The sequence below is a fragment of the Pollicipes pollicipes genome, unplaced genomic scaffold (genome assembly GCF_011947565.3).
Source record: "Pollicipes pollicipes isolate AB1234 unplaced genomic scaffold, Ppol_2.1 Scaffold_3447;HRSCAF=4054_pilon_pilon_pilon, whole genome shotgun sequence".
Taxonomy (NCBI): Eukaryota; Metazoa; Arthropoda; class Thecostraca; order Pollicipedomorpha; family Pollicipedidae; genus Pollicipes; species Pollicipes pollicipes.
In genome coordinates this window covers 5206263-5345060 of record NW_023596297.1, presented here as the reverse complement: position 1 = coordinate 5345060, position 138798 = coordinate 5206263, and the positions used below count along the sequence as shown (strand labels likewise).

The window sequence follows — 138798 nt, the reverse complement described above, 5'->3', positions numbered from 1 at the left end:
CGACGGTTAAAGCAGCTACTCTAGACGGCGTTCGCACGTTTTCGGGACGCCCCCGCCGTCCATTCCCGCCACACCGGTCATTAGAGCGGCTCGCCGCCGCCAGCGCGCCATCCGCGCCCCTAATGAAGGCCGTCAGGGGGCGCCGCCGCCGCCGCCGCCCGGGTGGGCCGCGCGCTAACCCCTCATTTCGGCGCCATTACCGACACGGCGCGGGAGCGCGCTGGGAGGCGGGCCGCCCGCGCTCCGGCGGCGCCAGCGACGACAGCACCTCCTCCTCCGCTGGCCGCTGGCGGAGGAGGAGGCGCCGACCGGCGAGCGCCGCCGGCAGCGGACGTCACCTCTGGCCCGCACTGGCCGCCGGCGGCCGCGCCGAAGGATAGGGCTGACGTGGCGGCTGCTGACGCACCCTGTCGACAGGTGGTGACCCCTCGGGGAAGGTCGGGCGTGGTGACACTGTCTGTCTCTGTAATAACCACCTTGGTTCTCTGACGTGATCCTTTTCCTCCTCTCTCTCTCTCTCTCTCCTTCTCTCTCTCTCTCTCTCTCTCTCTCTCCTCTCTCTCCTCTTCTCTCTCCTCTCTCTCTCTCCTTCTCTCTCTCTCTCTCTCTCTCTCCTCTCTCTCTTCTCTCTCTCTCTCTCCACTTCTCTCCCCTTTGCTCCTTTTTCTCTCTTTCCTCTCCCCTCGTATTTCCCTCCCCTTCCTCTTTCTTCCTCCCCCCTCTCTCTCTCTCTCCCATCGCTATGCTTTGTCTTTCTCGCCCACTTCTCTCTTCATTATCTTTCAGTTACTTTATGTGACCGGATTGTCCGCCCTGTTCTCGCCATGTGATTTCTAACGTCCTTATGCTGATTCAGTATCTTAATATATGTGCTTAGCCTCTAGCATACCTCGCCTACCTGATAACAAACGAGCCTTTTGCTGCTACTCGCAGCAGCGTTCAGCCAGCCACAACAAACCGGCTTCCCCAGATACCAAACGTCGCACCTATGATGTGGCACGCTGGTCGAAACTGACTTCCGGTCCGCCTTGTCCTCTTTTGTTCCCCTTTTTTTTTGTTCCCCCGCTTTTGTTTCCCCTTTTTGTTCCCCGCCACCCAGACCGATCGTTTTCCCGACTGCCTGTCTGCCACGAACACGCCGCCTTCTTTGTGTTCCTCCGGGCATAATTTTCACGTTTGTCTTGGTTACATATTCATTTATCACGCTTATCTGGGGCCAGAACGACAGTGTATGACGGCGGTCTGTAGCCTAATAACGGCTCGTCAGGAGGGGTATCGCGAGTCAAACATGCAAATCCGCGGCCGAAGAGCGCGGCCCGGGTGTCCCAGCAGCGCCTGGAGAGAAGCCGGGACTTGGCGAACGCTGGTTGGCGGCATCGTGTTTGGGGCATAACGAAGACGAGAGGAACTGGGCGGATGATCACGGAGTTGGGGAACGCAGAAGGATGCGGGAGATGATGGAAAAGTGGGCTTTTTGAAAAAATAGGGTGTGAGAAAGAGAGAAAGAGAGAGAGAGAAAAAAAGAGAGAGAGAGAGAGAGAGAGAGAGAGAGAGAGAGAGAGAGAGAGAGAGAGAGAGAGAGAGAGAGAGAGAGAGAGAGCTCTTGGTTTTCGGGGGAAAGCCCACGGTTTTCCGGGCCAGATAGACAAGAATGGCTGCGTCGATATTGTAAGGAATTCCTGGAAGATATAATGGCACCTTAACTTTAATCATTGACCCTCCCACGTCTCATGTGCGACATGACACTATGCGGCTTGTGCCTTTTGTAGTAATGTGCCATATATATTCAATGCAAAATGGAATGCGATCATCTCGGGGAAAGACAAACACCGAATCGTGTGGTGCAACCGCTTTGCGTGACCGAAACTACTTGTTCCAGGTTGAGCATCGGGGTCCTTCTCAGTACTCCATTAAAGGTCCGATCAACGAGGCGTACACGCGAATATTCCTGCACCACATGTTTGGTTCGGAGACCACGTGACAGGGCACGTGACATGACGTCACACGACGGAGCGCGGATGAAGCCGACTGTTGGGGTTCTCCCAGACCGGCTGGCAAGAGATCGCAACCCCCCGGTGCGCGGTTTGTGTTCGCAGAACCCAAGTATTTGTGTCGATCACAGCAGGCGAATACCAGGCCTTTGAGTGATTCGAGACTTCGTGTTTATTATCGTGGACTCAAATTGCTTGGGTTGCCAGGGTGTAGCGTGTTTCACCGGTAGTTTGCATACCGAAGCCAGCAAGCGCGGGATGTCGGATCTTGAGCCCCGTCGATCGAAGTCTGGAGCGCGCGGGTTTCCACAAGTACAACTGCGTGTCTGTAATGATGATCGTTGATGTTCTGTGTCGCACAGACCGCCCAGCTGTTTACGCCGAGATGCGTGTGCGCGCCGCTAGTGGGGGCGGACCATTGACCACCGGGTAATACTAAGGCGCAAGTGTTCTCGCTGTGTCCGTCCGATGAGATGTGTTGGGACTATTCGGAAGATGTGTAGCGGACAAATCGAATCCGCTGTTTTGTTCGACATTATATTTATACGAGGCTGAGCACGACCAAGGCGCTCATAATGTTTTTATTGCGACAGCCGGATAACTTCTCTCGACATTCATGCATACGTTTGTGCGTTGAAGACGCCAAATCCAGCATAGTTGTGTGTTTGATATGCTGAGCTGCGGAGCTGTAAACGCAACTGTTCTTCAGAGCGCGTACTGCATGTACTGCCGGGTCCAGCTCAAGCCAAGTGCTGTGGAAGCGAAAGACTGGCGCAGTGCCGTGGAGAAACACTGTCAAGGTCGACGGAAATTAGCTTTACATCTACGGCGCCGCTGAAAACAACATATATCTTTGTACGTTCGTTCCAAAAAGATGTCTATGACGGATTACATCAGCATCGGGAGCTCCGTCTGCCTGGCAGTAACAATTTTTTCAACTAATTTGTGGTGTAGCTACAAATACATTGTAAGAGTGCATCATGTTTTTCAATTCTAGATGCAATGATGTAACACTGCAAACAAATGACTATGGTTAATTTCGCCGCCGATTGTACTAGTCCTGAAAAAATCCTACAGAAATGCAGTACGGTAATGACAGCAGTTGGCGTCATGGTATCGGCTCTTTGGACATCACTTTTCTTATTTACCTTTTGCGTACCTTACTTGGTAAAATGTGTGTCGTGCTTCGGTAGCAGTCGTAATTTCCCAGCATGGTTTACTTTTGGAACTAGCTCGCAAACAAACCCGATCGCACCTTTCGCATTCACCTAATAAAACACAATCACATGGTCACTGAGCGGCTAGGAAAATTTCAAGCCTTCGTTTGAGGGAAACACATGCCATGATCAATATATTTACCAAGCAGCATCATTCTTGCACACCTAGATCCGTCAGGGATCCCTGCTGCGCGGACCGCGGCGACCTTTCGCTCGCAGCTGACCCCCTGGTGGGACCTGATACGGCTCGCACAGTCGAAGTCCCGCGCTATTCACCTGTGGATGTAACAGCCCGCACCCGACACTGGCCTCGTCTTAGGACTGCCTGCAGGCCAGTGAAAGTTGCATGCGCCCTGCCCGGGCAGATGGTGACGTCACTCAGCGGAACAGTTCCGACTGCAAACGCACGGGGCTGTAGCGCGTGGGCCTATCGTGAGGCGATATACGTCAAGGGCAGCTTCCGAGCAAAGGTGACGCCCCTGTTCGTGAGTGGAATTGAAATCAGAGTGTTGAGCGCAGCCTCCTGCAGTGATCATGGCCACATTGCGCGCTTTGGATACTGCTGCATCATCTCTTCTAGGTTGAATGCGCAGCCAGCGCCATCCAGAGCTGCTAACTTCAAAGAGTGCAGCATGGACGAACAACGCCGCTTTGGAACGTCTCTGAAGCCAACACAGATGTCTGCATGCGACAGGGGGCCAGAAGACAAAGAGCTGTCTCAGAGACCCCGGGCAGCCCGCGGGAAAACAGCGACCCAATGTCGACGGCTCCTCCCAACATCGAGCAATGACCCTGGCTTTTTGCCGCCGACTAAAAAAACCGCCACGCTGGGATGGGACTCGGCAAACGAGATGAGGCTGCTCTGTAGGGACGGACACGGTCGCCCACTAGCTCTGAATGCGGTCCTTTCCAGCCAACGATCCCCGGTTTTTCTAGAAATTGGAGGATGCTGATGCGGCACGGGTGCAAAAAAGCATGCAGAGTGCCTAGGAAAAAGCCGCCGACGCCCGCACACGGTTGTTTTTAGTGTTTATCGACAACGCGTAAAAAGGCCGGCAGCCAAAAAAGCGCCACTCGAGAGAGGAGCATTTATCGGCCTTACAAAGACGACCGGGCGGGACCGTGCCACGCAAGAATGGGATCGCGAGTGATCGCTTGTATAAATCGTACCTACAGAGCCGCACGGCCGGCTGGTGGCTGCATTAAGTGCTGCTGATTACCGTTGAGGTCAGCGGTCAAGGCGGTGCCGATCGGGTGACCTGAGTCATCAGCGATGATTGCTACAGGTGCTAGCTGGTCCCGTTCAGCTGGGTCATCAACGCTCTGAGAGGCGCTGGGTGCCCTGGCTACCTTTCAGTTAACGCTATATGTCGTCTCTGAACAGGAAAGCAAGTGTAACAGTTTCTGGAGAACCGTTTTGCGTTCCTCCCTTTTATATTCTCGTGGCATGAGGAAAATGCCTGAAAAATGATCATCAGTATATTTATGTACTATGGTGGCATGAAAATATTTGACTACCTTACCTACATTCTCCGTTTAGTGCAAAAATCTAGATGGTGCGGTGTCTAATCAAGGAAAAACATACAAATCGTACTTACTGGCGGCATGCTGCTACCACCAACGAAACGCGTATCGGCCATACTCGGCTTGGGAATCTCATGAAGTTTATTCAATAAATGAAACCCTTTTAACATAAAACGAACGCGATGCACATCGCAGCGCACCCTTTAATGAGGTGGCAGCGACAGAAGTCGCCATACCGGCGCTCAGGGGTCATGACCCAACCGGGCTTTCGACCGGTCTCCTCCGTGAGAACCGGAGATGATGAGCCACTCGCCCATTATGCCCGCTTAATAACTGGAAGGGAGAAGTGCATGCACACATTATAGAGCGATGTTTTTGACTTGGGTTGAGTTCTGCTTTTAGCCACGGGAGCCCGCGCTCCCACTTATTCCTTGTTTGCAGCATACCCACATGAAATAAAGATATTCTTAGGTGGGGTCTCTGTTGAATACTACTGATCGTAATCACAGGCTGATAGCGTATGCGTGGTTAGCCACGCTCATTCGATGTGCGCCACCTAAGCGATACGCAAATAGCATCCTTCTACTATGTCTTTTCTGCTGTCAACGCCTAAATACACCAGAAGCAAGACAGCGTACGAGGTCTATTACACGTTCTTGGACCAAAATTAACGATTATTCAAAGCGTTTACACTGGAGCTTTTAGTCACATGACACATGTGTTCTGTTTACCCCGGATTATGAGACAACGTAACCGCTTTTATTTTCACGCATTGTTGTATTTCTATTTAGGCACATCTCTTGTTGCGCAGTACTGTAACTTGGGTGTAAAAACTATTCCCCTTTCTCTCGATCTTTGTAAGAAGCTCGGCCCAACCGCAACCAGACTTCTAGCTCCCCTCTGTGGCGGCAAAGCCGATGCACGAATATCGCATTTCATATACAAAGCCTCGAAGTTTGGACACGCCGTAGACAACGCGTTGCCAGCCGAACAGATAAAATCAGCACCAGCGTGCGCCATGTGATTGAGCGCCGGATACTGGAGGGAGGGGGAGGGGGGGGGGGGGGGTGAGAACGGGGCTGCCCACCTGACTTTGTGTGACGTCGTGACGGCCGTCCGTCCGTGCGTCACGCCACCGGCAGCACGGACGCTTGGTCAGCCGGCCTAATGTTTGCCAGCTGCCGGCGGCCGAGGTTCAAAGCCGCGTCACCCTGAGCTTGCACCGCTGATTAAACCGCTTCCGCCATTCTTCGTGGCACCTGAATTGCGCCCAGTCAGCGATGGGCGGGCTCCCGAAGGCCAGGCTGTTGCATGCTGTCGGTTTATCTAAAAGTGTCCTTGTTTTAATCTTACAGGCGGGTGAAGCAATCTCATAGCCTTATGATTAAGCCACAATAATTCAGGAGCGGCCTGATCCACTCTAATATGCAGGGAATAGCCAATCGGCCCGCACGGATGGCCGGCCGAGATAGCCACTAAGCCTCGGGGCAGCTGGCACATATTTATTGTGAAGTTAATTATGGATCTTACCAGACATCGCCCCTGCTGATCAAACACACCCGCGGTCCCATGGCAAACGTCCGCCTGGAGTTGCTTGTGACGAGTAACGGCAACAGAAAAAGCTGAGATCATTTTCTCTGAAGGAGGATTTGGTTATCGCTTGCAGCGAGGTAAAGATTGTGCGCCACAAAATATGTGATGGTGGCACAGCGCGGTCAGTTCCGGAAGGGCAGCCGCCGATGGAGGTCACCATGGGACATCGGCTTCTTGCCTTCGGGGTGGGTCGTAATGTCGCTGAAGTCGTAATGTCACTATGTGTCACTGGAGAACGTCATGCTCTTTACTCGACAATTCTGACAGACGGGTCCTCATTGCATTAAATTTCACCGAGGGCTGTTTGTTGCCGTGACATGAAGCGTATTTGACAACGTTGCTTACTAGCTGTGCTGGACGAAATTTATCTAATCTAAGTGAGATCGTTTAGTTGTCCTTGTTAGGAGCGGGGCTGAAGGCCAGGCGAGTCTTATCATACATTATGTAGCTAGACAGTCCAGCCCAGCACGGCCAGTAACGCATTTGGTGGACTTATAGTTTCACGGGCCCCAATTACACTGTCATTTTGGCAACAAGCAGAACGATCTTTTGTTAGAGATATTTGCTACCTGATATTTTTCAACCGCGAGCTGTAAACTGCATGTTTGGTTACGTGACGTGTTTCTGTACCGTTCTAATGTCAACACTATTTTGTCTCGCAACTCGATAAACATGGGAAACATTAACATTTCAAGCCGAGACAACAACAAAAAATCAAAGACGGCGGGTCGGAAACAGCCTCGACCATGAGCTGCAAAGAGATGAGATTATCTCATACTGGCGGAGGGGAACACGGACTGGCAAAAGCATGGTTCGATGTGTGCAGTCCCAAGCACATTCGTGTGCAAACCAAAGACCCGCTTCAGGGGCGTCGTTTTGTCAACATTTTGTGCAACGTTGGCGAGTGAGTGTGTGTGGAGGGGGAGGGGGAGAGGAAACGGGCCGTAGGACCTGGGAGCCTAATAACCTTCCGATAAATGCACGTTTTTCCCAGCAGATTTAGCTGACTTTATCTTTGGCATTCGCTGCCTTTTTACATATTCATGAAATGGTCTGTTATAAAATGTTTTAAAATACGATTTGTGACGTTGAAATTTTGCTCAAGCCTTATAACGTTCCAAAAATATATAAGGTGAGCAAGCCAATAATGAGCGAAATCAACTTCGGGAGGAGCCCCACAAAATTAAAATATCAGCATTCCTGACACACCCGTTTTCTTGGGGGGAAGTGGTGCCAGATATCACTTATAAAAGCAGTTTGATACGTGGAACCAGCTATGCAGCGTAAACAAACGTGCTGTACACAAACCATTCAGAAATATCAACACTGACCATCCTGTAGGCGTAGCAGCCGCAGCTCAGCACACACCCACAACTCATATACTTCACACATAGCTTGCATCAAACAATGGAATCAGGACGGGACTTCACAGCCATCTCCCTACACATATTAATGCAGGATGCCAGCAAGGGTCCGTGCCGTGCCAACTCCTTGCCCTCATGTATCTCGAAAGTTAATAACGACGCGGGCCATTATTATATTTGCCGACGACACTTCGCTATGCGCTAATCATGTTCTAGTCAGCATGGACTGCCATATAAACATCACTGCAACAAGACCTCGGAGAGGCATTTGACTATGGCAGAGAACGTAAACATCATTGCAACAAGACCTCGACGAAGCATTTGACTATTGTAGGGACCGGGCCATCAGCATTCAGTGGGGACAAAACAATGCAACAAACATCCACGGCACAAAACCAGACCAAACACACCCGACTTTCTTTTTGTAGGCAAACCCGTTTCAATCATAGATAACCAAAAGCAATCATCAGATATCAAACAAGGTAACTTTTAACTATTTGTATATTTTTAAGTAGAAAAGGCTACTCTGGACAACACAATTTCTCTGTTTAGTGAGTGCGCTCCTCATGCATCTTTGTTTGATTGCGTGATGGCACAGTGCACAACATTGATTGAGAGCCAATTGACGGCCGTTATACTAAGAAATCGTGTTCACAAACGCCAGGTATCAACAACTCGACGATTACTTCATTGGGCCTTGACCACCGCATGGCCAATCGAGTGACAGAATTTGAATGACGTTGTTATGGCATCATGAATGCCTGGGTGACCTTGAAATAGTCTCCATTAAGTCTACACGTCTTCGCGGGCTTGTAGCTCAGAAACGAGAAGGGTTTAGGGTTTAATAATGCCAGGGCTGTGTAACGCACCGAATGGTCTTCAAGATGTCTATTTCAGCTCTAAACCTCATACAAATGTAAACTTTCCTTAAACACGTGCGGTTTCATGACCACATCAATGAGGAGACAAGAATGCAAATCGAGCCTTCAGTCCAGCAATGCTTCTGCTTCCTGCTTTGATGCTTGTGACGTAGCATGTGACCGATACATTGTCGTGACTGACTCATTCAGACTTCAGATACAGCTGAACAGGGCTGTGAGACTGGTGGCATGAACACATTTCAGAACGACGACTGACAAACCCGGACGGGACCTTGGGTCTGACCCCCTGGACAAATGACGCAGCGCACACAAACCTTTTTAAAGATATTTCATTCGAGCCTGTATGAATGCAAACACCCAATCACATCCGCTTAATCGCGTCAACCCATTTCAACTGCTCCTTCACACTTGCCACAACTTGACTCTGGAATCAGTTCCCTCTACATATTTAGGTAATGACCTGACTGCCACAACTCAAGCGCGCTCAGGTCCAGAGGCTGGAGATTGAAGCTCCATCACGATATTACTGCTTAGGCAAAACTAGGTAGCATTATCCATAGCACAGCTCATTTGGACGTATCCTCTTTGCCCGTGCTAAGATTTAATCTGAGCCTTTTGAATGGGTGAATGTTTGGGAGTAGAGCTCACGCTAAGCAGTGCTTGCTATGTGAGCTCTGACCCCTACCGATCGATCGCACAATCCCATGCTAACGGCAAAATTTGGTGTCGAAATATTAACATGCTGCAATGCTCGACACGGTCCGTACTGGCCTCTGACGTCACCTGACCTTTATCGCGACTGCTGCCACCGGCTGTAGGCCATACCGGTCAAGGGCACATAGCGAGCGCGTCAAGCGACCCGAACCCACCCCGCCACGGGTGGGTGAATCAGAAGGAAGGCGCTCTAACCAACTGGGCCTTCGGAACGGACCGTTTCAACGCTCCTTCATACCTGCCACAACTTAACTTCGGAATCAGCTCCCTCTGCATATTTCGACACAGATATCACATATATCAACATTCACAGATACCACATCTAAAAAATGACGATCCATCTTGCCCGAGTGGTTCCTCCTATGAGAATGTCACCCACTTCACCTGTGGAGTCGGCCTGGGTACCGGCGAGGGCTGAGCGGTGGCTCATGACTTTCAAAATTTCTTGCTGACCTCAGACCAATTTTGCGATACATGAGGCCTGCGTGGGCGCACGGGGATCCGCTGGGGTAGTAACACTCATAATAGCAATTACGTCCGCGGCGGCGACCAGATAACTTTTACGTTTGAATTATACACGCAGAGAGGTGCCTCATGCTGAGCAGGCTCGCATTTGCGCCCATCTGCAATGAAATGGGGAAATTTTGCAGTTGTTGAGGAAGTAAACTTGTCGTTATATTGTTGGTGTACATTATATATATATATATATATATATATATATATATATGTAGCATATCCTGTAGAATAGAGTAATGCGGCACATATTAAGTAATATACATGCGTCAAATGCACCCGCAAGTCTTGGCCTTAACTGGCCTAGGTCCAACCATGACGTAGCCCATTTTATTCTGACCAATGCCAACACCAACTGAAAATGCTCAAATTTTCCAACGCATAAGTCACAGTCGCCAAAATCATAACTTATCCCATATATTTTCCATCGTTGATAAAAAATGTCGGACCACGCTGGCCGGAAGCCAGCCAAAGTTCCGCCGCCAGTTCCTACAAAACTCCTTCCTGCATGGGTTTTAAAGTTTTTGGCAGTTGTGCGAGTTTGGAAGCACGCTGTCCTTTGCGATGTCACAAAAACTGCATGCCCCAATGACGGCTGCTCTTTGTCATTCCAAATACCACTGCACGTTTTGGACTGATTAACGTGCACAGTTCTTTTGCCATGGATGTGGATTGATGCATGTCTTAAAATGTTACAAGCAGATTTGAATGCATTTATTTAGAAACATCGAGGCGATGCCATTATTCATACGGCGACACAGCCTGGTGGTGTCCCGCGCGTTGACACGCTTCCAAAAACCGAGAACGATAACATCGTAATGAATTATGATGTTGCCATAATAGGATGTATGAACAAAAAACACCGACAGAAAGCGTTGGCTGTATGAAATGGTTGTGTGAATAATTGGCGACACCGTCACTTATGTGTAGATGATATCACAACTGGTTATTGGCCTGTCGTATAGGAATTCCAATCGCTGGAGCATTAATCTGTTCTGGGACAGCTGATATGGTGCTTAGAGTTGGAAGTCAGAGAAAAATGTTGACCCTCACCTCAACCCCAGAATTCGGCCATAGCGTGCACCGTGTACCGTCATATTCTGTATCATCGCGACCATGCCGTTGGAATGAATGCACAACCGGTGGTATACTCGCTACGAGTTACGGCAGCGCTCAATATTCGGCTGTCGAACTATTCTACGAGAATACGCATGGCCATTGCTTTTCCAGCATCTCTGATTTTCCATTTCGCAGCACCCTTGTTTTTCACTGTGAAGCGCTCGTGCACACTTCCTTCTCCGCAGCGTTGCCATCGTATGTCTTTGTACGTGTGAACACAGCCCCCCCCCCCTCCACATCTTCAATAACCCCCTAGCTTGGGGCCACGTTTCTCGGGCGACAGCGCCGCTCGCTTCTGAAATCGCGCCAGCGGCGTCGCCCGGTGCTCGCAAAAACAGGCCACAATGTGCGCGACACGGCGCCGCCGGGCCTCTGGCGGGCGGGCAGTGTCCGGCACCCCGACCGCCCGCATAACTCACACTGCCGACCCGGGCGGCACAAAGGGCCCGGTCGTCCCCGCGCCGCCGCCGCCACCAGCTAAATCATCCCATAATACCCCATTAAAACCCCTTAAGTTATCGCGTCACAGAGCGCACGCCGGGGCGCCGCACGACCGAACCGACTTATAATTAGGCCGAATTAAAAAACGGTCCGGCGCGCCCCCTCGCGGGAGAAGCCGGCGGCAGCAGAGTGCGCGCGGCTGGTGCTGTGCTTGATGACCCGGGCCTGAGCCGACCGGGGAGTGTCGGCGCGAAGCTGGTAGAAATTCACAACACATCTCTTGCAAACATTGGTCCGGTACCGCGCGGGCGAACCGCTATGGGAGGGTTTGCTACATTTAGATGGATTGTTAGATTTGAATGGCTTATCAAGTTAGGATGGATTATTAGATTAGGATAGATGGTAAAATCAAGATGGATTTTTAGATAATAATTTATATCCCCAGCTTCCGTGTGTCCTCCACGCGTTGGTACCATTCCAGATTATGGGTGTAGCTGGCGCGTACAATATAAGGCTGACTGCGGCTGGGCACACAAAAGGCTGATGCCATGTTTGATCCAGGTGTAGCAAGCCGGTGTGCGCAGGATAATGCGGTTCGTTTAGGTAACGGTGCGCGGTATTCGTACCTACCACGGCACTCCTTCGTATGTAGCGCAGATGAATGATGACAGCAGCGCCCAGCTTTGAAAAGCTGCACTCGGTTGGTGCGGTACTTGCAAGTCTTCACCGCCGATCAACGAAGATGGGTTAAACTTGACTTGCGAAATGTCACAAAGCTGATCCGAATGGCAGCCTCATTGTTCTGGAGACACATTGGACAACTCTGACAGCGATTAGCAGCTGAACAAAGCAGAGCGCCCCCGCATGACATGCAAGTACCGGAATTGCCCGAAACTCCGGCTACGAACAGATTACGTGTAATGATCGCCTAGCATGCAGTGAGCAGCGCAGGAGCCTGATTTAGCCGCCGTCTCCGGCACCTACAAATGGGTCGGCCATGCCGTTTTGTCTGTAATCACGTGTGCGTATCGCCGCCAAACGCCGGGATCACGCTGCGCGTCAGGCTCTCTCCTTTGTCATGCTAACGAGACCGGCCGGCGCCGCTAACTTTTATCGCCAGATCGCAGCCGGTCGCGAACTAGCCGGGCCGGCGGGGCCTCTCCGGTCGGCGCGCCTCCCGCGGCGGGCTGGCGCGCGCGCGTCGGCCGCCCCCAGCGGCGGGCCAGCCGCAGCGGGAGCTGCCACATTAGCGGCCACCCGCCGCGCCGCCCGTCACCCCGCCCGGCCGCGGCACGCGCACGGCCCGGCCACCGCCGGCCGACGGACACGAGAAAGCATCGGGAGACTGGCGGATTGGCGGACTGACGGGATGACGGATTGGCGGACTGACGGGCGGACGGAATGACGGGTTGACGGACTGACGGACTGACGGGATGACAGGATTGAGTGACTGGCGGACTGGCGAACTGGCGGACTGACAAATGAAGGGATTGAGAGATGGCGAACCCGCAGACTGGCTGACCGGCAGCTTGGAGGACTGACTGGCTGATGGGCCGACGGGCTGACTAGCTGACGTGCAAACGAAATGATGGATTGGGGGACTGACGACTACAAAGGCTGTTGGACTGACAGCCTGGTTGACTGACGAGTTGACAGGATGAAGTAAGCTTGATACGTGACTGGCCAACAGCCTGGCGGACCGGAGATTGACGAACTACGGTGCCGAAAGACCGACGCATGGACGGAGTGGACGACGGTGGGCTGGCGGACTGAGGCGGCTGCCAAACTGACGTTATCGATGGCGCGTTCTAACGTGCGACCTCAAACTGGATTGCTTCCAGCTTTGCTTCGTGCTTCGCCCGTAAACCCGAGCGCAATATCCTGCCAGTGTTTTTGTAGCTTTCATCCCTCACTCAAGTACCTGTAGCATCACTCTAGGCGTCAGCGAAGTCAGTAAACTCACGGCTGCTCATTACACCACACAATATTTGATTTGCCCCGTCCTTCTGTCGTGCGCTCGTCCGTGAGCCACTAGGCAGATCCACCATATCCCCGTGTCGGACGAGCCGTAATTCTGGCCGTAAATCCCCGTCCGTCGAGCCACACTAAACGCTCGACGACCCGCTGTTACCATCATAGCCGGGTACGACGCCACTAAATCTCGGCGGCGGGCTCCGGCCGGGAAAATATGCCGGCCAACCCGCGGGCCGCTGCGCCGAGGATGGGTACAGGCGATGGGGAGAGGAGAGGTGCTGCGAGGAGCTGGCGGGCCGCCACTGAGCTGTGACGGGGCCGGGCACGGGTGGTAAAAGATTATTTTTTGTCGCCGACCGAATTTCTTCGGACGGCGTTGTCGCCAGCAGCGTAACACGATATCATATGACGTGAAATGGCAATGACGTCCATGCTCAGAAGCGTCATCAGAAATCGGCGTATCACCGAGAGCCTTCTTCATCATTGCAACTTGCAATGTCATGCACACAACCGACACGTTCATTCATACAATGGCATTCAACTAATGTCAGAATTACTGCTGCCGCGAAAAATGCAAGCGCACCTGCCCTATACAATGGGATAGTTCAATCACAAACGCAGTCTTAACCCACCCTCGGGACTTGCCGTGGCCTCATGTTTAAGCTTGATCTACGGCTGGATTTACTATCTTTGACCGCGAAAAACCGCGAAAGATTTCAAGAGCCAGGGCAGCTGAGAACATTGCAGAAATCGGTGGCAGGCAGCGCTGGGGGATGACTTCCAACATGCCACAACAACACCCCTCGAAGCCATGTCCCCTCATTGATACCACGTGTGCGCTTCGTGCCCAATTCGAACCACTATGATACTCTCCACCATACCTTAGGCAGGCCCAAAGCCTGGCACGGCATGTGTCATTTGGTGATTGCCTTTCGCTGCGCCGCAGCAATGCGCATATGCAGGCTTAAACTAGGTTTTTAGGCTGCCTGGAAGGGAAGAAGCAATATGATGGGTTCCGGGATGGGTTCAGATTGCGGTGAAGGCGACTGCGCAAATGCTGGGCAAGAAGTACTGGGGACGTGCTAGAAGAAGGATGCATCGGGGTCACGGAAAGACGGGAAAACAAAGCTGTTCGAAGAAGACAAGTACCAGCTGTTTCATATTCTTGTCGCGCTGAGCAAAAGCAAAACAAAACAGAACAAAACAAAACGATCATTTACATCTGCAGCCAAACTTTAGAAGACTGTTACAAGCATTCACGAACCGAAGGTATCAGAAATTCCAGCCTCAAGCTTATGATTTCCGGCCGTTTGAACAATGAATTGCTCTTCCACCAATGAGACAGAAACCATTTATTGCCGACCCTAGCCGTCACTGCTACTATTTGTATACAGGAGCGCAGCAGTTCGTTCGTTGACTTGGACGCACCGAAGGTGCGGCATTGTTAGTTTTGTTATACTTATGCGTCTATCCGTACATGAGCCATTACTCGAAGATGCTTTCCATTTTCACGCAAATAAAGCCGCACATAAATTCGTAATTGAACATTGGTTTGCACTGCTCTTTTGAGCCGCACATCTGTTCGTTTTCCGCGTAGGTGTCCGAAGGTTTTACGTAAGATGTGATTATCACCAGCTCCGTTTTAACATAAAAATGAAATCCAAGGCTAATCAAAACATAATTTGATCGTCAATGTTAATCCTTAACCTTTCCAAAGGGGTCCAAAGCGAGAGCTCTACCTGACTGCGCTCGGATCCGTACTGGCCGATCCAGCACACCAGCCTTACGGCGCATTTTCACACACGTGACTCCTTTAAAAGGTCACATATTAAGCTGAGCCGCTTTTAAAAGCAACTGAGTGGTGACCAGGTGGCCTTTGAGACGGAAAATAGGCCCGTTGCAGCTACACTGCCCGCGGGTATCCAGAGGATCATACGGATATAAAGAGCTGCTCAGCTCCTAATAAGGTCCTGAGCGGATCATGGGCCCTGATAACTCAAAGATCATCTCAGTAGTCAGGGGGCTCTTCAGTGGCCCGAGGGCTGTACCTCAGAGGCACGACAAGCCCCCGAGTACTTATTGTCCCCCCACAAAAAACAGGTGTCCAAAAGGGTCGTTTAGGTATAGATATGTGCTCCGGCGACCGAATGAGTCGCTGAGCGGCCAGTGGACCACCAGCAACCAAATAAACACTTCGATGGCTAGTAGGGCTCACAAGTCATTCAAGCGCAAGTCAAGTTCCTAGGCTATCAGAGAGCGACCCCACCCACAAGAGGCTCCTCAGTAGCCGGAGTGACACTGATCAACCGCCAGAGGGGCACCCTCAACGGCCAGAGGGGCACTGATCAGATAAAACGGCTCCTGAGCGACCAAAGTTGCCCTGAGTACACAAAAGGTCAAAAGGTCTGTGCGGCCCGTGAACGGATATTGTCATTGGGGCTTTACGACGCACGGATCTTCAGCGGCAATATGGCAGCACCTGGTTAAATGGCGTCACTGGTGGAAAGAGCGGGCATCGAGGAGAACCGATCCCTGTACCTCTGGTTTCCCCGGCGCGCATCTTGAGCACCACAGCAAACCTGCCCAGGAGAGCATGGCTATCTGGTTGTCTCTGTTGCGCCCAAGTTATCCTTGTGTGTTGAAAGGACTTTTAAATGGCAGATGGGCCCTTAGTGGCTGTTAAGTCCCTAAAGCGGCCAACTGGCCATAATGGCCAGTTGAGGCCCACTTATCCGTAAGAGGAGCACCTGGGTGGCCAAATGGGACCTGGTGAGTAGGTAGAGCATGAGCTATTCTCACCAAGCACGGACATTTTTCTTCACGCTGCCCGCAGCAAAAACAGTCCTACGTGCACATCCACACACCGCAGGTTTTGTGTCTTACGGGATCAGGGGAAAATGGGCACTGCACAGGATCTCTAGTCATTACCTCAGTAATAGCGAACAAAACATTAATGAAATGATTTCATTTCAAGCAGGGGCATAGTTTTCGAAGATAAGTGGTGGGTGAGGGGCTGGGTAATGAAAGTAGACAAACTTCCACCTAAATGTATCTGCCTCCTAAGATTTAGCACACTTCTTCACAAATTGGGGGGGGGGGGGGCTGGAGGCTTGAACTGAATAGGAATTCCATACAAAGTACAAACCCTGATTTGAAGGTCTATTTGATTGGTGACCATGCCCAATCGGGAGCAAGGTAACAATGACATCAGCTGACACTTCAGAGACACTCTTACCTCCTCTTCCCTCCACTGCGGAGTGCCATAAGCCCCCAGCACCAAACTCACGGTTCTGTTCAAAGGAAGGAAGGCTTGATGCCTGCTTAGTTGTAGGGTCTTGGGTGCATGCGACGGCTACGGTGAGACAACAGTCGTTTTTGTTGTTTTTCTCTGTCTTGAAAAGGCGGTCAGAATAATGGCCGCCCAATTTCTACCTAGATTGGATCTTCTCGCCGATTTTTCCTGAACTGTCAATCAATTGAAAATTTGAATGCCGTACGTCGCTAAGTGCATTTACGAGGAATATTATACATGAAGATAAAACGGTAGGAATAGACTTATTCTACGTAGAAATACCAGAAGAATAGAGGAATAGATGCGTTAATATTTTGGCGACATGTCTTTATCGAAACGAAATCCTTAGCATCAAACATCAAAACACCATGACACCAAAACACCAAACTCCAATGCAATTGCCGCTTGCAAAGTCACAGTGCATTGCAAGCCACCGCCAATCTCATATATCTGAGTTGTATTGCAACGATTGAAACATGCCTTTGGTGCCAAATTATTGGCCGTATCTACATCTTTTGCAGTATTTTCTACTGCCTAGTTTGGAGCACTGAAACTGCCCGTAAAAACAGCGAATCGGCCAAGCCGACCGGGCCATAGAAAATATGTTGCTGATTTGTCACCGAAGTGAGCAGCCAACTAAAAATATTAGGATATTTTTGTCGCCGGGATGGGATGGTGCTAAGAAAGATACCCAGGTGCCGTCGCGTGCGGTGAAGGTTATTTACAGAAATGCTTGCTGGTGTTGTGGGATGAAATGCATTACCACTGAAGCCCCATGCAAGGTTGCGGAATGCGCGCTGTAATATTTTGTAGCGACCGTCACCAAAACTTTCTCCCAAAAGCATTTTTGGCACCAATCGTCACGTGCAATTAGACATTAGACATTTTTCTCGCTGACCTTATCCACAAAATCGGCAAGGTTTACCACCCCTGGGGGCGTGGATTCGGGAGCTGGCCACTGATAAGGAGAGGGACTGGAGGTGGCCCCTGGTGGGGAGAGGGGCTGGAGGTGGCCACTGGTGGGGAGAAGGACTGGGGGTCTTCCCTGGTGGGGAGAGGGACTGAAGGCGGCCCCTGACTGGGAGAGGGACTAGAGGTGGCTCCTGGCGAGGAGAGGTACTGGAGGTGACCCTGGTGGGGAGAGGGACTGAAGGCGGCCCCTGACGGGGAGAGGGACTAGAGGTGGCTCCTGGCGAGGAGAGGGACTGGAGGTGGCCCCTGGTGGTAAGAGGGACTGGAGGTGAAAGGGATTGATGCCGCGAACTGCCAATGATTGATTGCGACGACCTCACTGCGGATCAAGTGAAACGTGCCGCTTCTTCCGTCATGACCACGAACTAAGGTGTGATGCGCAGGTAAAAAAGCTGCCTGTGCGGTTATTCTATTGAACCCGAGAGCGTGAAGACTGCGCTGACTCCACACAGGAAGCAGCTTGTTACATGACTGATGCGTATAGCAAAACGCGACACTTCGCTATCTTACCGCACTCAACAGCTGTAAACGTGATGACGCAGGCGGCGCGATGCACGGCGGCGACATGAATAGCCCCATGAGCCGTAAACCAAGTCCATAAATCCCAGGGGCAATAAAATCAGCCGGGAGACACCTCTGCTACATTCTTTCCATGCCTGAATTTGTGACGTGGCGGGCGCCTCAGCCTTTCGATCCGGATCTGGTGAGCTACAGGCGTCCACCGCACACTGAACCGGCCATCTCTCCAGCGTCCGGCGCATAGAGGACTGCCGACAACATGCCATTCTGACAGCGCCGCCGACGGCCGGCCGCTCCGTAATTACCGCAGTGACACCGGCAGACCGCGGCGGATGTCCCGGTCACCCACACCGGACCAGCTGGACCCCGCGTCGCTGCGGCCCGCCCGCGCGCCGCATGTAAATCAGCCCGGTCGCGCCCCGGTCATTAACAGGACCGTTTAATTACAGCCAGGTCGCCGTGTCCGACAAACGATGACGCCCGGCGACCGGCGCAAAAACCGGCGCGCGGTCCGCGGCGGCGGCGAGGCGAACACATCGGTCGGACGCGCGCCGACAGGGGCGGCCGGTGAGGGGCACCTGAGCGCCGACAGCGGCCCCCGGTGAGGGGCACCTGAGCGCCGACAGCGGCGGCCGGTGAGGAACACCTGAGCGCCGACAGCGGCCCCCGGTGAGGGGCACCTGAGCGCCGACAGCAGCTCCCGGTGAGCGGCACCTGAGCGCCGCCGGCGGCCGCCGGCGAGAGACGCCTGTGCGCCGGCCGCCGCCGACAGCGGCCGCCGGTGAGGGGCATCTGAGCGCTGACAGCAGCTCCCGGTGAGGGGCACCTGAGCGCCGACAGCAGCTCCCGGTGAGGGGCACCTGAGCGCCGACAGCAGCTTCCGGTGAGGGGCACCTGAGCGCCGACAGCAGCTCCTGGTGAGGGGCACCTGAGCGCCGACAGCAGCTCCCGGTGAGGGGCACCTGTGCGCCGGCCGCCGCCGACAGCGGCCGCCGGTGAGGGGCACCTGAGCGCCGACAGCAGCTCCCGGTGAGGGGCACCTGTGCGCCGGCCGCCGCCGGGCCGATCGCCGCTGATCGTATCACGCTGCTCGGCCATCGATCTCCATCGGGGCCGGCCGGGCCCCGGGGGCGGCCGCGCCCGGGACGGGAGACACCGCCGGCCGCGGCGCCCGGGCCCCGGTCAGGCGGGCGCCGCGCGGCGGACGTGGGACCAGCGCTATTGGGCTCCGGTCCAGCGTCCTCGGACTGCGGTCCAGCGCTCTTGGGCTGCGGTCCAGCATTTCTGGGCTCCGGTCCCATCCAGCACTGACGGATTGAAGGCATGCGGAAGGCATCTATGTCGGCAGAATTGCCTGAAGTAATTCCTTATGGACCTTACGGCCGGGCACTCCTCCAAGTTGACAACACGACCTCTTCCGTCACGCATTGACACATTGTCTTCAACAGGTCCGGCGTGGGCACAGGCTGTCACGGAACAAGGTCGCCGGCCCGGGTCAGCGTGACGCGTGCGGTGTCGGTGGCAGCTACTTCCGGGCCCGACGGTGGATGGATGGAGCGGGAATTGTCGGCGTGACTGACCTCATTCCTTGTCGGACGGCCGCGGAAGTAGCACTTGTCTGATAAGGGTGACGGGACAACTGGCCAGAGGCGACGCGTGCAGTCGTTTGCATACCGAAGCTAGGCTTTTGTATGGCTCTTTGATTGGGTTGAACAGGTGTGCTCTGGTATTCTAACATCAGGTCAAATAATCCAATAAGGTCCTCAGAAAGGAAACCAAACCGATCATTAGTGGGTTATTTATATGCATGTGTATATTTATAGGCGTAGAAACGTCCCAGAAAGTGTGTGCGGGCTGTGCTTGTCTTAACGCCGAATTCATCCATGCATCGCCATAAGGTTAATGGGAAAAATATGAAAGAGGGGTGACCTTTGGCCTCCTGTCCCTACGTCCATGCATATACTATCATTGATAGGAATAGATGAAAAGTAAGCAACCAATACGCTCGGTGGTCGTTCCTACTCGCCCCAAAAACTATGCACATATCTGATGTATTATCCTTCACGGCAAAATCATGCAGTCGACTGGGGTAAATTTTGATATAATCTCAACGAGGCAAGTACCCATTTGAATGGGGAAATTATAGCTCTATGCTCGGCTCCTATTTGTCAGAGTCTAGATTGCTGAGCATCAGGGAACGATGTTTAAGAGATGTGTCAGTACAGACATGTCGGTGAACTGTTAAGAGATCAGGTCATTAGTCAATGTCTGCTATTGATGAATCGATAAAGCTTTCAGTAGCAATGCAATTTAAGAGTGTTAAACCAACACCAGGCTTCAACATTATGTTTTCCCTAGATCAACAAAATTTTAATTCTGCAAAGGTGCTTTTCATACACAGCGAAACCCAAAGAACTGAACTATCGCCAGTTTTGCGCCTGATTTAAGTTAAAACGCAATTGATTAAATCGATGCCAATACGGACATAGCGCTACTCCGTACTTCTAATTAGCACACATTAGGGTTTAGCACTAAGGCCAGTACTTAACAAGCTGGTGGAGTGAAATTTTCTGACAAAAAGACGGTTAGAAAACGAATCATTAGGGCACGCCTCAACGCTCTTCTCAAATATTTCAGCAACTTTTCCTTTCTCACACTGCTCTAAGTTTTGTTGAAATTTTCTGGGTGATATCTGACCTCCACGGATCGTTTTGTATTTGGTTTCCACCCACCAACGCACTAAAAATACCGTTAAGCGCTCAGAGAGACCACAGCCGGAACAATCACACAAAACCTTCCGCGAAAGTCACAGCTTTTGGCGGCCGCGCTCAGCCAATGGGCGTCGCGCGCTGCGCTAGGCTCCGCCCCCCGCGAGCGCAGCTCCTCGAAGACCGGGTCGGCGGACGGGCGTCAGTCGCCCGGCGGCCGCGTGACGGGAGCGGGACGTCACTGTGTCAGGACGTGTGCCGTGTGCCGCGGCACGCTCTGACGTGCGCAGACCTGTGCCGGCGCCAGTGTGATGTAGGCGGCCATGCGGCGCGCTGAGACGGGTCCGATGTCAGGGGCGAGGGCGGCCGGCGGCGCGCTGGCCGCCGTGCTGGCGCTCGTGCTGCTGCAGCCAGCGGCCGTGCACGGATACTACAACTGGATGTGAGTACACCGGCCCCGCCCCGCCGGCGGCTCGCCGAGGCACGGCTCTGGCCTCACCCGCAGCGTCACGTACCAATGAAATCGTAAGCGCTCTCATGCGACGACTCCGTTCAGCGTGAGCTCTTATGCTAAATGAGTCACATTAGAAAACAAATCTTGTCCTCTCTCCTCAAATTCCAACAAGTGACAGTTCTCAGGCAAGTTGTTCTGCGTCTCCCCGGCGGCGGCGCTGGTTACGCCTCTGGGCGGCGGTACGAGTGTGCGTGCGAGCATGCGTTCTGTGCGGTAATCACCACCACCTGCAGTCGGGCGGCCTGCGATTACCCGCCGCCGGATGTGTAGACCATCACGTCGGTGGACAAATAACCCGGTGTGAGAATGCAGCCGTGCGTCAAAAACCGCTGCAGCTGCGAATTCTAAGCAGCTGCTCAGCCCTGCAACTCGGCCGTGTGTTTTGCGGAAAGTGTGCACGCCCCAGAGGATTCGAGGGTGGTGAAATATCATTTCCATTATCTCATGCAGAACATGCGGCCAAGAATGTGAAGTCCCCATTTTCCGTGGGATCATCTGGAATGAAATGTAGATTACCGACGGTTACAAACGCATTTTAAGCGTGGTCGAAGAGCGTGCATGTAAAAGTCTTCAAAGGCAGCCATGGTATGCCAGGCAGCGACTGTGCACCGGGTCTAAGCACGTCCCCCGCTGGAGGTACGGGCCGCGCGGGCAGCCGGCGGACAGGCCGGCCAACATAGCGCAGAGCTGGCCGTCGGGTGCGGGCCCTCCGGAGGGAGGTGAGCCCTCGCACGGGGGACCGCTCCCGTGGGCACCGCCGCCATCGATCTCATGGGGTCATTGGTTATCAATGCCGGTCATTTGGCGGTGCTTTGTCTACTAAGACGCCTTTTCGGGGCGAACGTACTTATTCTGGAACGCATTCCAATGCCGCGGACGGGCAAATTTCATATCGCGTGGCGCGGCAGGGCTACGCCGTCAGGTGGGTGATGATACCGCGGCATCACTTTAAAGATATCACTTAACTTTCTGATAGAACTGACACTTTTTGCGTTTTGTCGTCTTTTTGGTTAGCTTACCACCCATATTCTCACCCAACCCAAACATGCGATTAATCTCAATCTGCCGGGAACAACTCAGACTCAGAGTCACAGCGCATGGGGCTGACTCCGACTCCGACTCCATACATGATAGCGCACGCCTGAGCTAACTCCGGCTCCTTCTCAAACAGGCACTGTTTAACTCCGAGACTGATAGCGATGGAGTTGATTCCGGGGCTATTGTTCATGACGTAAGCCGTTTTGTGTGGCAGTCACGGGAGCTGTCATAGCAGAACTAGCTGTTGTTACCGGCGCGCCTACTGGAGTTCAATCTGAAACCTTTATATTAATGCAGAACTAGCTCGCCTCGACGCCGGCTCACACAAAGTGCGCAAGAATTCGAGTCCATCTCGGCTTTATTTCAATTTGGCCGATTCTCCAGCGGACCCTGAATCCACCCGTGGTCGAGCACAAGTCTGTCACGACCTCTGTTTGTCTGTCTGTCACGACCTCTGTTTCCTACGGTCACGTTCAGACCAGCGTCCTTCCGCCGTCCTGCCATCGGCGAAGGACAGTTGGCGGACCAGGAATTGCCGCGCGAGAAGGACTTTTTCGGCGCGCGCATGCCATTCCTGGCATTCAGAGGGCCGCAGATTGTCATCGGAGAGGGGCGCCGGTCGGTGTCGTTTTACATCGAGGGCTCGTTTAGCTGGCACAGGTAGATGATTCGACCGCGGCGGTCCATGCATTAATGCGCCATTACCGCGCCTGAAACAAACGCGAACGTGACGGATCGGGGAAAACGCCGGGCATGCGTTTAGCGCGAGCCGTGGCGGTTCTGCCCCGCACGGAGGAGCGGCGGCCCACGCAGCGAAAACGCCGTGTGTTGTGGTAATGACATGTGTGGCCTGTCTCGCTTTCTTTGCGGTTTGGGTAACTGCACGCTAGCTCGTACTCCTTGGTTGATGTCGAGCCCAGATTTAAACGGCCACGCACGTGGAAGCGGCACGTGCTCAGCAATGGGATGGTCCTGATTGCCTGGGCTCGGCCAAACGACACAAAATGGCTAATGAATCACGTTTTCGATCGCAGCGCTGGCTGCCCCCGAGCCGCTGTTTCGAGTCCGTCGGGCCTCCCGCCGACTGCTTCCGAGGACGCGGCAGCCGCGGCGCCGGCGTTTACGACTGTGACGAGGCAGCGGACAGAGCCTGTCGCCGCTGGGCCGAAGCGTTTACGACGCGTGGAAGTGACGCGGATAATTGTCGCCGTCGTCGTAACTCAGACAACAATGCGTTGGAGCCGACCACAGCGAGCGCCCGCGGCTGCCGCCCTCAACGGCATCGGCGGGAGCGTCCGGCCCATGGCTCCTGCCCGCTGGGGCATCGGCGGGAGCACCCGGTCTGTGGTTCCCGCCCGCAGCAGCATCGACCGGAGCGTCCGGCCTGTGGCTCCTGCCTACAGGGGCATCGGCGGGAGCGTCCGGCCTGTGGCTCCCGCCTACAGAGGCATCGGCGAGAGCATCCGACCTGTGGCTCCCGCCTACAGGGGCATCGGCGGGAGCGTCCGGCCTGTGGCTCCCGCCTACAGAGGCATCGGCGGGAGCGTCCGACCTGTGGCTCCCGCCTACAGGGGCATCGGCGGGAGCGCCCGGCCTGTGGCTCCCGCCCGCAGGGGCATCGGCTGCAGCCATGAAGGCTTCCAGGGACTCGGCGCTCAGTCTGGTCCGCGTTTTGTCCGGACAGCGCTAGTGTCCCATCGGCCGATCTATACCCGCTCACTCGTCTTTCGGTTTATCGCTACATGTATCCAATTGTCCTAAAAACAAAACAAAACATACGGAGTACTTACAAATAATAATAGAAGAATAACAGTAATAAGTAATAATAAGTAATGGTAGTGTGATATTAATAATAATGGTGTGATAGTAATGATAGTGTGATATTCCAGCGCCAATAAAGCAGGCGATCGGTCGGTGTCTGTGTGATTTATTCGTTTCTCCATAACAGTGAATGCGCGAACGTGACTGTGAGTTGACCCGGACGGGTGTTACTCGTGGGACTGCTGACACAGCATCCCCATCCATCTGCCGCTGTCAGGGCCAGCGACATGAGGCTGCTGACCGCTCCATCAGCGCTCCGGTGCGTGCGCGCCGGCCTGACCTGACCCAGTCCCCGCAGCCCATTACCCATGCGGCGGCCGGCCCGGTCGCACGTGACCCGGCGGTATTGTGTGTCGCGCTCTCTCCGTTCCCGAGTGGGGCTCGCTGCATAGTGAATGCACGGGGCAGCCGGGCCCGGTGCAGATTACCCCCTGCTAGAACAATGGGAGACTCAAATTAGGTGCGAACGCTGTCCGAACGGGATGGGTGCGTGACCGACCCTGGCTTTGGTCTGGGTGCAACACAAACCAATCGGGGTGTTACGCCGCCGCCTTGTTTTTCTTTATTTCCTTGCATCCTTGCACGCGCTCGATGCGCTTTCGACGGCGCTGTTTCGTTGTTCTGGAAAGCACCTGAATACCTTGCCCACGTCGCGGAACGTTGCCGGCGTTTGGCGATAGCATCGTGCAGAACAAACTGCGCTCCGTGTTCTTTTCATGCTTGGGTCACCTGCTCACCCCCCGCAGTGCGCCGACCCAGCTCACGCGAGAGAGAGAGAGAGAGAGAGAGAGAGAGAGAGAGAGAGAGAGAGAGAGAGAGAGAGAGAGAGAGAGAGAGAGAGAGAGAGAGGAGAGAGAGAGAGAGAGAAGAGAGAGAGAGAGAGAGAGAGAGAGAGAGAGAGAGAGAGAGAGAGAGAGAGAGAGAGAGAGAGAGAGAGAGAGAGAGAGAGAGAGAGAGAGAGAGAGAGAGAGAGAGAGAGAGAGGGAGGGAGGGAGGGAGGGAGGGAGGGAGGAAGGGAGAGAGACTTCGCCCGCGCGCAGCCCACTGCCGTGCTGATTCTTGTGCAGATGCGCCACCTCACGTGTCGCCCGCGCCATCTACGCCACGAGTGGGCGGCGTGCTCTTGCACGATCGGCGCTGTCGGACCCCGGCCGACTGGCGCGCCGGCACCGGCCAAACCGGCGCACTGGCCCGAGGCCGGGCGGCACAGCGGCGCGACGCACTGCGTCATGCGCCGCGGCGTCCGCCGGAGTTGTCCCGGAGCCGCCTGCAGGGGCCTGCCGTGCGGCCCCAGGTACTAAACGTGGACAACCCGTCTCTGGACGCCGGGCCGGGCGTGCCTCGAGGTTGTCACACGCTCAGGTCGTTCGCATACCGTATGGACGGGCTCCCGGATCGTACCCGGCGCGGAATTTCGGTGTCGTATGACCGCGGACGGTCCTTTCATTTTACCGGCAGGGTAATTAGCCGCATACTCGGCGGCCCTCCCAATTCAATTAGTCGACCGGCTGGATTAGCGGCGATCCTGCGTGCGCGCGCGGGCCGCTCCCAGCCAACCGCAGCCATCCGTCTCGAAGTCAAGCCGTCGCCGCGCGGCACCTCAAGGATTCCCGTGAGATGCGATGTTTTGGGCGGCGGGCGGCATCCAGTCATTGCTCAGTGCGGCAGCGGCACGGCGACGTGTACTACCGGCACTCAATCACGCCCCAGAGAAGGGCGGTGTTTATTGAAGAGGGCGTACGCGCGTTTTTCAGCAACGTGGCGGCTTGTTGCCGGAACGTCGGCCATTGTCGTCGCGTGCAAGAAAGGCACTCAGGCGTGTCGTGAGAGGCGAATTGAGGCCTGTTTTCCACGTGTCCTGTGCGTTGTGCGTGGCCCGGCCCGCAGGTGACGAAGGCACCTCCGCGGTGGCGAGGCTCGGATTTCAGACTCTGGTGGCAGCGTGGACGGATGGCGTTGGCGCCCGGTGGGACGCGTTCCCGGCAGGCGCACTGCTGTCCAACGATCCACAAGTTATGAGCCATATGCAATGGTAAAGATTCCCAAAATGCGTTGAGGAAGGGGGGGGGGGCTGAGCAGTAAAAACTACGAAAATGACCCGCTTTCTTAAAAAAAGGCTGGAGGGGCGAGGGCTGGCACTTAAGTTGCGGGGTGGGAGCCCAGATCAGGATAGGAGACGGCACCCCCGGACAAACGTATGCTTTCGATAACAGATTGTGCAAACGGCGCAACGCCAAAAAGTTGGTTCCGCGTGGGCGCTGGGTCACTCTGCCATTGCATGGCGCTTTATTCCCCTTTCTCAGTGTTTGTTTCCATGCCTCGGTGCTCCACCTCCCTTCACTACACTACCCTGAATATGCACGGCAATGTCTACCATGGGGAGATGCGGTCTTCGGCCAGGACCGAGTTTCATGAATTTCCGCCACTAGTCCACGGCGCGTTGCCTCCCCCACCCACCAACTGGACCAAATGTTCTTCTCCAACTGACCTGTGGAGTGGTCAGCGTCGGCATGTCACTACAGTGACCGGAACCGACAGCGGCAGCGGCCACGGTCCGCCCTCTGCCGGTGGCACCCGCTGCAGGGACGTCACAGCGTCGGCATGTCACTGCAGTGACCGGAACCGACGGCGGCAGAGGCCGCGGTCCGCCGGCGGCACCCGCTCCTGTGACATCACAGCGTCGGCATGGCACTACAGTGACCGGAACCGACAGCGGCAGCGGCAGCGGTCCGCCTTCCGCAGGCGGCACCCGCCCCAGTGACGTCACAGCACGGGCTCGGACTCGGATTTCATCGGCGCTGCTGAATGGGAGCGGACGGGACAGCCGCGCCGTCGGCCGGCAGCCGCGCCGCCGGCCCGCGGACAATGGGTCCCGACCCCGAGGTGCGACGCCGCGACTCGCAGCCGCGGAGGGTCCTTTCAGCCGGGTGGCCAGGTAATGGACCCGGCGCACTGGGTCCGTCCGCGTCCAATTAGCCGCGAAGGGCGGATGGCGGTGTGAATCCCAAACGCCGCGGGCGCGGGTCTAAGAGGTGTGTTGTTAGGCTGACGGGCGCTACACGGCCGTCAATCGTCATTGGGGCGGCCCGGGCGACGTGACGGCACCGGGGCCGCTGGCGGGCCGGCGGCTGGAAACACGGCGCGCTGGGAAGCCAGACTCACGTGTGAATCTTCTCCCGCGGTTGGTGGAGCTGGCCGCAGAAAGGATACATTGGCGTTCGACGGCGTTAGCAATTGGAAACACGTTCAATGGGACGGTGGAAGGCAAAGATTCCCACATTTATAAACATGATCACATCGTCCGCTTCTCCAAGTTTCGCCAAGTATTTCCTAAACGCGGTGCTAACGCTTCTTGTTACGTCCAGGTGCGACGCAGTGCAACGCGTCCAAACTAAAAAAAAACAAACAAACGCGAACACCCCGCAAAAACGCAACCAAGAACTCACTTGGTCACGAAAAACGCCGCTGAAGCTCACCATATCTTCTATGCCGGCCTTCGCGGTCGTCCTCGGCGAGCTTGACACGCTGTCGTGCCGCGACGGCCGGGGACAACACGGCCCTTCTTAGTGGCGCAGCCCGTCGCCGAGGCCGGCCTGGCTCGCGCGGCGGCGCACGTCCGGGCAGGTGCAGACCATCACCGGACGCGCCTCACGAGGAGCCGGCCGTCTTCCGCGCGCGTTGTGAGCGTGTGACAGGTCTCCCGAGCGGAGCGCGGCTGCCCGCTCTCTGGACGCCGTCAGTGTTTGAGGTCGTGGAGAGCTGAGGCGGCTCGGAGAAATGAATCGCCAGGGGAGCGTGGAGCGGACAGGCTGTCGTGTCCTATCGCTGCCAGAAGCCATCAATGGAACGCGCGCTGTCAGTCGAGCGATAAAGGACGGCTTAAACGGACCTGACGGCGGTGGAAAGGTCTTCGGCTTATGCTCTGATGTGAAGCTTTGATACTGTCGTGGCTAGGCTGGTTATGGTAGTTCCGAACAGTGACATGTATCTGCTTGGAGTTAATGATATTCTAAGAAGTCAGGAGCTGGCTGTCCTGGCGCGCGTCGATCTCAGACAGCGTAGCTAAAATCCTCGCCCTTTCTTCTTTGTACTCGTGGCGAAAATCACATCTCATCTGAGTCTCTAATGTCTTTCCTCTCAAGAACGTGCATTAAAATGCTCCCTGTACATCGTCTGTTCCATCACATTGCTGGCCGCCCTTGTCCGAGCCGCTGACACCGCCCCTGCCGACTACCCGCCCTCTGGCTACCAAATTACCCGCTGCGCTGCCGACCGGTCACCCGATAGCCTCACATCTATATAATTACCGGCACGGCTCACGCACTGCGTGCCACATGTTACACCCCCGTCTGCACGCGCCGCGGCGGCTACCGTGCCCGGGGCCGGCGGCAGCGGTGTCGGTGACAGGCCGCCGCCAACACCGGGCACTGCGGGGTAAACGGTCACTGCCACGCCGGTCAGTACGGCACCGCCGGCGGCTTCGGTCACTGCGGACCGCCGTCGACGCCGGTCGCTGTGGAGGACCGCCACCGGCGCCGGTCACTGCGGACCGCCGCCGACGCCGGTCGCCGTGCGAGTCTGCCACCGGCGCCGGTCACTGCAGACCACCACCGACGCCGGTCGCTGTGCGGGACCGCCACCGGCGCCGGTCACTGCAGACCACCACCGACGCCGGTCGCCGTGGGACCGCCACCGGCGGGCGTGGGTCGGAGACGCGCCCGATGGCCGGCGATAAGTCTCCATCACGACGGGATGGGCTCCGGCCTGGCGATAGCTCAGGAGAGGCGGCGCTCGCCAAGGCGGTCTGGGAGGTCACAGGAGGCTCTGTTTCACACCATAACCTGGGACCTCCTGAGAGAGTCGAGCAGCCTGCGTGATAGACCTCTCGGTACAGTCGACCTTGGGGCGGAGCGGTCTACTCTTGCGGGAGAGGAAGCGTACGGTCCCGGGAACCACGGCAGCTGTCTGCGGCAGGAGAGTGCGCGGTGCTCCTCTCAGATGAAGCTGGCGCCGCGGCCGGTCGTGCAGGAGGTGTCGAGGCGTCGCCCTGGGCGGTGACCTCGGGCGTCGGAGCATCTGGGTCGGCCAGAGGTCGGCGAAGGACGGCGGCCCACCCATCTCGGCTGTCCCGGAGGTCATTATTATACCACGCCCCGACAGCGTCCCACCTCCGCGGCCACTCTGGCTGTCAGCTGCCGTTTTAATAACCATCACTTGACCCCAGAGGCGCCAGACACAATTGTAGCTCTCAGAGGAGAACGTAAATAATTTCCGGAATGTGTGCATTTAAAATCGACCCTCAGACACCCTGGAGTCCGACTCCAGCAGCGTTATTGCAGACTGCTGTAGGCATACTTTGAGCTCACGACGCGAACAAAAATCACGCCAAGCTTCGATAGATAACCCGCTTGCACCAGCGTTGAGCTTGAAGAGATCTGAGAGAGATCTGAGAAGAAGAAGAAGAGAAGAAGAAGAGAAGAAGAAAGAAGATCTGGCAGAGAAGAAGAGAACTCCGAGCACCAGAAGTGCTCGGAGAGGTAACCATTTGTAATGGGAATATAGAAGTGCAGTTGGGTACTGCTCATTCAGAACCAATGACACATAATCACTGCTCACTTGGATTGTTGTTCAGCAACCCCGGCTCACAAGCCTTCCACCTTAAAGCGTCATGAGGTACTTTGGACGGCCTTGTGATCTTATGGACGTCGTCTAGACCATGTGACGGCTGGACTTGGGCCGCACCAGTTTATCGCGGACAAACAGCCGTGATAACCCGAGATTGGAGCCGAGGCCGCGGTAACTTCGCCCCTTAATCCGCCTCCCCCGGCCGGCTCCGTCTCAAGGCTCCCAGCGACACGAGGCAGGCCAAGTGAAGCGTGCGACAGCACGTGATTGGCCGCGGGACCGATCGCGTCTGATCCGGCGGCCAAGCCGGGAGACTGCGGCGAACTTTTCCCATCAGCAGCTGCCCGGACGCCCGCCGGCGGTGAAGCTCGTCAGTCACGATTGTGAGACGACGGCCGGGGACGGGGCCGCTCCGCCCGACAACGGTGAGATGTGAGTTCGGTCGGCCTGCCGCGCGCCGGTGAGCTGTGAGCTCGAGCGGCTCTAACTCGCTTCGGCGGGATGAGTTCTGCCGGGTGCGCCCCAGGCTGCTGCTGAGGCGGGCTTCTCCCTTCTGTCACCTCTTTCTGGTGACATGTCAGCGTTCCTGGCTATGCTTCTCACGCCGGTGACCTGTGAACTCAGTCGACCCCGGCCGGCGCTGCAGAGCTGCGGACTCGGTCGGCTCCAGACGGAGGAGGCGGCCGAGCCGCTCCGCACCAGGCGGCGGCGGTCGGGCCGTGGGGTCAACCGATCAGGCTTCGGCAGCCGAGCCCGCGGCAGCGCAAACCGGTTTTGCAATTAGAATGACGGTCATTTTCTTCCATTACCACGGCCGATTGGCATCGATGTCCCCGGCGCCGTCTCGGACCATTAATTTCGGCAGTGACCGGGCCGTTTTCGGACGCGAGGTGTCGCCATCCCGGGCAGGTCGAGGCCCGGCCGTTGCAGCCGGCGGCCCGGGTCAAGTCGAGCCGAGACGGGTCGCCCATCGCCGGGATCTGGCGGAGGACGATCCGTTGTATGCCGCAGGGATGTATGGCTCATGGCTGGGACGTGGTCGGAGAATGTTTGGCCCGGCGTGGCCAGGTAGAATCTGGCCCTGTCGCTGAGCCAATGGGAGGCAATCGGCGTCGATTTGATCGGCTATCGAACCCGACTGTCGGTACCATTCGTCCTCTTCAAACAGGCCCGCCTGATATCGCCGGCGCGACCCCAATTCTGACGCGCCGCCGACGTAAGATGCGCGGAGCGAGGTCAGCACGTCTCGAGAAGGCCTCCTGTGTGAACGGAGCCGTAGATAACCCTGGATAACCCGCTCTCCTCTGGAGCACGGACATGACTGGAACCCAACGAGCTCACAGAGATTAGATTAGAAGCATGCACCAGCCGACGTGCCTGTGAAGGCTCATGCGATCTAGGCTCCAGTTAAGCGTGCCATGGTCTGGCAAACTACATCATTATTGCCGCTGCGACATCACCTTACACCAGCCTGAAACAGTTTACTCAGTGCACTGTCTCTCGTCGGTCTGTTGTTATTGGAAACAAACCCAGTGTGATCGATTGCGTTCTCAACCATGATGCCAAGCACATGCCTATTCGTGTCCACGCGAAGCAGCTGTTCGATAGTTTGTCGGGAGACAATCTTAACTGTCTATTTTGGTAACGGAGGCTACTCAAGTTAATGAGCGCAAACGCGTGTTTTGTGGACCGGTCCAGATTATTTCTCAATGAGTTGCAGTGAGTGAGGCCCTGCCTGCTTCAGTCAAGCAACACATACACAATCAACACGAACCTGAGCCAAATCGCAGACATGCCTGACGCAACCGTCGTATGACAAATATTAGACATGCATGCCCGGAATCCTTCGCATGACAACTGCTCCCCTTTAATCTGGTTGCACCAACGAAGCATGCGTGCTCCCACTGAAGCTTGTGCGTCCCTTCCAGCTGGCGCTGCCAGGGGGCGGAGGTGCGCGGTCTCCCCGGCGACACCGGGAGGCGGGCGTCGGCCGGAGCCCGGTCGCCGGGTGCTCTCGCTCCTTCCTCCGCGGCCGGTCGGACGTGCGCCTCGCTTGGTTGCCGCCTGCTTTCACGAGGCTCAGCGGAGCGAGACGAGCGCCCTGTCCGAGATGATGGCGTCTTCTCCTGTCCGAAATGACGGCGTGGGTGACGACAGGGCCCTGTACTGTCCGGGATGTCTGCCCGTTGGGAGTGGCAAAGCGCTGTGCTGTTCGGAAGATAACGGCGCTGGCCAGAAGTGCAGAAGCGTGCCCCTGACCAGAAGAGTGTAAGTTTAACTCCTTTCTGCAGTCAATATTTCTGTCCATAGCTATAGGATTAACATTTAACTTTTACTATAATTCTGTAGGCCATTGCCCACCTGGCCTGCTGTTCCCATGCCTGCGGTACGGTCGCTGGTGAAGACCGATGACTCTGGGATGGCAACGCTGCTAAACGCAGAGTGCTGTTCTGTGTGGCAGACGACGCTGGTGACGACAGCACCGCTGGACTGGTGTCATGGAGGAGGCCTGACCGTCGTCAGATCTGAAGCCGGAGGACGAGACCAACCGCTGCTGGGGTCTCAGAACTAGTGAAATCAAGGAGGTCAGGATGATTATGTTGGAAAAATCCCGGATGTCATCCTGTCGCAGATCACCGCCGGGGTCGCGGTGCACCAGCCAACCTCGCTTCTCCGTCAGGGCAACGAGGCGGGACACTCTTTTCCACGAGTAGCGGGGCCGGCTGCCAGACGGCCGCGTCATTCCCAGGCCTCCACTACAGCCTCTCTGTTCGTCGTCACCTCCGTAACGAGACGGCGCCCCCCCCCCTCGTCCGCCCCCGCGGCCCGCCGGCGGGAGAACGCCGCTCAACATCTATCGGATCTGAGCGGTCGTGTACAAACCTGGCGAAACAACTCACCCCAAGTGAGGCGACGGCCGGCAGATTTTTATTGGCGGCGGCGCGCGAGATGTTTTCGATGCGGTCTGTGGGCCGGACCACCGGCTTCGGCGTGGCAGCCTGATCCGAGCCCGACGCGCGCGGCATTTTGGACGGCCGCCAGTGACCGAGTGCCACGCCGCACCTGCGGGAAGGCAGGGCGACTCGCCCGGGGGCGCCCGGCGGCGACATCCGACCGTCGACCGCGGCTCCCTTTGTTCGACGAGGGTCTGCGCCCGGGCGGCGGCAGCCATCGATTTCGACGTTTTTCGCGTCACCGCCGCCGCCGCCGCCGCGGGCTCAGCAATCGCGCCGAGACGCCGGGAGGGTGTCTCCAGCCCCTTCAGCGTCGCCCCGGGCCGGCCGGTGCCAGGCGCTCGATTGGGCGGGGACGTCGGCGACAGCCCGGTGCCAAAGGCTTGGTGGGGACGACCCCCGGCTCTGTCGGCTCCTGTCGTCCAGGCGGCCGGCGCCGGGCGGCTGCTATCACCAGCGGCGACGTGCTGCTGACGTGGTGCAGGCTGGGCGCCGCTCTGGCCGCCGCTCGTGCCGCGTCGGCACGGGTCCCAGCCCGGCCGCTGACGCCGCCGCGTCGGCCGCAGCTCCGGCCCCGGCCGCTGACGGCGCCGCTCGTGCCGGGTCTGCCGCAGCCCCGGCCCGGCCGCTGACGGCGCCGCGTCGGCCCCGAGCCCCAGCCCGGCCGCTGACGCCGCCGCGTCGGCCGCAGCCCGGCCCCGGCCGCTGACGCCGCCGCTCGTGCCGGGTCTGCCGCAGCCCCGGCCCGGCCGCTGACGCCGCCTCCCGTGCCGCGTCGGCCGCAGCCCTGGCCCCGGCCGCTGACGCCGCCACGCTCGTTTGTTTGCGGGTCCGGCGCGGCGTGAGCGGCAGCTCCCGGTTGCCGGTGCAATGGCCGACGCTGTCTGCCGGCCGGCCCCGCTGCCCCAGATTAGCCGGGATTGACGTCGTTGCGGCTCCTGAGCGTGTGATCAGAGCGACTTTGATGTGCCCGTTTTGTGTGTCGGGGGCGGCGCGCCGACACCCGGAGGCCGACCTACCGCAGCGCGGCCGGTGGCCCCGACAGACGGCCGACCAACACCAAAGCCGCATCACCGACGCGCCGGAACTGCGGACTGGCGGCTAGAGCTCCCGCCCTGATGCGCTGTCTGTTGTGGGGATGTCAGCTTCTCTCACCCGGCCCGTTATGTCAACATCAGGACGGACGATCAAATTTTTCTCCGAATGGACGTAAATTATGCTGAAGAAGGCATGTGTTAAGTGCCAAACTGTCACACATGTCACTGTTGGGGTTCAAAGAACACGATTTTCCTCTTTGATAGGGCTACGTTATATTTACCTTAGAAATTGCCTTCGTGAAAACGTCCGGAAAGAAATTGCTCTTGTCTTAACCCTTTTCCTCGTCTATGCGTCATAGTATCATGAAAAATACAACAGGTGTATTAATATGAGCTTTCGGTAACAAGTCGTCCCCATACAAATCAATCAGCGCACCATGTCAATAATCAATAAAACACGGAACTGTTTTGGCCTATTTGTTTGAAATCGAGTGGTAGCCGAAGTATTATAAAAACACTTAGATCAATAAATGAGTCAAACTTAAGAACAATATTATAATTGGACTCGATGCATATTACAAAAAACAAAACTTTAAGCGTCCCGACCAATCAGTGTGCTGGGCTTGGGACCACCATGCCGCCGTCGCTGGCTTCTGCCATGGGCCAGCCCGCCGGGGCCCGTCTCAGAAGCTCTTTGACTCGGTTCCCAGTGGCTCGTTGACATCCGGCCGGGCGACGCGACGCCGTCTGCCAAAACGGCGCGTCGCCCTCCAAAGCGGCACGCCGCCCTCCAAAGTGGCACGCCGTCCGCGCCACAAACGTCTGCTGACAGCTCCGCCGCCACGACCGGAGGCGGGGGGGGGGGGGGGCTGGGGCGCCCCCCCCCCCCGGCGGCTCAGCCTGCCGGGTGAAGCGTCGGACCACCCAGGCGCTGGATCGCCTCCATGTCGGCGCTGCGCCGTCGGAGCGGGTTCCGGGCGACGGGCGGCGGACGAGGCGGCGCGCCGCGCGCCGCCGGCAGCCCGTAGGCCGCCGCCGCCGCCGGGACGCCGCTGCTGTTTACCTTTCTTATTATAGTCTCGTTAAAACGGCGCTTGGATGTTCCCGCGGACCGGGCTGCCGTAAAGTCGGGCCTTTAGGCCTGTATCAACAGCCGGCTTAGCTGCTGATGCGGACGTTCGACGAGTGTTCCGCTAATGAAGCACCGCCGCTGGAGGGGTCGGCTTTTTTACGCGTGTGCTTCATTACCGCTGCGCGTGGCGGTGCATGCCGGCCGCATGTGCCTCGGAAGGCTCAAAATGAGATCCGGTGCACGGGGTCGGGCCGCTGAAGAACGTGCAGCTCATGCAGCCGTCCGGACGCCCATTAAACCGCGCGGGCACTTACGTCATCGACGTTCTAAAAGGGCAAGGATTTGTGTCCGTGGCTGCCGAGCTTGACGGCGATTTAGGCTGATCCTATCCCCGCCAGCGGCTAGAAATCGTTTAGTGGTCGGGAGACAATCGTTAACCGCACATCATTTTGCTTGAGTGGCGGTCGGAACGGGTCTTTGCACGAGACCGCCGGACAAAACACGGGATTTGGGATTTGGCCGTCCGCTTGAGATGTGGTCCCGTGATACGCAGCGACGATGACACGCGAAGCCTCTCGGCCTGACGTGTGTTCAAGACACTCCGGTCTGCTAAACCAGAATTGAGACAGGCGTGTTGTAACGACGCATTAGGCTTACGGTCAGGCGTAATGCCACACACATTGTTTGGTGTGTCTTGGAATGTAATGTGGGGTGGGTGTCATTCAGAACTCGACCTGTTCTGGAATATTTCTCCTGGAAATGCATCACGCATTTGTCGATAAAAGGACATGGTTGCAGTATACAGGACGTGGGGATTTCCCATTCAGTCTGTTTAGGTTTCCACCGCACCATTTTGACCCCACTGGAGCGCCCGATCACCATCACAAGTTGGGTTCTTGCTGTCAAATGTCCTTGCAGCGGAAGCGAGCAACCGAAAAACCCTCAAATTTTTACGGACAAACGCTTTTATAAACATTTGGCTGACCGTTATCAGAAAAAGTCGGAGTGATCCTAAGAGAAATTCTCATTGCCATGTTGATAAAAGCATTTTCTATTAAGCAGTGGGACTCTGCAACCTTAGAGTCTCTGAGTCAGAGTAAATTTCAGCAGATAGCTAACCGAGGCTGCATAGAACACCGACCACAAAACGGACTTGAGCGCGTGCGCATGCTCACTCTGGTGAAGAACAAGTCGCCGCTTAAAAAGTCGAATGTACGTCGGTTTTTGGAGCATCGGACATTAGGAACACTGCGAAAAGGAACGTTTGAGTTGCATTACAAAGCAAGTGCAAGCTTCGTGCATTTTCCCCGAGCTCTTTGGTGTCTCTTTTAGTTGACCCTTTAGGTCGTTATATTCCTGCTAAGTTTCGCATTTGGCTCTGGCCTGAAGACAATTGGGAAGCGAATGTGCGATATTCACATATGAAAGAACTGAGCCCACTGAAAACTTTTTCCTGCTAAAAGATCCCTAAAGTGCTGCTTACCTTCCTAGTTTATACCACAGTTTCCTTCTTGCCTGTAGCTCTTTCTTTACGCTACAATGTTTTGGGCGTAGCACTTTCCCATATCGCGACAGAAAAACTCATAATATTTAAAAGCCACCACCTTTCTGGTGAATTCTCGGTGTTGAATGCGTGCGGGCTGGGATAAGGTATGCTCTTTCAGTAATCATCGAATCAGTAACGTGTTTAGGCTGGCACAATCTCTTCACGCTTGACAGTGTTTTTGCCCGTCGCGCTACAAGCGAAACAAATGGATACAAGTCCCAGTATCTGGTGGTTCTGCATGTTCGCGAGGCTAAAGCTGATTTCGTGTAATAGCAGTTCCCACCTGTGCCGAGTAAGATAAGACTGCTAAACTTTTGGTGAGTCCAATCCGTTTCGCCAAGGGCCGACGCTGCGATTCCTGTCACCTGGAGTTCCACATTTTATGCTGGCTGCATCTTGAAATATGAGAAAGTCCGAGCATTCCGGTTCGCTTTCAAAAAAGATTAGTTCTCCCCTAGAGGCTCAGCTCCGTACAGGGAGAGCAAGATGACATAACCTGGCCTTGCGGCTAGCGACTATTTCTCTATCGCGATTTGCTCACAAAGGCCTACAATGTTTCCCCACAAACGCGCCACATTAGTGTAATCTGAGTTTTCCCAGATAAGTTCTATCTACAGAACAGAGTTCTCCACTTACCAAAGCCCCTGCGCCCGACCGGTGTCGTTTTTACGACGCGTCCGGGCGGCCTGTCGTGCCACACGGCGTCGTGGGCCGCTCGGCCAGCGCGCCGTCACCTGTCGGCGTGGGGTCGGATCCGCCGTCCCCGCGGCGGCCCGGAACCCTTCAGAAAGGAGCCGCGCCCGTCGCCAAACCAGCCAGACGCCGGATTTACGGCCGGCTCCGTTGACACGCTGTCGGCGCCCTAAAATACTCCGGTGGACTCCGACGAGGCACGAGATCACGAGACCATGGGAGCGTTGACGGGCTGGCTGGCGGTCGCCGTTTTGCCGGAGTTGGCACATAGTGACGTTCGCAGAGCTGCCGCTCAGGCTGCTGAGGAGCGGCCGGGGCGCACCGGGCGGTCACTAACTGTGAGTCCTCGAACCTGGTTCCCACGACATGGGGCCCGTGACATGGGACATGGGGCCCGTGCCGGACAGTTATCATCGGGGCGCGTAGGCTGCTAACAATGCTGGCAGTTAGTGTTGACGGATAATTTGAGGGTGATTTATGGCCGTCGTTGCATCGTCGCAGCCAGCGTAGCGACAGAAAGCGCGGGTGGGCGGCGTGGCGACGGTCCGCCTGGCGCTCATTCCGAAACGGCCAGGAAGTGAGATTACATCGAATGAATTTATGACGTTTTGATGCCGCGTAATGCGAGGGATCTGCAGGGATCATGTTCGCGGCTTCCCGGCCCGTCCAGCGCGCTGAGCCTGCCGTGGGATGTGCATGCGTGCATGGGCGCGATATGACCTCGCGACGCACGCTGTCGCTGGCACCGCCCGACACTCGACACGAGCTTCCAGTGGCCCACGGCCATTTGTCTCCTTTTACCCAGCCTCGCACTGAGAGCAGTGTTCTTGCATGGTCCCACACGGTGTTCCTCCCTGTCACTCGAAGAAGCTGGCGGTCTGTCATTCTCCTTGGCCGCTGAAGCAGCTGTCAGCGGCGCGGCGCCCCTCCCACGTCCAGACATCGTTCAGACAGTGACCCAGAGTGCCAGACAGGCCGCAGACAGCCCCGACCTGCTCTCACATATTGCCGCTGCGGCTACCATTAATCTAGCGGGCGGCGCGCGGCCGGGCCCGAAAAACCCGGCCCGCGCGACAGGGCGACTGCTATTGTTTCAGCGACGCCCACTCGGCCGGCATGATGGATCCGCTGTCACGCCGCGTCCAGACGTTTGTACAGATGCACGGCGGGGTGCGGCCCGCCGGCCGGGCAGGCCGGCCCCGGTCCCAGCCCGAGCCCCGATCCGGGCCGGGCCCCGACCAGTGGCGGGCCTGAGACCGGCGCTGGACCGGACGGGCAAACGTGCCAGACACGAGCCGACCGCGCCACCATCGCGAAAGCTACGGACGCTGTGCATCTTCGGCGAAATGTCTCCGTGTCTGCACCCGGCGGCGGCCTCACTCCAGCTTGATCCACGCCAGGATGTAACAGTCTGTGGCAGATCTCGCAGCGGGCGACATCCAAGCCAAGCAGCCAGGCGATGCGCCATGCCCGGCGCCCATCCCTTGGGCATGTTGCACGACTCAGTCCTGCTCCGCGACATACCTGGCGCGCCGACGAGGTGACGGTGCTCTCCGGGCCAGGCTGGCGCCGTGACCTAGCCGCTGGCGCCGCCGGCGCCGGCGCCTCCCCCGACGAACCTGTTGCTCCTGGCGGAGACGGAGCCGACGGCGACCCGCCATTTAAATCACAATTCAATTATTCCGTCCGTCTGCATACGGACGGCGCGGCGGTGATGAATGACGCCTGGCCGCGGCGGGAAGAGTGGCTTTTTGTGGCGCCAACGCGCCGTCGAATTTAAATCCGACAGTCCAATGCGGCCGGCGCCCGTCTGTTATTCCCACCCGGCGCCCGGTGTCGGATGTGTACTGAAGTGCATCGCAGCCGCCAGGAATATGCATGAGCGGCGGCTGCGAGTATCGCACGAGGCATGATTTGCGTCCGAGCGTGTTTGTGTGTGTGTGCGCACGTGTGCGCGTGTGTTTGCCGCTGCTGAGTGCGTATGTCCGTCGTGTGTGCAGCGCGTGGATGAATGAGTGTGACGTACCGTTAACCCCATCGGCTGCCTGTGTGCAGCTGCGGGTGTGACGGTTTGCTGAGTCTGCCGCACTCCTCCAGCGCAAACACTCGCCATCGGATCTGTATCGTCTGCGACTGTGAAACTGCTTGCTTTGTTGCCGGATTTGTGCTAATGCTTTCCGACAAGAGATGTGCATGTTTGTAAATGCTTGGAGTTTCGTGCGATGGGATTTAGTCATTTGGCTGGAAATCCTGGATCATCAACGAGGCGTTCTTCCGTTTGGCATTGTTCCACCCCAGAGTTTCCTTTTATCTCTTCACCTTTGTGTCATGGACTGTACCCACTTCAGAATTCCAACTAACTGTTATGGAACCCCTGCCGCTCAGCAGGTAACCCGTCCATCCAGAGCAAGGCTGAGCGCGGCCATGAGCCTCTGAATTTCGCTGCCCGTCGGTGCCCTCGTCACGTCCCAGAGCTTGCTCACGTCCGTCCCGTCCCCCTCCAGTCCCGGCTCTGTTGACGACAGAGCCTTGCAGACCGCAAGCTACCCCAACACTGCCCCCGCCCACCCAGCCCCGACCGACGCGACGGATCTGAGTCAATAAAAGCCCTCCTCAATCACCGTCGGCGACAGGCCGGCAGGGCCGAGCGCGTGCTGGGCGCCGGCGGCGGGCCGTTTTTCTAGCCCGGGGCGGTGTCGGGGTCACGCGCGCTTGGTCAGCTTCCGCTTGATCAATAGCCCTTGTTTGTCCTGGCGAGGGCGGCGTTCGCCGGCCGGCCGCTGGACGATCTGATCAGCGGCTGAGACCGGTGCAGGGCGCCTGGCGACCTTGTGAAGCCCGCCCCGCCGGCGTCTCCACGGGCCGGCCGGCCAGCCGACCGGCCGCGTCCGACGTCCCGGGAGCGGCCGGGGCCGTCCCGACCGGCCCACCAACGTCAGACGTCACTGATAAACGCCCCGACGCCGGGAAGTGTTTTGGCGGCGATGAGATAGCAGACGTTTTACGGCGCTGGTGGCTCCGGCCGGCGGCAGCACCTCCGCGCCAGCGCGGGCGCCACGTCCACTCAGACAAGGTCACGCCCGCTTCCGCACAAACGCCGCCGCCGATTTTGCCGTCTGTTAATTGCCCGTCTCGCTTGGTTTGTCGGCTTCTTCGCGGGTCGCCTAATGGCTGGCGAACAAACGCCGAGGCGAGACGAGACGAGACGAGACGAGAGACGAGCGTGGCGGCGGAGCGCTCCCCGGCGCGCGCGACCGCCGGCGTGACGCACGCCGGCACAAACAGCGCCGCGTCTCGTCACTCGGCGCCGCGCCGCACGCAATCGGTCGGCGGCGCCCTGGAGGCGGCTGGCCGCCTCTGCCGCCGGCCGCCGCCGGGTGGCTGACGGCAGCCGATTGTCGGTATCGCCGGCCGCCGAAGGCGCTGACGCTTCCGGAGAGGCACGACAGGCGCCGGTGCGGGGTGCAGTGCCGGCGACGACTCACCGGAAGCTGCTGCGGCTCAGACAGCGGCAGGCGAAGTCGTGTGTGCGTGGCGGATTATTGTGAGGGCTGCTCCCCCGAAAAACACTCGCACTGAACTAAATGCCTGCACAGCATATCGCCGCGGACCTTGGATAGGAGTGTACGACGTGTTTAGATTTAAAAAGTGAAATAAAAGAGCTCTTGAACGTTTCGAGCGTAAACAACGCTATAGCTTAGCATTATATTGTTGTTCATGTCGATTGTTGCAATACGTAGCTAAGCGTTTAACTGAACTACCGTGTTCTCGTGTATGTTATACATCAAGCGCGATTCCAGTTTCCTGTTCAGCCAGTGCGCATGCTCTGACGCTATCGAAATGAACTGTATGATTGTAGCAATAGTGCGGGAACATTGATAGTCGCGTTGTATGACATGTTTGGAACAAAACGATCGTAATAAGCATAAACACCGTGCACTAAATTGAAATAGCAGACGAAGCACATCAACACTGTTGCCAAGAGATCTTGGGCTGAAATGTGTGCTCACAAAGCAAGCTAACTCACAACATGTCCGCTGTTATAGAATCCCGCTGCGCCTCCTAGTTATCATTCAGCACATCTCTTATCATCGCGACAGTGCTCCTGAAGAATGCCCCGTCAGAATAATGCCATGCGCTGATTTGTATGCGGAAATTATCCCTGACGACCAGCGAGCCCGCTTCGCGCGGCGCTCTTCCCGACGGGGCAGGGAAGGAACCGCGGTGGGCAGACGGGCAGGAGCGAGGGAAGCAGGGTAACGGGCAGGAGCGAGGGAAGCAGGGTAATGGGGAGAGCCGGCGAAAGTGAGAGGGAGCCAGACTTAGCACAGAGAAGGAGAAGGAGAGAAGAGGAAGGAAGGGTACGGAAGGAGAAAACGAGAAATGAGAGCGACACACAGATAGGCAGTGAAAAAACGCATCGAAAGCACTGGTTGGATGGGTCATGATTGACGGATATTAAGCGCGAGCGCATTGAGTGGGACGAAACGGACGGCAAGACGAACGCGAAGAACCGGCTCCGGGAGCTCGCCGGAGAGGAACAGCAGCGGGACTATCCATCAGGTGACGTGACATGTTTGTGTTGCCCTGCCGCCGATCGTTCGTCAGTCAGCTGGGCGGCGGTGTGGGCGTGCCGGAGCCGGGCTAAGGGTGGAGAACACGGCACCGCGTGACACGGCCACGCCCAGCCCGGGACCGGCCGAGCCCCGCCAGACGGCCGCCGAACGGGGTCACTTGAGGGGACACGGCGCTGCGGGTGCTGACTGGAGCTACGGCGGCGGTCCGAGGTCACCACGGGGAACGGAATTAACGATGGTGACTCGTCGTTATGCGGGTAACTTGGCACCGCGGTGGTGACCCAGTGTCACGACGGTCGGCATGCGTCACGAGGAGACTCGGCATCACGATACTGACCTAGGGTCGCAGTGGTTACCTCGTGTCACGATGGTGACCCGGTTTGACGTGAGGTAACCTGGAATCGAAAGCGACATTACATTCCGATGTGACATAACTCCTCACAACAAACCAGCGCCGGCAAAAGCCAGCCGTGAGATCTCATGAGCATGCGGCAGCAGGTCCGTGAGTGCGGTTTAAGCCGAGCGCCTCCTAACTTGGGACGACGCACAGAGACTTCCTCTGACACCGGACATGAGGAAGACGGAGCGGGAAGTCCCACGCGCCGTCAGCGGCGAACGACACGGAATGCACCGTGGCCGCGTCTGGGCCGGTTTGTTAGGCCAGCGCGGAATGCTCACTCAGTCGGAATAATGAAAACAGACGGCGTCAGCGCATTCCGCGGCGGTAGGTCATCAGCCCGAATGAAAGGCACGTCAGTTCACCTCTTGGTTCACCGGACAGGCCCTGTCCGGGAGCATTTGATGGCTGTTACTTCCGGTAGATGGAGCGTTGGCGTGCTGTTGAGTGAACAACTTCGGGACACACCAGTCGCGGACATGGCTCGGTAGAAGGCAGGTGGGGTTGGCACGCTGTCCCGGCTAAGTGAAAGCACTGTGTTGACCTTCCTTTCTTTCTTCCCGATCCTTTCTGGACTATCCTTTGCTGAGGATTCGAATTTCAGAACGCGAAGATGCCAGGGACTACTCTCAAGAGGAGGGGGGGGGGGGGGGCGACATGTGAGTGACGAAGATATGGAGCCCCGTTAGTTTGCTTTGGCGACTGTTGCAGCTGTGCCCAGCAGGTGGCGTGTAACCGTGTTGTCAGTGCACACTGGCCATGTGTCTTGTCATGCTTTGTTCAGAGCCAGGTGATGCTGGATTGGCTCCCCAGCATGTGGAAGGTCGCGGGTAAGGACGACTGAAGGAGCGGCAGGAAAATCTTCACGAATGTGAACACACTTTGTGTGTGTGTGTGTGCTTTTCACAGCCAGACCCTTTTTCCCTTCGCCGATGGAGCGGGATCCCCTCCCTCCTGTCTCGTACCCTGGCCCACCTACAATGGGACAACCGAACCGTGATAGTACCAACGTGGGGTGCGCCCAAACTGTCCCGAAAACAACCGTCGGTCGCGTCCGCTTCGGAGCCCACCCAGGCCGCCCAAGCCAGGCGTCGGGGCCTGCAGCGGACGCGGTGCGCGTCGCCGGCGTCGCTGGCGTCGGCGGTTCGGACACGGGCTGGAATCGGATTTTCCCCACGACAGGATTGGCTGGAATGCGGCTGACAGTGCGAGGCGTGGCCCTGACGTGCCGGCGCCCCGCCCCGGAGAGGGGGCGGCGCTGCCGACCCCGAATTAAATATCGGCCGCATGGGCTTCCGGGCGCTCCTCCCGGGCGGCCGTCCTCCGGAGGACGCGGCGGGCCAGCTCGCGGGTGTCAGGCCTCGTTTGATGAGCATAATGTGGCCCTTTGCTGGAGCTTGATCCCCGGTTATAGGCCAAGGTGAGGCTGCGGGGTAAGGCTGGTGTCGGCCTTCCGTGAACGCGTGCGTGGCAAGCGCCCCGCTGTCAGGCGTCCCCGCTCCGGGACGTTCACTGTCCCTGTGTCCGCTGTCACCGCGCCCCTGATCTGTTGCATCGGGCCGACGCTGTCCTGCCGTGCTTGTGGAGACACCAGTCTGCCAATTCAGCCTGTCCGTGACTGTCCCTTCGATCCCGGCCCATTCGAGGTCGTCCTGCAACTTTTCTTCTCCCGACATTTCCCGCGGCCGGGAGCGCAGTTTTGCAAAGTGAGTTAGTGGGCTGGGCGGGGAAAGATGGCTAAACCTAACACCTAAGTACAAGAAAGACGTTTTCTCCCCGAATTTTGTCCACTGTCTTCTCAAAGTTGGGGAGGGGCGGGTACAGCCCAACTGAGTAGGAAACTACACCCATGCCCGGAGCGTGCCACCCCGCCTCTCCTGTCCCGAGATGTCCCGCGGCGCGGTCATCTCACATCTGTCCGGAGATGTCCCGCGGCGTGGTCATCTCACATCTGTCCGAGATGTCCCGCGGCGTGGCCGTCTCTCACTAAGTGGCCGTAAATCTCGCCGTCCTCTGACTCGCGTTGAGCCGCACGCACCCAAGCCTTTTCCATTATGTAGCGAGCGTCCGTGTGCGATGTTATTACGAGTGGCTGTGTAGCGGTAATTGCGTCACCGCTGGCGCCCCGTCTCAGCTCCTTCAGCAGCCCGCAGCGGCGCTGCCAGGCTCTGCTTCACTCTGAGATACGGCGCAGTGGAGACTGCTGAGCGCAGTGCAGCGGCGTCAGGGTGCTTTTAGCACGCGTGCTGGTCGTAACTCGCGCGTGCGGAGGTGGGCGGCCCGTCCCCTCACAGTTCGGTCTTTACGAGCGGCGGTTAAAGGGCTTCCAATAAGCCTGGTATTGAGAGCCGCAGAAACGAGGCGCTCTGTTTCGCCGGAAATGACCGGGCATTGAGCTTCGGCTGATATTTTACCACGTTATCTGCGTAAGAATGCAGGGCTTTCATTCAGTGCCAGAGCCGGCTGAGGTCCGTTTGTCAATATATCTAGCACATCCAGTCTTGAATCATCCACATGTGCGGATAAACGACCGTTAAATACGGCCCAATTAAACGCGTGAAGTGTTTAGGGAGTAAATAGCGCGGCGCCGGTGCGTCTGAGTTATGACCGCGTCTTCTGTTTTGCCTGCCGCGTCTCTCTGCTGGTCGCCGGCTCGCCCGCCGTGTTTCGCCGCCTGGCTCTGTTTGCCCGCACGTCGAAAGCTGGCTGTTTTGCAGGCGTGCAGGCGTGCCGAGCACGCGTCACCGGGGGGGAGGGGGAGGGGGAGAGGAGCCCCGCCTCTCCCCTTCTCCCGGGAAGAAGGGGAGAGGGAGTCCAACCGACAGGCCGGTCACCGTCTCGACCCCCGGACGACGCGGTCAGTGCGGCGTGAAGTCCCGAATGCTCGGCACTGTTCTGCAGCAACGGCAGGCACTCGGCTCACGCCGACGCGCGCGCCGGTGAGGCCGCCGAGCCGCTGCCGGCGTCGCGCGATGACGGCGCTCACAACTCACAACTCTCGCAACTCGCAACTCAGGGCCTGCGGCGGCGGAGAGAGGTGTTCCGCCCACCGCCGGTGCCGGCCGCGCCGCCGCCCGACACCGCGGCCAGCCACGGCTGTTATCAGCGGCACCGCAACACGGCGATCACTTGCTCGCAAGTCCAGCCCAACCCCCGCCAGGCATGTAACCGTGGGATTTGCCCGGCCAGGCGGGGAAATTGTCCCGATGTGCGCCTTGTTGGAAGTGAGCGATGCGTTACAACAGGCACGGGCCTGCAACGGACCAGGACAGCGTGAAGTATGCCCACCCATGGTAATCCACCGGGCTTAGGCTGCGATGCAGACAGGCCCTGTCAAGTGACGGTGGGTCGGACCGTCGACGGAACTGGTGACGGACATGCTGACAATATCGGTGGCCTGTTGCGTAATGCAGGTCCTGAACCCCTCGGTTGGCAAGGACCTCCATTCACTCTTTGAGAATGACGAAAGTGGCCATACTACGCCAAATGGCTTGAACGATGGCTGCTTTTGTCACCGCTGACGCTGATCGCCGTATATTTTTATCCAGATCGTCAGCCGCCGTGAGTGGGCGCTATCTCATGCAAGAAATCGCAGCTCTCTAAATTGACCGATCTCGAGCGTTGATTCAAATAAACCCGCCCGAGCGACGGCCCAGATTCGCCCGTGCGCCTTCGGCAGGCGCGACGCCGCGATTTACGGCCGGCCATATCCCGGACGATTTATGGATCGGCCCATCTCGGCCGACGACCAGGTAGCCCCGTATCACGGCCGCGGGCCGGCGGCCGACGGCGACGCCTCCATCGACTCACGTCCGACTGCCGGGTGGACCCCGGTCGGCCTGAACTATGGAGTCGGCGTGGCCGGGCGTCAGCCCATCCGGGGCAGAACGAGCGCCCAGCCTCGCTCCATATCGCCGAGGCGCGGCACTTCCCGGCCCGACCACCACTCGCCGTAAACCTGGCGCCGCGCAGGAGCGGAGCCAGCAACCCCACCTAGGGAGGCTGTGTGGCGCGGCTCGGCTGGACAACAGTCCCCCGCTCCGTACGGACGATGCACGCGTGTCGCGTCGACCGGGGCCGCGATCACGCACGTGTCCGTCAGCAGCAGCGGCGTCCACGCGGGGTCTGTCCGTGCACCCCAGACGCGTGCTGCCTGGAGCCGGCCCTGGTGCCGATGGCGTCCGAGTCAGCCGGCCGCGCAGTCGCCGTGGGCTCGGGTAGCGCTCCGGTCATCAGCTGGCGTTGAAAGAGCGTCATTACCGGCGCATTGTGCCGCTGCAGCGGCGCCGGCGGCGCGGTGGACGGGCCCGGCGGAGCGGCGCTGGGCGGACGGCCGCGGCCGCCTCCCCGCTCGCAGCGGCCAGCCCGCCGTCGCCGAGTGGGGGCGGCGCAGGGCGCGTGGCAGAGGGTCACGATAGCACGCGTGCTTGAGACTGGGATTAGAGGCAATAGAGCTGCGGGTCGAGCTGCAGGGCCGTGGTTGTGCACTCAGTTGGTGGTCAGTGCGCTGCCCCGTGACGGACCTAAGCTGGAAGTGGCCCGGACAACTCTGGTACAGGCACAGTCCAGTAGCTAGTCCTTTTCCCAAGAGCAGGCGCCGGCAGCATCATTGTCCACAGCTTCCTGCTCAGGAGGACCCCGACTCAAGACCTCAAGACCTGGACGCCTGCCGCACTCAGCCAACGGCACCCGCATCCACTCCAGCGCGCCCGCCATTCAACCAGAGACCAGATCACTTCACTTCCCTTCATTGACCCCATCACTCGGCCGCTGTCCCCGCTGTCCACCGCTCCAGTGACCCGCCACTCCGCTGCCGACCGCGCGCGCGCCGTCCGCGGACCCGAGGCAGCGCGCTCGGGACGCCGGCGGACCGTTTTTGTCGGCGGTCGTGACCGGTCGCCTCCGGACCGGCTCCATTGTTCCTCCTCCGCTCCACAGGTCACACGACCTGACCGAGGCTAGACGGCGGGATGAGCAGCGCCAGTGGGATGCGCCCGGCCGGATTTCATCACCTCTGGCTGCGCGTCGGGTGCCGTGTGGGGTAGAACAACGCAATCGGTCCGAGTGTCTTGTGTACGCGGACGTGAACCGCGCGGACGCTTCGGTAATTACGTTTTCGCCACGCGCCGCACTCGGCCCGCCACAGACTTGTTGTACTCCGTGCGGTCGTAACCATGTTTACGCTGACCTCCCGTGTCAAAATTCTCCCTTTCTTTAGCCACTTTCCTCTCACGAGCAGCCTCAGCCGTGCCGCAACTCCACCGCCATGTCCGCTTCTCTGAGTCCGGCCTCGGCCACAGACAAAACAATGGCCCATTCTCTCCCCCATCGGCGTGTAAGCCCTCCGTTGGCCGGAGCCCGCGCCGGCGCACTCTCGCCGTGCCTGATGACGCAGCTGCGGCGCTGCTGGCTGCGATCAGCCAGCATGCGGACTAGGCGTCGTGCGCACACGCCCCATGGGCGCCAATTAGCACCCGTGATTGGTGATCATTGCAGAAGCGTGTCGCACGTCTTCGGTGAGCGGTGGCTGATCTTGTCTGGCAGTCGCCGCTCGGTCGGTACACGGGTGGCCAGACCATGACTCACCTCTGATGACATCATTATCGGTGTAGGCTTGACAATGAAACTGCCAAAGTAGCGGAATGGTGCAAGGTAATGCTCGGTAGGAAAGGCTTGTAAAAAACCTCATAAAGGGCCGATATTCTGGAGTGGAAGGGAACGAGATGAAGCTGGATTGTCCATATAAATCAAATTTTAACGTACATTTTCACTTTTACGCATCATCATTATCTTACGATAGGTCACGCGTCTGCCAGCCTGACAACCGGAATCACTCTTCCTCAGCCGCTTCCACGACCAAAGATTGGCGCCATTTTCTATGACGCGGGGTTAGGTGGGCCCCAGTCAAATTTCGCGGGAGGATAGCCTGGTGAGCGGCCAGATCTGGACCCCTCCCCATGGCAGGCAGCTGGCCTGCTATCTGCAGTCGTGAGTGAAGCCGACTCGTAAAGCGGACGCCATCAGGACACTGCTCTCGCGCTCCGGACGGCTGAATGGCCGCCGACAAAAAGACACGTCGCCGGCCGCCACCGCCGTCTGGCACGCCGGCAGATTTAGCACGTGCCAGCGCCGCCCCCGCCCCCGCCCCCATAAACTGCCGGACATTATAGGGCGGCGCTATCGGCCGGTCCATCCGGGTCATGGAGGTCCGGTCAAAGCCGCGGGCACAGTCACAGTCATGGTTACAGTACCGGGCACAGTGGCAGTCATGGTCACAGCCGCGGGCACAGTCACAATCATGGTTACAGTACCGGGCATAGTCACAGTCATGGTCACAGCCGCGGGCACAGTCACAGTCATGGTTCTAGTCCCAGTCCCAGTCCCAGTCCCAGTCTCAGTCCCAGACCCAGTGCAAGCCCGAAGTTTCTCTCTCGCTCAACCCCCACCACACACACGCTCTCCGCCCCGGTCTGAATCGCGATGATAGATCCAGCACATCGGTACAACGGTTTTGTTTCGTTGTGGTCTCATTTCTTGTCTTTTCTTAGTCTATTACTTGACCTCTTTGTTGCATTCATAACTGTAACACCGGTCCCCGCTCAGCTCAAAACTCTGTCTCGCAGTATCGGCCGAAACTTTCGGCATTTTGTCATCCAGTGAGGATCATCTGCATGAATCTTATGCTGTCGGAGCTCACAGCTTAGCTACCTAAGCATGTAAGGCGGGGAGGAGCAAGTTCCGTCAAAAGTTCATGGAATGATGGCGAAAATAACTTCATATGGCAGGCTCGCCGGCTGCAGCAGAACAGCACAGCCAACCGCGTTACATTCGAGGAAGGGGATTACTTCGGGATTTGTTGGGGCATTTCTTAATGGAATCGCTGTGACTCATTCCATTCTTGATACTCGTAGACTCTGTGTTAGCCTCCTGAATTGCAAAGACACCGAAGCTGTTCATTGGTTGATATAACTTAGCGACGGCGTAGCAGGTGTTTTTCGGACAGATCAGAAGGGGTAACAGATGCAAACAGACATCATTGTTCATGACACCCCGAACCTATCGGTGCGTCGTAAGACACTGAGTCTGCATGTAGTCCTCAGCTCTTCCGCTGCGATAGCGCACTAATGCGGTCCTCGTTGTGACGTGTCTTACAACTCCACCCATTCGCTCACGGCTTTTATGACGCGCTAGATAGATGTTGTGTTTGGGAAGCCCTTTCACCCACCTTCACATTACACACAAATGCGGCCACCGGTGTATGGAGAGTGCCAGCAGAAGGATTTAAACGCACCGACTTCGAAGGCTGGTGCGTGAAGTGAACTTCAGTGACCTGGCTGACTGCACGCGTTTGCCCTTTGGGCATCCTGCTTTATCCGAGCCTTCCGTCATAACCAGCCACGTCTTAACCGGAAACAGCTGCAACTACCTCGCACAAGAGCACCAGCTGCAAGGCAGCGCCATCTTGTGGGTGGTGCTTCGCAGTAGTCTTGATCACGGGATCACGCGGGATGCGATCACGGGATCACGCGGGATACAATCACGGGATCACGACGAACACGGTCACGGTACCCGACGTGCCCGAACAGTGCAAAATGACGCTGTCTCTCATTGAGGTTTATTTGCCACGATAGGACCAGACAATCTCAATAATTGTCGGCCACAAATCTTGTCATGGAGAAGGAGTGGTACAAATCATCAGCAATAAAACCTGCCGGACTTTATGGATGGTCATTATTCATAGATTTGATCGTTCTACGGGGGGCAGCTAACTCTTGTGGGCTCTGATGTCTGCAGGATGTGAGCATACCGCACCATCCGCCTGTTGCTATCGATTCGAAGGCATTAATTAGCAGCGCGCCCCATCATTGACTAAATACCCTATCGACCGTGCTTTCGCGAACAGCTCTCATGAATCAGCGCGTCTGCATTTTACGTCTCAATCTAGGAGTTCGCTGTATTTAGGAACGGGCTGTCTGACTGCTTCGCCGCAGCGGGTAGAAGTGTCGGACAGTGAACACTAAGCACTGAGCAGACCTCCGGGCATGACATCGAGGCTGGAACAGAGAACAATAACTCGAGCTGATGGATGGGGCTTACGGACAGGAGACGTCGGGCAGGGACTTTGCGCAATGCGCGAGGTCGCAGGACGCGGGACAGTGGGCAGGAGTTCTGAACGGCGGAGCAGCTCTTCAGCGGAGGGCGGTAGACAGGAGCGCGGGACACCGAGCAGACCCAGCGGCCAGTAACGCATGAATGGGTACAGCCACAAGCTCCCGTGAACCCAGAAACGCTCCGTTACACACCGGACAGGCGGCGGACAGGAATCGGCGAGGCAAACGCGCCGCCGGACAAATGGACGTGACGTGGAGGCTACCAAACAGCCGATCCGCCGCCGAGGCTTTCTGGAACGTTCCGGAATGGTGCGGAGCGCCCGGCGGGGCTGCTGGCGGAACTGTGAACTGTACCGGCCTGGCAGGCGGCTCAGTTTTCTAATCTGCTTTATGGGACGGTGCGAGGACCAGTCGGAGCTCCTGCACGAGGCATTAGACAGAGCGGTGCTCCCTGACGTACGCCGATTTGTCTCTGGCGGCCATTTATGGTTTTGAATGGCCGCCGTGCAGTTGCAACGCGCCGCACGGAGACGAACGTGGCGCGGCGCCGCCACGACTGTCGCTAGCGGTCATTTATCAGGCGGTGAGTGGCCAAACGGAATACGCCCTCATTAAAAGCTGTCTTGCTGTACGCTCCAGTCGCTGTTCGTTCGATTCCGATCGTATCTTGAGGATAAACATGGGTCGTTAGTCGTTGTTCCCGAATGACAGCATAATTACCCAATGTTTTCTTTAATTGATCTTGCGCCCCCAGCCATGTAACAGGTGCGGCTCTGATTGGGAGCGCGCCGGACTGACGTGGGCGGCTCACGGCCGGACTGACCTGACCAACAGGGCTTCGCGCCCATGGAGCTGCCGCCCGTCCGAGCGGCTCCGGTCGGGCTGCAGGGGCTGTGCTCGCGCTCACGTGCTCACTTCACCGCGAGCCGCAGGAGCCTCTGACGGGAGGTGTCGGCCGGTGAGCGGCCTGCGGCTGGGCCGGTGTCTGGGAGGTCCGCAGTGACCTCAGGTGACCTTTTCCGTGTGGTGTGCTGACGGGAAACAGCACTAAGAGCCCGTGTGGTTCAGCGACCGGCTGCGGCGTCTGGAAAAATGATGGATGGAACCTGTTTTATTACGGGAATTTATCGGCCAAACACGTGGCAAATATGCATGTGATAAATGTGCCATCGAGGCAGGATCGTTTAAAGGCATCAGGTCTAGGGGCGTGAGTTTTAAACAATTCCGTACTGCGGGTGGGACCGCTACGCAGATATATCACAGATACCAGACGAATAAATGCACAAGCCGTCATTTCAACCTGTCCATGCTCTCACCTCAGCTAACGGAAGCAACTTCAACAAAAACTGGAATATCTCGCCAAAATCGTTGTGGAACTCAACAACACGGCAAAATTAATTATGCCCCTCAGAAGCCCGGACAATTAGCCGAAGGCCCGTGGTGAGCGCACGTCCCGCCGCGTCCACACGCAATTAGTGGCGTTCGAGTTTCCGCGGCCGTCGCTCAGCGGCGGCGCGATGCCGCAGATTGGGAGCCCCTTCAGCGAGAGGCCACCTCGTTAGGCCGCCGAACAAGACCGCGCCGCTGTTTGCCCACTCGGGGCGGCTGGCCCTGCCGCGACACCGGTCCAAATGGGACGCTATCTGGCGGCGGATCATCGCAAACGACCCGGCCCGTCCCGCCGCCGCCCGTTCATTTCTCATCTGCCCGGTCGCGGCCGACGCATCGTTCATCCCCGTCCAGAGCGTGCGTCCGCGCGCTTGTGCGCCAACCGGAGCCGCGTGCGATCGAGTGTGTGATCCCGATCCGCCTACGGTCGGGAATCTGATCCCGATCCGCGTGCGATGGGGAGTGCGGTCCGGGCCCGAGTGCGGTGGGGACTGTGATCCTGACCCGCGTACGGTGGGGACTGTGATCCCGACCCGCGTACAGTCGGGAAGTGTGATCTCGACCCGCGTGCAGTGGGGTTGTGATCCTGGTCCGCGCGCCGGCCTGGAACTTGATCCCACATGGCGCGCGGTCAGGAACTTGAGCCTGAATGACACTTAAATGGGTTTTGGTCGGGCCGGTGGTCGGGCCATGCGCGGAATGCGCGGTACTTGATCCCACATGGCGCGCCTTCCTCTGGACGAGTTACGGTAATAGTGTGATGCGATGCGGCGACTTCGTCAGCTTAGAAACGGTTATCCAGTAAGCGGTTCACTTACATTCCTGACACAGCCTCTTCACGAGGTGAGAGTGAATTATGTAGATTCGATGCACGTTTGAGTCCGCGAGCTACCAGAACGCTGTGACTCAGCTCCTTGTTCGGCTTTCGAAGCAATCGGCGGCGTGCGCTGTCGAACCAGCCGATTTCCGGCTCACCGCGACACTTCAGACACACGCCCAATCCCGAATCCGAACCGGCCAGCCCTCGCCTCCCCCCACATTTGCCTATAGACTGCGCCCAGCTCTGCCTCTCGGCCGGCTCAAGCGCCGCTTCAAACTCGCCCGCGCAGCACTTCAGCCCTCGGCGAGCGCTTGAAGCGCCCGCTATCGGCTTTGATCGGTCGCGAGAGCGCAGCTTCTGCTAGCATCGGCAGCTGCCGTCAGTAGCGGCCGCGGGCGCCGGGCGCGGCGCGACGCACCGTCACAGCCGTCAGCGGCGCACCGGGCACCCCTGTCGGCACCCTCCACCCTTGGCGGCCGCCCGCGAGAGGCACCGCGCCTCCCGGACGTCCGGCCGCCACCAGCTCAGCCGGGGAGCGGTCCTGGAGACAGGCTGCGCTGAGAGGCTGTTGGGCGGAGGCGCTCTCTGACGGGGCGTGACGCTGGGAGTTCTTGTGGGGTCCGCTGTCAGGCGGACTCCACAGCTCTCGGCACAGAGACTGATCGGATGAGCCGGCGACGGCTGGTCGGTGTGGGGGCTGCACATGGAAGTACAGCTCTGCAAAATGCGGCGGAAAAGTGATCAGTGGTAGCTCGATCACAGCATCGGCAAGCCTGAAGGAAACGGTACACGATCGGCTCAAAGACATGAAGATTGACGGTCATTCACCGGCTGACTTCACCGTCTTTGACCATTGATCCGCTGACAATTTCAACATTGCTTTCGGTAATTGTAGTTCCAGGCGAAACTTATCTGCGTTACACCGATGCGCCCCAGCCTGGTCTGCGCACCTCACAGACGTGGTTTTACACCATATCATTTGGCTCTGAACTCTTGGACCACTTCTGCCTTGATAGACTCATTTATTTATGTGATAGTTTTGCAACAACACTAAATCACACACCATAAATCTAACCTAACCTGCAACGAGATGAGGGGGTGTTTAAGTGCCCTCAGTAATTGTAGGTTTCTGATCGGTTTATAACTACATACATTGGTTTCATGTGAAAGCAGCTATAAGGTCAAATGGAGACAGCGCTGGCTCGGGAATGTGCTCGCGTTTTCTGATGGACAAATGAGAAGGAAAGGATGCGTTGTTGAGCAGAAAAAATATCAGGACATAATACTGTTTTGAGCCTCAGTTAGTTTTACGAGTGCGGGCTGTGACAACACAATATTGTGCAAACATGAATCGAAATGACTTGCTAGTGATTCAAGCTGTCCCAAGGGAAAACCGTACGGGAAAGGTGGACTTGTTTTGTGCTATTATTGCGGCTGCAGCCGTCAAACGACGAACTTTCTGTACGCGGCTGCACACGAATGACATAAAATGGGCAAACAACGCCAAATAGCATTACTTGAAGCAGAGAAACAAATTAGCGGAGTGCTTTATTGAGAGTGCTTAGTTTTAGCACAGTGAATGGATACATTCGTAGAGCACGTGGATAAAAGCAACGTTATAGGACTTAAAACATGCGGTGCCTCAAAACTGGTGTCACTCTCGCACGTCAATGCGACAAGGATGTCATTGTCATCAGTGTCTCATCATTGGAAAAGATCACTTTTGAACGCACTGTTTTAACATTGGCTTTTCCTTGCTTGCGATATAATCTACACATGCACGCACCTAAAGGTTGGCGTTAGCAGCAGCCGCATTGTAAAGCTCTTCAACCGCCGACCGAAGTAACAGTAGTCCGTTATGAGAAAACGCCTTTTTATCTAGAGTCGTCGGCACAGAAACGGCAGAGCAAGACCGGCACCTATCCCCGTCAATGTAAACAGCTTGTAGATGCATATCACAAGTGCTTGCGAAGGGCTGTTTTTGCTGGAGCAGATCATAAAAGCAGAGTAAGCGTGCGGGCGGTCAGATTTATTTAATGCCTGCCGGTATTTAACCCCTTGATCACCGATCAGATGAGGCTCAGTCGGTTGATGAGCTACTATCGTGGGACGCTTGGCTCCATTGTTCCTTATTGTCTCGTTTTCTATCGCAAGGGCGTTTTTTCTGCCGTATCCTCAAGCGTTCTCCCCCGTATTTCCGACCACTTTCTAATTGAAGTCTTTGCTGCCCATCCTCTCCTCATCATTCGTCTTGTATCTTTCCTCTACCTGTTTTCCCTTCGATATAGCCTTTCCTCCGCTTTCTGTGCCTTTCTCTCCCCCCCTCTCTCTCTCTCTCTTTCTCTCTCTGTCTCTCTGTCTCTCTGTCTCTGTCTCTCTCTCTCTCTCTCTCTCTCTCTCTCTCTCTCCTCTCCCTCTCTCTCTCTCTCTCTCTCTCTCTCTCCTCTCTCTCTCTCTCTCTCTCTCTCTCTCCTCTCTCTCCTCTCTCTCCTCTCTCTCTCTCTCTCTCTCTCTCTCTCTCTCTCTCTCTCTCTCTCTCTCTCTCTCCTCTCTCTCTCTCTCTCTCCTCTCTCCTCTCTCTCTCTCTCTCCTCTCTCTCTCCCCTCCTCTCTCTCTCCTCCTCTCCTCTCCTCTCTCTCTCTCCTCTCTCTCTCATCTCTCTCTCTCTCCTCTCTCTCCCTCCTCCTCCTCCCTCCTCTCTCTCTCTCCTCTCCTCTCTCTCTACCCTCGCTCCTCTCTCTCTCTTTCTCTCTCTCTCTCTCTCCTACTCCCCTCTCTCTCTCCTCTCTCTTCCTCTCTCTCCGCTCATCTCTCTCCCTCCCTTCTCTCTCTCCTCTCCTCTCTCTTCTCTCCTCTCTCTCTCTCATGGCTCTCCTCTCTCTCTCTCTCTCTTCTCTCCTCTACTCTCTCTCTCTTCGTCTCTGTTTTTTTGTCTCAAGATGCTTGCTGCATCTTCTTGCCTTTCTTGCCTTTTTACTTGGTTTAGATCAGCTTTCCGACCCTGCCCGCCTCCCCCTTTCCTGCTTCCGCTGACCGTCTGCCGGCCGGCTCCCTCCCGACCCCACAGGCGGGAGGACGACTCCCGAGGTCACTACGCAGCGGCCGTGTCACCTCCCACACCGTCGGCCGGCGCACCTGGAGACTCGCAGTGCCGAAGCGCCCCCAGCGGACGCCCTCGTCGCGCGGCCACACGGCCGGGTCGTATGTCTTCGGTCCCACGCGCAGCTGCGGCACGGACAGGTGAAGCGGTGTTCATTCACACGGGCAGTCGCAGGCCCGGTGCGGACATGGTATGCCGGCCGTGCAGTGGCGGGTGCGATGGACCGTGACCTTTTTAGGCGGCGCCCGTTCTGGTCCTCAGCATTGTCCCGGCTCACCGCGCTCCGAGGAGCATGTCGCCATGAGTCTGCCGTCGCCGGCTTGATCGCCGCTGATGTTCCCGTGTCGCATTCCGGCCGTATTGATGAGGCCATCAAGGTGCGAGCTTCCACCCCTCTTTTTGCGGCCGGCGGCTGGGCAGCGGCCGCGGTCGAGCGGCGGCGGGCCTCAGTCGGAACGGCCGCCAGTATTTGCGCCCGGCCGTGTTGAGACTGAGCGCGAGTATACACAAACACAGAGCTGAGCGTCCGGCGCTAATGGATTACCGGGCGGCGAACGGTAACCGGAGACGCCTTGTTTGTGCGTCTCGACGCCCACTGTGGCGCGGGCCGTACCGCTCGGATGAACGAGCCGCCCACTAAGGTGCTGGCCCTGCTACAACGCTGAAACATCCAACCACGGGCCGTACAGATCCGCCCAAAGCGCTGTAGGTCGCACGAGACGTCTGGAATTCCGTACATGCCGCTGCAATGTCGGCTGACTAGTTTCTTGCCAAGACTGCTCGCGAACAGCCACGCATGCAGACCATCGATATTTTCATAATCTGTCCCGCTCAGCCCACTTCCAGCACCATCCCTGCACCACCGGAAGCTGTCCCACTGCCCTGACATTGTTACCCCACCGACACCACCTGCCTTTGTGGCCCGGATACCCACCGAGTACACAGACCCGTTCCCTGTGCAAACTGCCGCCCGGCCGTGCACTGTGGAGGAGATGACGGGCTGACCATCGCCACAGCTGAGCTGGCTGATCAGGGGACAGAGGACCAGGTGACCAGACGGGCGACCAACTGTGACCGGGGTGGCCGCACCGGTGCCGCGGGGTGGCGCAGCTTCGAGGGAGGACCGCGAGGGTGGCGGTGAGAGCGTGGGAGAGACCGTGCCACCACATGGGCGGGTGGGTCTCCCGCACACCCCGCTGTCCGTCAGCAAGCCGGCCAGCTCCGGCGCGTGGACCCCGGCCGGGACGGGTCAGGGGTCGGAGGTCACACCGGACCCACGCGGCGGCGCGCTGTCGGCGGCCCGCCCCCGGACGGCCGTTCCCAGGCTTGCGCGCAGGCGGCGCATCGTCCTGCGGGTAACGGTGTTCGTCTACGCGTCCCTCGTTTGTCTTGGTGGACGCAACGGCGGGCGCTTCAGTTACCGGACCGACCGCCGCGTCTAATTGTATTTTTAACAAGCGGCGGCATCCTTCACCCACTATCGCCCATCAGGTAATTAGAGTAGATCTAATCGAGTATGCGCTTTGCTCGGCGGGGATGCAAATGAGAAACGCGACCGCGCCTCGCGCCGCTTAGAGGAGGCCCCCTGCGGCGAACCTGGGTGTCCCTGTCACAGAATGACCCGACCTTGAGACCGGCCCGTGCATCTCGTGGTTACCGCACTGAACGACTTTACGAGCCATACGGAGGTTGCGACACGATTTTGAAGGGATTAACGAACAGAGGCTGCATTGCCGTGCGAACTGCTTCTCTGTGCAGTTTGAATACGTTTATGGAAGTGGCCTCGCTTACCACGTATCGTCAATTGCCAGCACTGAATCAGACAGAGACAGTATGGCGGAGCCGAGTTCATAAATATGCAGCTCCTCCTGAGTCGCTGTCGCCAGCGTTCGGCTTATCCTATGACATGGACACACGACTGTTGGCGCCACCTAACAGACGCTGCTCAGAGGCCAGGACGTCACAGAAATGTCTGGACGTCACTTGAAAGAAGCCAAAAAAGGACCAAAATATTTACATACGTGACGAAATGGTCCAGACGACCACAGACTGAACATCACTCAGGAGTCTGGTCGTCACCTGGATGTCTGGACGACGGCAGACGTCGCCAAAAGGCGCACATTTTACTGAACCAGGTGTTTCCCAAAAGACTGAGAGGCCACCTACGGGCTCAGCCACCGCTCAGAGGCTCTGACCGCACTGCGAGGTCCGAGCGTGCCCTGTGGTCCGGACGTCGGCACGACACCTTCCGTGCGACCGCTGCTGGCGCCGTGCATTATTCAAAGCCGCTGCAAGTACCCTTTAAACCAGCGGTGGGTCTCATTCAAGACGGCCTTTGCAGACCACGCATTCAGCGTGCTCGACCTCCACCTGAGCTGGAGCAGGAAGTCCCCCGGCGACCGCTTTGAGAACCTGCTGCCCTCAGTCTCCGGTGCCCGCCTGCAGTGCTGGTCAGGCCGGTGCGCCTCCCGCAGTGGGGACCCGGTGCCACGAAACACACGCCGCAGGTGATGGCACGGCCGTTATTATACCGTTAGAAGGGAACGGGATGCTTCACGGAGAGCTTTTGTGAATGTCTGCCGTTCTCCACTTCGAGTACTTCAGTTCGCTAGACAGCCGTGCTGGGGTGGAGCTGGACTTGGAGAGCGGCGGCGGACCGCTGTGCTCCGCCGGGTCCTGTGGGTGAAGTGGCCGTGTGACTGGCGGTGGGCTCCTGGCAGAGAGACGGGGTAATTATGCACATGACCCACTGAAGATGCTGACTCGAGCAGAGAACGTTTAACTGTAGCTGAGGAGGCAGGCTACCCTCATTTGGGTACTCCGCCACTTAAGCCTAGTTGGAATGCTCACCGAACAAACGAGACAAGTCCGCAATTTCCTACCGTAAACCTTGGTGACGTGGGTGGAAGCCGAGCTGGAAGGAGCGCCAAATGAATGAGTCCACTCTCAAACTACTCCCCTAAACCTCTGCAAAGTGGTTAAATGATCCCTGAGACGACTTACATGGGTGCCGCCATCCTTTATGAATTAAGTTGAGCCCTGGATGTGTTCACTCAAGAAGAGGCCCATCTAACTTTGCATATAGATGTGAAAAGTTTACTACACGGCTTACGCTGCATTTAAAGAGGGTGAGGGAAGCCCCGGATGTGTTATTTTAATCGTGGGTGCTGCCGTAGAGATTCATGAGAATGGAGAGCCTCCCCACGTCAAAACGTGCTCAAATAACAAAAGTCACTGGTGCGGAGAGTGCCGACTCACGGAACGCATAATATGGCATGCAGGTCAGCGACTGTCAGCAGCAGTTCAGCAGGTCAGCAGGTCAGCAGCTGCGTCGATCTGTGTGCAGAAGTAGGGAAACCGAATTAACTCTTCCATTCGTAGCTACAGGTAGCGTTAAATATAAATCAGTGTTAAGTACACTCGAAATCTCGTTTCCCGTTAGTTAGGTGCTTGGCGACGCTACAAAGCAAAGAGATACGCTATTCATCTTCTCTTTTATGAGCGAAGAAGGAGCCCTTTATATGACCCGCTCTCCCTTTCTTTCTATCAAAAGAAAAAAATGCGCCCCAAGGCCATCTCGCGTTCATCTCGACCTAAGAGCAATCAGCGTTCAATGCCAGAGTTGCCGTCATGCATATCATGCGGCGTCATATCTGCATTCACCACTTGTCTGAAGATATGAGATCTCGGAGGGCCGCCTGACCATGGACGTGGCTTTTGAAGCAGACAGAACGCTCTGAGGCAGCTCCGATCCAGGCCGCTGAGTGGAGTAAGTGATCACACATTCAAGTCGGTAATGGTGGTGCACGCTGCCGAGACACTTTCATTTATCTCAAAGAGAGTCAACTTTATTGCGCATGGTGTGCATGCGGTTGTCCCATTCCCGTGCTTGTTTATGAGATCTTAAAACTGGATAAATCCAGGGCTTTAGGGGAGCTGAAAAGCCATCGCAACCCGCTTCGTCTCGTCTCTCGACTCGTGAACCGCCCTAAACGTCAGAGCAGCCTCTACCGCCGCTGCTCCAGGGGCACTGAAGGACAGAAGCAGCGCTCCCATTCATTCACGCTCCCCGGCATAGCTGGCGGTTTGTCACGTGACCTGCGGGCCGAAGTCGTGCCCGGAATGCGGCGTTTTTTCTGCCGGCGCTCGACAGGTAAACAGACCAGCTTCAGCGGTGTTATTGTACCCCTGGAGGAGTCAGCCGCGGCAAGATCGACCAAGTGGCCCGGATGCCGACGTGCGGTCAATATTTAGAAACTCATTATCCCTGTTTGAAGTAAATTAACTGGCAAATAAAGCGCGCAGCTTGCGGGACCGCCCACCACGCGGTAATGAGTGACGCGACCCTCCGGAGCCGGAGATACTGGCTAAGGCCCGAACCTCGTGGTCGTTCGCATTCAACAGCCATCCTCATACTAGAGCGACTGTCCTTTTCCTCAGCCGCCAAATGTGCTGGTGTGGTGCCCCTGCGGCACATTTTCAATGGAGTAGGTGACATTTTGGTGATGTTGCAATGTTACAAAAATCATCTCATCAAAGAGCTTGCTTGCAAACATTTTGCAAAATGTCAGCATGCTTTAAGAAGAGCTGCGCTCCATATTTCCGAAAACTGAAAAGCGGTACAGTAGGTAGTTGCAAGAATACAGCTCCGTAAAAAGCGTGACCGGTCACGCAGGACCGGCCGTGGCGTACCGGTTCGGGTCACTTAGGTGTGTCAGACATCACCACCCAGGACACGTATGAATGACGGTCTTCACCGCAAGGACACTTCACAGACGATCAGTCGTTGAAATGCCAGGAGAAAGTGGAATTCCAGAAGTTGCCTCCGTAGTGAGCTTCGCAGCTGTTGATAATCCGACTGTGAATTCCTCAACGACCGACCATGATCCCTTGACTAATAGCTCGCAATCTTAGGCTGAATCCACTCTGATGGGATACCAGAGAATCTTTCAAGGAACATAGTTTAGACATAATTTTACCCGAAAAATACGTGAGAACCAGTAGAAGATCCCTTCAGCCACCCATTAAGTCTCTGTAGAAGACGGTTGTAAATGGCCTCCTGCGCCTAAATCTTCCATTTTTTTTGTTGTGAAAGCGCGTCCGGATTTGTATAGAGCGCGTTGACGACATACGTTTCGTTCATTACGTACCAGCCCTGTGCGCAATGCTTAACAATGGAGTTCCCTCTCGCTTTCCCCCAATTACACCACTCCACCGGACCAACCGCGTCTACACGCCGCACCCACCGCACGGCCGCTGCTGCTGTGCCTCTGCGCTGCGCCTGGCCTGAGAGTCGTCCTCACCAGCCCCACGGCCCGGAAGCGGGTGCGTGCGTGCGCCGGCGGGCCGCGCTCTCGATCGCCTCGATTGGCGACATCCGCATTAATCAGGGGTCCGATCGCGGCCGACGACACCCGATACAGCCGGCGTCCGAGGCGCGGCCCGGGCGTCGACGTCACCCGGAACTCGCACGGGCGCACAGCACGGCAACACCGCGGAGTGCGGAGCGGCGCGGAGCGCGAGAGAGGCGGTGTGAACATATGAGGAAAGGTGGGAGAGGATAGACAATGTGTGACGATTGAAACTTGTAATGGCATGACCGCCTGTTGCTAAGCGATGAAGATGGCAGGGAGAGGGGAAGAGAGGCATATAGGAAAGTCGGCTAGACAGAAAGGCAGAAGGGAGTGAGAGGGAAAAGCAAGATGACAGAGAGAGAGGGAAAGAGAGCGAGAGCGAGAGAGAAAGAGGGAGAGAAAGAGAGAGAGAGAGAGAGAGAGAGAGAGAGAGAGAGAGAGAGAGAGAGAGAGAGAGAGAGAGAGAGAGAGAGAGAGAGAGAGAGAGAGAGAGAGAGAGAGAGAGAGAGAGAGAGAGAGAGAGAGAGAGAGAGGGAGGCAGGGAAGGAGGGAGAGCAAGAGGAAGAGGACAATGGAAATGTAGTGAGAGGGAGAGAGAGGGGAGGAGGGGGGAGCGAGAGAGTCGACAGGGTTATGACGGCTCCTGTCCCGCGTGGCACGTGGCTCGCCTTCCCAGCTGGGTGCTGTATTGACCAGCAACGTGACCCGCGTCCGAATGCGCCGGGATCGGCAGCCGCCGAGAAGGGTTGGCGCGGCCGGCCGGCCAGGCCAGCGGCGCCGGCATAGACTAATAGGCCTGGACGCGGGATCAGCGTCGCCACATGTCAGTGGGGACCGGGCGCCGCCCGCCGCCCGACTCCGACACCGTGAGTTTGTCATGGCGACGGCCCCGCGCCGCTGTCGCGGTCAGGGACACGCGGGGGGGGGGATGTCATGGCGGGGGGGGGGGGTGCCGAGCACGAGCCAGCGCCACGGAAGTGGGAGGCGGAGGGGGGGCGGGAAACTTTTGGGGAATGATGTCACCGAAATCCGTTGCCCATATTCGTGTGAGGGAAATGTGCGCGTGTTCAGTAGCTACGGAAAGATCTTCTGATGTAAAGAGAACAATAAAGTGGCGCATTTGTTCGAGCCGTCTGCGCCCTGTGCACCCCGCCGGCTGGGCATGGCCATCTGACTAGTTGGCTCGTCGTGTTGATATGTGTATCGTGGCTCTCGATATATCACGTATTCATTAAGGCCTTGACTTGCATTGCCGTAACCGGGGCCGGGCCCGTGTCTCCGTGTCCATGATGATTGCCTGGATGATTGGAGCAGCATCAGTGTCCTGGCCTTGTTTGGGTGAGCTGCAGATGTCTGCAACTCAGGTCTAGCCATGTTATTTACACCATGCAAATAGAGAGTAATGGGGATTGGGTTACCGTGTTATCAGTTCGGCGGCAGACGCTTGTGGCTCCTGACCACAGCTCACCAATGGTCAAGATCCACCAAGACGTTGTAGTTTCAGACAGCTACATTTGTAAACATTCAATCCGCAACCCTGTGGTTCGCGACCCCTCGCCTCCAACTGTACGTGGTCGACCTTCATGCGGAATTTTACACACACTCATTAAAAGTATCGTAACAGTAACTTCTAAGGTAAAAAGCGAAATGCCAGCAAATCCAGACTAGGAAAGTTTATTCTTGTCCCATTGGTGTTCTGTCGTGCGAGCGGTTCGGACTATGGTGTACGGCTCACAGCACACTGTGAGGGCCCGGGGAGCTCTCCATAGGCTAAGTCCAATGCTAGCCTATGGTGTGCTAAATTTAAATGATGCTCTTGATATCAGTATCTATGGGATTTCTTGTGGATGATTTTGTGTTCGTGAAATGCGTGTTTTCAAATTTTATATGTGTATGAATGTAAAAGGAAATGTTTTTCCTTCTACATAACCTTTTGGAACTGCTTATTGATTCGTCGTCAGGTAGTTATATGTAACAGGTTAAAAAAGAAAGGTAAATATTCAAAACGCCTTCAGATCAAGCTCCCTGTGCATACCAGTTAAGAGTTAGAGGTGCGCGAAACTACGAATTCCCCAAAATATTCAGGGCTCGCTATCAGTGCTCCCGAGTGGTGGCATTTATACTTGAGTGATAGCCAAGGGAACTACCTATAGTACCCTAACTTCAGCGCGTACTAGCTCCTGGTGGCGCTCGCCACTAGCATGTTGGCCGACCGCGGCCCTTCATGTGGCGGCGGCTGGGCGGTTACTTTCTCTGTGTTTTTATACGCGTTGTTGTGGCCTGCCTGCCAGCTTAGGTGACAAAACTGATATGTGGGCATACGTGTCAGGCAAAACTGACTGCTGATGACATCAGCGAAAGATAGCCATCGAGACGGATCGCCGCTGGGTCCTCCCGTAATGGAATAGCCAATCGTAGGAGTGTCTGACACACCGAGCAGGCCGCTGAGAGCTGCGCTAGCGATGGAGCCCGTCAGCACCGCTGGCATGTGTCGCAGCGGTCAGTGCGGGACACACTTGCGTAAGCCGCGGCATCTCAATATTCCAGCGAGCGGCCGCGCTCCGTGCATTGTCTGCCAATGGTTCGGCTCGCCGCGGTAGCAAAACGCAGTCAGCTGCCGCTCTCGCATGGGGCAGCGGGCGCCGTGTGTGTTTATCTGCCCCATCTCCTGTCCGTGCAGGATCGAAACAGGACCTGCAAAACCCCGCGGCCGTCCGCGCAGCGGTGATAAATTATCTCGCTTCTGCCGACCCGAGCGGAGTCACAAAGGCGTCAGTGCGTCAGCAGAGATATACGACCGGCAGGCTCTGAACTCGGTACACACTGGCGACCTTCTCGATCGAGCCGTCTCGCGCGCCCGCCTCACGTGCAGCAGGACTGAAAAACGTCGCGTTCCGTCCATTCGTCCTCATCGGTCGCGCGCTCGTGAGCGGCGTGCGCCGGTCAGGCCGTGCCCAGTAGCCGACCGGGATCGCTGGGCGTGCGCGCTGAGCCGGGACAACAATGGCGGAACACGATGGCCCTTCAGCGGCCGCGGTCGCCTCGTTTCTCTGCGTCCCGGGGCAGCAGCCGGCTGAAGTCATCACACCGCTCGGCTGTCTGCCTGCCTGTCTGTCTGCCTGTCTGTCTGTCTGCGATCACGCGTCTCCGCAGCCTGGCTGCGCGATCCGCCGCGCCGCGCGCGCGCAAGGGGGTCACGCCGCGCTGGGTCACGCTGTCACGCCGTCACGCGGCACGACCGACTCGGCGGCCGTTGTCTGCGGTCGGCGGCGCGTGATGGCCCGGGCCCGAGAACGCGGCTTCAGCTTTTGACCGGCTCCGCCGTCCGCTCTAGCGTGTTTGCGCGCGCGTGTGTGCTGAGAACGGCAGCGCTCCGCCGGCGCGCGGCCGGTGTTATCGTCCGGCCGGCGGAGGCGTCGGAGTCGCCGCCCGCGCCGCGCGGTCCAGATATAGCCGCCGTTTTCCGGCCGTGCGTGGCTGGGGCGGCGTTATCGGCCCGACATCGGGCGCTTATTTGGGTATCGGACGGGGCCCGCTGTGCGCTGGGGAAGCCCGGTCCCGCCCGGAGGCGTGCGCGCAATGACTTCGAAAGGCGCGACCTCGCCTCCTCCGGCGGTGTCGCGTTTGCGCTACTTTGGCCGCGTATAGCACGTACAGCGTGCTTAGCTATTCGAGAACGTCAACTTAGCGAAAGCCATGCGTAGCAAATGGACCCTAAGCCTTAATCCAAGGCCCACACAAAAGATCAGAAGCGACGCAGCGATATCTGTAATTGAAATCTCCTGTTGACTCGACATGCTCTGATAGTGCCCGTCATGAAAGGCGTCTAATCTGGGATTTCGGTGTCTGTTATGTTTAGCTGGTCGTCGGAACCAGATGCGTTTGAGAGATGTTGAGGTTCAGTGCCCACCTTATCCGCGATAGTGCCATACCGACGGCGCGTCAGTTTACTGGCTGCTGTCGCTCCAAACGGAGCATAAGACTTTCCGTGAAACTTATCGCAGAACCGATGTCGGCAAAACCCCAGGGAATGTATCCGACTACTCCTGGACCCAAAGCCTTTACCTAAAGCGTAGTCCTCGTCTTTGTCATATCCTTATATTTATTCACCATTTCACTCTTACCCTGCGTCGAGAGTTGACATCATACTTGTCTTTGTTTAAAGGGCCCTTCGTCCCTTCGTCAGCCCACTTCGCTGTGCGTCGGCGTCCGTGTGTTGACGGCGCGCTGTTGTGTCCGGCAGGTACCTGGGCCTGCTGGGCTCGGGCCACCACGGGCCGCAAATGTCCTCCGACCAGCCGTACTCGGCCACACCCGAGGACCACGCCCGCTCCATCTGCGCCGCCCTGCCCGGCCTGGTGGCGCGCCAAATCGAGGTGGGTCGACACTGCGCTCGACACTGCGCTCGGGCTGCGCTCGACACTGCGTTCGGGCTGCGCTCGACACTGCGCTTGACACTGCGCTCGGGCTGCGCTCGACATTCACTGCGCTCGACACTGCGCCCGGGCTGCGCTCGACACTCACTGGGCTCGACACTGCGCTCGGGCTGCGCTCGACACTCACTGCGCTCGACACTGCGCTCGACACTGCGCTCGGGCTGCGCTTGACACTGCGCTCGGGCTGCGCTCGACACTCACTAGGCTCGACACTGCGCTCGGGCTGCGCTCGGCACTCACTGCGCTCGACACTGCGCTCGACACTGCGCTCGGGCTGCGCTTGACACTGCGCTCGGGCTGCGCTCGACACTCACTGCGCTCGACACTGCGCTCGAGCTGAGACGAACTGGGTCCAGCTCAAAAAACGCAGATACGGGCCTCCGCAGAACCCCCGCTTCACTGCGCTACACGAGATACATTGCCTACACTATCTGCACTGTACTGCACAGTGTATACACTAGATGCACTACACCGCCTTCACTATCTGCAGCGCCGACACGTCACTCGGAAGTCACAATCGTGCTTAACGTGCTTGCGTGCCGTTGACCCAGCGAAAGCTGGCGAGCTGCAAAGTTACGTTTAGTTAATATGTTTCCGCCCGTTGGCCAGCACTGCTTAGTCAACAAATGTGTTGGTTCGTGTTTTTCTTCAAACGAAGCTCTGGTGTGGTCACTGGTCAGGTAGAGGGAGACAGTAAGCCCTTGCTGCGTCCAGTTTCACACAGTTAACCTCTACATACATAGATGATACATTATTGTGTCACACCATCTCACACGCTCACACAAGCGTCCTTCTTTCGCAACACTTGCCTGACTTCCCTTCATAAGGAGACACACGGACACACCGCCCTGTACCTGCCAGACTCTTCTGCGCTCACACATCTCACATATCACTGCACAGACTGACACGATGTCCAATCTCTCGTGGGTAATTAAAGGCTCTCTTGTTATCTGTCACATGGTCACACATAGGCAGCCACAAGGAATGCGACTCATTAGTGTTGAGTTGTATGTCATCACGTTCAGATTAAGATGGAAATGCGTCTTTCCGGCCTAGTGCAATCGATTCACCCAAAACGGTGGTGCCAGTACGCAAATACACGCTCTGTGAAACCAATAGCAAACGGAGAGAGCATTCTAAGGTCCTCCCACGTGCAAACATGTTGTTGTCCAGTGTAACCGCACGCACGTGACAGCGCAACGGACCGCTTGCGTAATTGACTGGTGTTCAATTATTCAGGATCGATGTCTTGCTTGCAATGCAGAGGCGTTCCAGGTAGTTGTTGTTCTTTGTGTGTTTACGGCCGCCTGCGCCAGGCACTCCCAGACCATTCGTCACTCGATCACCGAACCGTGACAAATCCCCCCCCCCTCCCAGTGTCACAGCGCTCGCCGACCGTCGTGCCGGCCCCCACATACATGCAAATGAGCGCGTTTGTGTTGCCGTAGGTGTGCCAAATTCACCCGAACGCCATACCGTCCGTGTCGAGCGGCGCGCGCAAGGGCATCCAGGAGTGTCAGTGGCAGTTCCGCAACGAGCGCTGGAACTGTACCACCTCCACCGACACCGAGCAAAACGTGTTCCAGTACACGCTGCAGCGAGGTAGGTCATGGCCCGGGGTCCGGGCACGGGGCGCAGGACCCTTCGGCCCTCAGCCCTCGTGTTTCCACCATGGGCGTGTTCAGGCATGCAGATGAACATTTGCCTCAAATCTACAGTTGCCTCAAATCTACAGCCACGGCTGGCTGTCATATAAATTTACTTTAGTCAGCTCCATTGCAATGAGCACAGTGTGCAGTGAAATGTGGCCCAGTGCCATAAAAGCTTGGTTGTATGGAAATCACATCTGCCTTTTAACCAAATCCTCTCCCTCTCACCTTCTCTCTCTCTCTCTCTCTCTCTCTCTCTCTCTCTCTCTCTCTCTCTCTCTCTCTCTCTCTCTCTCTCTCTCTCTCTCTCTCTCTCTCTCTCTCTCTCTCTCTCTCTCTCTCTCTCTCTCTCTCTCTCTCTCTCTCTCTCTCTCTCTCTCTCTCTCTCTCTCTCTCTCTCTCTCTCCTCTCTCTCTCTCTCTCTCTCTCTCTCTCTCTCTCTCTCTCTCTCTCTCTCTCTCTCTCTCTCTCTCTCTCTCTCTCTCTCTCTCTCTCTCTCTCTCTCTCTCTCTCTCTCTCTCTCTCTCTCTCTCTCTCTCTCTCTCTCTCTCTCTCTCTCTCTCTCTCTCTCTCTCTCTCTCTCTCTCTCTCTCTCTCTCTCTCTCTCTCTCTCTCTCTCTCTCTCTTCTCTTTTTCCCATCGCTCCCGCCCGTCCTGCACCTTTTCTCCTCTGTTTGCCTCTGTATGTATGTACCTTCCCCCACTGCCCCGTCCTCACTCCCTCCATCATCCCATCATCGTCCCTCATAGTCGCCATATGATCTCTCACGAAAGGGGCGCGCGCAAACTCATCGCATTCCCCTTTACCTGACGGGCGGCGCCAGTTCCGGTTAGTGTGCTAAAATCAGAGCTGAGCAGTGGGCAGCCAACGCCACTTGAAGCTCAGATTTGCTGGCCGCTAGTCACTGCAGCAAGGTTTCATTTGACGGCTGCAGGGCACGGCTCATGGTCTTTCATGGTACACGACCAAACGTTTTGTATGCATTGCCTAATTCCAACCCTCCTTATTTATAACCTATGCGTGGTTGGATGGTGGGGGTGTGACGTGTATAACAACGCCCGTACCAGTTGCTCGGAGTTAAATCAGCTAAATTTCAACATTTCGCCCCAGCTGGACGATCACTTAGGCAACTTTGTCTCACCAAATTCCTTATCATCTTCCAGCAGTGCTCCTTCAAAGTCGAGCCATTCAAGACGTTGGCTGGCTGGTTATCTGCTGACGCCGTCTAGGTTCTTTCCCGTCAAGGGCACTTTTATCTGGCATCTCGATATGACACATGTGTTACTGATATGAATAGGCGAGGAGTCAGTCCATGGTGAACATTTGACGTCAATTATAAATTCAAAGCTGAATTCACAACACGGCCGACTTCAGTGTGATGCGTTACACAACACCAAGATGCCCTGGCCATGACCCCTTCAGCCATGCTCCCCGGCTAGCAAGACAGTGCTCTGGCCGTGTATCGAATCACGTCAGAGCTGCGAGACAGCTGATCTACCCCGTGCTGCGCGCGGCTCGCGTGGGAGCCCCTCCCCCCTCCCGCCTCTCCCGCTGCCAATCTCCGGAGGTCGGGTCGGCCCCGCGTACACTCCCGACCTGACCCGACGGTGCCCCTCCCCCTGAGGGGGGGGGGCTTGTGGGACCCCCCCCCCCGCCCCTCCCGCTGCCAATCTCAGGAGGTCGGGTCGGCCCCGCGTATACTCCCGGCCTGACCCGACGGTACCCCTCCCCCCGGAGGGGGGGGGGGGGGGCTGGACCACCCGGGGCTCGCGTCGTGTTGTGATCAGACAAAGCCTCGGGTTCGACCCCTCCGAGTGCACCTGTCGGCCCGACGTCGGACTCGGCCTCGGAGGTGTTTCCTCATTGCCGCACTTAGTGGTCCGCCTGCTGGCCTGTCATATCTCTGACGGGCCGTGGGAGGCGCTGTTTGTGTGTCTGGGTGCGAGAGGATGTCGGTCACGGTAGATGCTGGGCCACGTCATTCCCCTCGGCGCCAACGAACACAGCCCCAGTCATTTTGTGAAGCGCAATTAGCCGTTTATACAACATTTTGCTGGGCTTTGCAAAATATTTCTGCAACAGGTTCATAAAGTCCATTTATCTGTGAGCTTGCCACCTCTAGACAATCCATTAATCTATATTTTACCGTTTGCCTAAGTGATGAATTTGGCCAAACCATTCTGTAAAGAGCAACAATGAAATAAGCCTCTTTCACGAATATCATTCAAACAAATTGCTGTTGCCGAACGGCCTACCCAAAAATCGATTTGAATACATGGGAAGTTTCCGCATGCTTTGTTGATTCTGTAGGTTCTCTTGCTAGAAATTCGGTCTATATGCTGTCATAATCATGCAACGTTTTGGCTTTAACACAGGCATTATGGGAGGCAAGCGCGCAGCTATGGCACGTGAGAAATTAAAATTCCATTGCTCTTTTCCAAAGCGTTGTGGTGCAGAGAAGATGCAAAAATGGCAAGCCTTTATTTTTTGGGATCTGTGTTGGTAAACATCCTTTACCGTTCAAATCTGGACAGCCTGCTCGTTGTAGGAAAGTCGATCGCCAAACCTTCTGGTTAGAGGCCCAGTTCCCTCAACCTTTCCGTTACGACTCCCTGTGGCTCATGTTCGCAGCAGCCACGCGAAGCACCTTGTGCGGATATCCGTCTCGGCCTCGCACCCTCCGCGGGCGGTGCGGCGGTGCGGCGGGTGAGCGGGGTGCCGGCGGGCCGCTGGCCCTCCGCGGGCGGCCATGTTTGTTTACTGCGGGCGGGCCCGGCGCAGGGAATCGCGCCGACGCTAATAAAACTTTAATTGATTACCGGCGGCCAACACGTCGGCCGACCGACCCGGCGAGCACCTATTAGAAAACCATCGGATCTACATAACGCGATGGTAATGATCTGTTTTGCAAGTTTCCCGGCACGGCGGGCGTTGGCGCCGCTGCCAGGCGCACCACCCTTACCCCGCTGGTCGAGAGCGCCGCGCGCCGCTGTCGGGAGCGGGGCTCGCGCTGGCCGGCTCTCCCCGGCCCCGCTGTTGTTGCGGATGCTGCGGCCGAGACGCGGATGGATCTTCCCTGACGCCTATTGCGGCTAATTGCTTCACTTGGTCGCGTTCCTGGGGCGAGGTTAATTGAGGCGATCGATTTCGGTGTCATGCCGCGTCGAATGCCTTGACCGCTGCCCCGATACAAGAACGTGAGCCTTGAGAGGCACTCACGGTGATTTTCGATTAGGATGAAACAATAGATGGCCCAGATGAGCGCATTCGATAAATCAAAAAGTGTCTGGGATTTGACAGGGGACGTCTTTCCCACAAATATATATGTTACCAGGTAATGGACCCACCCAGATTAAACGATAGGGAGCTGGCTACGCACTTTTGTGTTCGCAAGAAAATGGCTACAAAAATTCTGTCATCATGGTTTCATGCGCAAAATTTCAAGGCAAGGATTTGGCAGGCGGCACAAAAGCTGAAGAAAACGCAAGCGCACAACGATTTTCAAGGCGATTTCAAATTTATGCACCAAAGCTATGATAGTTTTATCAACCTTACCTTTGGAAGCAGTTAAAACACCAAGTTAAAACAATATTGCCGTCCTTAGGCTGCATCAGTGCGGTTTAAGTAACGATTCGGGCCGCACTAACACATTCGCCAACATTGATCTATATCGCTCACGGGCTCAACACCGCATAAACTCCGCTTAACATACCACCCTGTCACCACCCCGCCCTCGACCCGCCCCTGTTCCCAGAACAATACCCCTGCCTCCCACACGTGCCGCCCCCCCCCCCCCCTTCCCTCCCCGCCTGTCAACACGGCGACCAAACATCGGGCACGGTCCGTCAGCGGTGGGGGCTGGCGCCGGAGGTTCGCCGCCGGCGCCGCCTCAGGCGTCAGCGCCCCGGGCCATAAACAGCGCCCGCCGTTTTTGTCGGTGTCTGAGGGCGGCCGCGGGCCGCGAGGGCCGGTCCGCTGGTGACGCCCGTTGATGGGGGCCACAGGTGAGCCTCCGCCGCGCGTGCACGCCCTTGCCGGGCCGCTTGCGCCTCCCGCAGGCGGAGGTACTCTGCCCTGTGACAGGCTCGTGATGAGATGCAGCATGGATGCTGCCGAGTGTCGATGCATCAGAAGTCATTTGGCTGACATGGAAATTTGTTGCGGCCGTGAGTCCCGGTGCGCTTCAGGTCTCATCTCGGTTCTCCTTCATGGTGGTCTTCAGATCTTCGCCATGGACAGTTTTTCCCCGCAAAATGGCGTAATCAATGACCCGTTGCCCCATTACTGGCGCATAGCTATTCAGCATTGTTCGCCGTTTTAAAGACTGGTAGACTGCAGGTCAGCAATGTAGATATTTGCTCGAATGTTATGCCGGTTGCGTGACTTGCGTGCGCTGTACAAGCGTTCTTGGCTGTCTTATTCGTGTTTAAATGCGATACATCGCGCACCGGTGTTTTTGTCGAGCGTTCGTTGTGAAACACACCACGGGCGTGTGGCTTCGGGTCAGTTGTGCCGCTGTCGACCGCCGCCTGTTTCGCCGCAAGAAACGGCGACCACAGCTCGCGGTCATATCATGCCTGTCTGCCGTTATCAGTTTCATCGACGGTTTCCTAGCATCGCTTCGACCTGAACGCAACGGCCGACGACAAAAACGCGGCGTCACCGCGGCCGGCGCTCTCTCCCGCGCCGCGCGGGCTGTGACGTCACCGCCGTCACCCGTCCGCACCGACGCCCGCGCAGGTCGGTTTAATTGGCCGTGATTTGACCATCGAGACAGGCGACGATCGCCGGTCTGCCGGCTAATTGAGAACAGACACGGCGATCGGACGCGATCTCGACCGGCCGTTAGCGTAACGCGAGCGGACGGGCGGCCGTGTCGGCGGCGGCGGCCGAGTTGTGCGGCCGTTTTTCGGTGACGGTGTTCTCCGGGGCCGCCGCCGGTCGCGGCCCGGGCGGCGCGGCCGGCGGCCGGGCGCCGCCTGGTCCGGGAGTCGGTCAGCGGTTAGGGAGGACGGCGTGAGAACGGGACCGCCGCGGCGACGGCGGGTGGTCCGCTCCAGGGAACTGGATCGGAGCGCGGCGGCCGAGCCCATGTCGGCGCACCGCCGGGAGGCTTGAGCGCCACTTAAGTACCGTTTGAAGCACAAGTTCTGCTTCTGTTTGCAGGTTGTTATGCACATAGGAGTATTTCAGCGATGATGGCCATTTGTACGTTACGACTCATCACGCCGTGTTTGTAGCTCGGCTCTGTCATAACTGACGCCCTTACGAGTTAACGTTGGAGTGAACTGTTGGCAAAAGGTAACTGCATATTGCGAAAACAGATGAAGATTTCTTCCAGAGCTTCTTGCATCACGTTTCTTGCCAGATGCTCTGAACTGTCGTCGGTCAGGCACGACGTTGCGGGGCAAAGGTGTGATGCATCATGTTGAAAGCGAAAACCGACGAAAGCCCATGAAGCGCTAAAAACGTTAGGTCATTGAGGCAATTGCCCAGATGATGAAAGAATCTCTTGGCTGGCAAAAACTACCCTGTTTTTACCCTCACGCCCTAACTGCTACCTCAGTGCTGCATCATTGCTCATTTAAATGTATGGCCAGTTTTGATAACACCTTCAATAGCGTTAATAAATTACCGCTGCGGCGGTGATAAACCAGAGCTACACCCCTGCGATTACGCCACCCGAGTCTGGCATTACGCCGCGTTATGGGTTTTAGTGGGACGGGTTTTCTCACCGGCGCGGCGGCCCGGACCCCACACGACCGTCATGAGCCAGCCGCCGCCGGCCGCGGCGCGCCGCCCGGCGGACATCGGTCATGACGGCGACGGTTATAGTGGCGCGGGACTGCGCCGGGGGCGAAATCGGCGCACCAACCCGCTCATTAGTGAATTAGTGCGACGGCCGCTGCCGGGTGATGGTATCGTGGGGCGGGGCGGCCGCGCGGCGAGTCAACCGGGGACGGCAGGCCTCGCCGGCCCACGTGAACGGCGATCACGGCCGGACGGGCCGGCCCTTGTTTCGACCGTGATTTAGCCGCGCCGTGCAGCTTTTCTGCAGAAATGTGCCGCGATCGGACCGATTGGCTGGCGAGAGGGAGGTGGCCGGCGATTTAGGTGCGCGAGGGAGATGAGCCCTGCGCCGACGGCCCTGTATTTGGCGGTGCTCAAGGTGGGCAGGGTGGGACGAACTGACCGATGGCGGAGTTACGGCGCCGTTAAACCCGGCATCGACATGGGAGGGGTACTCTTTGTTTCACCTGGTAACGATGATGACGCTGAAGTGTCAGATCGTGACCAAGGTGAGGCATACCCGGCGTTAAATTAGCAGTAACCATAATCGTCCTGTACAGCGTCTTATTGTTCCAGGGTGCGGCAATCGCGATCGTCGTAATTTGTTTCCATTAGATTCTCTCGCGCCAGTAAATTGAAATTCTTGCTCTGCCATACGTCGTCTGGCCGCCAGCCCGCGCGGCCTTGTTTGGTCGCGCCTCACGCCGATCGTGCCATGATGGCCGTTTAGTGGGGTCGGCTATCAGTAAATGGACGGCCGTCTGGCCCTGGCGCCGCAGGCCAGCTGCAGCGTTGCTGGGACTGCCAGAGCTCTCGCCAATCGCTCCGAATCCAGCGGGCACAGAGCTGAGCGAGTGCCGCTAAAGCTGTGTACGTAGGCGGGGCGCGACGCAGCCGTTGCAAAGCTGTTGAGCTGTCGGTATCGGAGAGGTGCGTTACGCGCCATTGAGACGGAGCTTCGACCCATGGTCGGTAGCCTTCGTTTCGCTCAAGCAGCTACTCCAGAAATAGAACTGCCAATTTCTCAAGACCCAGCTATGCGTGAGGACGATGCCACCTTGAGCGACGCTCCTGAGATGCGCCCAGCACCGTTGACTTAGCGGACTGACGAAATAACCCGGACATCGCGTGCCGGGCCGTTGCCTCGGAGGTTCCTGACCAGTGGCAGCCACAACCGGAGCGCCTTGAACTACATTGATATCAGAGGTGCCAATTTGCATTACTCTGTGCTGGCTCTGCCCGGCATGTTAATGCCCCTTCCCTTAATATTGGCTTAGGCCTCCATTTTGTGCTCCATATGTTGGAATGTAACAAAAATCGAGGGAAGATATTCCACAAAGCACATTTTTGTTGGGTATCCTTTTGATGATCATGTATGGCTACGTTAATGCTCAAATAAAGTGTTATTTAATACATTGTATACACCGTAAACGTAGCAACTGTCAGTCGTCAAAATAAACTGACTTTATCCGTCGCGAAAGGCACATATGGAAAGATAGGTTTCAGTCCTTGGCTCACCCCTCCCCCCATCATCCGCAAAAACTGAAGTTTCTGATTGAAAGGGTGAGGAAGAACATTTTTTGAAATGATAGATCTTGTGTCACGTCGTGGTTGCTTTTAGGGAATATTTTTGACTTATGGTTAAATGTGAAATGAGCCAATGCGGCCAGGGCCGTTCCAGAGAGATGCAGAGCTCCTGCCTGGCTGCCCCAACTGCCGACTGGGCAGCCTCCTCAGCCTCAGCCTGCGCCATTGGCCGCTGTCGCCAGGTTGCCGCATCCCCCACCAGGCTTTACGACCGGCCCCAGCACCGTGACGAACACGGCGCGCCGAATCGGCCGCGTGACGAATGCGGCGAGGGCGGTTCAATCGCGACGCGCGTCCGATGGTCGCCGTATCACCCATCCCGCAGCTTAGGGGCATTACTCACGTAACCAATTGTTGGCCAGACCACCCATGGCGGCGAATGTCGGAGTCAGCTGCAGCGGGGGAACCTCTCGGGAAAAACACATACACACAGCTTATGGAGAGCACATAGTAGAAGCGAAAATGTGCATAACGCTTAGGGCCACCTCTGGCTAACATTATGAAGGTGACTTCGCGATGTCCATAGTAAAAGTGTTGCGCTCTAGAACTGTAGGCATTTGCAGAACTCGGTGATAAAAGATGAGCTGAATTAAGAGTTTTATTGCGAAGAGGCAAGATGATTAAAGTTAAAGTGCTGCTCTTACAAGTAAAAGTTGGTTACATGTGTTAAACACGACTGGGTGAACGACGGACTGCGATCCGTCATCAGCACGACCTTCTTATACACCGCGCATGTGACAGATCAGATGTACCTGCGCGCCTGGCGCGTCGAACATACCCTCGATTCTTCGGCCTGTTTTGCCGCCCGCCCTCCGTAAAAGCTGGCGTGTGCGATGTAGCTCACTATCTCATACACCGACCCGATCGCGCGCGACCCGTGGCGAGGCCTGCCTGAGCTCGCCAGAGACGGCGCCCGCTTCTCCCTGCTGACCCCGGCTGTGACCTGTGCTGTGACCTGTGCTGCAGGCAGCAAAGAGACGGCGTTCGTCTACGCCGTGACCTCGGCGGGGGTCGTGCACGCCGTGACCCAGGCCTGCAGCTCGGGCAACCTGACCGAGTGCACCTGCGATCTCACCTACGAGGGCAGGTCGACGCCGCAGGGCTGGAAGTGGGGCGGCTGCAGGTTAGTGCCTGCTCCTACAGCCGGCCCTGGAAGGAGCCCGTGTCCTCAATGACAAATGTGTACACGCCAGAGCGGCTCTAAGCACAGAAAGCACCCCAAGCACGATGTATGCAACTTTTTCTATGGACTTTTGCGCTGGCATGTGTAGAATGATAGGAGTGAAGTTTAGAAGCGTGCTTAAATATTTTCGTAATGTCGTCTTCTTGACAAGGTTATTGGTGATGAGTATATATGCTGCATGTTTTCGCTGTTTGCCGAGCCATGAGCTGCCACAGCTCTTCCTCAGGCCCCTGCGTTTTACGCATTGCGTTGATGCGTGTTGGTGAACGAACCGTACCTTTGTACACCGGAAAAAACTCACGTCTAGACTCAGACTTGTACTTTAGCGCTCGCACTGGAAATGCAACGATAATTACTTGATCTACACCCAACCTGCGATTATCAAGACTTGTAATTAATTATGAGTCGCGAGCTATTACGCTGTACATTTGGCCTCTGATATATCAAGGGATGCTGATTAAACGATGACATTACAGAACAGTGATTATTTTGGCAAACGCAGTGCTGAAATGTCAAGACCCAAAATGTTTGTGTCAAAAACAAGGGCTTTGGACCTTTCTTGGTGATCTCAGGTGGTATCAAATACAAGATATGATTTGGAATCATTTGACGATTTCAGTTCATCATCAGCTTTGAGGAGGGTGCGTCACCACTGACGAGCTCACAAGTCGACGTCGATGTCTCGACGCCTGCCTGACGCCACGTTTGCCCCCCCCCCCCCCCTCCTCCCCGCAGTGACAACGTCAAGTTCGGCATCAACTTCGCGCGCCAATTCGTGGACGCGCCGGACCGGGCCAGGAAGGATGACCCGAGGAAGCTGATGAACATCCACAACAACGAGGCCGGCAGGCTGGTGGGTGCTGATCGCTCGCCGGCTTCACGTCCGCTGTGGGAGCCAGCACGTGCTCCGCATACCCGTACCTTGCACTCCTGAAGGGCGTTACCACATTTCCAGGGTGGTGTCCAAATTAGTGTGGTCAGTGTAATAAGTCAAACAATGCGAGAATAATTTTGATAATAAATCAAGATTATACTAAAGTAGTATGCCTATTATCAGATAATTTATAACATAAAACTCATAATATGATACTAATTTCAGTACTTAATAGTAGTATTACAATTAACAGCGTGATTCACTTTTCTAGGTTATTGTATAGTATCAATTAATAGTCCAAATCAATTCAATTTAATAATACGGATGTGTGAAACTGTCTTGCACTGGCATGTGGTGACTGCGACGAATCGCTGGATCCGTCCACTTCTTGCAGCGCTCTTATCGCTGTGTTCACTTCCCCCCGGCAGCGGAGGGATGAAACAGGAGAGTCATCGTATCCCCTCCCCCTCCGTTGATTTATGCCGGCTATAAGACCATCTGGTCTCACGAGACGCCGATGAACCACTGCCGAGCATAAAGCCGACGTAAAGTGTTATCACTGGCGGCTAATTGGACTCGCGGGGTGAAGGTGGCCCCGCCGCACGACTGGGGTCCCCGCCAGCCACCGCAGCGGTCGCCTCAGGTCGCGACAATGCGTCTCACTGGTCAGACCTGAGGTCACCATCGGTCACAAGTCAGCCGCCATGGAACGCTATCTACTCGCGGCAGGAAAACATCTCACTAACATGTACCAGCAGTGTGCCACTTAGTCACTATCAGGAGAGATCTGGTCATTATCAGCCCTGCCGAGGATGGTTATCGCTTACCATTCCGGTCCTCACCGCTCGCTGCACCGGTGACCATATGTCTGACCGGGTCTGGGTGAGATGTTCACTGTCACTGCGCAACTGATTGCCTTTCGCGGACCGGGACGTGACCGGTGTCATGGGGACAGCTACTCACCCTGCACACTGTTGGGATAGCATACAAAGGAAACTCTCGGTATTAATGAGGTCGTAGATGTATTCTCAGATCGTATGCAGCCTTGAAGGAGATTTAACAGACGAAATTCCGTCGTTTCGGTCTAGAACATAGTGCTGGGTGGGAGTTCTATGCGAAATCACAGATAGATGAGACAGTAGTCTAACATACGCCCGAACTCCATCCAGTTCTCCATTCCGGAGGTAGTTGGCCTGCAGACTGAATATCAGTCGCCCTCTCGTGGTGCCTTCGGCAGCCACGCTACGCCGAGATGCGCCGCACCTGTGTCTGACATGGCCACCTCCGGTGCTCCATGGCGACTGGCCGCCCCCTCTGGAGCCCTCTCGAGCCCTCTCTGGCACACTATAGTGACAGGTCCTCTGCGAAGTCGCCTGGTAATCGGCACCCTCGGCTCCGCGATTGCTAGTTTCATCTGGAGTCCCGTGTGATTCTGGAGATTCTGTTGCCTCCTCCAGAGCCCCATGGTGACCTCTCTCCTCCGGAGCCACATGGCGACCTCTCTCCTCCGGAGCCCCATGGCGACCTCTCTCCTCCAGATCCCCATGGCGATCGCTCTCCTCCAGATCCCCATGGTGACCTCTCTCCTCCGGGGCCCCATGGTGACCTCTCTCCTCCAGATCCCCATGGCGACCTCTTTCCTCCGGAGCCCCATGGCGACCTCTCTCCTCCAGATCCCCATGGCGACCTCTCTCCTCCGGAGCCCCATGGTGACCTCTATCCTCCGGAGCCCCATGGCGACCGCTTTCCTCGGTAGCCCTGCTCGGCGTGGCGACACGCCTCGTCCGGCCGCATTACCATCATAATCGCGGTCCTCTGAGTGACGGCGCCGGCGGCCCATTCAGCCAGCCGTTGATATTCAGCCGTCCCTGAAGCGCGCCAAACTTGTCCATTAGCCGCGATGCGTCTGCGCATTGGGAGCCAGCGGCGCAAACGCGCTCGGCCGCGCCGCCCGACCGCGGGGAGCGCTGCCGCGCCGAGTGGAAAATGGGCCCACAATGGCCGGAGGTCGCCGACTCGCGGCCCGACCCCGGCGCCGCCGAGAGGGGTGAAGGGGCCGATGGCGCCCGCTGACGGGACGGCAGGGAGATCCAGCTGCTGGCGGCAGGCGGGTGTGGAAGGGTGATTGGGCTTCGCTTGATTTGAGAATGCTATTTTTGTCGTGGGAGGCTTCGATTCGGCAAGGAACGGCCGATTAACACGGGCCAAGTGCAGGTGCATGTTAAGTGGTCAGAAGAAACGGGCCGTTTTCAGACATGCTGTTTTGAGACAAGTGTATTGATTCCACTTTGAAGGGTCGGGCGTCGCGTCTACTTCTGTCATGTTTCCGCATCGCGGACACTCATCATTGTTTTGTGCTTTGGATTTGTGCTTGACTGTGTCTGGCTGAGCTGGGCATCAGCTAGTCATGATTTAGCCGGTTGCCCTCGTTCTATCTTCTGTAGGTTGCGTCCAAAACCGAACACAATCATTCATTATCCAAGGACGATGATTTCAGACGCATATAAGGCCTTTTTCGCATGCGTCTGCAACAGGGGCACATGCAACACGCACAGTGGAAAGCTGGCTGGTTTACCTTCCGTGATCAAAGCACTCACCAAACAAAGGCCAGAATGTCTTACTGCTGCCATTATCGAGCTTTGATTGCCGAGCCTAGGCTTAGAGCGCCAGGGCGCTAGAAGTGTAGTGACTAAGCTGCACGTATGAGGAACCAGAGGTATGGGGTTCGATACCCCGCGTTGCCTGCCACTCTTCCCAGGGTGAGAGGCAGGTGACCCTGTATAGGTTTTGCATCTGAGTGCGACGTCAGGCCCCAATGACAATACAGACCTTGGCACGTCGCCTCATACCCACTCCACGGGTGTCCTGGCCATCGGTCATTAATCCACACCAGCCAATGATCGTGACTCTGACGGGCGTCTGACGCTGGCCGACCTAAGCGACATCTGACGCTGTCGGATACTGCCGCAGGCGGTCCGCAACCTGATGAAGATGCAGTGCCGGTGTCACGGCGTGTCCGGCTCGTGTGAGCTCAAGACCTGCTGGAGGACCATGCCTCCCTTCAACGCCATCGGCGACTTCCTCAAGAAGCGATATCGACGGTCGGTCGAGGTAACGTCCAGCCTCCCGCGCGCCCGCGTCACCGGCCGGCTCCGGGCTCGCGCTCAGCTTGTGCCCAACGCGGGCACCGAAAGGCGCACTGGCGCTGCTGCTGAGCTGCTGAGCCGATGAGCTGTTGGATGGCGGCGCTCGGCTCTGCTGCGGACCGCCATCACTGCCAATATCGAGCTATGCAGTGCCAGGCCGGCAACGGCCAGGCACTCGCGCCGCATAGCAATGTGTCTTTAGCAGCCTATCCTCTGCATAGATTAACCAAATTGATGGCATGCGCGATGCTTGTAACGAAAATCCAATAGACCTTTAGAAGAACATCGTGTAAGTACACGCGATGCCTCATAAATCGGACATTACCTAGCGCAATGCTAATCAGAAGTGAGGCCCGACACGCCCCCATCGCTTTTGCAGCTGCCACGCAAGCACGCAGCCGACGCAGTACCGACAATGCAGGGCTGTATTCGCGTAATAGCCTACGGGGGAGCACCCCTTGTAAATTATTATGTGCTAAGATGTGCGTGATCATATGACGACAATAAACAATCCGAGGTAGACACGCTACGTCAAACAGAGCAAGTACATGCGATGTTGCTTTATGCCGTGCAAGAAATTGCGCGCATTTGCGTGGCGCTGTACTTGATTTTCAGTAAGATTTTATGTTGTGTTCCCCCTCCCATCGCAAAATCCTGCACACGCCCGGCTCTTCCGGCCGCTTCCTTCACGCTAACTGCCGCAGGAGTCCGCGCGGCCGTTTCTAATGTCGCCAAGCCAACTCAGCTGGGCGGCGGCGCGCTGCCTACTCATTTCACGCGGATCTTCACAATTTGCCAACAACCCCTCTACGCCGAGAACCGCTCAGCGGTCCGCCAGAGACTAATCTCCATGTTATTGAAGCTGCGATATGAATGTCATGCTAGCCCGTAATAAATGATGACGGGTATTAGTTTTCGGTGTCGGCTTGCGAGGCGCAGGGTCGGCGGCACATCCGATTAGCGAGCGGAACAAATTCGAAATGAGAACAATGAATCTACAACTAAGTGACGCTGATTTTATGGAGGTCCTTTTCCAAAACGTAGACGGTCACACAGGTCCTAGCACTTAAGTTGTCTTGTGGATTGCTTGCTTGCTTTCGCGGCGTTTATTTGCACACGCATTGTGCTGCGGTTTTCGCAAGGTTTTCAGCTCCTCAACCCTCAGCAATCCATCGTCCAATGTAAACATTGTGGCGTACGTTTGCATGCCGTCTGAAGTGCCCGATCCGTTACAGTGGACACTTGACTTTTTACATGGCATGTTGATTCATCAGATGGCTTCCTGCCTTCCCGGAGGTTTCCCTACAGTGATGTCACATCCGTTGGTTTTAGAGAGCTGTCCCTACTTGTGAGTGCGGCCAAATCTCCATACCAAGGCTGCGATGCCTGACAAGATACGGGGAAAGTTCGTTAATGATACTAGGCGTCTTAGAATCATTAATTGAAAGCGAGCGATCTCGCGACATTATTGCCGCAAACATTTCCTAACCTGATGAGCGCAGGACCCTTAGGAGACGTGGCTGTATCCCCAGTCCCGTTTGTGTACTGACGATATTACAACTCGTTAAGGAAGCCATTCAAACGATTGTTTGTGAGGTTCCCAATAAAACTCCGACCACGCACAGTGAAAATCTACTAGCCAGAGATAGAAACTTGAGTAAGAATTGTATTCGTTCTCCTAAGACAGTAATGCAACAGCGCGATTTCCAGGTATGTCTGACACCGGTCTTACAATGAATAACCGTGACACTTCCTGACACAGTTGTGTTTTGTTGGTATCCCTCTCCTGGCGCTAACGCACTTAATGACCACCCATTCATTTAGCCCCGCTCCACGAGCGCCCACCCTCGGGCGACCCAGCCGGCAGTGCCGCCATCCTTGGGCACCCCTCTTGCACTAAGGCACTCTACAGACGCCCGCCCTGTGGTACCCGGCCTGTGGCCATTCGCGGCCGCCGAGCGCCGCTGTCGGTCACGTGACACCCCATGCTGCAGGTGGCGATCAAGCGGCGACGCTTGAGGCGCAAGCGGCGGCGCGGCCGCGGCCGGCGCAGCCAGCAGGCGCCCAAGGCGCGGGCGTTGGTGTACATCGACCAGAGTCCCAACTACTGCCTGCACGATCCCAAGATGGGCGTGCTGGGTACGCAGGGCCGCGAGTGCAGCAAAAACTCCAACGGTCCTGACAGCTGCGACCTGCTCTGCTGCGGCCGCGGCTACAATACCGAGGTTTGTCGGACGCTGCGGCAGGTGGCGCTGTTGAGAAATAGGTGGCGCTGCTGTCGGCACTCATGGCAGGCGTGACCGAGATGACTGAAAGACAGTTTTTGATGCATTGCAAAGGTTATTAAGTCTTTAATGGCGTCTGTTTATCAGGCTTGTCGTCATGAATGGTATCGTTCTTTCTGCTAAAGCTGGGAATGACAGCATCATAAGGTCATCAAATATCAGTCTATGTCGTTGAAAATATGACCGCAGATGCCTGCATTGCACCTAAGAACACCACAAACCTGAACACTTTCCCACTCGTCCCGTGTCCGCGTTCACAGGTGGTGCGGCGGGCTGAGCGTTGCCACTGCAAGTTCGTCTGGTGCTGCAAAGTGCACTGCAAGACGTGCATCACGCTGCTGGACACGCACACGTGTAAATAGCTCGGTCGACGCTTTAAACATTTGTAGCGGGAGTGCGGCGGGCGGCCCGGCCGCCGGTTCCTGTCGCCCGCCGGGCGTCGGCGCGCCGCCCCAGAAGCCGGTAGCTAGCGGCGGCGGTCGGACGGACTCTGTTCGGTGTGGGCTGCGGCGGCCGTCGGGTCTGTTGGTGTGGTGCAGCGCTTGCGTAGCAGGCGGCGGCGCGCGCCCGTCGTCGCCGACCACCGAACACGACCGCGTAGCGGCGGCTAGACGACAGCGGCAGAATCTCACGCGAGCGCATTGTTTCTAGCTTGTAAGGTGTCTAACGAGTGGCCGGCTGCCAGATGAGTGGTCGGATCTGTCGTATCTGGATACTTTGTGGACGGTTCTGGTGAGATTTGACGGACGAATCGCCGGTGACCGGTGCGTTTTCTCAACTGCTGCCGACAGTATTTTCATGTAGAATAGACTGTTGTTCATCGGAATCTTGCAGCCGTCAGTCCTTGCGATTCTATGTTAGTTGCTGCGAAACACGCGTATCTGAGGTGACTGAGCGCTGGCGGCGGTGGTTGTGGTGGACAGTGACGTCACACAGACCGTGACGCCGTCAAATGATCAAGGTCATCATGTTTCAAAGAGTCTGTTAGCATCGGTATCATCTTTTGTTATTCTTCCTTGGAAGCGACGTGTAAATAAGAACGTATGCTAATACAGTGGCGTATGAATCTTTTATTAATATGCACACATCATAGCAGTGCACCCTTGGCTACAATGTTTTGCCTGTGCCCACCTGGTTTACTCATTGGACGTCTGTCAGCACCATGTGAGCATCCGCTTCTCTTAAGGAGGCCGGAGCCAACCGGCACCGCGTTTCTTTTAGCGAAATAGCCCAATTCACCATCACTTCAATCGCTTAAACTTGGACAATACATCTGTTGAAAAGTACCGCATGCTATGGGTTACAGACTATTGTCAACTGCAGGCTCACCGACATGTCCGCGGCTGGCCACGTTACATCCCACTCATCTACATTGTGTGTTCTCTAGCCCTGGCGGTTGAACTTGCACATGCGCACAATGCAAACATATTAATCGTCGACCGACCTACCGAGGACTGACGTCGGTGGTTACTTCTCAAGACCGTCACCAGAGCAAACACTGAGCGTCTGGCCCGGTTTTGTTCGCTCTCGAAAGCATTTACGTCCAAAGCTCTTCCCTCACAGCCCGCGGTCGCCTGCATCGCGGCGGACCACACTGGAACTCGAACAATACTATGTCACGGCCTATTCCGCCTAGCCGCAGGCAACCTTAAATAGACGCGAAACGTCCTCACGTTCCCAGACACCTTGGGCGCTCGTACGCCGGCGTGCCTCACCTCGGGCCGGCCGCCAGGCGTCGCCACCGCCACTGCCACCGCCGCTGGCGCCGGCGGCGGTGGCGGTGGCGATGGCGATGGCGGTGGCGGTGGCGGTGGCGGTGGCGGTGGCGGTGGCGGTGGTGGCCGCCGCGCAGGCATCGGAGGCTCCGTCGGCTGTCGCCGCCGGCCCACGACCACGGTCCACGTGCGCAGCTTGGGTCGGTGCAGCCTGCCACCGGCGGAAGGTCGCGGCGGGGGCGGAGGGCGGCGCCCGACGCGCACGTCGAACACGCGGAGCTTGCGGCGCGGCATGGCGCCGCCGGGCCGGCCGAGCGGCGGAGCGGCGGAGTGACGGTGCCGGCTGGTCAGAACCTGCTGCGACCGGAACAGCCACGGGTCGGGACCGAAGCGTGTGGCCGCGAAGGGGGGATGGGTAGGGGACGGTGCGGCGGCAGGGGTGCGTGGAGGAGGAATCAAGTATGTGGGAGGCGGCCGAGACGGTGACGTGGAAGTGGTTGGTGAAGTCGCGTCGTCATTCGCACCCATCTTCGAGGGGGCGCAGTTTGGAGCACACCGCCCACCAGCGCCGCCCGCCTTCTTTGCCGCCCCCAGATCTCCTCCAGCCTTCTGGGCGCCCCCTGGAGTCCCTGCCGTGACCGAGCCCGGCCCGGGGTCAGCAGTCGGCAGCGGCTCGAGCCCTGACTGGGGCGGTGAGAGCACCACCGCTGGGCTCGGGGAGCTCACCACCGGCGGCGCCTGGCCTGTGTTCTCAGGTGGCGCCACCGTCGCGGCGGCGGCGGCGGTCGACTCCGACGCTGTTGTCGAGGTGCCGTTCGGTGCAGCGGGGCTCCCAGCGGCGCTGGACGGCCCAGTCCGTCCCGCGCCGCCCGTCTCCGGACCACGCTTGGCCGGCTGTTTGGCTGCAGATGGCGCCGCGGTCGCTCCTGGTGTCGCAGGCACGGACCGGGCAGACTTCGTTTCTTTGTTTGCGTCAGAGTTGCCTGCGCCATCACCCTTTGCCCCGGACGATAGGTCGGGAGGTGACTTCGATGCGCCTTCGGCATTTGTTTCGGCCGCGAGCCACACCGATTGTCTGGACTTGGTACCGCCTTCAGGAGCTGCCGTACCGTTGGTCGAGGACCCCGAGCCGGTGCTCACGACTGACCCCGACGACGTGACGACCGGAGGCTGAACCGCACCGCCGGACGGCATCGTCGCATTGGCTTCAGGCTGAGCCTCACCGCTGTCGTCTCGTCCCGACGAAGCCGCGGCTGGGCCCTCTCCGTTATCGCCACCGGGTATGCTGTCCACCTCCGCAGCGGTGGGTGCAGGCTCAGCAGGAGGTGCGGCCGGAGCAGGTGCGGAGGACGCTGCGCCCCCTCCTGACCGGGGTTCCACAGCCTCGCCGGGCCCGGCCTGAGGCGGGGGTCGGGGCCCGGCTTCGGGGCCGGTGCCGCCCGGCCCGGGGCACACCGGATGATCGCAGCACTGAGGGTATTCTAGCTTGTAGTTCGGACGACATCCCCTCATCCGGGCCGAGAGTGCGCATCTGAAACGGAACGCGAGATTTAGCGCGCCGGAATTAAGCGCAGCACCCGTAAGCTGGTCGAGTTTTGGCAACATAACCAATACCTGGTTGATAGCGTCGTTTAAGCAGTTGTTTCTGGCACCATGAAAGTTAATTATTGCCAGCACAACTGCAAACGGAGCTTTCTTGCCTATATCATATTGACGAATCATTCACCTTTGTGATTTACAGTCAAACTAACGCGGAGAAACGTCGCGTCACGAAGAGTCTATGCCACGCAGAGGCAAGGGCTCGTCACTGAAGGCCGACAGCATGTCAAGTCGCCGGCTATCCACGCAAAAATGCACGCTCCTGACGCTCCCCTCCTCGAACTCCACCCCACCCGACCGTCCAGGTGGGGTCCTCGGCCGGGGGTAGCGGAGCGTCCCCCGGCCGCCCGGCCGCCTCTGACCTGTGCTCCACGTGGTGCAGGTGCCTGTCGACGGTGCTCCGCACGCAGGTGAGGCTCCGACACTTGCCCGGTATGTTGAGGGTCTGGCCGGGCAGCAGGTAGGCCGGCACGGCGCGGCCCGGCACACGGTATGGCGGGCAGGTGAACAGCACGCGACCTGGCGGCGCCGAGCGGGCCGTCGGACGTGCACGCTACAGCTGTGACCAGCACGTCAGCAGCAGCGGATGCAACGTGCAGGTCAGGAAACGGTGCTGGGACACGCTGCGTCAGACATTGCTACACTAGACCTCAAAGATGTGTGTTAACGCGTAAGCGAGTGAATATCACACTTCATTGGCCAGAAGGCGAAGATGGATACAGACTATTCCGAGGTCAGAAACTGGACGTGGAGATTAATCAGTCCCATAGATCAACCTCGAGTCCGGCTCATCTGGTTAACACAAACGTCATGACGCCACTCAACAAACTACCTGGTGACGTCACACAATAAACTATGACGTCATACAGCAAACCAAGCCAAACGAGGGTGCACAGCGAACGCGGCCTGCCTCACAGCCTTACGAAATGTCTGAGATAAGGTTTCAGTGTAGATGGAAGTTATCCGACCTACCGCCCTCGGCAGCGGTGTACCTTTGCACAGTTTCCTGCAGGGCAGCCTAACGTGCAGCTCGCCCCTGGAGAGCGTGATCGGCCTCCACTTTAACAGCGCGCAGCACCTCCAGCAGCATAAGCTACCTTCAAACCATGTAAGCCACTTGTCACGTACACGTATGACTACCATCAAACAGCTAGAAATGCTTGAAGGTAGCAATCCTCGACAGGTATCGTGATCGTGACCAATATGCACAATGTAGCACACCTACTGGCACAACCAGCGTGTTTCCGAGAACACTGTCCCCCGGTAGCGTGACTCACCCGCCACGCTGTCCACCACCAGCAGCAGCGGCAGCAGTGGCAGCAGCAGAGGCAGCGGCGGCAGCAGCAGCCGCCGCGCCGGCAGCCACCGCCTCGGCTTCATGCGCGGCCGGCCAGCCGGCGCGTCACGGCCCGACTGCCGGCCGTCGGCCGCCAAAGGTCACCGCCGGCCGACCGGCCCTCCCGGACCCACGCGCGAGCGGTCGGCCCGGCCGGGGCTGCGCGGGCACGCCGCGCGCGGGGGCGGCGCGCCGGCACGCAGCCACGGACGTCCGGCCACGCACGGAGCGAGTCGAGGCGGCGGAGGCGGAGGACACGGGGCTCGGTCGGCTGGAGGAGTGAGGGAGGTCGGGCGGTGACCTTTCGCGCGTCGTGGCGCGGTTAATGTCAGGGCCGTGCCCGCGCTGGCCTTGTCATGCCGCCGGGGTGTGCGGGCAGCTGGGTTGGCGGAACAACACAACTCGATTATCTCACCGCGTGTATTTCTCTTCGCACCAGAAACAGTAATACAAACAGCTTTCTTCTACCACCCCAACAACGCGAGAGTCAGTTGTACCACGGGTCTTAGGTTCACCGCACATGCCAAGCCCGGCGGCCCACGACTGTGACCCGTCAGCAGCGCGTCTGCTGCGGGCCGGGCCTCGGTGCCGAGCGGCGTTGCGGGCCGGGCCTCGGTACCGAGCGGCGCTCGCCGGGCAGACGGCGGGCCGACAGCAGCGGGCCGGCCGCCGGTCGCCGAGCGACAGCGGACCAGCCGGCTGATGACGCCAGCCGCCGCCAGAGCGGCAGGGTGGCAGGCCAGCAGGGCGGCACCTCGGGATGTCAGCTGACGAGCACAGTCTCCTCCGGCGGAGACAGCGGGCGGCCAGCGGCGGCGGCCGATCAGGGCTGGCCGGCCTCCTCGTCCATCTTGACTCGCTTCTTAGAGGGCGCTAGAAATCGGGCAATGAACGCGTGTGAGGAAACTATGAAGCAACGGTGACAAAAAAGATGAATACTGGTTCAGGACATGATATGTATTTATATATGTATGTATATATATATATATATATATATATATATATATATATATATATATATAAAAGCTCTATGCACATATGCATATATGGTGAATATTTATTTGTCCCCGAGCACAAGCACAGGTAAAAATGTCCCGCTTCTCCAGTTAGCATACGTCGCTGTCTGGCAACCCAAACAAACAAACACACACATCAACTGCCCTGAGGCCCGTCCCACGGCTGCGTTCGGCCGTCTACCGGTCCACACAGACCCACCCAGAGGGTCACACCCTGACCGGCCGCGCCCCAGCGCTCGCGCCCCCGCGCCGCCTCACCATCGCCCGTGAAGTGGGCGGCCGTCTTCAGGCGGAGCGTGTCGACGTCGTCGTCGGCGGCCGCCCACTCCAGCACCAGCCGGCGGCCGTACAGATGGGTAGAGGCGCACAGCGCGGCGAACGCCCTCTGGCGGAGCACGCGTACCGTCACTACGGCACAGTTACACAGCGCCAGTCGGCGACCGTACAGATGGGTGGAGGCGCACAGCGCGGCGAACGCCCTCTGGCGGAGCACACGCGCCGTCACTACGGCACAGTTACACAGCACCAGCCGGCGACCGTACAGGTGGGTGGAGGCGCACAGCGCGGCGAACGCCCTCTGGCGGAGCACGCGTACCGTCAGAACCGCACAGTTACACAGCACCAGTCGGCGACCGTACAGGTGGGTGGAGGCGCACAGCGCGGCGAACGCCCTCTGGCGGAGCACGCGTACCGTCAGAACCGCACAGTTACACAGCACCAGTCGGCGACCGTACAGGTGGGTGGAGGCGCACAGCGCGGCGAACGCCCTCTGGCGGAGCACGCGTACCGTCACTACCGCACAGTTACACAGCACCAACCGGCGACCCTACAGATGGGTGGAGGCGCACAGCGCGGCGAACGCCCTCTGGCGGAGCACACGCGCCGTCACTACCGCACAGTTACACAGCACCAGCCGGCGACCGTACAGGTGGGTGGAGGCGCACAGCGCGGCGAACGCCCTCTGGCGGAGCACGCGTACCGTCAGAACCGCACAGTTACACAGCACCAGCCGGCGACCGTACAGGTGGGTGGAGGCGCACAGCGCGGCGAACGCCCTCTGGCGGAGCACACGTACCGTCACTACCGCACAGTTACACAGCACCAGCCGGCGACCGTACAGGTGGGTGGAGGCGCACAGCGCGGCGAACGCCCTCTGGCGGAGCACACGCGCCGTCACCACCCCGCCGTTACATAGGGACAAGTGACGACTGGGCAGACGGACGCGGGGCAACCGTCCCAGAACAGCGCCTATCAACTCAGGTGACACCACAGGCGGGTGGAGGCTCTCGTACACAGCGGCGGAGGCCGCCTGGAAGACAAGGCACGGAAGCTGCCGCAGTGGCTGCATGGCTCGGCAAGCAGCCGTAGCGCTCTGCCACTGACACAGCGCACGTCTCGGAGTGAGACGGAGCGGATGTCACACAGCACGTGACATGTTTTTCATGCATCTTGGTCCACTGACGTAGGGAAATGCGCGTTTTCAACCTAGTTGCGTTGACGGCGGAGTGGACATGAATGTTTGACATTCGCCTGATACACGCGCGGACTCGCCGCACGGATTAATCCAGGGGCTTACAGGAAACAGAACCGCCAATTACACCAGCCTAATGCCCTGGTCATGAGTGACACACGGAGCCTAGCTGGGGTAAACAACTCAATGGTCAATAATAACTACCAATGCTTCTTTCAGCTCTACCTTAACAAACCATACATTTTCATGAACTGAAGCGCATTAGCCCGCCACGCCGAACCAATAACCCAGCCTCGCTACCGACCGGGTTTCGCTCAGCCCTCTGGCGGTATGACAGCCCGCGCTTCCCCGTGCCGGCGTTACCTCCCGGCCCGGGGCCGCGCGAGCCCGCCCCGTCAGCCCACCTTGGCGTCGGGCCGGCTGGTGAACTCGACGAATGCGAAGCCGCGGTGCGGCCCGGTGCCGAGGCCGGCCATCTTCTGCGGCAGCCGCACGGCCGTCAGCTCGCCGAACGTGCTGCCGGCGGCGAGGAGGCGGCGTTAGAGGGCGGGTCAGCGGGGCCGGGGGAGGGGGGGGGGGGTCGGCTCCGGGTCATGGCCGATCATGGCCGGCGGGGGGGAGCCGTCAGAGCAGGGTGGGTCAGCAGGATCACAACTCGACTCCGGGTCATGGCTGACCATGCCCGGCGGGAGCGGGGGGCGGGCGTCAGAGGGAGGGTCAGCGGGGCGGGGGGGGGGGGCTCGGCTCCGGGTCATGGCCGATCATGGCCGGCGGGGGGAGGGGCGTCAGAGGAGGATCGGGACTCGACTCCGGGTCATGGCTGACCATGCCCGGTGGGGGCGGGGGGGGGGGGGGGCGTCAGAGGGAGGGACAGCGAGGTCGGCGCTCGACTCCGGGTCATACCTGACCACGGCCGGCGGGAGGGGGGGGGGGGTCGTCAGAGGAGGTCAGCAGGGTCAGGACTCGACTCCGGCTTATGGCTGGCCATGGTCGGCGGAAAGGGGATGGGAGAGGGGGGGGGGGGGTCGCGTCAGAGAAGGGCGAGTCAGCAGGGTCAGGGCTCGGCTCCGGGTCATGACTGACCATGGCCGGCGGGTCGGGCACCGTCTGCGTCCGCTGACCAAAGGCCAGGAACAGAGCAGCTCAGTGCACACACTCAGTAACGGACGTGTCATGCCCTCACGGTCCGCAAGACATTACGTTCACGGCACCCAAGAGTCTGGCCGAAAGCGAGGCCAAAACAAACAGCAGTGGGGCACAACGATCACTCACCGGAAAAGCTCCACTATTTCCTTCTTGTTGGCCTGGAACGGAATATTCCGCACCAGAATCTTGGACGACTTCTGTTTGCCACCATCGTGCTTCTTTCGCAGCGACTTTACCTCAGGCCTGCGGCAAAACCCGTCGTTGGACCACTTAAGCAAGCCCACAACACACGAAAGAGCTGTACTGACAAGGCCCTGAGTACAGTAACTACATAACACGCGTACAAGTGTAAACACACTTTAATGCCGAACGAGCTTCAGCCCAAGACTTCCAAGCAGGCATCCGAATAGAGTGAGACCGTGCCCACCAGCGCTGTAAAACCAATCATATGCACATCGCCATCCCGGACCCAGGCCGCGCCCCGCCTGCGGCCGGATGACTCACGCCGTGGTGCGGTTGGAGACCTTGAGCTCGAGCGCGTGGCCGTCCAGCACCACCTGCTGCAGCTCCTTGAGCGCCTTCTTGGCGTGCTTCTTGCGCAGGTAGCTGACGAAGCCGTAGCCCTGCGAGAGCCACTGGTCGGACCGCTTGGGGTCCTTCTTGCGCGACACGACGGCGCTCAGCAGCCGGCCGCATGGCGCAAAGTGCTGGAGGCGGGGGGAGCACGGGTTCAACATGAGACGGCGGCACGCCTGCACGGGGCTCACCGACGCGCCAACTGACATCGCCGCTGCTGCTGGCCCGCGCACCGGTCACACCGCGAGAACTGTTCACAGCATATCTGTATTGATTTGCTCTGAAGGGTCGAGCCGTCGATTCATGGCCAAAAAGAGCTGACATAGATCTGACGTTATTCGGAGTTTCATGGCCAGCTTAAGACATCACGCGCTCTTTGGAGTCTACGCAATTTTTGCAAACAACGCTGGATAGAATGAATCGCAATCGGTGTGAACTGGTGATCGACGCATGTTGTGCTTCGACTCATTTGCTCATTGTTTTGGCAAAATTTGTATGCTTAAAAGGCACCTATCAACGCGTTTTCTCAAAAGGCAACAAGTCTCCACACTGCACAAACGGCAACGCCAACGTCGACTGATTAGCCATACGCGGCGACACGCAGCCTCCAGCGCCGCGGCTACACTGACGTAGATAACGTCGCCAGCGCCGCCGCGCTCACCTCCTTCAGCGTCTGGTCCGAGGTCTCGAAGCTGATGTTCTTGACGAACAGCGTGGCGCCCTCCTCGGGCTCCAGCTCGTCAGTCTCCTCTTCATCGGCCGCCGGCTCCACGGCCGCTGGCTTTTCCCCGTCGTCTCCAGCGTCTGTGCGCAATGAAGAAAACAACTCAAAATGCCAGCTTCCAGCACGAGTCACGCGTGTCCAGGACAAGCTAATGCGACACGCTGCCCTACCACCGTGACATTTCGTCACACGGTTCCACCAGAAACGTAGATCTACTTACGATACGACTGCGATTTACACTGCAAGGTGAGAAGACCTGGCAGGGGGTAACATAGCGCCCCCTGCGGACTCATATCTTCACCAGATTACCATCGATCCTCGCAGGTCCCAGCAGCAGATAGCAGCTGTTTCCAAGACAACTGCAGTGACTTGGTTATGTGGAACACAGATCCTCCATTGCCGTGCATATGTTCAGTTCGGTTAAATAGGAGCCATTGCACGCAGTGAATTGCTGTATGCAGATTCCAGTTAAGTGTTTGGTGAGAAAAAGCAAAACAGAGCAAAGCACGACACAGGCATCCACGATAATTAAGATATTGGCGTGTAGCTACCTTAACACACACATGATTACACCAGGACTTCCGCTGCCGGCCCTCACTGCATTCCAACAACAACAATGATTGCGGCGCGCACTTCCTGGGTAATGGGGAACAGCACCGCAGTTATTACTGCAACGAGCGGCTCGATACAGCAGGCGCGCCCACCGACGACACCACGCTAATACCGCGTGTTTACACAGCACCGCGACGACGAGGCCCACGTACAACACCGCTGTATGCCCAGCAGGCAATATAGCAGATCCCGCCGGCCGCTCCCCACAAACAACCCATCAAGCAAACAGCCGCCGCCGGCATAATGGCACCCAGCGGCGGGCCCGGCCAGGGCCGACACCCGGCAGCAGGCCGGTGGCGGCCACCTCACCTGTGCCGGCCTCCTGCCTGGCCACCGGCTCGCCCAGCGCGTCCACCGGCGCCCACTCCAGGTATAGCGGACCGTTCTTGAAGCGGGTGTAGGCGAGAGCACGGAACCCGACGCGGGCCTCCGACGGCTCGAAGTACTCGATCATGGCTGCCGAGGGAGCGGTGTGTGTTAGGGCGGGGTGGGGGGGGGGGGGGAGGATGGGGCGGGGAGTGGATTAGTTAGCTTAACACTTTTGCACACAACTGGTGCAAAGTGGACTGTTCTGCAGAAACGGCACACTAAATGATCATTAATCCCGATCAATTTGTCAGTTAATTTCAGACACAAGTGGCTCAATTAATGATCCAAACAATTTATATCAGGCTTGTTACTGGCGATCCATGAATCCTGCAACAGCATCAATGATGCCAACACTCTGATCCCCTCACTAATCTCTCATCTTATCATATTAACGCGCTACCTCTTCCACCGATGTGCTAACGAAATCACGGGCGCCCCCCACTGCCGAGTTTCCACCCCCTGACCCGCGATGCCCTTCACTGACCTGTGACGTCACTGGGACCGTCCCCACCTGACCGGTGACCCTCCCCCCACTGACCAGGGACGTCGCCCGGACCATCCCCACCTATGACCGGTGGCCCTCCCCCCACTGACCAGGGACGCCGCCCGGACCGTCCCCACCTATGACCGGTGGCCCTCCCCCCACTGACCAGGGACGCCGCCCGGACCATTCCCACCTATGACCGGTGACCCTCCCCCCACTGACCAGGGACGCCGCCCGGACCGTCCGCGCCCGTGCTCGGTGACTCTCCCCCTCCCCACTGACCGGTGACGCCGCTCGGCGGCAGCACCACGCGGCCCAGCTGGCCGTGGCGTGAGAACATCTCGCGCAGCTGCGCCGGGTCCGTGTGCGCCGGCAGGTTCTTGGCCAGGATAACCGTCTTGCTGCGCTCGGTGGCCGGCCGGGAGAAGGCGTCCAGCCGCACGCCCTGCTCCTCCAGGAACTCCCTGGTCTCGGCGATCAGCTGTGTCTCGCCCAGCGCCAGCCGCACCGCCGCGCTCCCTTTACCGCTGCTGTCCAGCACCTGGCGACAGCCGGCCGCGTGACGTCACCCGATCACGTGACGGCATGACGTCACTCAGACCGCGCGGCCGTCTCCGATGCTGCTTTCCCGTGACCAGCAGCAGCAGGCAGCCGTGTGACGTCATCGAGTCACGTGACAGACGTCACTCTCGTGTTCCCTTCAGACGTTGCCCTGGACACTACCGTTCAGCACATCCGCACAAGTTGGAATAGCTGAGGCGCCCCGTGAAGTAGGCCACAGCGCAGCCAGGGGTCTTATTTTCGAGCATGCTAATCAGCTTTTGTCGCTGGGAACAACAACGACGCTAGACCGGCGCCATGATGTGATCAGATCATATCTGATCGGGATCGGGATCGGGATCGGGATAGGGATCAGGGTCAGGATCAGGATCAGGATCAGGATCAGGATCAGGATCAGGATCAGGATCAGGATCGGGATCGGGATCATGTCTGATCGGGATCGGGATCAGATCTGATCGGGTGATCAGACTCACATCTCGCTTGGCTACGTCGTACTTCTCCGCCATGAGGTCGGCGACGGCGTTCGCCCCGAGAAACATGGCGTTCCAGTTGTGAGCCGATCCGGCCTGCTTCTTCAGCTGCTTCTCCTTCCTCGCCTTGAAGTCTGTGGACGCTGTTGACGGAAAGTGCCGTCAGACCCAACCGATTTGGTGCTGGGGCACTATGCAATACAACAACTTACAAGTGATGCACGACGAGCACAAACCCTGGCAGATTAGTAAAAAGATACGAAAATTCGGCAAAAAAAAACAATTTTCACGCTGCTGCCAATTAGACGAAATGGGTCGGTAACCACTCCCGTAAACCTCCAGCCAGCCTGTTAATGTTTGCCTGAACGCAACAACGTCCAAGTCTTCACAAAGGACTGATAGCCAGAACTCAATCCGATCCACAGCCGGCGCGTCCTTACGCTCGTCCCCGTCCTCGTCCAGCGACTTCTTCAACTTGGCCGGCAGCAGGTGCAGCATGCGGCCCTGGAAGACGGAGCCGTCCAGCGCCGTCATCGCCTGCTGCGCGTTCTCCGGGAACATGAACATGACGAAGGCGAAACCCTTGATCTTGCGGCTGTAGCGGTCCACCGGCAAGTTCACTTCAGTCAGCTTCCCTGCGAACATCAGTGCCCCTTCGGTTGGGTGAATTTTGCGCTGTTTTCGCACAGCGCACCAGAACGGTCACAATCCGCACATATCGCGAACTTAAGGACGCATATATGAAAATGGAAGCTGACACAGTGACTCAAAAGTATTAAAGTAATGGCCCGTTAAAGTAAGCGCATCCAGTCTGATAACTGAATCGCCTGTTTGGTTAGCTCGAGCCTTGCAATCACACCAATAGGTTGTTGCCAGGACTTTGACCTCACTAATCCAGCACAGGAATTCCAATTCAGCGGATTCAATTATGACATTATCAGTTCGGAGTTTTATGCTGAGTTTAACCTTCAGTATACCGGGGGGCACTACTTAAACGACGTCATAGAGCAAACACTGGTCCTATTTTCAATACTCTACTTTTCAATCCGTGCTTATAATCACGAGTGATCTCGTGATCTCCCAAAGTGATCTCGAGATTTTAAGCTCGTGGGATTGATGATCGTGATCAAAAGCACCGCTTGAAACGTCAATCATAGAAAACATAACCAATGTCTGCTCTATAACGTCGTTTAAACAGTCCCCTGGAAAGTGGAAGTCGATAACTTAGCATAAGAAGTCTGAGCTTATATGCCCAACAACCAGAAGCTGAAGGCCTTCTCAGTTATATCAGATGTAATTTTGTTTTGGTCTTTTACGCGAAAGTTATCGGGAAATTTAACGTCATGCAAAGCCACGACATGACCAAGGACGCTCATGACACCGCCTTCACAATCACGTGAGCGCTATTGCCAGGACGCGAAGCCCCACGTATGTGCCATGCAGCGGTCAGACGATCGGCCCTCCACAAATCGGGACGCGGAGGCGGCCATCATATCTGATTCCTGTTAACAACAGCTTAGCCGACACGAGTAGCGTCTCCAGGCGGGTCGTAAATGTACAAATACCGGGAAAGACAACGCCAGTAACATCGAGCCCAGGTGTCGGGACGGACCACTTCACTACAGTCACTCGGCGAGCTCGACCCTGCGACGCCCCCTGCCCGGCGTCGGGGGCCAGCGCGCGGCCTCACTGACCGTACTGCGAGAACAGCTGCTCCAGCTCAGCCTCAGTGACCGTGTAGGCCAGGTTGCGGACGTAGATGCGGCCCGTCTCGGCCACGGGCTCGACGTCGGCCAGCTGGCGCTGCTGCTCCTCCCAGGGTGCCGCTCGGCCGCCGGCGGGCCGCTCCTCCAGCTTCTTCACCTCCAGCCGCCGGCCGTCTGGCGAGCACGCTTCGTCAGGCGGCGCGCATACGCGCGAGCTCGGCACCAGGCGGACTGAGGTCCGATATATGGTGTCGCCAGCTCAGACGGGGCGGAGGGAAGAGCAGCACAATGCCGCGCCCTGCCGTATGCATTGAAGGGTTCATGCCCATCACAACTTTACTTGAGGTTATTTTGGGCCAAGTCATACCAGGGACGCGTCAGAGGAGGCAAAACAAATGATTGTATCGAGCCATGCAATGACCAGCGCCAGCCTGGCATTTTCATGTCGTAACGAAGAGAAACGGTGGAAACGAGGCTGAAATACACGAACCGAGCAAATTGAAGCGCGGTGCTGCAAATGGCGTAGTTACCACACAGATAAGAGTAAAGGGAGAAATGCACTTACTCAAGAACGTCCTGCTCTTATTGAGCGCCAGTTTGAGCTCCTTTTCAGTTTGCAGGCCGATAAAGGCGATGCCCTTCGTTCTGGGCGGGAGTCTGATGGATTTAGGCTTCAGTGGAGCCAAAAATTGGCGAACGTCTTTCTTCTTGGCACTTGATGGAAGTCCGGTGATTTTCGCAGTGAACTTTATCTCAAACTTTCGCACAACGTTCTGTTTGCCAGACGGCTTGGAAACCTTTGAGGCTGCTCCCTTCGACTCATCCTCCGAATCAGTAGCGTCTCCGTCGCTGCCGTCAGATTTCTTTACAATCTTCGATTTCAAGAACTGGAAGACGCGAGATATTGAGATTATTTAAAGCACGAGCGAAGGAACATCGCAAAAAGTAAGAGTGGACAACCACACTTAGAATTCGCCATCGTCATCATTGAGGCTTTGCGGCGCGCTTGGCTGCTGCGGCTGCACGCCGTCGCCTGCCTCTCACCCTGGCAGGAAGGGCGGGCACCGCTGGGAATCGAACCTTGTACCTTTGATTTCCCAGACGCGCAACGCCGAACACGCGCTAACCAGCACACTACCGGTACCCTCCGTGTAAAATTCGACTACTTACATGCATCATAATGAAGCCCGATACCAAACTCTCAGATATCTGAGGTCATAACCGCTGCTCCACCGAGCTCCAGAACACAACCCGTTCCAAAACGACATCCTACCATCGCCTCTGTAACAGCCATCTCTTACGTCCATATCCGACATCTCCCCAGGCGGATGCTGCTCCTCCTCCTGCCGCTCCTCCTCCTCGTCGTCGTCCTCCTGGTCCTCGCCGGCCGAGTCCTGGCCGGGCGCGGTCGGCCGCTGCGGCACGTCGTCCGTCCAGACGGCACGCGGGCCCTTCTCGTGCACGGCCAGGAACTCGCTGAACGAAGGGTCGGCCAGCACCTGACCGCCGGGTTAGCTGTTACCTGCCGCCCACGCGGCGACGCGCGCATCTGGTGGCTGGTCACTCCTCAACGCCGCCCAGCTCTGCGATGGCCGGTTCGATTCGATGCCCAATTGGGATTTTACGTGACCGGTCTCATGCTCACGGCTTCCTCGCCATTAAAAAAGGCTACGTCATGTCAATAGGCGACTGATGATTAACTCCTTAAGCGTGATTGCGCCTTTAGCGTGGGTGGGTGGGTGGGTGGGTGAGTGAGTGAGTGAGTGAGTGAGTGAGTGAGTGAGTGAGTGAGTGAGTGAGTGAGTGAGTGAGTGAGTGAGTGAGTGAGTGAGTGAGTGAGTGAGTGAGTGAGTGAGTGAGTGAGTGAGTGAGTGAGTGAGTGAGTGAGTGAGTGAGTGAGTGAGTGAGTGAGTGAGTGAGTGAGTGAGTGAGTGAGTGAGTGAGTGAGTGAGTGAGTGAGGGAGTGAGTGAGTACATGCATGCGTGCGTGCGTGCGTGCGTGCGTGCGTGCGTCCATGCGTACGTGCGTGCGTGCGTGGTTGGGTGCGTGCGTGTTTCCGTCTGTGCGTGTTTGCGTGAAGGCACATGCTTGCATGTTTGCGTGTGCTTGTGTGTATTAAGCCACTGGCAGAAATTGTGAGGCTCGGTCATAGGAGTCAGCAGCCTGTGCAGCAAGCGTGACTTTTTGCAACTGAGACCCCCTCCCCCCCTAAATAAAAGCAACGGTGTAAGGCGCATGACCTCTTACAACATGCATTTTTCCACCACACTCATCTATTATATAAGTGTTCCAAAATTAAGCACCAGAGCAACCGGTAAACTGCTGCAGGAGGTCCCCGGACAATGCACCGCGTTGGTGTGACGAACGTCGCTATCTTATAGAGCACAGAGACAGCCATTCTATCAGGTGAATGTGAGACCCTACGACCACGTCTATCACACTTTACATGAAACTGACCTCCTCAAACTTGCTTTTAGACTTGGTACCCTTTCCCTTCGACTTCTGTCCATCCTTCGACTTCAGCTGCTTTTCATCTTGTTTAGCAGCCTTGGTGGCCTTTTCTCCATGCAGACGGGCATGTGCCGAACTTCCTGGGGCATACTTACTCCAGGCACGGGGCTTGTCGGCAGACCCTGAAATCATTCAGGGACCATATGGCTATCAAAGGGTGGATGACAACATCAATGTCCATGATGACATTTTACCAGGAATGAAAGTGGCCCATACTGGAAATGAGTGAAAAGCTCTTCTTGGCATTTGCCGATCACCCAACTTAATAATGAGAATAACGCAAAAATTATATCACACTTACATCCACGAGTACATACATCTGAAATGAGTGAAACCTAATGTCATTGCTTGCATGGAATGTTTGCATTGATTCAGTTCTGAGGTTCAAATGATGGACATGACGAATGACCACCTGCACAACTTACCTAGCGAGGCACACTTCTCCACAAGAGCTTTGGTCGCGCCAATGTAAGTGCCATTGAAGAACTCGATGGCAGCGTCAGCTTGCTCTTCGGTCTTGAAGCCGACGAAGGCGAACCCGCGAAACTTGCCCTCCTGCGTGTACTTCAGCTGCACGTCAGTGACGTAACCCTTGGCACTGAATGCCTCCCTCAGCATCTCTTCCGTCACCTGCGTGGAGAGGGCAAGCTCATTGCAAATATGGTACTCCAGGCCGTGACATCATCAATGGTGGCCAGAATTTCAGCCCACATGTGTGCATTTTGGTTTTGTGTTTGTTTTCTGCTGAGGTAGCAAGATAAATTGTAAAGGCTGTGTAAGGACACAGGGGAACTTGATGGGGCTCTTTGATCCATGATAAGGTTCCTAAAGCTTCTTAACCACTTGTGACAGGGTTCTAATTTGGTGATATCATCAAGCCACATTTGTGACTTTTCACACAACTGTTTATTTAACAATAAGACCCTGGCACAATTCAACCCCCACAAAAATTATGAACCCAGGACAGCCAGTGGTGGCTACAGATGCAGAAACACAGATGCATGTCCACATCAACAACACGACAATCTGAATATAATGTCATCAGTACGTTTTGCACAAATGATTCGGGTCTTTTGGTTTCCTTTGGGTCTTTCACTTCCCTAGAACATTTACTGCATGATTTCAGCTAGAAGCGTTATACTTTTCACTGCTTCTACCACCATCTGATCAATGCTGGCAACAAGAGTACCCAATGCCACCAACATTTTATACATTATAGTCCACCTCATTGCCCGTCAACTTCTGGGCCTAACCCACTAAAGGCTCATTGACAAGAATCTGTTGTCTTCTATATCATTGCCTGATCACAAAATTCCAAACAACTAACAAAACTTTATGGCAAAACTTGAAAGTGTTAACATGTTTTAAACTAAACCTTATCTCCTAAAATGGCATTGCTCTCCTGGTCTTGTAGGGCCAGGACCTTCCTAATGAATTGTGCATGGCATTGGGCAGGTCTTAGAGCCACCACTGCAGGACATTCCATCTTACTTCAATGCACATATTTGTGGGAGGATTGCAGAGACTCATAGACAAAATTGTTTAAGGGGACAACTGAATGCAAACATGTAGTGATATGAAAAACACAGCCCTATAATGATTGTGCATATGTGTCATCAAAACAAGAGAGAAAAAGTATGGTTTGGGCTAGCCCCTTTTAAAAATAGTACATTGATGGGTCTTGTAGGATTCTCAACCACCAGCACAACATTTGAGTTTTCAGGCCAACCAACTATTAAGTGCTGGCCTATAATGTAATTAACTGCTGATCCATAACCATAGCCTCAAGCATTTCACTTATAAAAAATACCATCCACAATTGCCTTACCTTCTTTGGCAGGTTTTTGACAATTATTCTTGACATGCTTCTTTCTTTGGAAGTTCAGTTTGGCATGGTAGTTTTGCCTGAAACAAAATCTATATACAGACACCCATACATAAAGATATGTATCAACAAATGATTTCACCAGGCTGGGCTTCTTGACATGCCAAGCCTAGGAACTGCAATCTATTGAACTAATATCCTATGAGATCCGGAGGTCCTCAGCTCATCTAATCATGGACCACCTAAAAATGTCAGAAAGACTTGTTAATCTGGAACTGGTTTGAAGCATGTCACATTTGGGATAACTTCAGGTCAGTTGGATCACAACCCTTGAAACAAAAGTTAAAAGGTAAAAATCCAACATATCACTTCCTGCATGCAAATATCTGATGTGAACCACATAATGATAGACTCTGCTTCAGGTATGAGAAAGCCTTCAGCATACCAAGCAGCATTCCTATTTGCTGCTTTCTTACTGTAGATAATTATCAGCCAGCAGGCCAGACAAAACACTCAATGACTACCACTGACAGGGCACCAGGTACATGCCCAGCACATGCATGAGCTGCCTGATCTTTCCATGTGTTCCTGAAACATACATGTACTAATATCAACAAACACTTCAAATTACATTTCATATGCCACTCAATCAAAGGGTATGCTGGATGAGAGGTTAGCCTCAAAATGTGCAACCATTACCCATAAATCTAAAATTCCTCAGTTCTGAATACAGAGCAATGCCCCAGGGAGTTGTAATCCTAGACCCTCCCAGCACAAACTTAAATCCAAATAATAACCGGTGCCGTATTTCACCATGTTACCGTGAGCCCCAACCACTCGTCATAAGTCTAAAATTTTCGATCAACCCCGAATATGAAGCATTTTTCTGGGAAAGCCGCAATCCTAGACACTGCAAATACGAACCTCAGTTCGAGCACTTACCGGTGCTGTACTTCACCACTTTATTGCGAGCTCCAACTGCAGCAATATGGGGGGGGGGCAGTGTGCAAGTACGACCTCGTAGCGTTTACGATTGCAGGCACGCAGGGCAAACCACGTTACGAACAGCAGAGAGCAGTCAGGGTCTCAAGACCACGCGAATGACCACACCACGCCATATCGTCACAATTGCGCAGTGTTATGATACAATTGTGCACAAACTTTATGCTTCCATATTAATAAAAAAGAAAATCCTAGCATCTCATTCGCAATTCAATCATCTCGTAATGTCGGTTGCGTGAAACTGAAGATCTCTGAGGGAATGCCTCATTTTACGGGAGTGAGAGCGAAACTGAGCGGGCGTAGAGCTTAAGTTATTCAGTCTCTTAACTGACACAATAAGGGAGAGCGTCACTTTTAAGGTCAAAATTTGGTTGCGGAGCGCGTCACGCGCGGGGAATTACAGGCATTGCGATTAACGTCACGGATGAGAGGACTATGTTGAGGCGTGTGGGTGAGACTTAAGCTGAAGGAGATAATCCTATTCTAGAAATCCCATTTTGCTTCAGGTCTGGCCATCTGTATCTGTATATGGAAAAGCCGGTCCACATTCCCTGCGTGGCACGTCGCGCAACACACCGCTGTCGCTGCCATTCCATGAAACGGTTGGATATGCCGTGCGCCGCGGCCGGCCGTTTCAAAAAGGTCTTGGTCCCATTTATAGATTTCCATTGTTCGGGAGGCAGCTGGCTGGCCATGGAATTAAAGTATGGCTTTCCCATTGCTGCCCTGGTCTTGAGCCGTCGCCGTCTTCACTAAGAACACTGCATTGAAGGCCTGTATGGTTCCCAACAACGCTAGGTAGTGTGGGATGGGAAATGAGGCAGTGGCCACGCAAATGCTTAAGTTCGTAAGACGTAGCAACACCATCATCATCTCCAAAAGAGCACGTCAAAGTTTAAGTGGCTACACTCGATATATAATATCGATGAAACAGCGGGACATCAGTTAAGTTGCAGTCAGTAAATTATCTTGCAACGGAGTTTGCATTATTTGAAACTTGACGACTGAGCTGACACTGTCATTGGGCGCAAACCCAACATGACTACATAAATCATCCTGGCAGACGTGAAGGAGACTATTTGTCGGGCCGTCTCGGACTCTCGTCCAGCTTGAGGATCACCATCAAGGAGCTGCAAAACATTGAAGTGTTAGCTCGGAAATGGTCTAGACCCGAAGGCTTGCTAGATATTTCTTTTCATGTGCCCTTATGGGACTGGAGCTACCCTCGGTGTCTATCATGGTTGCCGATGGTTCCTTCATACTCGTAAACGCCAGTGTCTGACTGGTGGATCGCCTACGTTCGTTTGCGAGCACCAGACCCTAGCCCCATGTTCTGTCACGGTCACCAGACCCTAGCTCCCTGCTCTGTCACGGTCACCAGACCCTAGCTCTCTGTTTTGTCACGGGCAACAGGTCCTAGCTCCCAGTTCTGTCATGGTCACCAGACATTGGCTCCCGGTTCTCATCGACTTTATTCGTATAATGTATAATATACTTATAGATTATACTAACACCAGACCCTGAGGCCTCGTTGCCCCTGTTTTTTCGCACACATCAAGCCCTGGTTCTTGATTCTTGCCGATTTCTTCATAAGAAACCCGGCTAAGGTGCTTTGTTTTCATTTGTTGGTCTTCGCAACAACAGAGCGCGTATTCTGATTTATACCGGTTCTTGAAAAAACTAAGTAAACCTCGTTCTTGGTTCCAATTGTTTATCCTCAAAATACCAGATCCTGACAAAGCCAGCCTGGGTAGCTAAGAAGCTTTTGTTTCATCAGCTATGCTAGCCATTTTCAAGATAGCACTGATAAGCGGGGATCTATTTCAATATATAATCTGAAAGGCACGAAAACAGGATAAGCAAGAAAAACACCTTCAAGCCAATGGCACGGTTGTTTACACCCTCATGGACGAGCATATTGGTGACATTACGTTTGCAATGTTGTGCCACAGTACCGAATGATATGGCACCACAAACGTGCAAAGACGGGAAGGGACATGAAGGAAAAAACTTCCGAAACAAAAGAATATATCCTTTTTTGACAGTAATCCTTTCTGAAAGATTTATTGGTTCCACCTCTGCTTATCCCGGCTTCCGTCAATTTCAGATTTAGTACGAAAGTAAGTCCGTGTCTAATAATGGCCAGCGAGAAAATGGCCACCATGTGAAACAAAACTTAGGCGAGATATGTTAGAGTGCAGCACGTGGATACCTACTGGATCCTCACACAAATCCAGGTAAGCTCCTTCTCCTCGTCGTTGCCGCTGATATCACTATATACTGGATACTGCTTCTTGCCGGATCTCTCGGATTGATGTCAGACTTGTGGCTAGTTGTTGTTGGTTCCGTTGGAACAAGCCATTGCTGGTTCTCTCGCCACAATGTGTTGATGACTTTGCCCCCGTGCTGGATCTCGATCGTGCTACCAAACTATCTCCCGGGTTCTTTCTGGTTTTGGAACCAGAGACCAGCTTACGCGAACAAATCTTGGGAACCAGCCACTCGCCCGTTTAGGATGAGTTATATGGGAGACGACAGCAATGATTATATGTTGTGCAGCGATGTAATACAGAGCATTATGCCGAGAACGAGACAACGGTAGCCACATTTCAGTCGTATTTATCATGACTGCAACGAAAACTGCTTTTTTGAAAAAAAAAGTCTGCAGGCGCTCCGAACAATCAAACAAAAAATATGTTTTTGGAAAGAATGAATTAACATATTAGTATCAGATATAGGTGGTCGATGGCGCACCCTGGCCTCTGTTTCTACACATTTGACGGAGTTTTCATCCACCTATCGGTCCCGACTGCTTGGGATGCCCGCACCAATGTCAGACTCTTGGCTGCACTCTGGTTCTTTCACAACGTTGTGATCTCTCGCGTTTCTTCGGCTCTATCACAAACTCAAAGCATTTGACTGCTGGGGGGCGCTTGGCAATTCCGGAGCAGTTGAACTTCTATCGTCTTTGCCCCTCTTTGTGGCATGAGTGATTAAGCCCTGTTCATCAACGCAAGTATTTGACGACTTAACACCTTTGAACCTCTCATGCTATCCCTAAAAGCTGTGAACAGCTTCTGAACAACCCAAGGAATTGATGATCCTAGCGAACTGTATTTTTATTCATTCTGCAAAACTGCCTGGCACTGCATGCACTGTAGACACAAAAAAACGAAATCAAAGCGCATGAACAACAAAATGAATGCAAGCGCTCACAATACTTTGGCTCTGCACTCCATGGAAATGTCTGCCATGAAAACGGCCAAGAGAAGCTTGGTTTCTTCTGGGAGTGCCTTGAAACATGCTGTGTTCAAGCCTTGGCTGTCTTTGTGGCCTTCGTTCGTCCCGAATTAATTGACCATAATGGCCCCTTGACTGTTTACCGGCGTGACCATTTTGGGTCGCTTCACGTCTAGCAGCATAAAACCAGCCAAGTACCCACGGCGTCCTTAGAGTCCTCCAGCGTCAGGCGTCTTTAAAGCCCTCCAGCGCCAGGTGACTCAAGAGCCCTCTATAGCCAGGCATCTTTAGAGCCCTCCGCGGCTTATTGTTGTGGCCACACCCAGGCCCTTAACTGCCTTTGGGACCCTCAAACGTGTAAAAGCCCTTGAATTACCTCGATGCCCATAGCGTATAGCAGCCCCTAGACGATCCAGGTAACCAGCGGCCCGTCAGGATCCCATTAGCCGAACCGGATCAGCGATCCCTGCAGCGTCTAGCAACCCCTAGACGGTCCAGGTAACGAGCAGCCCGTCAGAATCCCATTACCCGAACCGAATTAGACCCTTGGTCCAGGTAACCAGCGGCCCGTGAGGCTCCCATTAGCCGAAATGAATCAGGCCTTTGGTCCAGGTAACCAGCGGCCCGTCAGGATCCCAATAGCCGAACCGAATCAGACTCTTGGACCATCCCGAGCCCCTTCATTTCCTCGTATGGATGCTTTGTCTGTCTCGACGGCCGATGGATGTTTCCGGACCCCCTGAATATCTGGGGCTCAGCCATCTCAGCGGTGAGTATTGCCATCCCATGGGTCCTGTTCAATGATCCATCTTCTTAATACCTCATGTTCGAGGAAATTTTCCAAAGGTTCTTTTCCTTGTCTGGCTGTCTCAGCTGTCCACCCAGCAGTTTCAAAGAGCCCTTCTGGGCTCCGTCATTTGCTTCGAGCTTCAGGAGGGCTATTTGGAAACATGTGATATTTGAGGATATTAATTATGTGCCCGCCACTTCCCACATCTGAATCAGTCGCGCCCGAAATGATCAAGTGGCCCGAGATCGTCAAGGCAAAACGGCAAGGCAAAACTCCTCCGAATCAGTGGCGTCCCCGTCGCTGCCACCAGATTTCTTTACAATCTTCGATTTCAAGAACTGGAAGACGCGAGATATTGTGATCATTTCAAGCAGGAGCGAAGAAACATCGCAAAAAATAAGAGTTGCCGACCCCATTTAGAATTCGCCATAGTCGTCATTGGGGCTTTACGGCGCGCTCGGCTGCTGCGGCTGTACGACGTCGCCTGCCTTTCACCCTGGCAGGAAGGGCGGGCACCGCTGGGAATCGAACTTTGTACCTTTAGTTTCCCAGACGCGCAACGCTGAACACGCGTTAACCAGCACACTACCGGTACCCTCCGTGTAAAATTCGACTACTTACATGCATCATAATGACGCTCGATATCAAACTCTCAGATATGTGAGGTCATAACCCTTGCTCCACCGAGCTCCAGAACACAACCCGTTCCAAAGCGACATCCTACCACCATCGCCTCTGTAACAGCCATCCCTTACGTCCATATCCGACATCTCCCCAGGCGGATGCTGCTCCTCCTCCTGCCGCTCCTCCTCCTCGTCGTCGTCCTCCTGGTCCTCGCCGGCCGAGTCCTGGCCGGGCGCGGTCGGCCGCTGCGGCACGTCGTCCGTCCAGACGGCACGCGGGCCCTTCTCGTGCACGGCCAGGAACTCGCTGAACGACGGGTCGGCCAGCACCTGACTGCCGGGTTAGCTGTTACCTGCCGCCCACGCGGCGACGCGCGCATCTGGCGGCTAGTTACTGCTCAACGCCGCCCAGCTCTGCGATGGCCGGTTCGATTCGATGCCCAATCGGGATTTTACGTGACCGGTCTCATACTCACGGCTTCCTCGCCATTAAAAAAGGTTATGTCATGTCAATAAGCGGCTGACGATCGACTCCCTACGCGTGATTGCGCGTTTAGCGTGAGTGAGTGAGTGAGTGAGTGAGTGAGTGAGTGAGTGAGTGAGTGAGTGAGTGAGTGAGTGAGTGAGTGAGTGAGTGAGTGCATGAGTGCATGCATGCATGCGTGCGTGCGTGCGTGCGTGCGTGCGTGCTTGGGTGCGTGCGTGTTTACGTCTGTGCGGGTTTGCGTGAAGGCACGTGCTTGCATGTTTGCGTGTGCTTGTGTGTTTTAAGCCACTGGCAGAAATTGTGACGCCGGGTCATAGGGGTGAGCAGCCTGTGCAGCAAGTGTGAGCTTTCGCAACTGAGACCCCCCCCCCCCCCCACCCCCCGAAATCAAAACAATGGTGTAAAGTGCATGACCTCTTACAACATGCATTTTTCCAGCACACCCATCTATTCTATAAGTGTTCCAATATCAAGCACCAAAACAACCGGTAAACTGCTGCAGGAGCCCCCCTGACAATGCGCCGCGTTGGTTTGACTAGCGTCGCTATCTGACAGAGCACAGAGACCGCCATTCTATCAGGTAAATGTGAGGCCCTAGGACCACGTCTATCACACTTTACAAGAAACTGACCTCTTCAAACTTGCTTTTAGACTTGGTACCCTTTCCCTTCGACTTCTGTTCATCCTTCGACTTCAGCTGCTTTTCATCTTGTTTAGCGGCCTTGGTGGCCTTTTCTCCGTGCAGACGGACATGTGCGGAACTTCCTGGAGCATACTTACTCCAGGCACGGGGCTTGTCGGCAGACCCTGAGATCATTCAGGGACCACATGGCTATCAAGGGCGGACGACAACATCCATGTCCACGATGACTTTGTACCAGGAATGAAAGTGGCCCATACCGGAAACGAGCGACAGTCTCCTCTTGGCATTTGCTGATCACCCAACTTAATAATGAGAATAATGCAAAAATTATACCACACTTACATCCATGAGTACATACATCTGAAATGAGTGAAACTTGATGTCATTATTTGCATGGAATATTTGCATTGATTCAGTTTTGAGGCTCAAATGATGGACATGACGAATGACCACCTGCACAGCTTACCAAGGGAGGCACACTTCTCCACAAGAGCTTTGGTCGCTCCAATGTAAGTGCCATTGAAGAACTCGATGGCGGCGTCAGCTTGCTCTTCGGTCTTGAAGCCGACGAAGGCGAACCCGCGAAACTTGCCCTCCTGGGTGTACTTCAGCTGCACGTCAGTGACGTAACCCTTGGCACTGAATGCCTCCCTCAGCGTCTCCTCCGTCACCTGCGTGGAGAGGGCAAGCTCATTGCAAATATGGTACTCCAGGCCGTGACATCATCAACCGTGGCCAGAATTTCAGAAATTTCATGGATTCTTGTTACCTTGGCCCGGTACATTTTTGTGGTTCTTGATGCTGCATGATGCGCAGTAATGTTGTGACCCGCGCAGTAATGGCGCCGGTGTCGCGGGTGCTGTGTGTGCGGCGCTCGGGAGCTCGCCATCGAAATTATAAAAAATTGAAGGTAAGATCATGAATCTACCTGTTTTGTGATTATTTACGATATGTTCCGCCTTAAACACGACGAATGGTTTACCTTGGTCCCGTACATTTTGTAGAGTTCTTAGTAAGCAGAAATATTGTATTTACGCAACGGCAACGCAGAAACGGCGCTGGGGAGTCCAGGCGGTGCGGTGCGCGCGGCGCTTGGGAGCCCGCCATCGAAGTTATTGAAATTCGAAGGTAGGAGCGTGATTCTACCTGTTTTGTGATTATTTACGATATGTCCTGCCTTAAACATGACGAATGGTGTACAATGATTTTTTATAACGTTAGGTAGGAAAGTACACCCTGACCGGTTCGAAACATGTCACATTTGGGATAACTTCAGGTCAGTTGGATCACAACCCTTGAAACAAAAGTTTAAAGGTAAAAATCCAACATATCACTTCCTGCATGCAAACATCTGATGTGAACCACATAATGATAGATTCTGCTTTAGGTATGAGAAAGCCTTCAGCATACCAAGCAGCATTCCTATTTGCTGTTTTCTTACTGTAGATAATTATCAGCCAACAGGCCAGACAAAACACTCAATGACTACCACTGGCAGGGCACCAGGTACATGCCCAGCACGTGCATGAGCTGCCTGATCTTTCCATGTGTTCCTGAAACATACATGTACTAACATCGGTGTTTTTTTCCTTCCGGCCGACAATGTTTGCGGAGGGAAGAGCGTCGGCTTAGGTCTGTAACAGGGGCCGGCTAATCAGCTGACGAAACGTCGCTGCCAGGCTGGGTAAATCATCTCAATGACAAGTATTGTGCTACTGATGACGCCACTGGTAGAAATGTAAAAAACGAACTTCTTTTACTTCTCACAATATCACAAGGATTCACAAGCCACGTATGATGACAACATTGAAAACCAAGCAGGTATTCGTATTAACACGTGTCCTTCATCCCACTGATGACGTCACTGGTACGAATGAATCGGTCATCAGTTGAAAACTATCAGTGGGACACGTTTTTCGGGCTGTATTTTCCCGCTGCTCACGACGTTCCGGGAGATTGTTATGGTGTACGTGCATCTACCTATGTACTCGTGGTTTACATTCCTGTGCCATTTGAAACTAAATGAAGAAAAAGTAGGCTGCGTTTTACCTTCTGCTCATGACGTCACGTGACACGAGTTATGGTCTTCGTTTCGTATCGCTGTGGAACCTGATAATGACTGAAAACCACCTTTCCCAGCAGGCTTCCTCAAGAAACTACTGCAAGAAGGTCCAAGTAATCCATGAACAAACCGCATTCAGGCATGTCCACACTGAGCTGCCAATGGGGCCGGAAAAAGACATGAACTGGCTCAACGTTTTCGGTTACCGGCATTAACGGTCTTTAACAAACTTTCCAAAATAGCGTCCATCGGTGCAACCAGTGGTGGACATCATTTTGACACGGTTTAGACGGCAATGGTTTCTCCTAGACTTGAAACGCGGGCTCCGTGAGTGTTATGGCACCCTCACCATTAGACACTGTCTGAGAATGTATGTAGAGCATTAACGTTATGACAATGGATGGGAAGAATCGACTACAATATGACTATGAGCTCCCTTACTTTCTGAGACGTTCCTCCGTCTATGTTTCGGGTGCCAGCGCCAGATTTTGTATTACATTCGCAGCCGAACTCTTTAATTTACCTTCCGGCCGTCTGCTATGAACTCTCCAATTGCAACACGTGGCGTTGCTTTGCTGCGTTTGGAAACGACTGCAAAGTGTTCGAAATTATTCCTGAACAAAATGCCTTTTAGGTGAGTCCACTTCGAGTCAATAGTATGGCCGTTGATGCGCATAATCGTAATTTTTACCTTTCGGCCGTCAGCGTTATACACCCATTTCAAACGTGCCAATTTACTTTCAATCGATGCAACTATCAGCAACACCATTTTAAAAAAGTGTTTGATATGGGCAGACCATGCTGTCGGCCAACACGTAAAGAGCTGTGTTTTAAGCCTATCACCGGCCCTATTGGTAACTCTTGTTGCATCGTGTGCTGGTTGGGATAAGTACCGCTTTTCCACGTGTCATGTGCGACCGTTGGACTTGATTCTTCAGGTAAACGTACCTTTCATGACATGCACATTTAGCCGCATGCACACCGTGTTTCTCGCTCGCAGGCGTGTGGGTATTGTTCAGGCCTGAACGCAAGCCCTGGCTATGTGCCCAGTAGACCGTGGTGCTGCCCGTGAAAAGCTAACCGAGCCTAGAATATTTGAGATGCCCTTTTTAAACAGCTTTAGAATGATGTCAGCTAGTCGTTGCACCGATGGAAGCCATATTGACACGTTTGAAATGGACAAATGATACTGGCGGCCGAAACGTAAAGAGTTCGCTTTACGCTTGGCATCGGCCCTATTGGTAACTCCGAGTGGGTACACCCGAATAACATTTTGTTCAGGAAGGATGGGTCCACTGTCTCCATGATGATAGCGGAATTGTATGCATAGTTTTAAAATGATGTTGCTAGTGATATCATCGATTTAAACTATGCTGGCACGTTTGAAATGGCCAGACAATGGTAGCGGCCGAAGCGTGAAGAGTCCGCTTATGTCTATCAACGGTCACTATTGGTAACATCGAGTGGACAGATTTCAATGCAAGTTTATTCACGAATCACTTGGATTTGCAATACTTTCTAAATATAGCAAAGTTCGGTCATGGAGTCAAATTGGACATTTCATGGCAGGCAGTCGTAATGGAAATGAGTATTGGTTCAAAATTGTGATTTGGCGACGGGCGCTGCCAGTCGGAAGTGGAACTCCGTATTCATTTTCCTGTACTGACGTAGCATTTTCTCCGTTTTGTAATGTGTGACCAACGCGTTTTATGGTATATACACATAACCGCATACAAGCCTCGTATCAGGCTTGCAGGCGGTTAGGTATTGCGTTGGCCTTAACGCACTCTGCGGCTTTGTGCCCAACAGGTCATGGTGGGCCCCGAGGAATAATCCATCGCGGCTACAATACTTTCAGGGTCCTGACCATGATACCTGAATGTTCAGATGGACACACGTTCTATGGTACACTGTATAGCGAAAACAAGCGAGTGTCGGCTGGCAGGCTGTTTGGTGTTTCGTCGGACGACTGGGCACATGGCACGCTGCTCCTATTTGCTCAGTTAGCAGCAGCGCTGGTCCCCGGGAATAACCCGCCAAGAAGAATATATGAATTATCATTCAGACAGTTTTGGAATAGTGTCGGCAAGTGATTTCATTAATGAAAACTAAACTGACGCGCTTGAAATCGGCAGATAATGCTGACGGCCGAATCGTAGAGTCCGCTCATACCTATCACCGGCCACATTGTTAACTCTGCTTCTCTTGTGCGCTCGTTGGAATGTGTGCTTCGCTTCAACGTGTCATATGTGACCGTTGGACTTGATTTTTCAGGTAAACATACCTTTCATGGTAAATATAGTTAGCCGCAGACCCACCGTGTTTCACGCTCGAAGGCTCGTGTTGGTATTGCGTAGACTTTAACGCAGGCTCTGGTTATTTGACCTGGAGGCCGTGGTACTGCCCGTGGAGAGCTTCCCGGGGCTAGAATATTTCAGATGCCATTTTTAACAGACTCTTTACAGCTTTATAATAATGTCCACGAGTCGTTGCACCGATCGAAACCATACTGACACGTTAGAAATGGGTAGATGGTGCTGGCGGCCGAAACGTAAAGAGTCCGCTCATGGCTATCGCCGGCCCTATTGGTAACTCGAAGTGGGCTTAGCTCAATGACGTTGTGTCCAGGAATCATCTGGAGCACCTTGCAGTAGTTTATAAATGCGGAACAGCTATGCCATGCAGTGAAATTCGAGATTTCACATCAGACGGCCGGAAGGTAAATGGAAGTGCTTGGCTGGAAAGGTAATATGTGGACTGGCGCTGCGTGCCGAGACCCAGGCAGAGGAACGGCTCAAAAAAAGGTGTCACCCATACTCATTTTGCATTTAAGTTTTCATTGGTTGCCATGGGGTAAATGTCAAAAATTTTGGAAGGGGGTGGGGTGGGTGGGGGCGGAGTGCCATGCAACGTAGAGATCCCACGTTTGTACGTTAACAGCCCAAAAGGCACAATGTGATTGATTTCCCCGTCCCAAATGTGATGGCTTCTTTCTCATGTCATGTGTGACTATTATACTATATTTTTAAAACAAAGACACGTTTCATGACACTCACATATAGCTGCATGCGAACCTTATGTCATGCTCACAGCGGGTAGGTATTGCGTCGGCCTGAACGTACGCTGTGGATTTGTGCCTAATAACCAGCATTTGTTTTCTGAACATTTTTAAAATGATTTCATCATCATTCAACATCATTCAGAATTCCGTGTTGTTAAGTGCATTAGCGAGGAACATTACTCACATAGATAAGACAGAGGATTGGCCTTATTCCTCGGAGAAAAACCTGGACAATGGGGATATAGTTCGGTTGATATTTCGGCAAGGTACTTTATCGAAACGATAGCAGCAGCAACCTTCAAATTGCAACAGCAATAGCAATTAAAAAACAAGAGCAGTAGCAAACTTCTGCTATTGTTTCAATAGAGACATGGTGCCGAAATTTCAATCGAACTATATCTCCATTGTCCTGGTTTTTCTGCGAGGAATAAGGTACTATTGTCTTATCAACATCATTCAACTCTACGGGTTAATGGCTTCTTATATCTGTATATGTTTGCGGTTCCTCATTGAATAATGAAAAGCGCCTGAATGTAATCTGTCATTAAGCATGTAATATTATATACAAATATATATATATATATATATATATATATATATATATATGTATTACTTCAGCTTCAGATCGACGCAATACTTAACCGCCTGCAAGTCTACAACAACGCTTGAGAGCAGTTATGTGTGTGCCCTAAAGGGAGTGTTTCCCTAAAAAAATCAAATATGGTTGTTGTACATGACGTAGCAGAAAAAACAACAGACTTGGGGCGCGGGAATCAATAAAAATGTGTTTTGTCCCAAAGGTTAGGGAACGGCGGTTACGTGGGTGTTGCCCCTCCCCCCGTTCCGAGAATGCTCAGCACGAATCGTTCGAGTACAAAATAAGTTTGGGCCACCCTCACCTTTCTGACACGTTTCTCCGGTCATGTGTCCGCTGCTAGCACAAGTCGATAAATCACTTTTCCAACCAAACATCTTTGTAACCTTACCAAACCTTACTCCGCCTGCAATGAAGTTCAAATTTCACTGCATGACCAAACTTTGCTGCACTTAAAAACTTTTGCGAATGGTTCCGAATGATTGAGGAACAGTTATGTTCACTCCGAAATATCATGACCGATGATAAGCATAGACTAACTTTTTGTGATTCGACCTTCAGCATTATCTGCCCGTTTCAAACGGTTTCAAACGGTCAGTATGGTTTCCTCCGATGCAATCATTCGAGGACACCATTTTACAACTGTTTCGAGCTAAATTAAGTATATATATATATATATATATATATATATATATATATATATATATATATATATGTTGTCTTGGGTAGAAAGGTAGCGCCAGGTCTCGATCTGTCCGCAGTCCGGTCCGGTGATTGACTTTGACGCTTTTGAAACTTCTCCCGCCCGACCAATTAGAACATCTTCATATCCGCGCCAAAGTGCACGCACTTGACGACAGGCGATTTGGCGCGAGCGAAAATGGCGCGAACGATCAGCTGATCGGCCAAGGCCATCGCCGTAACAGCATAGGCCAGATTGCGGTGAACCCAGCATCGAATAAGACCGAGGAATGTATAACAATAATACAGGAATGTATAACGTGGATGAGATAGCAAAAGTTTTGCAAAAGTACAGTTTGCTCCACTGTTTTACGAAGTCTTTAGTAATGGAGGTGTGCTCAGGGCAAGGGCAGCAGAAAACAGTTTTGTGGTGCTTATTGCGAATCCTCTTGAAGTATGATGCGCGATAGAGTAGGCGTTAGGCGTCTAGCAGCGGACCGCATGATGCAACACCCCGTCAAATGCCAGAGTATTTTGGTACTATCGGCATTAAACATGATGCGCCACGAGAGAGGGAGCGAATGGTGCGTGTCCGTTAATTTTGAGGAGGCGTGCGCTTAGAGACTGGGTGGGGAGAGGGCAGAGACACCATAGGCCAGTGCACGCATGTCTCGTGCCAGAGGCACCAGTTATATAAAATGTAGAAATAACACTGCGGAATCTGTAAAGGGGATTTCCAGCCATAGACCCAGATTGTACACAATCAGATCCACACGGAAAAACTAGCGTACAGGGATTCAGTACACGCATGGAGGCAAATGACGAATGACGAAAAATGACTAGTTACGCATTGAGGCGGTGAAGCGTGCATTGTTAACCAGCCTTGAATAAAGTTCTTAACCTTGATTTGATTTGTGGCAGGTAATTGCGGGTTCAGATGACCCATCATATGTCTAATAGCCTGTGCACAACCGAGCATCGGAATGACGAGAGTGGCTGTACGGCTGGGGTCTGACGAATCGCCAAGTATGTGGTATTGCTCGTTGTGTACTGTTAATACGCTTTTATGGTGTTGATAGCCATGTTGATGGTTGGACTGCCATTATGGAGTATTTGACTTTTCAGCGCCCCTTGACTTCCCATGCAACGGCAGCAGAGATCAGGTTGGTCGATTGACAACAACATTGCGAAGATCATTCGCGTGATGTGTGATGGGGCATACAGAGGCGTATAATCCGTGATAGGTCCAGAGCAATACGAGAACACCATTTCTACTGATCACCTACAACACTCCAACCCATATCGCACCAACGCACAGCAAAGCAAGCGTGCAAGTTCTGCGAGATTCGTCTGTCTGTCGTCAAAAATAACACTACCCAGATATATACATATATATGTATATATATATATATATATATATATATATATATATATATATATATATCACTACATGCCTCCACTATACTAATAGGTACATCAACATCCATGTACATCTCATTATTTAATGGGGTGGCCGTAAGCATATATCAATGTCAGAAATCATTAATTCACAGAGTTGAATGATGCTGAAATATTGAATAATGTTGAAATTTTTCCAAAATGCTCAGAGAATAAATGCAATATGTATCGCTCGGCCGATTACTGCCGCGGGCAAACACTGGTTATTAGGCACAAACCCACAGCGTACGTTCAGGCCGACGCAATACCTACCCACCTGTGAGCATGACGCAAGGTTCGCATGCAGCTATATGTGAATGTCATGCAACGTGTGTTTGTTTGAAAAATCTAGTGTAATAGTCCCGCATGACGAGAGAGAAGCCATCACATTTGGGACGGGAAAATCAATCACGTTGCGCCTTTTGGGCTGTAAGCGTAGAAAGGTGGAATCTCTACGTTTCATGGCACCCCGCCCCCACCCCCCTTCCGAAATTTTTGACATTTACCCCATGGCAACCGATGAAAAATTAAATGCAAAATGAGTATGGGTGACACCTTTTTTTGAGCCGTTCCTCTGCCTAGGTCTCGGCACGCAACGCCAGTCCACATATTACCTTTCCAGCCAAGCACTTCCATTTACCTTCCGGCCGTCTGATGTGAAATCTCGAATTTCACTGCTTGGCATAGCTGTTCCGCATTTATAAACTACTGCAAGGTGCTCGAAATGATTCCTGGACACAACGTCATTGAGCTAAGTCCACTCCGAGTTACCAATTGGGCCGGTGATAGCCATGAGCGGACTCTTTACGTTTCGGCCGCCAGCACCATCTACCCATTTCAAACGTGTCAGTATAGTTTCGATCGGTGCAGCGACTAGTGGACATTATTATAAAGCTGTTCAAATGACATCTGAAATATTCTAGCTCCGGTTAGCTTTTCACAAACAGTACCATGGCCTCCAGGTGAAATAACCAGAGCCTGCGTTAAGGTCTACGCAATACCAACACGAGCCCTCGGGCGTGAACACGGTGTGTCTGCGGCTAAATGCATTTACCATGAAAGGTACGTTTACCTGAAAAACCAAGTCCAACGGTCACATATGACACGTTGAAACGAAGCACACATCCCAACGAGCACACAAGAGAAGCAGAGTTGACAATAGAGTTGGCCGGTGATAGGTATGAGCGGACTAACCATTCGGCCGTCAGCATTATCTGCCGATTTCAAGCGTGTCAGTTCAGTTTCCATCAGCGAAATCGGTAGCCAACACTTTCCCAAAACTACCTAAATGACAATTCATATATTCTTGTTGGCGGGCCATTCCCGGGGACCAGCGCTGCTAACTGGGCAAATAGGAGCAGCGTGCCATGTGCCCAGTTATCCGACGTAATACCTAACAGCCTGGGTATTACGTCGGATATCATGGTCAGGACCCTGAAAGTATTGTAGCCGCGATGGATTATTCCTCGGGGCCCACCATGACCTATTGGGCACAAAGCCACAGCGTGCGCTAAGGCCAACGTGATACCTAACCGCCTGCAGGCCTGATACAAGGCTTGTATGCGGTTATGTGTATATACCATAAAACGCGTTGGTCACACATTACAAAACGGAGAAAATGCTACGGCAGTACAGGAAAATGAATAAGGAAGTCCACTTCCGGGTGGTAGCGCCCGTCGCCAAATCACCATTTTGAACCAACACTCATTTCCATTACGACCGCCTGCCATGAAATGTCTAATTTGACCCCATGACCGAACTTTGCTACATTTAGAAAGGACTGGAGATCCCAATGATTCGTGAATAAACTTGCATTGAAATCTGTCCACTCGATGTTACCAATAGTGACCGTTGATAGACATAAGCGGACTCTTCACGCTTCGGCCGCTACCATTGTCTGGCCATTTCAAACGTGCCAGCATAGTTTAAATCGATGATATCACTAGCAACATCATTTTAAAACTATGCATACAATTCCGCTATCATCATGGAGACAGTGGACCCATCCTTCCTGAACAAAATGTCATTCGGGTGTACCCACTCGGAGTTACCAATAGGGCCGATGCCAGGCGTAAAGCGAGCTCTACGTTTCGGCCGCCAGTATCATTTGTCTATTTCAAACGTGTCAATATAGCTTCCATCGGTGCAACGACTAGCTGACATCATTATAAAGCTGTTTAAAAAAGGGCATCTCAAATATTCTAGCCTCGGTTAGCTTTTCACGGACAGCACCACGGCCTACTGGGCACATAGCCAGGGCTTGCGTTCAGGCCTAAACAATGCCCACACGCCCGCGAGCGAGAAACACGATGTGCATGCGGCTAAATGTGTATACCATGAAAGGTACGCTTACCTGAAGAATCAAGTCCAACGTTCACGTATGACACGCGGAAAAGCAGCATACATCCCAACGAGCGCACCAGAGACGCAGACTTCACAATAGGGCCGGTGATGGGTATGGGCGGACTCTTTACGTTTCGGCCGCCAGTATCATTTGTCCACTTCAAACGTGTCAACATAGTTTCCATCGGTGCAACGACAAGTGGATATCATTATAAAGCTGTTCAAACAGCATCTGAAATATTCTAGATCCGGGGAGCTTTTCACGGGCGGTACCACGGCCTCCAGGGCACATAACCAGAGCGCGCTTTAAGGCCTACGCATTACCCACACGAGCCTTCGAGCGTGAAACACGGTGTGCATGCGGCTAGATGTATATACAATGAAAGGTATTTTTACCTGAAAAATCAAGTCCAACGATCGCACATGACACGTGGAAAAGCGTACTTATCCCAACCAGCACACGATGCAACAAGAGTTACCAACAGGGCCGGTGATAGGCTTAAATCACAGCTCTTTACGTATCGGCCGACAGCATGGTCTGTCCATATCAAACACTTTCTTAAAATGGTGTTGCTGATAGTTGCATCGATTGAAAGTAAATTGGCACGTTTGAAATGGGTGTATAACGCTGACGGCCGAAAGGTAAAAATTACGATTATGCGCATCAACGGCCATACTATTGACTCGAAGTGGACTCACCTAAAAGGCATTTTGTTCAAGAATAATTTCGAACACTTTGCAGTCGTTTCCAAACGCAGCAAAGCAGCGCCACGCATTGCAATTGGAGAGTTCATAGCAGACGGCCGGAAGGTAAATTAAAGAGTTCGGCTGCGAATGTAATACAAAATCTGGCGCTGGCACCCGAAACATAGACGGAGGAACGTCTCAGAAAGTAAGGGAGCTCATAGTCATATTGTAGTCGATTCTTCCCATCCATTGTCATAACGTTAATGCTCTACATACATTCTCAGACAGTGTCTAATGGTGAGGGTGCCATAACACTCACGGAGCCCGCGTTTCAAGTCTAGGAGAAACCATTGCCGTCTAAACCGTGTCAAAATGGTGTCCACCAGTGGTTGCACCGATGGACACTATTTTGGAATGCTTGTTAAAGACCGGCAATGCCGGTAACCGAAAACGTTGAGCCAGTTCATGCCTTTTTCCGGCCCCATTGGCAGCTCAGTGTGGACATGCCTGAATGCGGTTTGTTCATAGCTTACTTGGACCTTCTTGCAGTAGTTTCTTGAGGAAGCCTGCTGGGAAAGGTGGTTTTCTGCCATTATCAGGTTCCACAGTGATACGAAACGAAGACCATAACTCGTGTCACGTGACGTCATGAGCAGAAGGTAAAACGCAGCTTATTTTTCTTCATTTATTTTTCAAATGGCACAAGAACGTAAACCACGAGTACGTAGGTAGATGCACGTACACCATAACAGTCCCCCCGGAGCGACGTGAGCAGCGGGAAAATACAGCCCGAAAAACGTGTCCCACTGATAGTTTTCAACTGATGACCGATTCATTCGTACCAGTGACGCCATCAGTGGGATGAAGGACACGTGTCATTACGAATACCTGCTTGGTTTTCAATGTTACCATCATACGTGGCTTGTAAATCCTTGTGATATTGTGAGAGGTAAAAGAAGTTCGTTTTTTACGTTTCTACCAGTGACGTCATGACTAGCAACAAACTTGTCATTGAGATGATTTACCCAGCCTGGCAGCGACGTTTCGTCAACTGATTAGCCGGCCCTCATTACAGACCTAAGCCGACGCTCTTCCCTCCGCAAACATTGTCGGCCGGGAGGTAAAGAACACTTTAATATTAACAAACACTTCAAATTACGTTTCATATGCCACTCAATCGGTGTAGGTGTACTTTCCTACGTAACGTTAGAAAAAATCATTGCACACCATTCGTCGTGTTTAAGGCGGCACATATCGTAAATAATCTCAAAACAGGTAGAATCATGCTCCTACCTTCGAATTTCATCAACCTCGATGGCGGGCTCCCGAGCGCCGCGCGCACCGCACCGCCTGGACTCCCCAGCGCCGTTTCTGCGTTGCCGTTGCGTAAATACAATATTTCTGCTTACCAAGAACTCTACAAAATGTACGGGACCAAGGTAAACCATTCGTCGTGTTTAAGGCGGAACACATCGTAAATAATTTCAGAACAGATAGAATCATGCTCCTACCCTCGAATTTTAATAAATACGATAGCTAGCTCCCGAGCGCCGCACGCACCGCACCGCACCGCCTCGACTCCCAAGTGCCGTTTCTGCGTTTTTGCGAAAGCACAATATTTCTGCTTATCAAGAACCATAAAACATGTACGGGACCAAGGTAACAATAATCAAGCAACCAAAATCGTTTCTTATCGAGTTTCGGTACATTTATGAAACACACAGGGCAGAATAGTCCAGAACATATCCTAACCCGCACCGAACCGAACCGAACCGAACCGAACCGAACCGAACCGAACCGAACCGAACCGAACCGAACCGAACCGAATCGAACCGAACCGAACGCGTGGCACTTAGAAAAATTCCGGTCAAGATGACGGTAATAAGTGGATGTGTTTGACGGCGTCTGCCACAACCATCATCAAACCTACATCAACCAAGTTTCTGTGGTGTGCTTACGGAACCTAGATGAAACGGTATACCAAATTTCGAAACTTTTTTTTCGAAACATGACATCACCACAAAAGTTTGAAATTTACACTTTACTACGTGATTTAACATGGGAAAGATTTACCAAATTTTATATTTCATATTTTGGTGAATTTTTTCTTCTTTCTTTTTCTTTCTTCTCACCTCACCTCACCTCACCTCACCTAGCAATGTGAACACACTTAGGTTAAGGTTTCAGCTTCATAGTTCATGACCTTCCGGTCGAATAAGGTCAGGCAAGGTCAAATTCAAGGTTGTTGTCCAAAGCGCGCCCAGAACCTTGGCAAATGTCTCTAAACAAAAGGTCACAAGCCATGCGTAATTAATATGTATTGGCTTATACGTGAACTCACTTAGGTTAAGGTTTCAGCTTCCTAGTTCATGATCTTTCCGTCGAAGAAGGTCTAACAGGGTCAAATTCAAGGTTGGTCTCCAAAGCGCCCCAGAACCTGGGCAACTGTCTCTAAGCAAAAGGTCACAAGCCATTTTGATGTCATTGACCTTGTTTGACCGTGTGAAGGTCACGGCCACCAAAGTGATACAAGACTGCTCCGCGCTTTCATTTGAATAAGCAACAAAGATAAGGCTAGGCAGTATGTTCCTAAAACGAAAGGTTCGACCCGGGTCGTCTTAGGCCAATAGCCTGTTCTAACCTCTAAGAAGTCAATTGAAAATGTATAATGCGGTTCCTGCTGTAAATAAATGCAAAATGAGCACCAGCAATCATCCCATACAGCAACCTTTAGAGTAATAAATCGGGTTGGTTTGACCTTGGTCTGACCATCATGCCTGACCTTAGGTCAACGTAATTTGCTCATTTAATGTTTGCGGTGCGTAAGAAGCATCTCAGATATGTATGTCTTCGTCAAACATTCCGTTGTTGTATCAGATTGAACGATTCACTAGAACTTGCCTTCGATGAAACCATGGGCCGACTTTGAGCTGCTATAGGTCAGCAACCTTACAAGGTACATCTAAAATTTGTATGCCAAACGATCTGCTATGCAATTTTGTACAGCTATGCAAAATGTGGCGCGGCTACGCCGCGCCGTTCAAAAACCATTCGGGAAAAGCCCTTGGGGGTGTCAATTTGCCCCGCCCTACCCCAGCGCGTGTTAATGTATTCTGTTTCACTTAAATGGCCGAAGATGTTAAAAAACGAAATAGTTCTGTCAGGTTTCTGATATTATGTCCATGCCAACTTGAATTAAATGTCTTTGTTTGCTGAAGCATCAGTCACGAGCTCATAACTTCCGTCTTTTGTGAATGGATTTTTTCACTCCCGCACGGTCTTTTCGCGATGTAATTTTTCACTCCGACCCTAGTTCAAAAGCGATTCCAGCTCCCTGGGAGAATGCATCCTGATTCTGCGTCGACCCATCCTCGATTGCTGGTCATCGGGATATAAGTTTTCACATGTCAAAAACATCACCACGCCTGACCTGTTTGTCATGGAACCTACACATGTTATACACGAATGTTGGCCGGTTCTGATGGTATTTTCGGTTTCGTTCTACTTATCTTGGTTCCGGCGCAATGAACGTCTGGAATAGGTCACTTTCGCGATTTTACTTATTTCTAGGTTACGCTAATGTAACCTAGAGCTAGTTCCCTGAACTTTTGTACAGCTTATTTCTTCTCTAGGTGAGACCCTTAACTCATCCTCATTCTAGGTTACACTTACTATTTCGAGTACTTATTTTTTGGCGTGAAATTTTCAATCGCATGCCCGGGTGCATGCTTCTCCTATAGGCTTGCACGTTGCATTTAATTACGAGCATAGAGGAGCATGATGACTTACTCTCGGCCCGTGTACCACTGTGTATCCGACGTGCTCTCGGGCAAGGCTCAGCTGAGGACAAAGGCGGCTAGCGAAATGTTGATTCGTCGGCACCTGCAGACCTTCAATTCGACCATCGACGAGTACGAGGTGGCAGTCAGCGTCAGCTTTGTGAGCTCCTGTGAGAACAAGGCTGATGTTCTCACTCGAGTGCCGCAGAAGTGGCTGTCGGCTGCGTCCAACGGTGTCACCTGCGCCGCCGTCTCCAGTGACGAGGCGGCGGAGGAGCTGTCAGAAATCCGCAGAGTGCATGAACTCCCTGGACATCCAGGAGCTAAGCGCACCCTGTATTTCTGCAGGCGCGCCCGGCCGACGACGACAGTGACCAAGCGTCAAGTGAGAGAGGTGGTGCGGGACTGCCAGCGCTGTCAATCTGTTGATCCTTCACCAGTCCCGTGGGAGAGAGGGGGGCTGGGTGTGTTGGAAACGTGGGAGCGACTTGCAATAGACGTGGCGCATGTCGGTGCCGCTCACTGCCTGACAATCCTTGATTGCGGTCCCTCCCGGTTTGCGGTGTGGAGGCGCTTACGGCGACAGGACAGTGCCTGTGTGATTGAGCAGCTAGAACAGTTGTTCTGTGAACGGGGAGCTCCGTTGGAGCTACATACAGACAACGCTACGGCCTTCCGCGTTGCGGCATTTGGAGACTTCGCGCGGCGGTGGGGGCTCGCCGTCCGGTTCCGTGCAGCTCATGCACCGTCTGGAAACGGGGTGGTGGAACGATGCCACCGAACGGTGAAATCTGTCGCGGCCCGGTCACAGTGTTCGGTAGATGAAGTCGTCTATATGTACAATGTGACACCGAAGGGCGGGATGGGACATGAGACTGCGCCCGCGAACGCGGTACACCGGTACGAGCTGCGCGTACGCGGAATTGATAGAGCGGTGGATTAGCCGAGCGTAGTGGTATGTAAGTTTGGTGTTCGCGACAGTGTGTGGGTGCAGGACCCGAGCCGCCGATGTGATAAACAGAGCTCGCTCGGCACCGTCACCAAAGTGCTGTCCGCGCGGATCGTGGAGGTCAACAGTATGCCTCGGCACGTGCGCGACCTGCGTGTCGCCAGGGTGGAGCGAGATGATGCGAGTGAGGAAAGGGGGGGCGGCGGAAAGGCTCTGATGTAGACGAGCCGTGCATGTTCCAATCAACGGCTCCGCGTGTGGATCAGGGCGCAGAACGCGAGGTCGGAAGCCGGGGCGCCGGAGGCAGAAGCCAGGAACGGGAGGGAACGTTGAGGGCCGTGGCAGTTAACGGTCATGATGTGAACCGAGAGCAGCAGCCACCGAGGAGGAGTTGTCGTGCTCTACGGGAGTGTTGTGATCTAAGATCAGGGGGAGTGTGCTGTGTGTACGCCGAGCCGAGCCGGAAAGATCATACAAATTGGCACTCGTCCCCGTTGGCGATGAGTGCGCAAAACCCAAAAGTGCTCACGCTTACGTTCGCGACACGCGTTCAGCAGCGAAATCTAAATAACGGTCAATCACCTCCCGCGGATTGTGTCATACGTGCCGCGTCATCGCTCTTGCGAATGTATCAGCGACCATGCCTTTTGACCATAAGCAAAAAACGGCCGGTAATATAACGGCAATCGTAGGACGTTTCTATGACGACATCGATGCCAAGGTGACTTTGAAGTAGTCTCCCAAAAAACATTTTTGCCTGAAGGGTAGAGGGATCAGGAGCGTATCCAATATTGCTGAGAACATGGAGTAACCATGACTATCCTTGTAATGCTGGATGAGGATGGGACTCTGGCAGCTACCCATTACGCTTTCAGTTGTGGATAGCCCCGGAGGGCTTCTACCGACGCCTAATCAGAAGCATAGGGAGGGTATTCTCTCCGTATTTGACTCCCCAGGCACCGACTTGGTTACTTAAAGATCTTACAAGTGGGCATTTTTCACGAGCCTTGATGTTGTTCGGTTACACTTTACCCACTGCATTCCACCCACACGCTACCTACAGTGGGTTTCCCTACCTACCTACCAGCCAGTGTGCCAGTTGGGTCCGCCAGCACGATGGAACCAAGAGCAGAGTGCAAAAGGGCCTGTCCTGGGGAACTTGCGCGAAGTGCGTTTTAGAGGCGGAAGTCCAAACACCTTTTATCAGTTTCTCGACGTTTACTGCATTTCGTTCGAAGCACCGCATATTTGCAGGTAGCAGTGATGCGCACTCTGCATGCGTGTGCAGTTATCAACGAAATCCAAAACTGCTCAAATCACACTCGGCCTTGCTGATCTCAAGTACCGTGACCTTACTCACGCTGTTTGTGACACGGAAACCGTTACTGCATGGTTGGGGATTGTGAGGACCGCCCCGGCGATGAGCGAGCCATGGACTTTTCAAGTCATATTCTCCCAGACAAGTCGGAGGATAGCCACGATGGTGGTACAACTCTTATCATGGTTTGGATCGCAATATTCGGAACAAACGGCGGATGAGCAAGATCGTTGTGCGCTAGTGGAAATGGCCGGAGCAAAGGAAAACAGCACGAGATCACCTAGCCAGCAAACCGCAAAACTGACCAGTCGCCACTTCGCTAGCTTAAAGTCAGGGTCAGTATTTTGTATCTCCACCATCGCACCTGTGAGATGGTGCGAGTCAGTCCTCGTCAGCCGCGTCGGCTTACTGCCCCTCCCCTTCCCTCCCCTCCCCCCCTCCCCCAACACGCATCTCCCACTCCGCCACGTGAACCGTCATGAGGTGCCGCGGCGCGGGCCGCCCGCCGGCCAATCAGCAGACGGAGGACAAGCCAGGCAGGCTCGGACGTGCCACCAGCACCATTCCGGGCGTGTCGAGCGACTACCGGATCGCGCTCCCGCCCCTTGGCGTCGTGCTGTGGCACGGAGCTTTGACGACCGCTGCCATAGGTGATCATCGTCCTCTTCGTGTGAGTGTACGCAGCTGCGCGCGTTTGAGGAAGGGTGTGCAGTTAGCCAGCAGGCCGCATTCGTGTGACTGCAGGGTGAAAAGTCATGTGTGGGATTTCACAGCAAAACATCGTTCGGCAAGTGTCGAACGTAAATGATCATAAGACAAGCGTTTCACGACAAAACGATGCACCGAAAAAACTATAGCTTGCAGCCTGCATGAGACAGATATCGTCAGACAAAACTTGGCGAGTGTAAGGATCGGTTTAACTGATGTCCATCTAAAACAAATCGGTAACACCGCATTGTACGTGGTGAAGATCGCTGGAAAAGGTCGCCGTTATATTTCAAGCACAGTATCACAGCATATGATACATGGGAGCAAAGAGCACGGCAAACCGGCTGTCATCGACCTCTCAAATAGCTAACGTAAGCTGTCGATGCCTCCGATCGTATGACTGGCCTAGCTGTCGGTTCATGCATCGCTTTGGAATTCTGGAAAAGGAAACATCATAAGCATTCGACGAGTTGCATTATTGTTCGAAGAGACAGAATTTCAGAATGTCCCTGTATAGACAGGAGACCATGCCAAGCATTTTAAGTTTATAGGGCTATCATTATGATAACTATACCTGGCTACCTGGAAATCCGCATATCCCATTTTTGTATGCAATCTTTGTCCGGACGAATCTTTGCAGTTGTCATCTTACCATCGTTCGACCTTTTGACGCCTGATGCCTTGCGTAGGATATCTTTTTCATGCGACATGCGATTTTCATGCGACATTTTCCCCGGTTATGGAATAACCTAAGTATCTTACCATACCTACTAGTCCCAAGTTCGAAGTACCCAGTGTTATATTGCAAGTGGCTCAGTTGTCGCAGCACGGTTTCGCTGCGTAATTATTGCACCGGTCGCAGAAATTATTGTAATTAATAAGCAATTTAGTATTGATTCAGGTAATTAACTGCAATTTATGGGTGTTATTGCAATTGAGGAAAAACCTGACTAATTATTGCACCGCATCATCGAGCTTCAGTGTCGCCGATCACCACCAGACATGGAAGCTGTTGTCCAAAGTCCAACGGTTGGACTAGCTTTCCGCCCAACAAGGATCGGAAAATCAGGCTGTCCAAAACTTGCTGGACTTTTTATGATTTACTGCTGCCTACAACCAATAAGCCCAGTCACTTCTCGCGTCCCTGCATTCCCTCATTCGAATAGAATGAAAAGAAAGGAAATGTTCGTGTGTAAGAAAGGTGCAGTCACAGGTTTTTGTAAAAACATCCGCAGTGCACAGCCTGCATTGTTGTCCAGAGAGTTTTACTGTCATTAAGCTTGACGACGGCAGCTTAATCTGATTGCGAGCGGTAACTTATCAAACGTAGGGAAGTAGGGTGCACCACAGGCTCTCCTTCGGCACGACGCCGATGTTGTTGACCCAGACCTGGTTCGCAAGGAGTTCGTTAAGTGGGTTGACACGTTTCCTTATCGGTCTGAAAGGAAACAATCCTTGCTGCCCATCTTTAACCACACCCTCCTGGTGCTGAGGGGCGAGCGCTGGAAGTACGTCCGCCGCATCCTTGACCCGGCCTTCACCTCCAAAAGGCTGAAGGGTATGTCGCCGGCTATGAGCAGGCCCATTAACACTTACCTTGGCGTCCTGGAGTCTAATAGGCTGCAAGGCCAGCCTACCAATGTATACGCCACTTCTCCGCCGGCTCGCTCTGGAGGTGATCGGTAAGTGCACGCTGGGCATGGAGGCACACTGCCAGACGGACCTGCGCGACCCGCTCCTAGGTCATGGATAGAGAAGTTGTTTAGTTGCACTTATATGCTCGGAGTGCTGAGCAATTGACAGCGAACCTGTTACGAACGAAGAGTTGGTCTCAAATGCATTCGCGTTCATCGCAGGCGGCCATGAGACCACAAGTACACTACTAGCTTTTACGCCGTACCTGCTGGAGTGCCACCCGGCCGTACAGAGCCGCCTGCACGTCGAAATCAGGCTAGCGTGCCGGCGACCTCAACTACGACAACGTGGCCAACCTGCCCTACCTAGATATGGTCATCCAGGAGTCGCTGCGCTTTTGCCCGCCCTTCGCGATGGAGTACGGCCGACAGTCGAGCTTCGCAACGGGGACTCAGGGGATCCGCGTGCCGCGCTTCGCCGTCGTGGCCGTGGTACCGATCTGTATACACCACGATCATGGCCTGTGGCCCGACCCATGGCCTGTGACCCGACCCGACCGAACATCGTGTCCTGCAGCCACATGCCGCTCGGCGCCAGGCCACACCACTGCATCGGCATGCGGTTCGCCATGATGGAAATCAAGCTGGCGCTGCGTCAAATGCTGCGCGGTTACCGGCTGCTGCCGACCAGTGAGCCGCTGGAGCTAGCCACCGTTTTGCCGTTTTTCGCACCCGCCTCGGGCCAAATCAACTTGCAAGTGGAGCTTAAAGCAGCCTCATGGAGACGGGGTGACGGACCAAGTGCACAGGGAGTGATAAAGGGTGTGTAGAAAGAGCGCTAAGTGTAGTGCCGAGGAATAGAGAAAAGAAGTGTAGGGAGATCTATAAGGAAATGTTTAGGTAGGGTATAGGGAGTGATAAAGAAAGTGTACAGGGGGCGATAAAGAAAATGTGTTATGGGTGATAAAAGGTGAGCAGATGGAGAGCTGAAACAAATAAGGGAGAGCAAAGGACTGGGGGAGGGGATGAAGGGGAATGGAATGCGTGAAAAGCGAAGATATCGATGGGCGAGTAGTGGTACAGGGAAAAACGTTTGGAACGAAATGAGAGGTGATAAATCCACGGTGGCAGGGAGAAAGGATTGAATGGGTTAGCACGAGTACGAGATGGGAGCGATGGAAGAAGGGACACAGGCGTGGACTTTTTTTTTTAGTCAGGAGCTGGAATTAAAAAAATATTATGTGGGCTCCATGCTCCAATCTAGTTTTCAACTGTGAAATGTCCTGTCCCCAATTCGGGTTAACTGGGACTGCTATCAATATAACAACTATGCTCTTGATCTATTATCTCCATTTTATTGATTTTCAATCCTGTCAGTCCGTGTGACCTGGCGAATTAAAAAAACTCCGTCCGATCCTAATCCATCTTTGGTTGAAATTTCTGCTCCGGTCTATTCCAAGCGGTGGAATTATTCACACTTCCCGGATGAATCTAACCCGTAAAATGCTATAGAAGTCACCCCTAGATGCATGACATCATAGAAACATCGCACGGATGTTGCAGCCTCAATTGCTATTTGCGTGGTGGCGCGTCAGAAGACCTACGCCGCAGGACACCAGGACACCTTGCAAGATCTAAGCAAAGGAGGCCTACGCTTCAAGACCCATGCTCACGGTTCGATGCGCACGAGGCCTACGTGATCTTCTATCTATATATTTTCTATCTACGTGATGTACTTGATAGTTCCGAGCTATCGAGTCGTTGCTGGCAGGGCTGTTGTCACCTATCGTCGAGAGGGTAGGCGAAAGCTAAATTTTACAGACGCAAGTTAGCGTTTTCACGACCGCATGGCTCTGCATCGCAATGCAACATCGTTAACGGCCTGGACGGGAGACTGAGATGAGAAAAATCGTTTAGAAACGTCAAAACAATGCGCTTCGATGACATGTTTGTGTTACCAGACTTAAGCTTTCTGCTACTTCTAATATCGATGCGATTACTTCATACCGCTCACTAGCACCCGAAGCCGGGAGGCATCGCGATGATGCACCCATCCCCATGTTATGCGGTATTTTCGTGACGTCCATGTAAAATTAAAAATTGGGCTTGGCGTTTTGGGACCTCAAAATCCGTTGTTCGGCATGGATGCATTATTTGGTACGAGCGTTTCCTGGTAATCGCTGTCAACGATGTAAGAAATAGTGCTGACCGAAATGGCCCATTTATTGATGTTTTGGCGAAAATGTTTCATCTTACGAGATATCAGGGAGAGGGAGAAACATAGATTCATAATATCGTTTTGCTTACACGCTGATCCGTAGCTCCACAACTAGCTTTAAAGAAGAACGAGAAACAGTGCCTTGCAGCAGGAATGCTCTGGCTAATACAATCTACATTGTCAAGCACATGTTAAACGAGAGTGAGAGAAATGCAGCGAAATTTCCCCAAATATTTTGCGTTTGCTTCTTTCTATTGTTTCTACACATTCTTTTTTGTAAGTGGTTTGGGTATTAACAGAGCCGTATAATCAGGGACAGATCCAGAATCCTGTCGAGGGGGGGTAAGCAACATTTTGGGCCCCCTGGAGCTTGGGGCCCCCTCCAAAAATGTTTTTGCTTTTCCGTCATTACATTTTAAGACATTTCGCATGTCATGTACATAGATAGATTAGATAGATAGATAGATAGATAGATAGATAGATAGATAGATAGATAGATAGATAGATAGATAGATAGATAGATATATATATATATAATATATATATATATATATATATATATATATATATATATATATATGTTTGATTAAAAATAACTGCTGACTCAGCATTAACGAGCTTTTTGATGCACCCTTCTAGCTTCCGGGCCTTTGACTTTGCGTCATCGCTTAGATTTAAGATGGTTCGTACAAAATTATTCATATATTCATCACTCCTTCCATTCTAACGTTTCGAGATCTTATCTCATCTTCGGAGAAGACTAAATTGCACAAGAAATAAGTTTTGAGTTTTAGAGGATGAAAAAATTGTGCACTTCTGTTGGAAAACATCTTTTAGTACGGAGAACATAAATGAAGCACAACTAATTGAAGTAAGACGGATTGCTATTTTCATCTTCATACATGTAAGAAACACTCATAATGGGAACATCACAAAGACACAATGGGAACACTATTGTCACAATCATATATATTATATATATATATATATATATATATATATATATATATATATATATCCATATATCTATATATCTATATATATATACATCTATATATATATATCCATATATCTATATATCTATATATATATACATCTATCTATATATATATATATATATATATATATATATATATATATATATATATATATATATATATATATATCTATACATATGCATTTAATTATTCATTTATCTCTTAAATATGGAAACCCATCTTGCTGTGCACAGCCCTATAAAGCTAGGCGTGCTACGCATGCCTACACATAGACCTCGCTCATTTTCTGCAGATCATGTTAAAAGCTGTGATTTTGAGGCTAAGTGTTTTGGAACAACAGGAAAAATGCACTTGAGTTGGCTGCTAACAGCCATCAAAACCAAGCATACGCTTGATACCTAGCTTATATATTGACGGCTATCCGGCTGAGCGATATAATCAGCTGATGGCTGATGACTAATGCATAATTTTTCCTTGATCATAAAGGAGTACAGCATATCTTATCATTTGAAGTATGTAAGTAAGAACGTGATGCATTTGTATGATAAGTGTCACACTCAGTAGCCGATGAAAATGACACATAAGACGTTGGCAGGTATGTAAACTTACGTTCGGCAGTTGCGCGTAAAAATTCATCGGCACATATTCGACTACTCCTCGGAGCAAGCAAAAAGAACCGAAGACCAGCGTGTTGGGCCCCTAAGCGTCGGTAATTCCCGGTAAGTTGAGCCCATGCCTGTGAAGTTGGCGATTTATTCAACGACAACCTCCGATTTCTCTACAGAAGGTCCCAGGGTGCATTATGACGCGAGAACATGAAAAAATTATATTTATTTGGCAAGGTCATTTGACATGTGAGGTCAAAAGCTGCATCAAAGGACGAGGGATTCAATGTCACCCAAAAGTTACCAACCGACTTCAAAATTGCAAGTGTCAGAACTATCACCATACAAAGAACTGTCGTCCGTCAAAAAGTCCTGACCTTCCAAGGTCAGGTCAAACGCTGGTTCAAAGGATAGGTAGCTTCATATCATCCCAAAATTTCTGGCAGATTTTTACCTTTCAAATATTAGAATATTCACTACACTTAAAGCTATTGTCCGTCAAGAATTACTGACCTTTCAAGGTCACACTTTAAGGTCGAATGTGGGCTGAAAGGACGGGGAGCTCTATATTACCCAAAATTGCCGGTCGATTTTAAACTTATCAGAACCAGAATATTAACTACAGAAAGAATTAGCGTTCGTCAAAACATCTTGACCTCTCACTTCAAGGTCAGAAGCGGCTCAAAGGACAGGGAACTCCATATCACCCGGAAAATACCGGCCGATTTTAAACTTGCCAGAGCACAATATTCACTAGAGAAAGAGCTAGCGTCCGTCAAAATGTCCTGAACTCTAGAGGTCACCCTATAAGGTCAAACGTGGGCTCAAAGGACTTGGGAATTAGGACGGAGAATTAGGTTGACGGACGCTTGTTCTTTCTGTAGTAAATAGTCTGATGGTTGCAAATGTAAAATCGGGCGGTAATTTTTGGGTGATGTGAAGTTCCCTGTCTTTAGGCGATTGAATGTGACCTTGAGAGGACAAAACTTCTGACGGACGCTAATCCTCTCTGAAGTATATATTCTGGTTCTGGGAAATCCTGAATCGGCCTTGAAGGGTGACGTTGAGAGAGCAGGACTTTTTGACGGACGCTAGTTTTTGCACTTGTGAATATCATGCTTGCAAGTTTAAGATTGGCCAGCAATTTTGCGTGACATCGAGTTCCTTGTCGTTCGAGCCCGCATTTGACCTTAAAGGGTCACTTTCAGAGGTCAGTAGTCTTTGACGGACGCTAGTTCGTTCTGTATTGAATATTCTGACGTTTGAAAGTTTAAGATAGGCCGGTAATTTTTGGGCGATATGGAGCTACCTGTTCTTTGAGTTTGAGGTCAGGACTATTTGACGGACGCTGGTTCGTCCTGTATTGAATATTCTGATGCATGGAAAATTGAAATGGGGCGGTAGTTTTTGGGTGACTTGGAGTGCCGTGTTCTTTGAGCCTGAGTTTTTTACTTTGAATGGCGATCTTGAGAGGTCAGGACTTTATGACGGGCACCGGTTTTTGCGCTTGTAAATGTTGTGATGCTTGCAAGTAAAAAATTAGCCGATAATTTTGGATGATATAGATTCCCGTCCGTTGAGCCGGCGTTTCACCTTCAATGTTGACCTTGAAAAGGCAGGACTTTTTGACGGACGCTAGGTCTTGAGCTTGTGAATATTTTGATGCTTACAGTTTTCAAACCGGCCGTAATTTTTGAGTGATATCGAGTTTCCCGTCCTTTGACCCAGCCTTCGATCTTGAAGCTCGCAAAATAGATGATATTGCAAAATAAAGGTCCTGTTTGAAGTTCTCGTGCGGTAATTCATGTTGAGACGTTTTTATAGAGAAACCAGAACTCGTCGCTGAATTAGTCGCTCAATAATTCGATAATTTCACGGGCATGACTCGCCCCGCGGCCGAGTTTCGCTGTTGCCGGCGCAGTAACACACGCCTTCCATCGCCGGTAGCTGCAAAGCCCGGCCCGTGCATATCCGCGAACAAGAAACAAACTCGAATTCAGTTAGTGGTCTGCGTCGGGGAGTTAAGCTGAGATCGCCGGCCACGGCAGGGTCCGACACCTGGCAGCCATACACCGATTTCAAACAACAAAACCAAGGTGATGTAGATGACTTTATGAACTGGAACATTTATAACTTTGGTGCTTGGAGTTTCCCTGTCCCCTACGCCACCTTTTTCCTTTCTTCTCTCCCCGCTTCTTACCTTTCCGCCCACTTTCCCCGTTCCCCGTATTCCCCGCCGAACTCGCCGAATCGACACCAGCCTCACCGATCATATCCGGCAAAGCAGAATATTTTTTACCCCTGAACCTGTGTGCCGTTCTGCCATCTTGCAGCACGCAACATTATAATGAAGCCAGAAACAATAGTAATAGCTGACATACTGTATTGAACAGGGCTGGTAATAGCTATATGGCATAAACAATGAGAATGTGCTGAAATGGCTGCAAAAGCCGTCAGTTAACGATAACTGTACACCTTCTAGTTTGTACAAGCACAAAATAATTTGACACAGTGATTGGGTGAAACACATCTAACACCACTCCCATCATCCACCCCGCCATTACAAAACCCTCCGCGAAATAAGACGAGCCAATCGCCGCCGACCCTAGCACAAACTGTGCCGACAGTGAAACAAACAAACAAACCTTCGGCGGGGGTAGGGAGAGCACAAGGCCGTCTTCGCCTCGGAAGACTTGCATAGACCAGAAGACCTGAACAGCGGCGCGCCGGCCGCCGAGATTCTACACAACAGGGAGGTGCGCGCATCCACGCGTATCACAGCGGCGGCAGCGCGCGCGCGCGAGTCCAGACACGAGCGCATGAGCGCCCTCCGCGGGGAATGTGAGCACTATCAGCGGAGTGAGCGGACAACACAGCGCTGCGGCCGATAGGAATATGGCCGCCGCTGGGCACGGGTCAGTGGATGCCGGCAGCAACGTCTGCAGAGCGCGCTCGTCTGCGTGGCGCACAAGAGAGCTTGAGCTTGAGCGCTGAACAAGAGCTTATCCAGCGCTGAGCCGCATAACAAGTGAGAGGCCGGCACTCGCGAGCCGGTGGTGAAACGTCAGGCCTATGATGAAAAAGCAAGGGCGAGGGTGCGGTCCGCTGGCCAGAGATACCAGAGCTGCCCGGACACCTGTCAAGCTGGTGCCGTTTGCACGCAGACGGGCGGGAGCCTGGTGTCCAGCCGCTGGGTGGAAGCCTGGTGCAGCTGGTGTCCAGCTACCGAGCGGCAACCTGGCGCAGCTGGTTTCCAGCCACCGGGCGAAAGCCTGGTACAGTTGGTGTCCAGCCACCGGGCGGCAACCTGGCGCAGCTGGTGTCCAGCCACCGGGCGGCAACCTGGCGCAGTTGGTGTCCAGCCATCGGGCGGCAACCTGGCGCAGCTGGTATCCAGCCACCGGGCGGCAACCTGGCGCAGTTGGTGTTCAGCTACCGGGCGGCAACCTGGCGCAGCTGGTGTCCAGCCGCCGGGCGGAAGCCCAGTGCAGCTGGTCTCCAGCCGGTCCACGCTTCGGCCGACACGCATTGTTTGACATGAGTCCCAGCGCGCGATTAGGTGAGAAGGCTCTCTCGCTGCTGGGTGACCGGCAACGGCGGCGGCGGCGAGTCGTTGTCCTTCACCAACCGCGGACGCTCCATTGTAGCCAGCGCTTCCACTGCAACAACCAGCAGGCTCTCACCACCAGCCTAGCACCAACTGGGTAACGCAAGGGTGGAGGAAAACGTGCGGGGAAGCTGCGGTAGTATTTTGGGACTTGGGACTAGCTGTTTTTACGACAAATGTATTTCACGTCAATGTAACATAAAATATTAAATGCCCTTCAAACAAATAAAGCAGAAAAACGCAAACGACTAGCAAAACATGGCATCAAAGCTGCGTGCAGTTTTTACCGAGCGGGCCCGGTCTGTCAGCCGAGTGCCGGTTTGATCTCATGCCGCGGCGGCTGCGCGGCCCCGACAGCACGTACCTGCGGTGCCGTGGCGCCCTCAGTGCACGGACGTCGACACTGCAACAGACGAGGCGTGCGTAAAGCCGACTGCTGGTGGCCAGCCGCATGCTGCCAACGTCACACTGAGACAGAAGCAGGCCTCGGGCCGGCGGTGGGCGGTGCGAGCGGACCGTGGCCGCCGCCACTACGCTACGGTTGGCGTCAGCACGGCGAACACGACGGCGTGCGGGACTGGACGGCGTGAGGCGTGATTGGCGCGACCGCGTGAGTCGTGCTGCGGTCGGTGCGCGGCGACATGCAGCCCCGCCCCGCCCTCGGCGGTGTCGGGCAGGTTTCCCCCGCATGCAGAGGGGCGGCCACTCACCGGCCACCCGCTTGCTCTTCTCCGTGACCTGGCGTGCCAGGATCTCGTTAAGCTGCAGGATGTGCGCCCGCTGCAGCTTCTCGGTGACTACCGAGCCGCGCGGCGAGCTCCCGTGGTCTGGCGGCGCGGATGTGGCCGTCAGAAGGGACGTCACGACCAGGAGGAAGGGGGATGTGCACACGCTGGACGAGATGTGCGGGGCAGCAGACAAGTGGAAACGCCCGATGAACCCGAGAGCCCGGGGCGTCCGTCACTGCTACTGCAAAGTAACATCACTCACTAAATATTCCCCTGCGATGAAGCATCCGAGTATCTCAAAGTATGCCATCTCTGACTTAAGCACTCCGGTCGGTGCGCGCTACAGCAGAACGCGTGGACAGACAGGCAGACGTCCGGTCCGAGCGTACCAGCAGTCCCACGCCCTTACCGGTCGTGCTGACCGTGCCGATAGTGTCCAGGAAGCCAGAACTCTGAGTCAGCATCCTCCTGATGGAGGCGGCCTTCCTGCTCCTCTGGAGACGCTCCTCGGCAGACAGTGGTTCAACCTCCTGGAGTCGATGACAACCGCCACCGTCACAACGCCGTGAGACGCCCGAACACAGTGCTGGGTCTCGAAACTTTCAGACGGCACACCACCATCCATGAAAGCGTGGTAATGCAAAAGCATGGATTTTGTCATGGCGGCTCAATTCGTTGCCGTGCCAAAGTTTCGCAAGTTCTAGTTTATGGTATAAAATGTGTGATCTGATAAAAACAAGTCCTGAGTGCAAAAATAATAATAAGTGACGACGTGAGCGCCACGAGGAGACGTGACGCCTCCATCTCCAGCCGCTGCCTTGGGTCGCCGCTCGTTTCCCCAGCCCAGCTCCGACCCCCACCGGCCTCACCAGCTCGGGCACGTAGCGCTCGGGGATGTGGATCTTCTGCGGCGCCCCGAGCAGTGTGTCGATCGTGTCGGCGTCGTAGCGCAGATCGGTGCGCGTCAGGGACGACTTGACAACGTCCGGTGCGCTGCCGGCTGAGCCTAGCGCCCGGTCCATATCCATGTCGTCCGCCGAGCGGCCGTACTGCGCGGCAAAGCGGCGTCAGAATGGGCGGCGGTGACGGCAGAGCGGGGAGACGTCACGTCAGAACAGAGAACATCGGAGAGCCTGGGAGGCTCAAGGTGAATGGAGCGAGCAGACAGGCAGGTTGAAGAGACCTGCTATGGATGGAGGACAATAAGACCCATCACACCGGGTTATGAGAAGACAATAAGTGGGCGCAAAGGTCAACCAAAATCCTGTTACTACGTTGAAAACGTACCAAAAAAGAAACAGAGTTCGCAAGGAATGTTTTTTTGCCTTAAAAACTACAACTTTGCATACAGTTATTATGCTTCGCAGCCACGCATACCAATCACACCTACGACCCAGATTGCAAGCAAAAAAAAAAAAAACACACACACACAACAGCCAGGTAGCCCACTAAGGAAGCACCCATGCGTCCAGCCGTGGCGGATGTTGGGGTGTCGACGGGAGGTCCTACCAGCTTCTGGGGCGGCGCCGCCTCGTGCGCCACCGGTCTGCTGCTGGAGATGGTAAAGTGCCGCCGTTTGGGTCGCGGCCGCGCGCGCCGGTACTGCTCCGGATCTTGCAACTCCTCTACGATGCGGCGCGCCGCGTCCGACTTGAAGACGGGCGAGAGTGGCAGGTCGACGCCGCGGCCCTTCGCGTCCGGACCAGCTATCTTCGGATCCTGACTGGCCGTCTTCGGGTCCGGGCTGGTCGTCTTCCCGTCGGATCCGGCCGTCTTCGGATCGGATCCGGTCGACTTCGAGCCGGGTCCGGCCGGATCTGGGTCGGTGCCCTTGGCGTCTGGCTCGTGCAAGCTCGGGTTGGAGCCGAAGAGCCGTTCGTGTGCAGTCAGCCGGTCATGCGAAGGAGACTGGTGCCGGGAACAGGCCGTCAACGGGAGCTCAGGCACGCGCGGGCCCGCACGGGGCACAAACCACGGGCTGGCGGTCACGAAACCACGAAACCACGAAACACTGAGGTCGCAGGTCTACAGTGTCGCTCGAGGCTACGACATTGCTTGCGACGTGTCATGAGCATTCTGGCTCAGATAATACATGGCGTGCAATGTCGTAACCAGCAGAGCAGCAACACCGGCTACTACGACTCAAGGCAGCACAACGCTGAGCTGCGAGGGTATAAAGTGCACGTGAGCATTCAGTGAAGGGCCACGAATATCTACGACACATAAACACAGCCGACGAGAAAGCCGTGCAGCGATCCATTACAAACACGGCAGGCAGCATTGCCGCGTCAACACAGCTAGACATGCTCACGCGTTCCACTCACCCGGTCCACCAGACGCTTCAGCATGTGGTGCCTGAAGTTGGGAATTCGGCTGATGGCGTCTGACTGAGTTTTCGACCTGCGGTCATATCCTCGGGGCAGGGACAGAGCGCGCCGGAACTGCGAGAGCACGGCGTCGCTCTCGATGATGTTGTCTGGTGATTCGGTCTCGCACTCTAGGCTATCACTTTCGCCGACAGATGTCAGGTCGGTTTCGTCCATGGGACGACGCGTTTTGTCCTTTTGACGCAGCTGAGATTCTCGTTTGACGATACGAACAGCTTTAATTTCTAGTGTCTTTTCTTTGGGAATGATGCCTGGAACAGAATAAAATCGGCATAGGTGCACCAGTCCCGATCGCGAATCCTTAACAATATAGACGCAGCGCAATGAGTATTTGCCTGGACTGCATCATACGTCGCCACTGAGTTTACGTCACCATGATCACACTGCACGCTGAATTGTTCGGATCTTTAAATATAGATAATAACAATATTTTCTAAAGGCTAAGATCCGTGCAGCAAAACGAGCAAACACCATAAACTGACTTCAGTTATGGTCTGACGCCCGGACGTCCCAACAAAGACCACTTATGACCACGGGTTCTCACCGTAGAACCGTTGTATCCTCTCGTCGGCCTCTGACAGCTCCTGCGGCTCGTCCCCGCTGCTGTGCAGGTCAGCAGAGCCGGCCTCGACGCATTCGAGCTGGCTCACACGCGCTTGACCGCCGTCCATCGGAGTCACGTTCATGTACTCGTGCGGCCGGCCTGGCCGCTGGGAACCGTTAACGTCCTGAGGGGCGCCGGCCATATGACGCCCGTCGGGTCCGCCTGAGCGGGGCGGTCCGCCGGTAGGCTGGGGCACGCCGGCCAAGTCGGAGGCGTGGAGCGCCGGGTGTTCGTGGGCGAGCGGCACGCGACCGGCCCGAGGATCGTGCAGGCCGGGCTGGACCTCAGACTGCGCTCTACCAGCCGGGGTGTGGAAGAGAGACTGCTGGTCGCCGCCGGCCGCGCCGAACCCCGGCCTGTGCTCGTCCGTCGGTACACGAAACCCTTGCCCTCCGGACGGTGGTCGAAACCCCTGCTGTGGCTCGCTGGGAGGGTAGTCTGTCTTATGCTCGTTGGGGCGAAATCCATGCTGCTGTTCACCAGGTCGAAACACATGCTGCTGCTGGCCATGACGAAAAACCCACTGCTGTTGTTCGCCGAGGAAAAACCTCTGCTCTGGCTCATCGGGGTGAAATCCTTGCTCTGCTTCACTGGGGCGAAATTTCTGCTGCTGCTCGGCTGCGTGAAACTGCTGTTGCTGCTCGCTCGGTGGTCTAAATCCCTGCTCCTGTCCGTAGAGGCGACGGTTTGGCTGCTGATCGCCGGGACGAAGTGCCTGCTGGCGGTCGCCGGACAGCGGGGGACCGTGCCGCGCGTCTGCAGGCCCATGCCGGTCGCTGTAGCCCCTCCCCGCCGGTGCATGCCGCTGATGAGTCTCTGGCGGCGGCGGCGGGCGCGGCTGCCATTCCTGCGCTGAGTGTGGCGCACGCGGTCCACTGGCGCCGGTCGCGGCCGACCGATCTAGGCCGTACCCGGGGTGGCTGGGCTGCATGGAGCGCAGCCGCGGCTCGTCGCCGAGGGGCGGCGCCCAGCTTTGCTGATGGGCGTGCACGGTCTCCTGGGCCGCGGTTCGGTGCGGGTTGGTCGAGCTGACCGCTGCGGGCTGTCTAATGTCCTGGTAGTCGCCTCGTGGCTGCCCGCGGCTGGCAGGCCGCTCGGTGCCCCGCGAGTGGTGGGCGAAATGCTCCCTGGACCGCGAGTGGCCGCCATGATGCTCGCCAGCTCGAATGTGATAATCTTGATATCCACCGGCCTTCGGCTGGCTGATCTGATATTCCTTGGCACCTGTCTGGCGTATCTCGCTGTTGCACGTCCACGCCTTCTGCTGCTCCGCCGCCTGGTCCTGCCAGCCGTGCTGCTCGCCGTGTCGAACCTGGCCGTGCTGTCGCTCCCTGCTCAGGGCGAGACTGCCCTTGTGCTCGGCGCCCTGCGGCTGGCCAACGCGATGGTACTCCTTGGTATGCGTCTGCACCGGCTGGCCGGCCGGGCCGCCGCCGTACTCCCCGGTCCTGACGCCGCCGGCCGGGTACTCGCCCGGCGCGCCCTGTCCGCCCCGCGGCCCGAACTGGCTCGACGGCCAGCGCTGGATACTGGCCGGGCCGGCGGCGGGGGCAGCGTCCGGCCAGAGGGTGCGCAGGTCGGCCGCCGGCTCGCGCACCAGCGACTGGTGGCTGTTGTCCGTCGGCGACGAGCTGTTGAGACCGCTGTCGAGTGACACCTTGTCCTCACG

General features: G+C 54.9%; 5 protein-coding genes across 5 annotated transcripts in view; 2 read left to right on the top strand and 3 right to left on the bottom strand.

Moving 5' to 3' along the window:
• Nucleotides 1-2937, top strand: part of LOC119092098 (uncharacterized) — a gene marked incomplete in the record, with an annotated part of 10743 nt that extends 7806 nt beyond the window's left edge. Inside the window, 1 exon segment of the mRNA XM_037215072.1 lies at nucleotides 1880-2937. Within this exon segment, the coding sequence (XP_037070967.1) occupies nucleotides 1880-1981 (102 nt within the window).
• An 18101-nt stretch (nucleotides 2938-21038) lies between these two features.
• On the top strand, nucleotides 21039-83107 carry LOC119091815 (protein Wnt-16). The gene is made up of 8 exons (XM_037214703.1): nucleotides 21039-21264; nucleotides 65114-65246; nucleotides 66755-66908; nucleotides 75300-75456; nucleotides 76252-76369; nucleotides 79361-79501; nucleotides 81531-81761; nucleotides 82082-83107. The coding sequence occupies exons 1-8, from the start codon at nucleotides 21146-21148 to the stop codon at nucleotides 82181-82183; spliced, it is 1155 nt and encodes a 384-aa protein (XP_037070598.1). The 5' UTR covers nucleotides 21039-21145; the 3' UTR covers nucleotides 82184-83107.
• Nucleotides 83108-86877: 3770 nt separating this feature from the next.
• Nucleotides 86878-101029, bottom strand: LOC119091721 (putative RNA-binding protein 19). Its single transcript, XM_037214564.1, has 17 exons — nucleotides 100886-101029; nucleotides 99947-100023; nucleotides 98544-98748; nucleotides 98065-98240; nucleotides 96908-97105; nucleotides 96172-96493; nucleotides 95595-95780; nucleotides 94341-94535; nucleotides 93904-94043; nucleotides 93152-93410; nucleotides 92326-92472; nucleotides 91342-91484; nucleotides 90609-90811; nucleotides 90231-90347; nucleotides 89363-89474; nucleotides 87746-87872; nucleotides 86878-87344 (listed from the first exon to the last, which is right to left on the bottom strand). Exons 2-17 carry the CDS (start codon nucleotides 99980-99982, stop codon nucleotides 87295-87297), a joined length of 2616 nt encoding a protein of 871 aa, XP_037070459.1. The 5' UTR covers nucleotides 99983-100023; nucleotides 100886-101029; the 3' UTR covers nucleotides 86878-87294.
• Nucleotides 101030-104314: 3285 nt separating this feature from the next.
• LOC119091520 (putative RNA-binding protein 19) lies at nucleotides 104315-126613 on the bottom strand. Its single transcript, XM_037214327.1, has 5 exons — nucleotides 126536-126613; nucleotides 107195-107399; nucleotides 106717-106892; nucleotides 105731-105928; nucleotides 104315-105313 (listed from the first exon to the last, which is right to left on the bottom strand). The coding sequence occupies exons 1-5, from the start codon at nucleotides 126611-126613 to the stop codon at nucleotides 105224-105226; spliced, it is 747 nt and encodes a 248-aa protein (XP_037070222.1). The 3' UTR covers nucleotides 104315-105223.
• Nucleotides 126614-132169: 5556 nt separating this feature from the next.
• Nucleotides 132170-138798, bottom strand: part of LOC119092009 (translation initiation factor IF-2) — a 6689-nt gene continuing 60 nt past the window's right edge. Inside the window, exons 1-7 of the mRNA XM_037214961.1 lie at nucleotides 137070-138798; nucleotides 136463-136776; nucleotides 135648-136046; nucleotides 135008-135187; nucleotides 134548-134668; nucleotides 134121-134237; nucleotides 132170-133462 (exon numbers count right to left, since the gene is read on the bottom strand). The exon at nucleotides 137070-138798 is cut by the window's right edge and continues 60 nt beyond it. Of these exons, the coding sequence (XP_037070856.1) occupies nucleotides 133359-133462; nucleotides 134121-134237; nucleotides 134548-134668; nucleotides 135008-135187; nucleotides 135648-136046; nucleotides 136463-136776; nucleotides 137070-138060 (2226 nt within the window). The 5' untranslated portion in view covers nucleotides 138061-138798 and the 3' untranslated portion in view covers nucleotides 132170-133358. The remainder of the gene's footprint in view (nucleotides 133463-134120; nucleotides 134238-134547; nucleotides 134669-135007; nucleotides 135188-135647; nucleotides 136047-136462; nucleotides 136777-137069) is intronic.

Bases quoted from the DNA above. Each gene is read 5' to 3' on its own strand.
- LOC119091721 (XM_037214564.1), bottom strand. From the start codon at position 99,982: ATGTCAAGAATAATTGTCAAAAACCTGCCAAAGAAG. The intron at 98,749-99,946 runs GTAAGGCAATTG...CTCTCCACGCAG, and splicing joins TCAAAAACCTGCCAAAGAAG to GTGACGGAAGAGATGCTGAG. The intron at 98,241-98,543 runs GTAAGTTGTGCA...GAATGATTTCAG, and splicing joins GGAGAAGTGTGCCTCGCTAG to GGTCTGCCGACAAGCCCCGT.
- LOC119091815 (XM_037214703.1), top strand. From the start codon at position 21,146: ATGCGGCGCGCTGAGACGGGTCCGATGTCAGGGGCGAGGGCGGCCGGC. The intron at 66,909-75,299 runs GTAGGTCATGGC...CCTGTGCTGCAG, and splicing joins CCAGTACACGCTGCAGCGAG to GCAGCAAAGAGACGGCGTTC. The intron at 81,762-82,081 runs GTTTGTCGGACG...CCGCGTTCACAG, and splicing joins GCCGCGGCTACAATACCGAG to GTGGTGCGGCGGGCTGAGCG.
- LOC119091520 (XM_037214327.1), bottom strand. From the start codon at position 126,613: ATGGCGAACCGCATGCCGATGCAGTGGTGTGGCCTGGCGCCGAGCGGC. The intron at 106,893-107,194 runs GTAAGCTGTGCA...GAATGATCTCAG, and splicing joins GGAGAAGTGTGCCTCCCTTG to GGTCTGCCGACAAGCCCCGT. The intron at 105,929-106,716 runs GTCAGTTTCTTG...CCCGGCAGTCAG, and splicing joins CTAAAAGCAAGTTTGAAGAG to GTGCTGGCCGACCCGTCGTT.